Consider the following 129,454-nt stretch of genomic DNA (forward strand, 5'->3'; position numbering starts at 1 on the left):
CCCCACCACTTACAACCAAGTCCATACTCCTGGCCTGACATAAAAGCCTCTTTCTGTCATGACCCCCGTCCACCATGGCCCCAGTCCCCTTTTCCAGCCCCCTCTCCTGTCTTTTAACTCCCACCTGATCCCCCATACAAAATCTTCTAGCTATACGGAAGTGTCTCCAGTGCACTATATGCAGGTGGTATTCTCTTAACAGAAACCCCAGAGACCAGAGGTGTTTCACAATTCATAACTTTTCAGATTTTCAACAGGTAATCCCATGCTTTTATGTGTTTTTACATAACATCTCAGAGGGTACAAGGCATCAACTCATATCAAACATATATATATTCCTACAGCAAACATACAATACTCACATTAGCTATGATAAGGTCACAAATAGCCTCAGTTCAGGTCTGGTTTTGAGACTGAGCCACTTCTCTTGGCTGCTCCAAGTCTATTATTCACCCTGTTTCACCTGCTCTGTGCCTGGCAAACTGACCTATCTGGACTTTGGCTCCACACTCCATTGCTCCCAGGCTGTTGATGGGATACAGCCAATGGGGGGACAGCTGGCTGTCCAGGAGTCTGGGGTGTTTCTCTCTCTTTCCTGAGGGATAGTCACTTGTTGGCAGTTTCTCTTCAGACAATCTTTCCATGACTCCTTCCTCTGGCCCCCTAGAACCACTCTCTCCTCTTGTCTAGGGACATGTGTCTAGGGGTGATAACAGCTCTGCTGTCCCACCATCACATTCCTAGCCCTTGTGCCAGCACTCCACCCACAAATCTGTATGTGGTCTCTGTATTAAATCCTCTTCCAGCAATCCCAATTTGAGAATACCCTCAGTTTCCTGGTGGGTCCACGGCAAACATAGCACATCGAAGACTTCAGATCAAGACAAGTTTTCCTACCTAAAGGATTAGCTAAAAGCTTTTTTAGCTTTTTAAACTATCTGGATTTCAGAATTACATATAAGATTGTAAACCCATACACTCTACTGTTTCATTCTTCTATTTAATATATACTGCTTCTTCTACCTGGAATGCCCTTCTCTCCATGTCCAACTGGCTGTCTTCAATTTAGTCTTTAAACACCATGTGCCCAGTGAACATCAAGGCTGACCTATCCACTGACCAATCCCCTGTAGACACTCCCCCATCCAATAGTCCTGGACACTTGTAAAGTCCCTGCAACAGCCTTGGAAAACTTACGTGAGTATGAGGCTTGAAGGGAAAACCCCACTAAGGAAGTGATGGGTTCACAGGTACCGTCACTGTTACACAGGTTAAATATATATGAATGAAGGGTTTAACATTTCTTAATATTGCTGTATGATTCAAGACACATTAGGAGAGCACAGTCATAAATAACTAAAATGTGGTCGTTTTAAATTACATTTATTCACCCTCTTGTGCCAAAAGATTCACAGACAAAACATAAACAGAAATTTCTGAGAAATACTCATCCTTAGTATGTGCAAAGCAATCTGGCACTTTCCAGCCTACTGCAGTCAGTATCACTTTTTAAGAAAACTAGTCACACCCTAGAAATGGGTCATGCAATGAAACAGTGTGAAAGACACCAAACTAAACAACATTCATTGACAAATGCTTCCAAACCTTGTCAAACAAAGAACAAAAATGTTAACTAAAATTGCAACCACATTTTAGGTTTTTTTGCCATTTATGCTTTCAGCTTGTTTCTCCCTATTTTTAGTGACTTGCTCTCCTGAGCAGGGGCAGGAACTCGTGTCCTAAAGTTGGAGGACATCTGGTTAGAACCGCAGGATGTGTGCTGAGACAGAAACCAGAGCAGCCCGCAGTCTGAGACCTGGGACTGTCTTAGCCAATTTTGGATATTTGGTCACCTTATCTGAGATTATATGTAAACTCACTTTTTTCAGTCTCTCAGAAGGCAGCTTTTATTGTGTAATTTTAAAAGAATTATTCCTAATGTTGTTTAATGACTTAGGTTAATTTTAAACAAGGGTTTATGAAATGTGAGCTAGTGCCAGGAAAATGTAGATCAATTGTTGCTTCCCTAGAGAAAGTAGTGGTGCTTTTAATAATAGATCTTAGTAAAGTATCTATAATTCTTCTAGGACTTAAAAGGAAAAGCAAAATGTGGGTTGGGTAGAAGGTTGTTTTTTGTTTTTTGGGGTTTTTTTTTTTTTGGTGTGTATGTAGACAATATTACACAAGGCCTGATTAAGAAAAAAAATTGTCCTAATTAAACTCCTGTCTGTATCAAGCAGGCATTCATTTAGATGCCCTTGAAAGAAAAGAATTATATAGATGTTATATCATTTAGGGTTAACATTGCCTACATGTGACAGAAATCAAAAAAAGCGGTGGATAATAATCTTATCTTAAATAAGATAGTTCTTAGCTCTCTTGTAAAAGAAAAGTAGAAAGTCCAGAACTGGTACAGCTTTATGTCAAAGGACCAGGATTCTTCTCTGCTGCCTACTACTGGGCTTCCTGTCAACACATACAAATCCCAGACAGCCGGAAGGAGGAAGGGAGGAGGAATGGCATGCCCCCTTCCATTAAGGTCATGTCCAGCAAATTACACACACAATGTTCCCTATAGCCCATTAAACAGAGTATCATCACGTGGCTGTACTTAGCTGCATGGAAGGTAGGGAAGTATATAGTCTTTTTAACAGGAGCCCAGCCAACAAAGGCGGAAGATGGCAAAGACAGATATTGGGGAAAACTACAAGGGAAATTGGCCTGAAATTGATAAAACTTAGGGCTTGACTTTCGCAGCGTTTGCCTCTTCTTCTCAGTCAGTGTCTCCTTATTCTTCAGCCTAGGACTAAAGGGAATTACCTAGAGCACTAGCTTACTTAGCTTAGTTGACTATTTTGCCCCTATATGGCAAAGCCTGCCATGCCAGGTCAGCGTGTGGATAGCTGGAGCTGGAGCCAATCACACCCTAATCACAGGCTGCAAAACAAGGTTCAGCTGGGAAGCAGGAGGAGGGAAATGAATGCTGGGGAAGCAATCGACAAATACTTTACCACAATGTCTAAGAGGCAGCTCCTCTTTAACAGTTCAAATCAAAATTCGTGATTTTTCTCTCAAATTCCACCTCCAGTGCACTACCACCCATCTAGTTGTTTAACCCAAAAACCCAAGTGTAATCCTTGAGCCTTTGTTTTCCCCTGACTCCTCACATCCAGTCATGACCAACTATATAATATGTGAGGCCTACTGAAAAATGAAAATGCATGGCCTCTTACTGAAAAATTATCAAGAATTTCAAAACAGCAACAGCAGAGCATTAAACCAACTGTGGAGTCCTTCTAAGTATGGGGCCTGGTATGACTGTACATGAAGCCAGACCTGCATCTAATATACATCCAAACATTTTGTAAGTTCTACCCCTGTGATAGTTAATTTTATGTGTTGTGACAACTGGGCCACAGGGTGTCCAGACCTTTGGTGAAGCATTATTCTGGGCGTGTCTGTGAGGGTGCTTCTGGGTGAGATTAACATTTGAATCAGTAGACTGAGTAAAGCAGATTGCCCTCCCTAATGCTGGTGAGCCTCCTCCAATCAACTGAGGGCCTGAATACAGCAAAAAAGAGTAAGGGGGAACTCCTTTTGTCTGACTATTTGAGATGAGACCTCAGTCTTTTCCTGCCTTTAGACTCAAATTGAAACACTGGCCCTTCCTAGGTCTTGAGCCTGCCAGCTTTCACACTGGAATTTACACCATCAGTTTTCCTGGGTCTCCAGCTGGCTGACTGCGGGTCTTGGGACTTTTCAGCCTCCCTAATTACATGAGCCAATTCCTTATAAAAAATTTCTTTCTTTTCTCCCTCTATAAATACATCCTATCCATTCTGTTTCTCTAAAGAAACTCCATACAACCTCCAAAACAATTCTTAAATTGGTACCATCCTCTCCAGCTCCATGATGACATCTCTGGATCTCTGGTTCTGGACTAAATGGTACTGGCCTCTTGACAAGTGTACCTGCTTTCACTTTTGCCCCAGCTTCAATCAGAGAAGCAGAACCACAAGAATGGATACACACACACATATAACAAATATATAATATATATACACATATTTACGTATAATGAATGCTTAAATATATAAAATACAATATTTTAAGTATAAAATATTTAAATATACAAAATATATATTTTATAAATATGTTTATATGAACATACTATTTAAACTTTTTTATACAAATATGCTAACTATAAGTATCTATATAAGTATATAAAATATATAATATATCTGTAAATATATACATATGCAACATACATATATGAATTTGTTACAGGGCTTTGACCTTACACAACTGTGGAAGCTGATTAAACAGTGTCCGTGGCAGCCCCAGGCTCTGGCACTTAGGAGGGATGATGACTATAAAGAGGGAGACCTGAGGATCAACTGGAACCTATGGAGGACAGACTTAACCTACAAACATGGACCGGGAACTACTGTCAGTCTCTCACCACCTCTAACCCTCCAACTTTGATGAGGGTATGTGTTCCGCAGGAGAAGCTGATACCCTTAGTCATGGAGCTAAATATGCTCCTGGCCCCAGACTTAGGCTGAACGAGAAAATTTGGCAGGAGCTGAAGGAGTTGTGAGCCAGAGGTTGCCCCAGTCCAGTAAGGTGAGCCAGCAGATTACAGCAACGTGGGTACACTGCAGTGGGGCCTTGTGCCCTGCTCTGACCTTCCAAGGGTAAAAGCAATAGGCTGCTGTTCCTTTTCTGCCTTCCAAATAGCACTCAAAATGCACCTTGTGAGACTCTTTAACCCTGAGTCATGCAGGGAAGGGAATACTGAGAGAAACATAACTCTGATTTAGCTAAACTAACACCATACAAATCCTCCACAACCCTTCAATTAACTCCAGCATGGCAGCGGTAGATACCATGGAAAAATTCAAGTCAGACCATTTTTTCTTCCTAAAACCCTCCAAAAGCATCCCCATGCAGCTAGAACAAAATCCAAACTCTTTACCATGGTTTACAGTAATTCTGCGCAAGATCTGACCCCTAACATTCTCTGAGTTCAGTTCATTCTGTACCACTTCCTCCTTGAGCACCAATCTTGAGCCACTAGCCTTCTACCTGTGCCTTAACCACAAGGAGGTCATTCCTATCTCTGTCTTCACATGGCCTTCTTCTGTGTGCTACATATCTCTCTGTGTCCTTCCTTTTCTTATGAGGCCAATCATCATTGGATTTAGGGTCTACTGTAAGCCCAGGATAATTTCATATCAAAATCATTCATTGTATATGCAAAGACTCTATTTTCAAATAAAGTCCCATTCACAGGTTCCCGGGGTTAGGACTTGAATATATCTTTTAGAGGGGGCGCAAGGTAACTCATTACAGGGCTAATGAAAGATTCCTATTACTCCTGCTTCTACTGAGACAGGGCCCCTTGGAGATTTGAACTTGGAACTATTAGGACACCTAGTAAATGCTATATGCCACAAGAAATACAGACATTTTCAGGTAATGCAGAAAGGAGAATTTCTACATTCCCTGAACTGTTAGAGCAATGACAGTTGGGAATTGGACAATAATTAATTGAAAGTTTGCAGGATCCAGAATTAGGAATTTATGTGATCACAAAGCTTCCAGTGCATACGCTGGGTAGCTGACTGCTCAATAGCACTGGACACTGTGGTAAATTGCCTGGATTTGTAAGTCAGATTTTTGACACTGTAACAGCTGGAAGGAGAAATGACCTTTGCATTTGTGCTAAAACTGAAGCGGATTATGTCACAAAGCATCCCACATTGCTATCGGAAAGCAGTTTGGAAAAATTAGGCTTGTTGGAGAGAGTTGCTATAGGAGGAACTTAAAGCGAAGTATTACAGGAGAAGCTCAGAACATCTTGTGAAAACATGAGTTATCCTTCCCACTCCTTGCTCTTAAAGAAGCTACTATTCCTCCTTTATGGAGAAGAAGAGAGGAAACTGCTAAGGATTAGAAATAAAGGCGTGCAGAGTGTGGAGTTCAGCCACCCAAGTTCAGATTTCAAACTACCAAAGCCTCCTGACTATGGAGTAAGTGACATCCTTACTTTGGGTCAGAGAACACACTAGAAAAACCCTAGGCCTTAAACACCAACCATGACTACTGTATTTGTATTAGTTGGGAAGCCAGGTCCTAAAACAAGAGACAGCAATCTCTCACATATTTGCTCCTGGAATCTAGCAGCCACTGGAGACTGCTTTAAAACCCATGGCACCACTTGGGGTTGGGGACTAAGAAGAGAAATACCTTCATGTGTTCTGGCTCTTATGAAGATGGGCATTTTTTTTTCTTTCTTTTTTTTTTTTTTTTTTTTTGATGTGCCTGTGAGAAGAACTCTATCACTGTCCTCCGGAAACAGGAGAAAGGTCATAGTGTCAGGCTCTCCTGACCTCATAAACAAAAAAGCTTGGTAATACCAAAGCTCTACCCTCCCTCCTTGGTTAGCCCAGACCGTGGTATTCAAGTAGTTGAAGAGGTCTCCATAATCAGTGAAGTCAGTGAAGATCTGGTTGTCAGCCCTGACACAAAGGGTGAACAAATGTGGTCAAAGTCCTATATTAAGAATCTTGCTTGCCTTTAGGGTAACTCTAGCACCCCAGTGCTACTGAACTTAAACCAACATATGGGGAGTGGGGTGAGATGCTGCTACCTAACTAGATCCAGCAATCCGGTAGGCATTATCACCAGTGGAGCTTTAGAGAAAAGTTCCAGAAACCCTTTAGGAGACTGGTACTAGCCTGTGAGGTGCAGGTGGTCCAACTACCTTAAGTAAAATACAGAGGTACTGTTTCACCTTCTGATCTCAACTGACCACTCCCCAACCCCAGCCCCTGCCACCATTCCCTCTGAAGTCACATAGCAAAACACACAAGAGATTGAAAACGTTTCTCTCGAGGAAATACATAAGGAGAAGATTTTTATTCACCAAAAATCATCTTAGAAATATATAATAAGAGATTTTATTCACCAAAACTCCTCTTAGAAAGGGAGAGCTGTCTTTGTTAGAAAAATTCTTTGAAAACCACTAATTCAAAAAGATATATCCACCCCAATGTTCACAGAAGCATTGCTTACAATAGCCAAGATACGGAAGCAACCCAAAAACAGATGAATGGAAAAAGAAGATGTGAGATACACACACACACACAAACACACACAATGAATATATATATCTATATATGTGTATATATATATACACACACACACACAATGGAATATTTCTCAGTCATAAAAAGAGTGAAATGTTGCCATTTGTGACAACATGGATGGACCTGGAGGGTATAATGCTTAGTGAAACCATTCAGACAGAGAGAGACAAATACTGTATGACATCATTTATATGTGTAATCTAAGAAATAATCCAAATGAACATATTATGTTAATGCATAATGTTTAACATATTTAATGCTTTGCATTCTGTTTAATGCAAAACAGAAACAGGCTCACAGGCATAAAAAACAAACTAGTGGTTACCAAAGGAGGGAGAAGCGAGGGGCAAATTAGGGGTATGGAATTAAGAGATACAAACTACTATGTATAAAATAGATAAGCAACAAGAATAGATTGTATAGTACAGGTAATTATAGCCATTATCATACAATAACTTTTAATGGAGTATAATCTGTAAAAATACTGAATCACCATGCTGTACATCTGAAATTAATATAATATTGTAAATCAAATCTAATTTTTAAAAATTCAGTTTCAAATTTTCTGCCTTTAAAATATTCCAAAAGGTATACAAAAGATGCTAAAAGTGTGGACTCCTTTCAAATGCAATTATCTTGGATGCACTTGGTGTCGGCTGACTTGCTCCCAAGGCCCCAAATACTTTCAGTTGAAGCTCTATCCTGTAGCGACTCCTAAATCTTCAGTAAAGAATCATTTAGGCACATACCCACACCCACTAAGTATGAGTGGGTGTTTTTCTAGAAACTGATGAAGGTCTACATTCAATTTGTTATTGCTAAAAAGGAGACAGGTAGTCCTAAAGGTTAAGGACTACAGAGGACAGGCACACACTAGGAGCAGGCTGTGAGAATTCACAGGTATCACGAAGACTATCTCAGGCCACAGAGTGGGATTTTCATCCAACATAACCAGATACTCAAGGAGTAGGAAGCCCCCAGCTGACAGCATGACTATTCTAATCTGCCTCCTCTGTTTCATTATCCATAAAACTTCTGAGTTTTCTAAGACACAAATCTAAGCACACCATACCTGTGATCAAGATTCTTCAATAACTTCCCATTGCCTACTGGATTAAAAGAAAGAAGAAAACCATTGCAAGGCATTTAAGGCCTCTCCCAGCTTCTTGCAAAGTGCCTGGTGAGCAGTGGATGCTTTAAACATGGAGTACGAATGAGCAACACTGACTCTTTTCTCTAGGGCTCAACTCAAAAATCACAGAACATCTCAGTAAGGTCATCCCTGGCCATCTACTAAAATGCCAACAAGCCCCCTCCTATGCTTATTTTTTTCTCCTTAGTTCTTAGCAATACCTAACATACATTTTACTTATTTAACTTATTGTCTGTCTCCCTCAGCAGACATATAAATATATAAAATATGAACTATAATCTCTAGGTAGACGGGGATTTTTGACTTTTTAATTTGTCCACTACTCTATCTCCAGTACCTAGAATAGGGTTTGGCACACAGCAAGCACTTAATAAAATATATGTAAGATAGATGGATGGATTATTAAAACCTCAGCTCAAAGATCATTTTCACCTGAAGCCTCCAAGTAGCTTTAGATAGTCCTGCTTCCCACTCTTTCCCTGTATATATTTTCTCTTATATTGTACTTCTTTGTAAGTTGAGCTGAAAACTACATTGAAGTCAAGGGCCTCATGTTTCATTTTTATATACTTAGAAATGAATCCTTTGTGCTTGGTACATGATATGTCAATGAATAAATGAATGACTGATTATACCCTTACTTTAAAGATGAGGAAACAGAGGTTTAGAAAGGTCAAGTAACTTTTAAGGACACACTTAGTAAGCTGCAGAGATAAGATACTAACCCAAACACATGCCAAGCCATTCCTTTATTTTCCCTCATCACTACTATCATCCCTCCCTACAATGGTCTATCCTGCCTCACCTGTTTTCTATTATTCAAATTGCACCCATTACTATCAATCTTCCAGATGACTCTTATTCACAGTAATTTCTTCCTTTTTTTTTTTTTTAAACAGAGGATTCCTGAGATAGCTCTCAGGGTAAATGGGGGAGGTTATGAGGTAGGTAATGTGAACTTGGAGAATAGCCTATCCATGTTCCATTTGTGTTCCAGACTCCATGTTCAGGCTCTTGATGCAAAGGCCTATCCATTTTGCAGATAATGCACCCTCTATTGGTCCCCAACCTCAGGTAATAGTCTCTTATGATCTGCATTTATCTCCTAAGGACTTAAGTGGCTAGTGATGGATACATTTGTTAGACTCAGCTGAGCTTCCAGGAGAAGCCACAGAATGAAGCAAGTCTGAGCAATCAGCATCTCCACCCTGGGATTAGCATTCAGGATACCTAAAGCTTTTCCTCTCCTCTCTCCGTCTCTACTTCTGATGGAGGTAGGGGCTTCAACCTTTCCCAAATGGGATTCCTCCAAGGTTGCTTCATGAGAAGCAAAGGCTTATTTCCTATTAGCTGTTTCCTCATGGTACCACATCAAAGATAGAGACTTTTATTGGTCCAACTTCTCCCTTTTTAGAAGCACATATACCAAAATTAGAAATAACAATTTTTGTTGTCAATGGTCCTTGAAAAGTAATGTAAAAAGTTACTTACAGTTGAAAAGTGTGCTCGTTACTTGTTCTTGTTTCCTCATAAGCTGAGACAGTTGCAATCAGAACCTACAAAAATCCACAAAAAATTCTTCTCTAATGACTTTTGTATAAAATCTTCAGTAGCTACCCAAGCACCTTATTCAGTAATTTGTAACTGTACGACAACATTTAACCCTTAACGTGTCTACGTAAAATGTTGAGATAGCTACAATTTAGGAAGCAGTAGAGAATTTTTAAAGTGCAGGACCACCTGCGTTCAAATCCCACCTCCATCGTTCATCAGCTGTGCAAAGTTAAGCTCCTTAACGTCTCAGTCTTAATTTCCTCATTTTAAAATGAGATTTTATCACTTTATAAAGTTGTTATATTTAATATAAAATAGTAGTTAATAAATGGTAAGTTATTTGGGAGGGACTTATTATGTACTAGGCATTATGCTGGGCACTTTATATCCATTTCATCTAATTTTCAGAGCAATTTGAAGAAACTAAGACGCTGAGCACAGGGCTTTGTACACTGTAGATAACCAAAATACATCGAATGAATTAAGCTCAGAGAAGCTAAGAAAGTCCACTGCTGGCAAGACACTGGTAGAGCCGGGAGTGGAGTCCAGGTATATCTGACCGCAATGCCCAATGCCCAAGTCCCTGACCCCTGTACAGACAATGTACAGAGTGCCCAGGACAGTGCTGGCACAGAAAGGCCCCGATACATGGAGTTTTATGCTGGGCCCTCGGCATGAAAGAGGACTAGAAAAGTGGGCTTTGAACCCAGGCTCACCAGTTTCCAGTAGGGCCTTGAGCCCACTGGTCAGGACTACACGGTTTCCTTAGCGGAGGCCTGAGGTGAGACGGAAAATGCACCTTTCCTCACTCCTATTTTCTCTCCTCCCGCAATTACGGTGCGAGGAGAAGAGCGCTGGAATTGGGGGCGCACCTCTGGAGCTCCTTTTCCCCCTGAGACTCGCAGACTGAGTCGAAGAGACTGCGGCCCTGGGGTGGGGAGAGCCTGTTTCCAGCCGGACCGCGTCCCGCGACGCTCCCGAGCTCCGCGCCTGCGCACTCAGCCCGTCGCCGCGCCGGCCCCGAGGACGTGCGCACGCTGCCTTCGCGGTTCTTGGGCTCTGAGATGCGCGGTTACCGGGCCTGTACCAGCTCCAGGTGCGTGAGGAGGGTTTCAGGAACCCGGGTGTGAGGTGGAGCGACCCCTCGGAAGGGTCGGGCTTGCCTCGATCCTTCCAAACTGCCCAGAACGGGGGCGCTACGACCTCAGCTCCTTTGCCTTTCCCACTTCCCCGCCTCCTGACTGCGTCTCGTGGGGAAAGGGAATCCCTGAGAGAAAGGCGCAGAGAGGATACGTTCCTCTGCAGTGGGTTATATCACATGTGGGCATTTTCCCCCCTCGCTGTGGCCAAAGCAGTGTTTCGCTCTTGCTGTTCCTTTCCTGGTGTGGGATTTTGCAGTCTCTGGACTCTGGCTGGACTCCTAGGTGCTTACAGGTTGTGGGCGATTAGGGCGAGGGCCAGTTGTCAGGATCCTGTGTCCTGTGCAATCCTTCTGGGAGAGTTCAAGGCCAGGAGAGTGGGCTCGGGGAAGTGGGGCAGAAGAAGCTACCAAGAGGGAAAGGCTGTGACAAATGTCGCCCGAGATTATTCCCTAACTGAAAGTTGTCTTAAGTTTATCTCAGTCCTTGTGTTTCTTGTTCATTTACTTTTGTGATATCCTCACTTTGTTTTAATGGTATTCGTTAAGACTGGAAAACCCACAGGCTTTTATCCTTGAAGTATCAGTGAAATTTTGTTGAGATCAGTTTTTACAGTCTTCCGATGGAATGTATCTTGCTATTGTCAGGATAATCTTTGGATTGAACCATTGAGATTTACCATTTTTTATTTTCACTTGAACATAGGAAAAATTACACAATGTTGGGTTTGTTTTTTAAACTATTACCAACAAGATCATTTGAGAACACAGGATCAGTTGAAGTGAGATTTGGAGCTCTATCAAGTTAATGTGCATGTGTTTAAGTGCGTGTGGGACTGCACTTGGAGTTTGGGGATCCCTGAGCTGTCACCTATAAATAACGTATGAGATCACCGCTTGCCACCAATGATTCTAACAATATAGGGCTTCCAATAAATGCTTTCCCACATGGTGTGAACGCAAGTGACAAGAGTATCCAGTCTTAGTGCTAGTGTTAGGTGATAAGCCATAGTCTTTTTTGGCACAGTAACTGTAAGTAGTCAATTCCTGTTACAATCAGAGATGGTTGTCATGTGTGTGGTATTAGCATGGGAATTTTTTCAAGACTGCTCCATAGAAACTACAAAACGGAAGAAGAAATACACAATAAGAATTGAGGATGTGGCTCCTGGCCAAAATCCTGTGTGTGATCTTTCAGGCCCGACCATATACAATTGCATGGTTTTGCCTGGCTGGCCTCATGGGGAGAAACTGCTCTCCCCACAACAGACTTGTGCATGGCCAGTGCATTGCAGTTTCCTGGAGGGAGTTGCAAGGACTCACTCCTTCCCTCCCACTGGCCATGCTCATACTATACTGCATTCCTGGCTCAGATATTTCCATTCTAAAGGCCTTGGCCCAGGTACTTCCCAGGTGCCTCCTTGCAAGGGGAGCCGGGAACACAGTGGAAGGAGCCTTGGCTGAGGTACTTTTCTCCATTTTGACTCAGGACCTTTCCACTCATAACCCTTCCTCCTCCTCTGGCCCACAGGTCCATAACGAGGCAGAAGCCTTTTGTTTGTCCTCTGCTGGCAGATGATTGTGTGCATTGCTTCCACCTAACCCTCACCTGGTGGTGTTTCGTTTAATGGACCACTGCGGAACTAGTAATTTTTTGCCTCTTGCTTGCACTGTTAGGAGTAAGTGAGTAAAGACGATTATTACTTTCAGCTTGGCTCATTGTCCTAATTGACCACCGCAATACCTGACTGCTTGACAGGAATTAAATTGCCAAGTTCTTGGCAGTTCACTGGATTCATGACTTAATTTTAATCCTTGTAACTGTTGCTGTGTTAGCACTTTAGGGATTTGGAGGCTCTGTACCTAGAATTTCTCTAACTCAGTGTTATGAAAATGCATACTAATACCAGGATTGTTGCTAACATGGGTATCTGGGTTATATGTGTATTTTATAAATTAATATAGTGGTTTGCAGTCAGATTATCTGTGTGGCATATTACCTTTGGCCTCTAACTGAATTTTTTAAATATATATTTTGGGTTTATATGTGGCCAACTGAAGAAAATGAGTAGTCCTTAGTAAACCTGTCTCATCCTATGGGTCCCAATCTTACCTAATAGATTTACTTGGCCACTTTGAATAAAGTGATTATTTGTTGTGGATTCCTCTGTCTAGTGTTGTGTGAAGAGATATGCCAGGAGCAGGTTTCACCAACTTTTTAACCTCTTCCTACAGAAGTTTCACAAAACAGTATTTATCCTTACTATATGTTATGCAATCTGATATTTTCTATGCTATTTTATTAAGTAAAAATGCTGACCATGGCCCATTCAGTTGATTCCACAATCTGTTAATGGGTGGTGATATGCAGTTTGAAAAACACTGTGGTAAAACCACTAGTAGAAGATGATTTGCTCAATAAATGATATATTTTTTTCTATTTTAAAGTTAGATTGCTGAAGAGAACTACAATGGATGTGTTTGATTTTATGTTTAAGGTGTCCTCTATAAGAAAACAGTAAATAGCACACAGTAATTATGTTGGATATGCACCAAATCAGCTGACCAAAAAAAAAAAACTGTGAGAGCTATAACAGGGTTTTTTTGTTTTGTTTTGTTTTGTTTTGTTTTTTAGTTTAAATCTCTGGCTCCCTTATTTAAGGAAAATGCAGTAGTAGAAGAAGGATGAGAAGAAAATTGGCTTCTCTGATAGGAGAAGATAGGGCACAAAATGGTTGTGAAAGTTCCTGGTAAACCTTTGCATGTGTCCTACAGAGGTATATTAGGAAAAGTATCTTTATCTTTATAGTAACTCTGAGAACAAAATGACCCTTTTATCATATGGCCTGAGAAGTGAACCACACTCAACTTTCAATTACTTAGCCATAGATGAGTATATAAGTAGCCAATCTGTCAACCTCATTGCCTCTGTACATATTTTAGGAATTCTACCTCAGAGTGGAGAGGAGAAATAAAAAGAACTGTAAATTTTGTTAGTGTGTTTCTCTCTTAGTTAGAAACCCTAAAGTATTCAGTAGATAAAGTTTTAAAATTTGGTTAACGTTGAGCAAAGTAATACCTTACATTTATATATCATTCCAGTTTTGCAACACGTTGAGATGCGTTATCTCCATTGATTCTCACAACATCTTGATGTGATAGGCAGGCCAGGAGGCATTTTCCCCAATTTAGAGATGAGGAATTTGTATTTCCTTCTTCTTGTCACCAAAATCACGTAGTAGCAAATCCAGGACTAGAATCCAGGTTTCCTAGGACATTTGCTCCCAGCTGTCCATGTCATCTTTGTTGGCCCAAAGAAATAATTGAGAGTAAATAATATTAATGATGTGGCTAAGAACACTGATAACTGAAATATTCCATTCTCAGATCATGTCCAGGGTATGTTGGAATTGAATGCAAACATATCTTATTTTTAGTATTATGTTTTATTTCTTACATTCTTTACCTTTCTAGCCCAATTTTGAAAAGTGACAAAGCAACTAAATATGACAAATCTACTTAATACTGAGCTAGGAAAATTAAAAGGAATTTAAAGCTCTATTTGATATTATAAAATTCAACTCAATTCCCTTTTAATATATCATCTCAGTTAACTAGAAATATAGCTTAAAATTATATAGAGTCTAGGTTCCTTATTACCCTTGATATCTTTAACCAAATGACAACTTAAATTATTTCTTCTCATATGAATAAGTAATTTTTAATACATTTTTATTTTTTATTTTTAGACATCTGTGGAGTTTAAGAACACTATGGAGCTCACCAGAATATATCACTGAAGAATATGATGGCTGAAAACAATTTTAAAATGCTAAAGATTCAACAGTGTGTAGTAGCCAACAAACTACCTAGAAACAGGCCGTATATTTGCAATATTTGCTTCAAGCATTTCGAAACACCATCAAAATTAGCTAGGCATTATCTCATTCATACTGGTCAAAAGCCATTTGAATGTGATGTGTGTCATAAAACATTTAGGCAACTAGTTCACCTGGAGAGACATCAACTAACTCATAATCTGCCCTTTAAATGTAGTATTTGTCAACGCCACTTTAAGAATCTGAAGACATTTGTGAAGCACCAACAGCTTCACAATGAAACTTACCAGAATGATGTGAAACAGGTCAGAAGATTGTTGGAGGCCAAGCAAGAAAAACCAGCGCATGGAATGTATCAGACTCTTACCACAGAGGAGAGATGGGCATTACACCCATGCTCCAAGTCTGATCCTACCTACAGCCCTACAAAGAAAAAAAAGAACATTCACGCATGTACAATCTGTGGCAAGATGTTTCCATCACAATCAAAACTTGATAGGCATGCACTTATTCATACTGGTCAGAGGCCTTTTAAATGTGTCCTGTGCAGTAAATCTTTTCGACAGTCAACTCACTTAAAAATCCACCAACTCACGCATTCTGAAGAAAGACCTTTTCAATGCTGTTTTTGTCAAAAAGGATTTAAGATTCAAAGCAAACTTCTGAAGCATAAACAGATCCATACCAGGAATAAGACTTTTCAGACTCTTTCATTGAAGGTGAAGAGTCCAGAATCATGCCCCCTGCCTAATAAATTAAATGCAAAGCAGGATGGCTTTGAAAATGGTGATATAGGTGAACCCGAGGAGAATAATCATCTTGATGTCCACTCCATTTATATTGTCCCTTTTCAATGTCCAGAGTGTGAAGAATGTTTTGAATCAGAGCAGATTCTCAATGGACACAAGTGTTTTCCTGCCAAAGGTGGCAAAATTCCAAGCAGGCTCAAAAGAAGCTACAACTATAAAACCATTGTTAAAAAAATCTTGGCTAAGCTTAAACGTGCTGGGTGTAAGAAATTAGACAATTTTCGATCAGAGAAAAAAGTATTTAGAAACGGTTTCTTGAAAAATTGTGATCTTATTTCAGACGAGCAGAGCCCTGAACAAACCCAGAGAACATTTATGGGTTCTCTGGGCAAACATGGAACATATAAGACAGTTGGCAATAAAAAGAAGAAAACATTGACTTTGCCATTTTCTTGGCAAAAGCACTTCCAGAGCCAAAATATGGGAAAGAATTTAAAAGGTATCTTTACGCCAGAGAACATGTTAACTATGGATAATTCCATGAATAATAAAGACATATCTGTCTATGGATCATCAGGTGAGGAATTTTTTGATAACTGTGAAGTGCTTCAGTGTGGTTTTTCAGTTCCAAGTGAAAACATACATACTGGACATAAGATGTGTCCCTGTGACAAATGTGAGAAAGTGTTTCCTTCTGTATCTAAACTACAAAGACACTATTTAATTCATACTGGACAGAGGCCTTTTGGCTGTACTGTTTGTGGGAAATCTTTTAGACAGTCAGCTCACTTGAAAAGACATAAATTAACTCATAGTGATAAGATTCCATATAGAAAATCTCTTTGCCAAGTAGAATTTGAAAATTTGAACAAACTTTTCATTCATCAGGGTGATAATGTTAATTATAATGCTTCCCAACCATGTCTGACTCCTGGTTTTCAAAAATATGAGGTTTCAGAGTCAGATCAAATACCAGAAATCAAAGTTAAGGCAGAATCAGAGGATTTCATTCTTGGTACCCCCTATAGAAACAGGCAGCCCTATCTCTCTAGCGCGCTTCTGGAATCAGAGCAGGGCCATCACAGTCATTGTTGTAGTTATTCAGGGCATGCCAAGAGGAATGATGGTCTTCTTTACCAATGCAGTGTTTGTTCTAAAAGTTTTAGATCCCCATCTAAACTTGAAAGACACTATCTAATTCATGCGGGGCAGAAGCCGTTCGAATGCTCCGTTTGTGGCAAAACATTCAGACAGGCTCCTCACTGGAAGAGACACCAACTTACTCACTTTAAGGAATGACCACAAGAGAAAACGGTGGTCTTAAATTCAGTTATGTAACTGACAAAACCACTAACACATTTGTCGTCACTTGCTGTTTAAGCCTGTATCACTTAAAATGTATTTTTATCAAAAGACCTACATTATATTGAATGATTTCATAGGCAATTGCTTGTCCTGCATAGTAAGAGGTAAGATACATAGAAATTTAATACAATGTTTTAGGAACAGCCAAATTAATTTTTAGAGGGAGGAACTTGATTTGATGCCATAAAGCAAGCGTTTATTTTATTTTAATATATACTTGGCTGTATTGAAAATGTTGTGAATCCATGATATACAAATCATTCAGCCTCATATTTAAAGGAATTATTCCTTAAGACATGCCATCTCCTTTTATATATACTCAAAAGACTTGAGAGGCAAAAATTGGGTTTTGGCCACAGTGGATAACCCCACTTTATTTCATGTATTTTATACCTATAGCTGAAATTCCATCGCAAAATTTTTCTTATAATTTAAAAAATGTAAAGGCAATAGAAGTGAAAATGGGTGAGGAAATAACAGCATTATTTCCATTGGTCTTTTCCAAGCTATTTACTCTTAGGACTCTGGCAGCAGCACCTCCTATTCTACAGGTGATTTGAATTGTTTTCTTGCCCAGCCTGCTGTTATCTTTCCCTCCAAAGTTTGAAGTAGGAGAGAGGCTAGGATGCACCTCTATACATTTACCATGTTTACTTATTGGAAATATTGTCCAAGTGCCATGATCTGTTTGATGATGTGTATGCAGTGTTATCTTTTCAGAGGAATAAATGCAATTCAACTACTTGCTTATTAGTGTTTGATAGCAGTAGTTGTAGACTTAAGACTCATCAGTAGTTCTACATCTCCACAAGACTTTTACATTTACTTTAGTAAAACTTTCTTTTAATATCTCTTTGAGTGGTCCTATGACTTAACAATCTATTCTGTTTAAGTTTGATCAAATGGCATTGACTGTCTAGTTCTAGTTTTTATTCCTCTGTTTTTTGCAAGACTCTAACGTTAAAGAATGTTATTTTGATCATTAGTAAATTGTCAATTTAGTTAGTAAGGTTGGAATAAGATGCTTATAGAATTGAGGGTATCATTCTAAATGGTACTGTCATAATTTGGGAAATATTTAAATCTTCAACTGTAAAAGATGTAATCATAAATTGTCCTGCATATTTGCCAGTTTTAATAAAACATCTTTAAGAATGACATATCCTAGGAATAAGAGAAAATAATCTTTTTCTTTCTAAGGTGAAAGAAACAAGTGGGCATTTATCCTAGCACAGTTAGATATACATAATGACAAGCCCTCTATTGAGAATGAATAAATGTACAATTTTAAGTTTTGCATCGTAATCTAAAAACAGTCTGTGCTGGGGGAAGGAGGGAGATGTTCATCTGCTTCTTTTACAAGTGAATTTTGATAAACTTGGGTTTAATTTATAGAGATTAAACATAACATTACCGATAAAATCCCAACGATATACAAATGTGCAGGAGAATCATATGTTTTAAAGAATAATTTATTTTAGATTTCCTTGAGATATATTCCTCCAGTGCAAGCAAGATGATGGTTTACAAAATTTGCTTTCCACAGAACTTTTCAAGAACACATCTATTACGTAAAAACAAGGAATAACAAGTTCATATTTTTCAAGAATAAAGATTCAAGGTTTTTTTCTGTAATATTTCTAAAATTATGTATTTGAGGATTTTCCTAAACTATTCATGTAATTTTATTTGAAGTAAGTGTCTCACATACTCCTTTCCCAACCCAAACAGGGAAAATCCTAACAGTGTTGTAGTTGTATGACTATTAGACTTTATTTGCCTAAGTGATAACTACTATAATTTTTTTTTGGCCCATGCCTTTTTAAGCTGTTTCATATTGAAAGTTGGCATATTGTAAAAATTTTGTCAAAGATATACTGTAGTGCTATTTGAAGTACCTGTAACAAAATACTTATTTACTTTTATCATCACTGTAAGCTTCTTGTGGAAACTTTATAGGAATGAAAATAAACTGCATACATCCATGATAAGAAGATTGAACATTAGATGTTAAACGATGGTTTGCTGCATGCTAGAACTGTTATTATTGTTGAATCAATTACTTTGGTTTTCTGAAAAAATAAACTTCTAAATATCTTTAAAGCAAAGTAGAGGAATTTTTCGTTTGAGCAGTTCCAGGCTGTAGCATGATTATTTACTGAAGTAGTTTGATTGATGGAGTTAGTGGAATTACTGTTTCTTGTTTTCACTGCAATAGGGCCTATACTTTTAGGACAAAATGTATGTTGAAGGAAAGAAGATGGTGGTAAAGATTCTTGGAAAATTCAAATTTCAGAGTATTTTGAAAATAAAGTTTCAAATTACACAGTTTGGATTTTTTTTTAAGGGAAAATCACATTATAAAAGAACAAGTACTGATTGCCAAACACTTTCCTGAGCCCACTCCAGTCTGCCTTCTACAAATGAAATTTCTAACATGAATCGTTAATCGTTTACTTTCCTGTTCATGTTATGTTTTTTTGATAGCTCCTTATCACTTCCAAAAGGTTATGTTAACTCCATTGCATGTCACATGATCTATCTGCTTATCCTTTTATCCTTTTTGGCCTTCCTCTCCAGATTTGTATTAAACATACAGTTAGTTCCTCCAATACACATTCTAGTTATTCTTGTCTCCATCTTGTCTACATGTCTACCTAGTATTAATTTAAATTAGATACAGTCTCTAATACTCTCTTCAAAGAAGAGATTTAGTTGAGGCAGGTTTTATTTCTTCCATAATTATGGAAGAAAAGCAAATATAATTATGGAAGAAAACTATAGTGTTTAACCTACAGAAAACAGATTTCAGTTTATGTTATGTAAGATAACCAATGTGGATTACAGACATATTTAGGGGATAGCAAAAGCCTTTGAAGTCTGAGTATCTTACAAGAATCCATTGTTAGAAGTAACATTGGCAGGGACTGTTTCATGATGCAGAATATCTGTTTTTTAGTGAAAGGGAACATTTAATTCCTTTGGTGTTGAGGTTTCTCCTATTGCCAATTAAAGGGCTTAGAAATTTCAGAGCTAACTGCTGGAACTCTATTAGCACTATTCTATTAGAGAACAGAATTCTATTAGAGGGGAAAAAAAGAACTTAACGAAAAAAGAAAAGTGGTACAATGGTATTATTAAACAGAATATGGAGCATGTAATGTTTTGCATCTGCATCAGCTAACTTCTATTCATGATGTTTGGGCTTAAAACACTGCTTCCTCTGGAAGCCCTTTTGATTTATCCAAGTACTCCATTCCCTGTGCTCCCACCGCTTTTTGTTCATAACTCTATTAATCGTCACTGTTGATCAGTGGTTTTCAAACTTTAGTGTGCACTGGAATCTCCTAGAGGGCTTGTTAAAAGCGTAGATTGTTGAGCTGCTCCCTCAGATTTTCTGATTCAGTATTGGATTTGATCCAAAAATTTACATTTATACATGTTAGCTGTTATTGCTGTATTGAGTCTACACTTTGAGAACCATTGAGCTAAACTACATGCTTCTGGAAAACAAGGGAATGCATCTTTGTATGTTTCATACATACAATATAAAACAGTGTATGTAATGTTTTTACATCCTCAAATGTATACTGAATATATGAAAGAAAATAATGGAGGCATTATTACAAACTCTTACAGTTTCTGTAAATCTATAACTTCATTTAGGGCCTTTCATTCACTCTTGGAATGAGTTTCCCTTCTAATGTGTTGAGATCAAAACCAATCCAGTACTCTCTAGACTTCCCTTTTCTTCACTCGGTAATGTCTGTCTGAATTCCTTCCTTTTCTCATCCTATATGTCATTATAATAATGTTCCTCCACCTTTCTAAAGCTAGCTTTTCCTTGTTCTCTTTCCATCGGTTTCTTGCCTGTGTTCATCCAGGGAAAGTTTATTAGAGATATGGTAGAGGTATGCATTCAAACTCAGTAATAAGAAAACAAGCAATCCAATTTAAAAATAGGCAATCTGAATGCAGGCTTCCACAAAGAACATACATGGATGGATAGTAAGCACATGAACAGACACTCAGCATTATTAGTCATTAGGGAAATACAAATTAAAGCTACAATGAGATATACCACATAACTATTAAAATAACTAAAATTAAAGAGTAACCATACCAAGTGTTGGTGAGAAAGAGGAGGAACTGGAACTCATATACTACTGGTATGAACATAAAATGATGCAACTACTTTATAAAACTGGTAATTTCTTTAAAAAGTTAAACATACCACTCCTAGGTATTTACTTAAAAGAAAAGGCAATACATGTTTACATTAAGGTATATATATATATATATATATATATATATATGAATGCCCATAGCAGCAGTATTTGTAATAGTCAAAAACTGGAAACAATTCAAACATTCATCTACAGGTGAGTAGATTAACAAACTGGTATGTCCATAAAATAGAATACTATTCAGCAATAACAAGGAATGAACTACTAATACATGAATCAACACGGATGAATCTGAAAATCATTATGTTGTGAAAAAAGAAAAAAGGTACATACTATATTATTTCACATTTATAAAATTCTATAAAAAGTATAATAATCTATACATCGATAGTGACCCTTCCCGCCCCCCACAGGAAGCTCTTACCCAATACCATCTACCTGGTCACTGAGACATCAATCCGGTCTCACTGGGTGTCTTCTCTCAGATTACCGCTAGGGGGCAGGAGCGCGGGAGGTCGAAGCCCTTGCCTCTCTAGCTCAGCGCCAACACCTGTATGTACTTCCGGCCCTGTTTTGTTCCGCTTCCCGAAGAAGACGGGCTGCTATACACGTTCCTTGTGGGGTTGTAAGAGTGGAGGATATTCTGGCCCGCGGGTTCTTGCATCTCGGAGTTGGGTAACCGCAGCCGCCTTTTAGAGGAAGTGCAGCGGGTTTCCCGCTTCTCAGAGCGGTCCTTTCTTTTCCTCTGGAGCGAAGGGAGAGTGCAGCCATGACGGCCTCTGCTCAGCCCAAGAAAATCGTGGCCCCGACAGTGTCCCAGATCAACGCGGAGTTCGTGACTCAGGTGCGCTCGGGCGAGTCTGGAGTCTGTTGTCTGTGAAGAGATGAGGGTGTTGAGGCCCCGAGGCCAGGGGTGGGATTGTCCTCGGGAACGGGAGCATCCAGGCGGCATTCGTTCGTCAGTTCATTCACTCAGATCTTTTTGTTGGAGCATCTGCTGTGTACACTGAGCTAGGTGTTGGGGATGGCATGGTGACAGAGGCTCTACCCTGAGGAATTCACGTTCCAAGGGAAACAGACACATAAAAAGAAAGCTGTTACTCGAGCTTTGCTGTATTAGAGTTTGTCGCGGGAGCGGTGGATTCACAGAAGGAGCATCCCAGTCTACCTGAGGCTGACAAGGTGGTTTAGTAGCAGAGGTGATGCTGAACTGAGGATTAAGGGAGGGATAGACTTATTCTTAGCCTTAAAAAAAACCTTGATATTTGAGCTGAATGGCGAAAATCTGACAAGACACCTTCTCCAAATAAGTGCATCTACGAAGAGAGCAACCCTGTTGCCGGAGAGTGTTCATTTGGAACTGTTCACTGTGTTGGCGTTGTGAACCGCGTTTGCTTTGAATGGGGAAACACGATCCTGTAGCTCTCTGCAGCGTTACTAATCCTTTTTTGTTGCTTTGGGTTTTGGATAAGTGTGCAAGTAGCTCATTGCAGAACCTCACTTGCTTCTTTCTTCTCTGTTCCCTGTCTTAGCAGATTTGCCAAGACAGAAGCATAGGAGTCATTTTGAGTCCTTCCTTTTCTAACCTCCACTTTTATGCATTCTAAATCTCTCTTAAATCTATTTTCTTCTCTGTGCCCTAAGCCAGGTTGCCATGGTTTTCTTCCTGGACCTGGGCATCCTAAACTATGTTCTTATCTTTCCTCTTGCTCTCTACAAGCTCATTCTTCAGAGTGATTTTACTTAGGTTCAAATCTGATCATATCACGTATCTTTTTAAAATCATTAAGGAGTTCTAATTGTCTTTAGGATAATGACTGGAATCCTTCAAAGTGTTTGTGATCTGGCCTGTGTTGATATCCAGTTTCCTCCCTTTTCTCTCCTTTTCTAACTGTGCTTTAGCCATACTGAACTGCATTTATTTGTGCCAAGCTATCTTTCACCTCCTGGCCTTTCAACATTGTTCCTTCTACTTAGAATCCTCATTTTCCCCTCACCTTTTTTATATGGTTAATTCATTGTCATCTACCGACATTCATTTGGAGAGGCTTTTCCAGACAACTTAAACTAGATTAGAGCTCCCTAATACCTGAATTTTTGTGGTAAAAGTCATTTATTAGTTTTCTTCCTTCATGGAGCTTATGTTTTAGAGGGATGAGTCCGTCAAATAGTGTAGTTGCAGACAGTGATTAGTGCTACCAGGAAAATGAAACAAGGTTTTATGACAGACTGGATGGGGTGTATGAAAATCAGTCAGGAAAGTCCTCCCTGAGGTGACATTTGAGCTAAGACCTGAATGCAAAAAAGGGGCCAGTTTGGGGAAGAGCAGGAAAACAGCCCAGGGAATAGCAAGTGCAAATACCTTACAGTGTGGATGTAAAGAAGCCAGGATAGCGAACTTAAGAAGTAACAGGGAGAATGGTATGAGATGAGGGCGGAGAGTATGTGGGGGTCATACCATTTCCCTGCCCCTTCTCTCCCCTCTCTCCTTCCACCTCCAGCTTCTTTCTGAGCACCTGGTTCAGCTGACCAGAGAAGGTGCTTTTTAATTATTATTGAATGAATGAGATATAGAGGTTAAAATTTAGTTTTAAGAAGATCAAATATCTGAACTCGGAGATCTTGCTTTTTTTTTTATGATGGTTAGCTTTTTTTTTTCCAGCAATAAAAGCATTTTTAATTTTAGATATGTACTTTTTTTTAAGACATAATACTGTTACACACTTACTAGACTACAATATAGCATAAACATAACTTTTATATGCCCTGGGAGACCGAAAAATTCATTTTACTTTTTTATTGAGATAGTCGCTTTATTATGGTGGTCTGGAACCAAATCTGCAATATTCTTGAGGTATGCCTGTATATGTATTTAAAATGTGCGTTTTCACGTAAAACCTAATTGCTGAAATATAACATATCAACTCTAATAACCCTCTGATAAACTGCAGTTTTTTTTTAGGTTTTGTTTAAGTGTGCCTGAGGTGTACTAGTCACTTAAAGATTTATTGTTTTACAAATCAACATTCCTGAAGATTTTGAATCTAGTTTTTAGTACTGGCTCACCTGTCAACCAGTTGTAGTCTTGGACAGCTCACTTGATCTTTTTAGACTTGGGTTTCCTTGTCTCTAAGCTGAAGATGTTTGTGGTTGTTAACTTCACCCTACTGTTTCCCTCGGGGTAGTTAGAAAGAGTATGTTTTGTTTTTGTTAAATTGCTGTGGCAGGGTGCTGTGCAGGACATAACTGGCATTCGGTGGGTTAGGACCAAGGATTCTAGCTGATCTGCAAGCCAATCCTTTTAATAGGTAGATTACTGTATCACTCCACCCCATGCAGTAGTGCCTGGTTAAGAAACAGCTTGTCACTGAGTGGTCTCAGTCTTTTAGCTTTACAGTGGTATGAATCTGTGACTTACTGTTTAAACTGTTCACTTTTGCAGCTAGCATGTAAATACTGGGCTCCTCACATCAAGAAAAAATCACCTTTTGATATAAAGGTACGAAGTTTTGCTTTGCAACATACTTTTTGAAAAAGTGTGCTCTTTGTTATCTTTCTTCCAGGAGCTAATTCAACAAAAGCTTTCCGTAATATTTTAAAAATTAAAATTAGTGATTTTCTAATTACCAAAGTAATAATTACTCATAATAGAAAATTTGGAAAGTACAGAAGCTACACATGAGAAAATAAAAATTACTACACAAGGATAACCTCTGCTATCATTTGTTGTATTTCCTTTAAGCTTTTTAAAAAAAGGTGTGTGGATTTTCCTGTTTGTAGATTCTTAGATTGTTTTTGATTTATCGTTATTGTAGATTTTTGTGTAGATATATTTTATTATTTTTTTTTACTACTTCTCTTTCTATTATTTCTCATTTTGAGGAATGTAATTAGGAGTTATAAAAAATTTCTTAAGTATTATTCAGTAGCAGTAATATTTGGTAACTTTCCTAAACCAACTTATTTTGTATAATTTCAGTGATTGAAAACTCTGAATTTAGAGTCTAAAAAAAGTTATTTGAGATATTAAACATTTTTATATTTTTAATAACAGGTAATTGAAGATATATATGAGAAAGAGATTGTCAAATCAAGGTAGGAATGAGTTTAATTTTTGTATGTAGGAGCTAGATGGGACTAACTTGAATCTTATCTGAACTTCTAAACTGAACGTAATCACAAACTTGGAATTCCCTTTTCTTTTGTTGATTTGGTCATCAAGGAGGTGGTGACTAGGGAAACTATATCTAGCTGCTGAAGAGTCATAAGATATTCCTTTGCCTTCTAATGTCTGACTCAGATTAGAGGGATTAAGTTCCTGAGGGTATATTTTGTTTTTGAAGGAATGTGAGGAAGAGTAAATATGGAGATTTTAAAATTTGAATTCAACTAATACTAATTTTTTAATTTTCTGATAAATCTTTTTAAAGAGTATTTAAAAATTATAAAAGTAAAACATAGATAGTAATAAATGCAAAATAATAAAATATGTATTTTCTATATAATGTATAAACCATATATATATTAAAAAATAAAGATTATTTTGAACAATATACAGGAGGGGGGTAAGTTTCAGTAAATCTTTCCTATCCCTAACGTTCAGGTAATTTACTTATGTATATCTATGTTTGTCTTCTACCTCTTTTTTTTTTTTTTAAATAGCAAAGAGTTTATACTTGATGTACTATTCTACATCATGGATTTTTTTTTTAAACAATGTATCTTGGACCTATTTGCATATCTACACCTATAGACATATATATCCAGTGGGTATAAAAGGTAATTGACTAATCATTTTGATATGAAATAGAAACATTTATGTTATGACTGTCATAGACCTTGTAAAATCTCAGATTTTTTTTTTCATGTATTTTAGTCTTAGGAGGTAAATTTTTTTTCATGTGTTTGAGTCTTAGGAGGTAAATTTTAGTAAATACTGTGAAGGCAACTGCAAGGCAGTGTCAAAATATGAGGCTAGTCATTTTGTTTTACTGATTTATTCTTGAGCCTGTAGAAGTAGGGAGGAGACCATGTTAAGGATTTTTTTTTTTAACTTGAGGAGCAATTGGAAACCAGTGATGTTGGAAGCATGAGGGTGATATTTTAAAATTTTGGAGGGGGCAAGAGGCAGGAAATTAGGTGAATATTGTTGTAGTCAGATTCAAGATAGTGATGGCTTAGAGTAGCATAGAAAGTTGAGATGGAGAGGAGTTACCAATCTGAGAGAGAAGTGACAAGATGGTTGGTAGTTGGATGTGGCGAGTGTGGGAACGGAGGAATCAAGGACAACTCCAAAGTTTTTGGCAAAGGTTGCCAGGTGATTAGTGGTGCCATTACTAATTTCTGCTGTTGTTGGAGGTGGGATTGGGTGTAGATCATTAGCTGCTTTTGGAAATGTTGAATTCTGGCTCCTAAAGAGCCATGCAGAGGGAGGTGTAGAATAAGCACTTGGGTATCTAGGTGCAGAGCTCTGAAGAGAGGACTGGGTTGAGCCTACTTTGTATCAACCACCATTTCAATGCCAAGGGTGCATCAGTGAACATAGCAGATAAAATCCCTACTCAAGGTATTCAATTACCTGTTTATGTTCTAATTCTTATCTAGACAGACGAAGTATATACAGATACGTAATGTCAATGCTGTGAATTGGTGTGGTTAGGGTACAGCAACAAGGACTGCTGCTTTAGACTGAATGATCAGGCAAGGATCCTCTCTGAAGATAGGACACTTGAGCAGATATGTAACATGACTTGGTGTGAGGGAGAGTATGGCTGAAACTGCCTGAGGAAACTGAACTGAAGATGTGGGCAGATAAGTTTTAGGCTCCTTTTTTGTCACATATTAAGGATATACCAATCTGGAAATTACCTTGAACCTTCAGAACTAGCTCTCTGCCTCTTTTCAGAACAGGCTTTCCCTCCTTACACTTCAGTGGATTTCTTGGGGTTTTGTTGTTGATATTTTGTTTGTTTGTTTGTTTTTTATTTAGACCTTTGCTATTAATATTGCTTCCTTGAAGATAACCTCTATATAATTAACAACTAAAAGCTGCCAGTGGTTGTTTTTTAAGTTATATGAACTTGGCTAAATTATTTTTTAATTGCTGAAACAATTAGCAGTCACTGGCTGGGCTCCCTAAGATTTATCATTGCAGTCTTTACAGCCATTTCTTCATCTTGTACACATTTTTGAATACTTGAATAAAAGTGAACTGATTGCATTCTGTCCCCAAATTTCAAAGTTCAAAAGTTAAATGCACTTGTATAACACATAAACTGTAGTATATATTTAAAAATTTGAATAACTGTTTTTTAGACTAGTGCCTTGTGGAAGTTGTTTTGCTCAGTTATATGCTTGTTCACAGGGAATGGCTTGATGTAAGATTTATTAACTTGTTTATAGGCTATCAGAATAGGCAGTTTATAGCCATAAGGCACTCTTAATGTTATACATTAAAGTTCTTACACATTTTTTTTACATCATCCCTATTTTCCTGGAAGGCATCTGGGAATTAAATCATAAGTTCTCATTTTCTTATGGTATAATGATCACTTCTAGGATCTCAAAATTAGATAGATTTTAAAATACCATATGGCCCAATCCCCATGTAATATGTGGTATATTCATATTTGCCATCCTTACCGTTATCAAATTTGGCAAGCTTGTCTTAATGTATTTTTATCTGTTTGATTTTTAAATATTAAAAATAACAGTGTCATTTCTTGAGTGCTTACTGTGTGCCAGATTCCATTCTCAGCACCTTGTACATAGTAGTGCATTTATCCTCACAACAACCCTGTGCTACTCCCTGTTATCCTCATCTTATGGGCGAGGAAGCTAAGATACAGACAGGTTAAGTAATGAGCCCAGGATGTTTTGCCATAGTTAGAGGCAGAGCCTCTAACTTGTTCTCTGGCTCTTTCCTTGTTTTCTGGCTCTTATCCAATACTCTGTTGTTAAACAGGACAGGGTTCATTCCCCGTTAGGACTCTCTTAACCTGTACACTTTGATATGATTGTTAATCCTGTTGTGACTCCATCCAGGTGATTCTTATACTGGAAAAAGGGGGTAACTTATATAGAGCAATTTACTTTTGTCAGTGTTTATATTTCTTTTTATTAAAAATGTTTAGGCCCCTTTTCTATGAAATTAACAGAAAAGTCATAAAATGTACAGAAATGTGTATCTAGCCTTCTGAATTACCACAGTGAGGTTAAAAAAAAAAAAAAAGAGCCAACATTGTCAGCTTCCCAGAAGCCCTTGTTTGCCGCTTTGCTTTACCATTTTAGTATCTAAGTATGCAAACATGAACACTGGAGCTTAATTCTCCTTTTTTTTTAAATATATAAATGGAATCACATGACATGTACTCTTCTGTGGCTGACTTCCTTTGTTAACTGTTATTATTTGATTTTTTTAATCATCTATTTAACAATAAATCTGAAAGTAGCTAGTTCAGAAATTCATAACATCATGGACCTTGTCAGCCTTTTAACAAATTTTTTGACTTTCCCTGTGTGGTTGCAAAGGGGCTGCCACAGCTCTAGACCTCATGTTTTCATACAACCATATCCCAAGAGAGGAGGCAGACGACAGTAAGATATATTCTAGCAGCAAAGAAACTCCTTTTTGCATGTCCCTACCACTCTTTTTTTTTTAAATCAGAGTTAATGATCTAGTTAAGATACAGTTAATAGAGCCAATTTATTGTACATAAATTATCCAGCTTTGAGTGGATTTAATGAAATGAAAATTAAACCCTTGACAGAATCAGGCTTTATAAAGTATGCTCTCAGTAAATATTGGTAACAATAAAATAACTGTCCCCAAATCCTTTATGTTTGTCATTATTACTTGTAATTTTTCATCCTTTTCTTTAAAAGTTTTCTGGCATGATGTCTAGTCTCTAGACCTGTTTTTATATCATATATATATATATATACACATATATATATACACATTTAGTTAAGCTCTTAATTTATCTTTCTCAGAAAGTTTGACAGAAGCATAAAACCCTAAATTTAATGAATACCACCAAGACTGCTAGAAGAGAAGCTGAGTGTTTTTCAGAGTGTTTTTGCTCTATCTTGACCTATCAAAACTGATTTTTCACTTGTCAAGTCATTAAAAAAAAATTGACCACTGCACCTTTTTTGTACATGAAGAAACTAGGTCCCAGAATGTTTAAAGATGTTGCCAAGATGGCACTGAATTATGACCAGTATAGTGATCTATCTTGTGAGCCAAGATCTTCCTTTCATCAATGACCTCCTATTTGTGGCTGAAGAAATTAAGTGTGCAGGTGTTTGCACAGTGGGCCCTGAATTCTGTTGTGCAACATGCATTTAAAGTGAAATGCCTGCAGCTGGAGATCTAGAGTGCGCCACACAAGCTGTTGTGTCCTCCCCGTGGCCTGGCTGATTACAGAAGCCAGTGCCTTGGCAGTGTTCTACCTTTGTGCTGTTCCACAGTTAAAACCTTCCATTTCATTCTCACTAAAGTTTTGTGACATTACTTGCTCAGTGAAACTATTTAAGAGATCAGAATTGAGTAGAATAGGATTTTGATAGGGTAATGGTCTCTTGGGGTACTATAAATTTATAATGCATACACATTTAATTTTGAAAGCTGGAGGATAATATTCCAGTGGCAGTGTTCTGGTCTGACTACTTTATGTCTAATATATAAAATGATAAAACTAAATTAGTGGACATTTGAACCTACCTTTGGAGGGATACCCTGTACCTGCCGTATCATTTTTCCATATAAAACAAAACACTTCTGTTTTTTAAAGTATATCAAAAGTTATCTGATATTCCCTCCACAATTTTCTAATATTTTAGACTTAGTGTTAGGACTGCAGAACGTTGGAAACGTCTGATTCCCATGTTTGTGATATAGATGCTAGTTTATAGGAAGGCATGATTTCAGCAGAATGTTTTCATTTCAATATTACATGAAAGAATGTTAGTCAGTGCTTAGGAAATTGAGACAGGCTAGCTTTTGGCAGTTGTGATCCCGTATTATGAATACTGATGAACATTTGTGTTTTGATTAAAATTATATGGCTTATTAATCGGTGTGTTATATCCTCGTATGTCATGGTGCTGATTGTGTTTGTTGTATGAGTGAGATATAAGTAACTGTTCTTAGATAATTTTTTAAAATAAAATCAACTATCCTGAAACAAAATATAAACAGCAGTTTTTAAAAGCAAAATTCACTGCCTTCAGTGCATAAATAAATATGATCATTCTGACATACTAGTCAATATTAAACAAGATTCCAGAATATATCTGCATTAGTAACTCAGAAATGTGTATATTCTCTATTTACATATTTTTATTATTTATTTTCATATTTTTAGATTTGCCATCAGAAAGATAATGCTCTTGGAATTCAGGTGAGTTAAAGACTTTTCTTTGATAAAGTTAAAGGTGACAGAATGATTAACTTTTGGCTAAGTTTTCTGTACCTTTCTGTGAGTGGATAAGAAAATAATTATAAATTTTTGAAGATTTATCTTTTTGTGATTGGCTTATTTTGAAATATGTGTATGATATCCTTTGTTTTCAAAGTTGATGCTCCATTGTCAGTGTAACTGTATTTTGAGTCATTTCTCACTAATTAAGGTGGTGTGTGCTGAGCAATTTCTGAACTCTGGTTCCTCTAGTGATCATTTGGAGTAAATTGGAGTGTGTTCTATAGACATTTTTTTCCTTCAAAGGTAACTTGTTAATACCAAGGCAGCCTTGTTCTGAGCTAAGCCACTTACAAATATTTTAGACAGAAAAGAATATGTAATTTGTAAATTATGATTTAGATTATATTACAATCAGATCTGGCCAGTAGGCTGGAAATAAAAGCCAAGGTTGTTACTGATAATAGTAATATTTGCCATGTATTGAACATTGTGCTAGGCACAGTGTTAAACATCTTGCATACAGAGCACTTACAGCAACCCTGCTAAGTCAGTATTATACTTTCCATTCAGTGAAAGAAACATATCAGGGCAGTTAAGTAATTTGTTCAAGATAATGCATTTAAGTAATTGACAGACCTGGGATGCCAACATCTGATACCAAAGTTCATTTTTTTTCTGCTTCTTCACACTCCCTTGAGGTCTTTTCTGTGTCAAAGTCAGTCTCTCTAACACCTGCTTACTCCCTACGTACATTGATTTGATCCTCACAAAAAATAGCATGAAGTAAGTGTTCTTATTATTTTTACAGAGAGAAATAGAGGTTTATATTATGAATTAACTTGTAAATGGAGTGCCTACTGTATTCTAAGAACTGTTATTGAATACATGATCTCATTTAATCCTCACAATAATCCCAGTAAGACCTTCCTTACTTTATAGAAGAGAACACGGGCTAGAAATTGGATACATCCGGCCCTAAGATTAATGTGTCCTTTTACCATATTATGCCATCTTTCAAGAAGATTAAAAATCAAGAGGATGCTGATACACAATTAGGATAAAACCAGAATTCTGTAGTCCTGGCAAATATCAGATACCAAGAGAATTGTGGGAACTGAAAGGGTAAGCAACAGAATAGGTTGAAGGCACCAATGACAGTGAAAGATTTTTAATAACTGAAAAAGCAGATTGTTATCTTCCAGGAGCTTTTATGTGATTTCTGGGTGAGAATGCCACTTTTTTCTGTGCAAGTCTCCAGATATAATGAGTGTAAAGTTAGTAGTAGAGATAACTGATGGTCTCTTGCTAGAGTCTGAATTGAGTCTTTGATGAAACTCAGAAGGACATGTTGTTATATAATTATATTTGCTGCAATTGCCAAAATAGAATCAGGGAATTATTGAACAGTCCTTAAGTTTGGATTAAAGAGATGTAGTTGGCGTTAGGTCTGTATCATCTGTATATCGTGGAGATACTGCATCATCTTGAGCAAATCACTGACTCTCATATTTTCAGAGTCCTCATCTGAAAAATGTAAACAATAGGTTTAGAATTTACTATGTAGTCCAATAATACCCAAAACATTACTGTTAAAAACTGTGGCAAGCCAGTAATATCCCTGGGGCATCTGGCAGACACAAATATAAAGATACTCTGAAAGCGTATGTGTTCCAACCATACTGCAAAAAAATTCCTATAGGTAAAATCCTGGTAAAAGTGAATTCAAATTCCCAAATTACAAAACACATTAAAGCAAGATTCAGTTGAAATAACAAAGAATAGAATCAGATACCTTCTTCCACCAGAAAACCCCAGATAATCAAATAATTGATACACTGTCAAATCATTATGTTTAGAATTATTATAGGTATAAAAGAACAAATAGAATCTACGAACAAGGAATAAGATACTAAAAGTGGAAAGGTTTGGTGAAAAATGGAAATAAAAATAATTCAAATTCAAAAACTCAGTGGACAAATTAAATAGTAGATTAGACACAGCTAAAAAGGAAATTAGTGAATTGGGATTTATAACAGGAAATTAACAAATAATAGCAAAGAGAAATAGAGATGGAGAATGTATCAGGCAATTAAAAGATATGGAGGTTAGGATGGGAAGGTCCATTAGGAATTTCAGAAGAGATTTAGAAAGAATGAAGAAGTGACAATTTAGAATAAATGATGGTTAATAATTTTCTGCAGTTGAAGCATATGAGTCTTTTAGATTCAGAAAGTATAGCAAATTGTGAACACAACAACAAAAACAGAGTGAAGATGTTAAAATCTGCTGGAGAAAAAAGATTACTCAAAGAAGAACGAATTGACTGTAGACTTCTCAAGTGTAATAAAAGAGTGTAGAATGAGACTAATACATAGAAAAGTAGAAATAGCAATTTCAAAAGAATTCTATCACCAGCTAAACTTTCATGAAATAAAGAAATTTCAGATAGATTCATACTAACAGGCTTACTAACAGAAGTTCTTAAAGGACATAATTCAGGGAAAAGGAAATTAAGCTTATAAGAAAGGAATAATATGAAGTTTCATGCCTTTTATTTATGAAAGAACAGTCTCTAACTTGGAGCCATTTGGCTGTTATTTTGGGTAAAATACTATTTACCTGTTTCCTAGGCTCTTACAAATTAAACAAGAGGGATTGCTAAAGATAGACCCAGGGAAATACCAACATGAGCAGACCTTTGAAGCATAAGAGGAAGTAGAAGAATTATATGCTATAAAAGATACACCTTACCTCAGTGTACATGCATGTGTAAATGGTTGAAAAGTTATGCATGTGTGGTGATTTAAAATAGGAACAAAAAGTTCTGGTTTTTTTGTATTAGTGCTTCAGAGTATTTTATAGCCTAGTATAGTAATTGATGTTTCTACTACTCTGAATAAGAAATGGCTAAGCTTTGTTTTGGAAATCAGAAATACTTATTTTGTTTAGGAATATTTTTCACCGAAGTTTTAAAATAAGAGTTTTGACATCTTGAAGGGGAAATGCCAGTTACATTGAAAATTGGTTTATGTTGAATACCTTGTAAATTAAGTAACAAAGCCTTTTTTTGATTGTTAAGTCTCTGTCTTAGTTTCTTGAAATCATTTGGTCCTGATATGAGTTCGTGTTAATTTCTCAGATACATTTATCTGTGAAGCTGCCCATCGTATCATTTTGTTTTAGAGTTGGTATTTGTCACATATTTTTATTTTTCACTCCATGAAGAGCCTTAGATGAGGGAATATCCAGTGTTCTAATGGTGATGATTATGTATGTTAGACACCTTTGACATCTTCTTACTTGAAAGTATAAGACTTTCGTTCTCCAAAGCCACATTTGCTATATACATTTGCAGTAGGTAGCACTGACCTATATTACAGGTAAATTTGTAAAGGATTCCCAAAAGTATAAATACAGATTTCCAAAATGTTTTCAGAAAGTTGTAAATGAGGCTTTTTCAGGGGAGTGGTATATTACAATGAGGTGGTAGTAACTAATCAAATATTCTGTGCCTTTTTATTCTTCACAGCCAGTATCTTGAAAATTATCTCTGGATGAATTATTCTCCAGAAGTGTCCAGCAAGGCCTATTTAATGTCAATCTGCTGTATGGTGAATGAGAAGTTCAGAGAAAATGTCCCAGCTTGGGAGGTAACAGATTTATATTACTTCACAGCTTTCCTACTGTGCCCACTTAAGCCATTACAAAGTTGCAAACTTTTTATCGATAATAAATAGTGTTTCTAGAGCAGACTTTATCCAATAATAAAATAAATGTTGAGAAAAAGAATGGATGTATGAAAATAGTATTAGATTTCTTTCAGTTTCAATACTTCCTTTAAACTAATTTATTGTGAATTTAAAAATTATGAATGTGGAGTTGTTTTTCTGCTTTGTGCTTGAAACAAAGAATGGCATGGATTATAAAGACTTTTACATCAGATAAAGTAAAATTTGTGTTAAGTAGCACAAATAGTAATGCTCAAATGAATGCCTTGTTTCACAACAAGGTGTATGTATTTATAGTTTTAGATGAATAAACTTGTGTTTCCAAAGTCAAGAGAGATGCTTTTATTGTAATTTCAGTTATCTCTTTGCCTCTGATGTGGGATCTGTTTTCCCTTTTTGAAATTTCTAGTGGACTGACATTTTCTCTTTGTGCTGGTATAATAGAGCCTTGGTCAGCTAATAGAAGACCAAAATCTAGGTTTTTCTCTGGCCACCGTGAAATGATCAGCTCATCAAAAGAGTTTTTTCCCCTCCAGTCATGAAGGAAAAGCATGGATACTTCTCATCTCTTTTGAGGGCACAGTCTCCAAAATGAAAAGGTTTTACATTCTTTAAGATAAAACCATTGACACTTCACTCAAATATTCATTATGTGACTACCATCATATGGCAGTTTAGAGCTCAAAGGAAACTAAAGGCCTTGTGTCTTATTGAGCCATCTTAGGGATTTCTTGAAGTTCCTTCAAACTACTATAGGAAGAGAAAGTGAAGCCAGAGAATGACCTGATCAGCTTGCATGTTATAAAGACCGCTTTGGTGATTACAGCTTGAAATAGAGAAATGACAATACAGATTAAGAAAAGAGGTTACACACAGATTTGGAAAGTAGAATTGCTTGGATTTGATGATTGAAGTAACTTAGGGAAGGGCATTATTTTCAGAAACCTTGGGCCACCAAATGTAAAAGGTGAGAGTGCCGTTGACCGAGATATATAGAAAGAGGGTTGAGGAATACTTTGGAGGGTACAAAATTGTTGAATTGAGTTTTAGACTTACTGAGTTTAAATTGCTTTTGACTATCTAGATGAAGTTGTCTAGTGGACAAAGGAATCTAAGGACCTAGAGCTAAGGAGAGAAGTGTGGAGTGAAGATGTGTATTTGGAATCATTAGCTTATGGCAGTTGAAATATGGAAGGGGGAGAAGAATGGGGCTGGAACCCTAGAAACACTGCCTGTAAAGTGACAGAGGAAGTGGTGCTCTCAACACATTGAAAAGGAGTTGACGGTTGGTAAGAGTCCATTGGACTTGATAGCTGTACAACTTCAGGGCAGCGCTATGGGCAGCAGCCTGTTTCACAGAAGTGAGTGAAAACAACTAGTGTAGACCACACATTTGGAGCACTTGTCTATGAAGGATGAGAGAGGTAACAGAAAGAAACTAGGTGGGGAGGTGGATCAAAGAGAGGCTTGAATATATTTACATTATTTATCTTTTTTATTTTTACATTATTTACATGTTACAGGTAAGGAGATAATATAAAGGAAATCTCAAGGCTGTCCTTGAGATTAATTGGAGTGGGAAAAGCATAGTTTTTGCTAAAGATGTTGTTTCTTTTATTTAAATTAGAAGAATTTGAATACTTCAGATCTTTAATAAGAAAACAAAACCTGAACTAATTACCAGCATAATCCTTAAAGAAAAAAAGGAATTAAAGCCATTATTTTATTTGCTGAAGGTTTCTGCAACTCTCACATAGTCCTGCCAGAAACCTATATTTGACCTGCTATATTTTGCTGTTAATTATAAGTAAGCAACTAATCTTTTTGTAATGTAGTAGGTTTTGTTAACAGACTCCGAGATAGTCTGCCAGTGTTGTTTAAAGGTGAAAAAGCGGTGAGCAAGTCATTTCAAAATGCATTTTTATTCTTTCTCATTCCAGACTTTTAAGAAGAAGCCAGACCACTTCCCATTCTTTTTCAAGTGTATATTGAAAGCGGCATTAGCTGAAACCGATGGTGAATTTTCACTCCATGAACAGACAGTCTTACTGCTTTTTCTTGATCATTGCTTCAATAGTTTGGTAATTTTACATTATCTTTTGGGGAAACATTCAAGTTTTCTTGTTCTTTTGAGTTGAATGTAGATGAAATTACCTCTGTAGCCAGCTCTTCATCCATACTCGTGAGGAATGAGGATAATGCTAATGGCTTGATTTCAGCCCCTTCAGAGTGAAATCATTTTATAAGATCTGTTTGCTTTTTAATAGATTTGGACTTAATCTCTTCTTTTTTCTATCTAGCCTCTAAGTAAAATGATAATAAGAACTGAAATTCTCCAAATGTAGCGTGGCGAAGAGTGTTAATATTGCACGTTGAGTAATGAGATCTGTGCTGTAGTCTACACACAAAAACATAGTTTCATTACTTTTCAGTCATACTTCATGCCTAAGTTAGTAGGTCAGCTGGAGAGTTATGTTGTTTTTTTTTGTTTGTTTATATGGCTTTCTGAATTTGAACGGAGTGTTATGCTTTGAGTTGACTGATGGGGGTGGTTATATGATCTTTGAAAATCTCTTGGATTGTGTATGGCAAGTTTTTCATTCTTCGTAAGATTTCTAAAAAATAAATATTTGTAATAATATTTCATTACTGCTGCTCTACTGTGATTAAATGAAGGCATATACCTGCTTATTTAAAGATAGATGCTTCTGAATTGATAGTGTATTTAGACCCGTGCAAAAGAATGCATGGGATTCTTTTCTTACACTGAGGACTGAGTGCTGGTGGATGGATGGATGTTATCTGTTTCCATGTACTACCTGACAAACATCCTGCAAAGGCATTAAAAAAAAATTTATGATATGTCACTATTACTTTTTAATTTTTTTGCTTTTTTTTTCATTTTTTAAACACTTATTAAACTAAACAGATGTGAATGGATGTGATTCCTTATCAGAAATTGAACAAAAATAAAATTTAATTAGTCTTAGTAGTTTGGTGTAAATTTAATTAACTTGAAAGCTAGCTTATTATTGAAATACTTTATTTTTTTCCAGCTTACTGTCAATTCTTATTATCTGAAGTAATTATGCTCTATAAAGTGGCTGTGAACACTAAATTAGCTAAAACTGAACCATTGCTCATAGGGAAAACGCAGGGTTAGGTTCCTGTAAGTCTCTGGTCACATTTCCATCATCCGATTAATCCATAGCCTTGTTTTATGTGTAGTTCTATTTAAAGTTGCCTAATGTAATAATGTATACTGTTGATTCATTAACATTGAACTCATGGCGAACAATGCTGTAACTTACGTCTGAACAAGCCTTATCTAACACACATATTTTCTCTGTAAGGCATATCACAACCTTCCTGCTCCTAGGAACACTGGACAACACTTCAGCCCTGTGCTTGGGGCCATTTTAAGTAGCAAAATCACCAAGAGAAAACACAAAAGTGTGAAAAAGTAGCACTAAATAGACCATATCAAGGATGCTTGTGTACAATACTAGAGCCAAAGCAAGAAGGCAGAGCATCACCTTGTTCAGGCTCAGTGGGAAATGTGTGTGTTGAGCAACTCACATTTGCCTCTGCCCTCTGCTGTCTGAATGGCCGAGAAAGCACCGGGAGTATTGCATTTGGGTTACAAGTCATCTTTGCAAGTTGAAGAAGGGATTGGTACCTACAAATATGAAATCTTCAAGTAATGAGGCTTGGCTGTGTCTTTTTTAAAAAGTATTGAACTTCTTAATAATAAAATATCAGTAGTTTGAAAGTATTGATGGTGTGTTTTCCTCCCAGCACTTAAAAAGGCAGTATGCTCCCTATGTAAAGACTTCGGTTAAAATGCTTGTGTGTTTATAAACTTGTTCTCTTCGTGCTTTAAACAGGAAGTAGACTTGATACGGAGTCAGGTACAGCAGCTCATCTCCCTTCCAATGTGGATGGGCTTACAGCCTGTAAGTATCTAATTTCAGAAGTTTATGTGTATTTGTAAATGGTTTTAGACTGTGTAGCTTTAGTATGGATGTAAAATGGTAGCTAAAAATCCCCTTTCCTGCTTACAAAATTTACCTAATTTATTGTGCATTAACCTAATCATAGGTGTAGTGTTTTTTTTAGTTTTAAAGTTTTTATGTGTAGACTAATATATGTTTCACCTAATTCATTATTATAAGGTGTAATAAGGTAATATCTATTGCTCATGAGAAGAGGAGTTAATTTAGCAAAATATGGTTATTCGTATGTATGTCTTTGGATGAGACTAAATAGACTTGAATTCTTTATTTCCCTTGATTGGGATGTACATTCAGCTATAGGAGAAGATCTGAATCATGTTTAATATTAACGACTTCATTTTTTTTCATCTAATTCTCATTATATAATATGCACCAGTAGCAAAGGCAAATTAACAGATCTTAGAGAGTAAAGTTAAAACTCTCAAATTTCAGTATAATCTTTATTCAGAATTGTATTTTATGCACATGGGTGGTTTTGCAGACACCCAGATATGCAAGCTCATTCATAGGTACCAATGATGGGGGTGAAAACAGGCATATGTAAATAATTAATACTGAGTTCAAAACTGATGAGTGCCATAAGGAAGAATGTGGTAGTGTGGACATTTCCTTGTTTAGCTGTGATAGCTGTTTTATGTTCATTGTTTCAGACTCATTTTTTGAATTTTAATGACTATGCTCATAAATGTTAATGCTTATATTTTTCAAAATGAAGTTTTTAATTTTAGAAATAAGAAAGAAAATGTATTATTGAGCTTAAAATCTTAACAGTAGTTTCTTTTGTCTTATTGTTTTCTATTAATATGTCAGAATTGAACAGTTTTTAAAAATAGTTATTAGTTTCTTAGTTTTCAGGTTTTGTCATGTTGCTTTCCAGTTTTATCCCATTGTTCTATATTGTATCCATACATTAGAAGGCTGGCTAATAGTTGATCTAATCTTTATCCTTGTAAGCTTTGGGGATTACTGGTGATTTAATTTCATATCACTCTTTCAGGCACGATTGGAATTAGAATTAAAAAAGACACCTAAACTAAGAAAATTCTGGAACTTAATTAAAAAGAATGATGAGAAGATGGATACAGAAGCAAGAGAACAGTATGTTGCCAAAGCTTTGTTTCATGTTGGTTTATTATGCTGGGTTGTGGTGTTGACTGATGTATTGTTTCCTTTACGTAGTGCTGAACCAAATAAATGGTTAAGAAGTGCTTTTACTGAGACTGTCATATTTTTCACAAAGATCTAAAGGGGAAACCAGAACATAACCATGTTTTCCTTCTTTCCCTTATCTCTGCTCCGGTGATAAGTGTATCACTGGTCTTCTCCCTGCCTGCTGTCCATTATGGTCTGTCTGCTGTGGATGGTTCTCAGTTTTCTCCACAGTCTTCAGGCTATCAGTCAAACTTTTCTTTTTTTTTTTCTTACACCCTCACTCTTAACAATGACTTTTATACACTCTATTTTATATACTTCACTCATTCAACAAATATTGGTTATTTATTATCTTGCTGGGTGCTACTATATAGGGAATATAGCAGAGAACAAAATGGAAAGTAATTCCTGCCCTTGTGGAGCTTACATTCTAGTTGGGGAAGGAAGCAATAAACAGATGAATTATGTAGCATATTAAATGGTAGTCCATACCAAGGAGAAAAACAAACCAAGTAAAAGGAATAAAGAAGTAGGGGGGAGGGTTATGGGTTGTTTTAATAGTAATTATTATCAATTGGATAAAAGTCTGATAGCAAGTATTTATTTCATCAAACAAAATGCTATTAGTAGGACACAGGGGCAGAATCAGCATGCTCTAAGAGTGTCTCTCTCTCTCTTTGAGGCTAACTGGTCTACCTGTGCTCTTGCCTTATGTACTCCATGGCTGTTCTAGTGGTGATCCTTTTTCTCTCTCCATTTTTAAGTGCTCTCTTCCTCTCACTGTTTTTTTCCCTCTGCTTACATGCATATGCTTAGGACTCGCTTCCCTGGGGCCTATGATAACTTCTTTTGACTCTTGTCTTATTTTTTCATCCACTTAGGTGAGTAGTCTATACATCTGTAGCTAGTAACTGAAGCCATGAGTAGGAGTGAGATTATTTAATGAGGTATGTAAACCATGAAAAGAGGCTTGAGGACAAAAAGAAGTGAAGCTTAGAGTTATGCTGGTGGTAAATGAGAGGAACTGAAAAAAGCTGGATGTCAGAGAAATGAGTTTGGGAGGAAGGAAGTGAGAGCTGTAAGAACAGGGTATTAGGACAGGAGTAGGAATATCCCTCCTTTAATTTCGAACTCCGGTCTCCTCTTTTTCGTGATATCTTTCCAACGAACAGCCTCTTGATTAATTATGTGATATCTTTGCATCATTTGACTACTTCTTAAAAATTTAAGCACTCTCTTCCCATTACCTCAGTGTGATTTAATTCCAAATCAGTAGACTGTTCATTTCTTAAAAATTCCTTCCCTAACTACTCTTTCCCTCCACTCTACATGTTTTAAAGGTTAACCTTCTGAGCTCTCTTCCAGACCAACTGCTTTAGGCCACCATGCTTTCTTCTCTGAACTCCTAAAACACGCTGTATTTTTTTGTGGAAACACCAGCTCTTTTCATAGTAATTAGTCTACGTATAGTTGTTGAGAATATAGGATCTACAGTCAGGCTTATCTAGGTTTCACACTCTCATGCTGTGTAACTTTGGCCAAGTTACCTCACCTCTTTGAGCCTCACTGTGAAATCCAGACAGTAGTACCTGTTTCAAAGGACTGTTGTCAGTGTTCAGTGAGATGGTTTGCATGAAGTGCTTCACACAGCTCAGATCCTGGCACAGTAAGTGCTCAATTAATGTCAGCCAGTTTTATTAATTAATGCTGGTTTGTGCTACTAATTACATTACGTAACTTCTCACTTCCGGTGTTTTAGTCATTCCTATCTTTTGTATTTGCAACAGGACTGGCAGAATCCTTTGTAGCTCTGTCCAACAGATTGTTTTTTGATTAATTGTTACAGAGTGCATCTTAATTAGTAATGAGTGAAAAATTGTTTTTTAAACTAACATTTAATCTTTAGACATTGTAATACTCTACTGTATTTAGTAATTTAAACATCGTAAAGGATGAAATTGCTTATCTCACTCTAACTACATACTTAAAAGTTAGATTTTTGTTGTCAAGGGCAGACTGTAAATGAAATTTGAAGACTCCTTTCTAGTCCTGACCTTTAAATCGCTAGTGAAAACTTTTACAGTGGGAGGAAAGAGGTGCTTCCCTAGCTGGTGTGTTAGGCCAGCAGAGAGGCTCTTCTTTTCTTCATGTGGTGCCATGTTTATACAGAGAAAAAGCTGTGTGTTCAAATTATGGTCCTGATTTCAGAGAGAAATGGCATATTTTGAACAGTGTGAGAAAGGCGATTTGACATTTAATTTTTACTTTTGAAATAATTGTTTCTCAAAAATAATTTGGTCCCTGTTATCTCTCTGATTTTAGAGCCTATCAAGAAAGAAGATTTCTTTCACAGCTCATCCAGAAGTTTATCTCTGTACTGAAGTCAGTCCCGCTTTCTGGTAACTGTCTTCCTTCCCTCAGCTCATTTGTGAAGTTACCACTTAGATGCCCATACGGTATTTACTCATCTCTGTTCTAAGAACTGCTCTTAGAGCGGTTTTGAATTATATTGAGAAAGGGTATGTCCTTCCCTTTTAAAGTATGTTACCAGTCTGAATATTGTGACTGCCTTACAAATTCACCTAATTTGAGGGTACAAGCGTTGTTATTGAAATGTCCATTTATGTAGCAAAATTTTTTTGAGCTTACTTATAAGACACAGGTTCTGAACAAGGTTCTAGGACATGGTGAACAAGACAGTCACAGACCCTATCAATATGGCATTTACAATATGGTACTGCGTAGTGTTTTTAAGCAATATCAAATACTGTTGTTTGGAGGGGAAGAGGAGAATGATTTTGACATACGAGCTACAAGATGAAATGAGAAGGATTTCCCTCCACCGTGGCCCCCATTTGCTGAAACAAATATAAGTAAATGCCATGTAGGATATAAACCTTAAAATATACCATGATTGTACTACGTATGGATATACATACGTGTGTGCGTTTGTATTATAGACCCACGTACCAAGAGGAGCTAATTACATTTTGCTCACTTTAAAAATTCTGGGCAAAATTATTTTCCTTTGACAGAAGTAAGAACAAAAGATAGCACCAGAGGCCTTATTTAAGTGGATTTAACTTGAAAGTCACCCCTTTGAATTCTTTAGTTTTTACAGCTGTGTGACCTAGACTATATCTCAGAAAACCTGGACTTCAGTTCTGACCAGCTATTACTTTGTTCTGCACTTCTATCAAGTCATTTTCCTCTGATCCTCAGTTTCTCACCTGGAAATTGAAGAGCTAGTGTAGATGTTCTCTAAGGTTTTTCTTTCCCAGTTATGAAATTCTAGAGTTATGTTATCTTAGGGTTTACATTATGTGCATGTGTTATTTCCATATAGTAGTCACAAAAGTATTCACATTTCTTTCTTCACATAAAGCCTTCTCTATTCCTGTGTACTACAAATATATAAGTGGATATACTTAAGCCTTTGTAGGGTGCCTTCTGCAGGTCTAGCACTGCGTTATTCCCTGCTGGGGGTTGTTAGACTAAGCAGCAGGAGGGACCCTGAAATTATCTCCTTTTCAGTTGAAACACTCTTCGCAGGATGCTTTCAGCTGATAAAATGGTAGAACATTTCCTGGCATTAGAAAAAAAAGATTTGTACTCTGAAAGTATAACATGTTTCAAGGTTGAAATTATTTTAAAAACGAAAATAAATGTTTTTAAAATAGTACATTAATGCTCATAAATAACTTAAAGTAAGATAGTGATTTTAAAAATATTTTATTGCTCTGTGTGTGATTGACATTTTAATGTCAAATTTAATACATATATAGTGAAAAAAAAATCACAAAAATTGCCCCTTCAGTTTGTTGTGTATCTTCTCCACCTGTTTTCTCTGCAGTCTAAAGATATGTACATATCTTTGTATGTATACATATATGCATATAAAAGAAGTCCGCAATGTTTAGTGTGTGTAGAAAATAAGAAAAATATGTCGAGAACTGAGATAAAACTGCCTTTCTGGTTTTTAAATCTTCACATTTTTTCAAAATCTAATCATTCCACAGATTTTTAAAAATTAACACTTCAAAAATGTTTTTGCAGCTCTTATTTTTAAAACATGTCTCTGATCCAAGCTAGTTTTCTCATTTTCTCATATTTGTAGAGCTAAATTTAAGGATAATACCTGCCCTTCTTGAAATGTAAGTGAAGTCTATTCTCTGAGTCACAGTTAGTCCAATCCTGATGAATGAGACAAATAACCTTGTTTAAATAACTAAATAGTTGCCAGCTTTGAGATAGAGTACCATGGAGTGACCTAAGTAAGAAAATTCTAATATGTTTTCTCTGTTATATTTAGAACCTGTCACTATGGACAAAGTTCATTACTGTGAAAGATTCATTGAACTTATGATTGATCTAGAGGTAAGAAGTGTGCAGTCACTTTTCTGTTACATGATCATGTAGGAGGCTAAGATTAAGCATATGACTATATATGATGAAATGTTTCTTTATCACCTCAAACCGGCCTTTCTTTATACCCGTTTCAAGGTGTCTTATAGAGAAGGTCAAGTTTTTAACCTTTGAAGTTTTCAGAAGATGCCTGTCCAATGGCTGCTGTTTGTATAGAAACCATTATTTAATATGGTTATTAAACATGAGTCCAGCAATGGCAGTTTACCTTCTGTCACATTTGACTACCCCTCACAGAGTTTTACATAGAGGCTGAAGTCGTAGGTTTCTGGCCATCTCTTTAGTGATCTCACTTTTCTAAATGTGCCTGTTATTGTTGATGAAGAAAGATGTTGCTAGCTGCTTGCTGTTGCCAATCTTTAAAATTAAGATTCTTAAAGAAGATTCCATACTATTAGGTGCAACATCTTGATGCAAAGTTCAGATGCAGAGTTAGTGTAGTTTAGATTGAATTCCTTTCCTTTCCTCTTCCACTTTAATGCAGGAAATTGAAAGAAAATCCTTTCTGTCCATCCTTATCAGGAGAGGTAGGGTTGTTTCTTGATATGAGGATTAGAGTATTGGACCAGCGGTCATTCATGAGTCTTCATTCAAATTCCAGCTCTGCCAGTGACTAATTTATAACCTCTGAGGATCTCAATCATCTCTTTGAAATGAGAATATTTGGCTGGATTCATGGTTTCTAAACTGTGATTATGTCATAGAGGAATGTGGAAAAAGGAAACCGAGAAAGGAATCTCCGCCTTGCAGTTTCTATTCCCTTTTCTCTGATTTTAAACCTACACACAATACATATTGGAATTTCATATAGGATTTTGTTTGAAAACCAGTGGCCAGGATGTCTGAGACTTTTTCAGTACTGAGTTTTATTTAGAAACATTACCACTGAGTTTATTTACAACATGGACTAGACCCCTACTTTATACACAGTGTCTTTTGGGGGGCTGAGGGCACTTTGTGTGTGATTAACACTTCTGAGCTAAGTATCAGTAGACTTCACCCCTAGCTGGGAGAACATGCAGACTTAATGTCATGGTATTTATTTTCTCCAGGCCCTCCTCCCCACAAGGCGCTGGTTTAATACCATCCTGGATGACTCCCACCTTTTGGTTCACTGTTACCTTTCCAATCTTGTTCATAGGGAAGAGGATGGCCATCTTTTTTCCCAGGTGAGCATTGATGTATCTGAACATACTTATGGTTTTCATTTCTAAATTGGTCTTTTCTTGGCCATGCAACTGGGAATACTGGGATATGGCACAAAGTAAATTTTGCTAAATATTGAATTGAATGATACAAATTCCCAATTAGTCATTTTAAATTAAAATCCAGTCTTAATGTACAAAATGAATGCATTCTTGTGCAGGTAGCCTCTATTTTATATTACAACCTTTGTTAATCATTTGTGACTTTATTACTGGACTAAATTATGTGCTACATAGTCCCAGTTACTTGTGTATTTTGATTTTATGTCAGTAACCACTGTGACTATAATAGATGATGAGCATTAATTTGACTGAGCTGTGCCCTGATATCATGGCTGAGTTTCCATAAGATGATGGTGACAGGGATGACAGGCAGTTGATAGCACGGAAGTGCACATGCACTTAGTCTGCTGCCTTGAGTGAGAAGGCAGATGTACTTTGTTTACTGTCTTGGGTAGGAAGACAGAGTTTCAGGGTTATCCATTACCTGTAATGTCATCCGGAAGAAAAGTCTAATAACATACTTCTAATACTTGCCTTTTAATGCGATCATAGTTGGAGATACAGTTTTTAATGTGTGTTTGCATATTCTCTTAAGAATTCTTTTATCTTGTATCTGTGAGCATGAACATTCCCTTTTTTCCCATTCTCTTATTAAATTTCTTATTAAGTTTCCAGTGATTTATCACATATATTAAAATCCTAATATCTGATCTGCCATAGGTTAGAGTTAAGAATAGTAAAAATTTGGGGTGAATGCAGCCCTAAATTCTGTCGACGCTGCCACCACAGGGGGAAAGCATGCCTTCATTAGCAGGAACCAAGCCAGAGGAAGGGCTCAATGGCCATGGAGACCGAAGAGAGGAATGAATAACTTAGTTTTTCCAGCCTTGCTGTTTTCTCCTAATAGATGCATATAGAAGAGTATCTCTAACTGTGAATTGCAAAACCCTTATTCAGAAAATTCTAAGTGGTAAAAGTAAAAAGACCTCAGGAGTTCCCTCTAGTGGTGTAGTTCTATAAATTTGCAGTAATTAGATTTTTTTCCATTAAAGTGCTTGACTTCCTTTGATTAGATCTTTAATGTCTCTTTAGTATGGGGATTGCAGTTTAAGTTCTTCCCTGTAGTAGTAGATGAGATGATGTATATGAAATAGACTTAACAATTTATTCACAAGACATATACTTTATTTGCACATAAGTAAAACATGTTTGCATAAGTTCTGAAATGTTTGCTGCGGTGTTTACATTCCAATGCTTTTTAGTATCTCTGAGAAAGTATATGAACTTGTTTTTCACTTTTAATGGCGTTTTTCTTGCTTTCTTGCTCTTGTGTTCACACAGTTTATTAATTTAAATGTATCCTTTCAGCTTTTGGACATGCTTAAGTTCTATACTGGTTTTGAGATTAACGACCAGACTGGAAATGCTCTGACGGAGAATGAGATGACTACTATTCACTATGATAGAATTACTTCTCTGCAGGTAATTGGAGTGCATTATAACCTTTGCTTCTGCTCCATGAAGTTGGATCATCAGCAGTTTAAGTTTTGTATAGTACAAATAGGAAAAGGTACTAATTTAATAGTGTTTTCGTCTTGAATTTTTAAAATATTGCCAATTCTGATGAATTCATGAAAAAGAAGATTCACTTTTGTAGTCATAAATTTTGAGAATCAATATACTGATATTTGACACTCAGAAATATGAGTTACTGGGCCAATTTGGTGCATGTAAATTTTTTTTTTATGAAAGAGGATTTCAACTTGACAAATTATGTGTAAATATTTTGTACATTTGAAAGATAAACACATGTAATGGGTCTGAAATTTACCAGGACAGCTCAGATATGTCCCCAAATTACTTGTTTCTATTAGCGATCTCATCTTGTTCTTGAACTCCACTTCTCTGGTGGCAAAAGGAAACTTTTATTTCTCAGTATAAAGTAATTCAGTTCTTTACATTTTAAAGAGTTTTGCAGGGGCATGGAGACTGAGACAAACTAAAGTTCAAATTGTCTTTCGTAATCAGTTCCACTGTCTCTCAAGGAGTCTCTGCTCTCCCTCTTCTTTCCCAAAATGGCCTCTGGGTGCATGGAGACACTGAGATAGCCTCACTGGGAGAGGAGTAATCTGCACACTGTCCCAGCTGGACGTCTTTTTATGCTATTCTCAGAACATTAGTGTTTCTGTCCTTCTGCCTCTGCCCTTGTAACCGTGGCTGGTGTGGCATGTGGCTGTTCTCTTGGCACCAGCAAGGCACAGTGATTGCTCGCTCGGAGCGTGGCTGTTGACCTCGTTCATGGTGGTGCTAGAGTTCTCCTGAGAGCTACTCTCCTGCATTTTCTAGCTTTGGCTGCCCCACTTTCAGGCTGGGGTTGCAGGATCATTTTGCGGTTGCCTGTAGTCATCTCATGGCAGGCTCATCCGTAACCTTGGCAGCCTTCTGGGTCATTCACTACGGTGCACGTGAGAACTTCTAGTCTTCTCTGTGCCACGTGGGCATTAAGGAAGACTAGGGATGTTATCACGCACTTACTTAGTCAAGTCGGCATAATGCTGCTATTTCTGTTTTCTTGCAGCTCACCCCATGTTGGTTGGAGGTGTTACCCTGCGAGGTTCTTCTTTCCAAAGTTTCCAAGTGAAGCAGGGCATAAGCTCTCTGTCCTGTTGGCCCCTCCCTCGAGATACCTCTTCAGTAGGAATTACCCTTGGGAATTTCTTTTAGTTTTGTTAGGCCAGTTCTCGATAATAAAATGGTCTGTTTTATTTTGTTTTTCTCCCCTCCTGTCAGTGAAGCTGACCTTCTTGGCTATTTTCATATATATTCAAAATAGTTTTAGAAATCAAAATCTGAACATTGACTCCTGTTTAGGATCTAGAACGTGCATTCCTGCCAGAACAATTTTGTTTTTTTCCCATTATATCTAATGCCTTTGGCTAAATAAGGCAGAGGTCGCATATGAGAAGCATATAAGAGAAGTGCAGTAATTTTTTTAAAAACTACTTTTCCACTATACAGGATACGTTGTAGTTTATTATATTAATATGTGGGCATTAATTTTTGGGGGGGCTGTTGTTTTTCAGAGAGCTGCTTTTGCACATTTCCCTGAACTGTATGATTTTGCCCTCTCAAATGTGGCGGAAGTAGATACTCGGGAATCCTTGGTCAAGTGTTTTGGACCTCTTAGGTAAGGCAATATGAAAGGACAACCAAACTTTAATTTCCTCTTTTGCTTTTAGTTAGTTTTGCACTACTTTAGGTAATGTTACTTGCTGCATTACTGTTTATTAACAACTAGAACTAGTGCTTCTCTGTAGCTTTTGGTATCTTCAAGTTTGAGTCACTTAAGTATAATTATACATCTTCTCTTTCTTTTTTTTTGATAAAATTTTATATTTTTCACAACTTACATAGTTTTCCTAGGTCTTAAATTTTTTTAAGTTAGGACAGAAAGCTGGTATCCTGTCAGTCATAAACAACAGAAACCAATAAATGTTCATCATGTGATATTAGAGGTAAGACATAAGAAAGTGTTGGCATGTTTAAAATTTATTAAATTGTTAATATTCTCTGCCACTTAGCTATCTGCTAATATACTTTTTTTGAAAGTGGCAGTAATAGCATACATTTATTTACTATGTCATAGGTACTCTGCTAGTATATAAATAATTTAATCCTGATGTATGTGAGAGGAGTAGGTACCATTGTAATTATAATGTAGCTGAGGCCAGAAGAGTTGAGTACTTTGCCTGGGTCACACAGCTAATAAGTGGTATAATTTTTTTCAGGTATAATTAACATAAAATATTAGTTTCAGGTGTACAACATAATGATTTAATCTTTGTGTTTATTGCAAAATTGATCACCACAAGTCTAGGTAGCATTCATCTCCATACATACAGAATTATTTTGTCCTGTGGTGAGAACTTTTAAGATCCACACTGTTAGCAACTTCCAAGTATGCGATACAGTATTGCTAATTATAATCGTGCAGTACATTACGTCCCCATGACTTACTCGTTTAATAACTGGAATTTTCTTCCTTTTGGTCTCCTTCACCGTTTCGCCCACCCCCCACCTTGGGTAGCCACCAGTCTACTCTTTTTCAATGAGCTTGGTTTTGAGGTGGGGCAGGGGGGTTTATCTTTTGTTTCTTTCTTTTTTTTTTTTTTTTAATTTCCACATATAAATGAGATCATACAGTATTTGTCTTTCTTTTTCTGACTTATTTCACTTAGCATAATGGCCTCAGGGTCCATTCATGTTGTTGCAAATGGCAAAATTTTATTCATTTTTATTCTGAGCCCTAACTTTTAACTACTGTGCTCTCTTATCTCTCCATTGTCCTTTACTCTTTATGTTTAGTTAATTGATTATTTAAATTGAAACAAATTAAGGTTGTTTTGGTTATTCATTTTTATATGAAGATATAATAGTAACTCTCTTAATAATACATAGGTCTACTTCCTTTTAAATAACAGCATAGAATTCTATTAAATTAGTATTTAACTTATTTCAAAAATCATTTAAAATCTATTGTATGTTAGCATACGTATTGTTAATGAAAAATTTATTCTCAAAGTGAAAAAAATAGTGAGAAGAATAGCACTGTTTTACATTTTTGCCAATGTTTTTAATATCTGGCTTATTTAGAGACAGTTAGATTTGCAGAGCTGCTTCTGGATTCAGTTTGTTGTGAGATGTTATTTTGCCTGAAGTAAATGAAGAAAATCCAGCTTTACACAGAGGGAAGTGCATTTTAATAGCTTTTTCAAGTATTTGGTAATCTTCTTCTTTGATACATATTAAAACTTGACAAGTGGTAATTTCTTAAAAATTAGTTTCATTGTGGTTCTGAAACCACGTTAAGGAAATCTGTGCAATTAAAGTGAATTGATTGTTTAAAATGAAGAGATATGCCTTGCTCATGGATGAGAGGACTCAGTTAAGGCATGAGTTCTGCCCAAATTGATCAATAGATACAATTTAATTCTAGTCAGAGCCTCAGCAGGATGTTTTATAGACTATGACAAGCTTATTCTAAAACTAGTATGGAAAGGCAAAGGAACTAGAATAGCCAAAACCACTTTGAAAAAGAACAGAGTTAGATTTCCACTACCTAATTTCAAGACTTTCTATAAAGTTACAGTAATCAAGGCATTATGGAATTGAAAACAGGGTAGACATACAGTCACTGGAACAGAGTCGAGTTCAGAAACAGACCACACATATATGGTTAGTTGGCTTCTGACTAAGGTACCGAGGCAACGCAAAGGGATAATTTCAACAGCGGTGCCAGAACAATTGGACATCCATATGCAAAGTATGAACTACACCCATCCCTCACAGCATATGCACAGATTAACTCAAAATGAATTATAGACCTAAATATCAAATCTAAAACTTTCGAAATTCAGGAGAAAATCTTTATGATTATGCTTTGGGCAAAGATTTCTGTAGGCACAAATTCATAAAAGAAAAAAATAGATAAATTGGGCTTCCTCAAAATTTAAAACTTTCATTTAAAAGACATCGTTAAGAGAATGAAAAGGCAAGCCCCAAACTGGGAGAAAATACTGGCTTAATACATATCTGATGATGGACTGGTGTCCAGAAATCTAGAACTCAGTGATAAAAAAAAAAACTTTAAAAAAAACAAAAGGCTAAAGATTTGAGCAGATACTTCACCAAAGAGGATACATAGACTTCAATAAGATTGTAGAAAGATGACTAGCATCATTACACATCATCAGTCATTAAGGAAAAGCAAATTTGAATCATAATGAGAAACCATTATGTACTTAAGAATTATTTATAAAAACAAGTGTATCGACTCGACAAGAATGTGGAACAACTGGAATTCTCATACATTGCTGATGAGAATTCAAAATGGTAATGCCAGTTTGGAAAAAACTGATAGTTTCTTGCGCTGTTAAACGTGCACTTACTGTATGATCTAGTGTTCTCACAGTCATACCCAACAGAAGTGAAAACTTGTGTTCACAGAAAAATCTGTACAGAAATATATGTCATGGCTTTATTTATAGTTGTCAAAAATTGGAATATACAAATATCCTTCAACTGGTAAGTAAATAAACACATTATGATATATCTGTATAATGGAATATTACCCAGCAGTAAACAGGAACCAGCTCAGTTACACGCAACAGTGTGGTGAATCTCAAATGCATTATGCTGAGTGAAAGCAGCCAGTGGCAAAAGGCTACATAATGCATGATTCCATTTATTTGGGCTTCTAGTCAAGCAGAATTATAGAGACTGAAAACAGATTAGTGGGTCCCAGGGACTGGAGTAGAGAGTTGGAGGGAACCTGGGGACTGATGAAACTGTATTTCAGTAGTGGAAGGCTGTCACACTCACAATGGCAAATGCCAGTTTTTCAAAATTCCAGTTTTTCATTCAGAAATTCACATTTTATCTTTGTAACAAATACTGTCAGTTATTTTTCCTTAACGTTACAGGTTTATTTTGTTCAGATTTTTTGCTGTTATTCAAGTGTGAATAACCATAGTTTGTCAGTCATCCCTTCAAGTAAAAATTGTGTGCAAAATGTGTACTTCCCATTCTGTCACGGCATTTTTATAAAACAGTTACCCAAGTCCAAATTTAATAGCATTAATAATTGCTGTTTTTATCGAGGACATTTTTATACAAAACTGGCATTTTTATTTTTAATTATTTTTTTTAATAACCATGTGTGGTAGTGAGGATGCTATGACCTCTTGTAGTATGGGTTGGTGTCACTGTCTTGATCCATGTCACCAGTTTTACCCACCATTGCTTTTGCGCTGTCACTATATATGTAAAGACAGTGAAAAAAGACGAGATAATGTCTTGCTATTAGTATGAAGAAGTATTGTCCTTGCAGACTCCCTGAAAGGATCTCAAGGACACATGAGAAGTTTGCAGAAGACTCTTTGAAAATTCTGTATTAGGAATTTAATTTTCATTGCTGTTTTCATATATTTTCTGCTCATACCATAGGATTATATTTTCTAAGTAAAACTTTAAGCAATCTGTAAAGTTACGTTTTAAAAATGAAGTAAAATACGTTGTAAGAATAAAATACTCTGACCTGAATGTTCTTTATTCTGCAGTTCAAATACACTCCACGAGGTGGCATCGTACCTCTGTTTGTTACCCACTCTTCCTAAAGGTGAAGACACAACTTTTGATAAAGAATTTCTTTTAGAATTACTGGTAAATATTAATGTTCTTTGAAATTTGCATATGGTTTTCCTGACTTTCTAAATCATTCTTAAAGATGTAGATTGGTACAGATTTTTTTCTGGGCTTAAGAGTTAGTAATTCCTACCTGTTTTGGCATTATATTGTCCTTTGAGTTTGTCAGATTTCTTTTTTCATCTCTTAGATTTCTTTTTTCAAGTCTCTTGCCTCTTAAAACTGCTTTATGGCATGTATTCATTCCATGCAAACATTTATGAGCAACATCTGTGTCAGGTACTGGATTCAGGCTCTGTGGGTACAAAGATGGCCGACACCATTCTTGCCTTTAAGAGATAAGTTATACCTACACATATACACAGAGATAATACAGATTTACTTACATCTATCTATATATTTATTTTTAAGTTAATATTGAAATATAGTATCTTGACCATTAAGCTATACCTTTCTCACTAGAGAACTCAGGAATGTTTACAAATAAAGTTATCACTGACTTTGTGGTTTGAGAATGCTAAGAGATTTCTCAACCAATTTAGGAAGTGAGTACTAGTTTGATCGTTAACTCTCAAACTAATATGTTTTTTGTGAAGTTTTTTTTTTTTTTAACTGCAGTTTTAGGTTCATAGAAAAATTGAGGGGAAGGGATATCCCGTATTCCGTAAAGTAACTCTTAAGTGGATGAGTATGTAATCATACCCTTGTATGAATATTTAGGTTGTTTGCAAGGTTCATTATTACATATAATGATGCAGTCCTTGTACACGCCTCTTTGTGCCCATATGTGGACATTTAGGAGAGGTACATCTGATTGAAGCATGTGCTTATTTAAAAGAGAAAAGTTGCAGCCAAACCATCCTCCAGAAGCTGTACGTTCCCATCAACAGTGTACTAGCGCATGTCTCCTTAAGTTCTTATCGGCATTGGACGTTACAGGTCATCCCAATTTTGCCAGTCTCATGGGTAAAAAAAAAAAAAAGCTTACTTTAATTTTTTGTTTCCTGAGTTGTCTTTTATAGGTTTGAGACATTTTTTTTATACCTGTACAAACATACACTATGTGGATGTGTATATACATTTTTTTACACATGTGGAACAATAATGGGCACATGGTTTTGTGACATAGTTCAAGCTAATATTTCTAATGTAGGGTATAAAATACAGTTCCTTACTGTAGAGGGGAAGATGATATGCTTGTTTTGGGATAGTTACAGGAAACTATTTGCAGCAGGTGTTTTAAGCCTAGTGACAGGTGTTTAAGTGCCATTTGGAGAGAAATCCATGGGAAAGGTTTTAAATAAACTCAAGTATGGAAAATACTTTTTATTGATATATTTACTTACATGAAATGTATATCTTCGGTCACTATCTTTGCCTTCCTTCTTATAAATCACTTCATGGTCTCTGGCTGCAAATGCTTTCTAAAAATTCCTTGTCCTATTTTCTGACAACATAAAATCTTCTCTGGTAAGTCAGGTTTTGGGGATTAATAATAAATCCTTACTATAGAAGGAAATGAGGATTTTTTTCCAAGGATCTTTCTAATGGAAAACAGGTTTGAGTATAAAATTGATCCTATCTATGCTTTTTAGGGTCTTGTAGCTAAGACTTCATCCTTAAAATGTAAATAGTTATGCCAAAAGAAAACAATTTAAAAAGTTTATAGCACTATAGCATTATCTTTCGTTTCCTCCTCATCTTACAGGATTTTCTCAGGCTTTGGATTCTTCTAATAGCCAACCAAATTATGATAAAAAGTTGAAATATGTGTATTATTTAGATGATATCACACTATCTTCTTTCCTAAAACAATACTATCTACTGATAAGAATGTGACACATTTTCTAGATACATCATTATTTTAGCATCTGTTAATTAGGTAAAAGCTTATTTCTGTATTTGAGATAGATCACTATAACATTAACAATGGAGGAGTACATAGAGATCATCAAATCCAACTCTCTCATTTTACAAAAAAGACTGAGGCCAAGTTACTAATAAACTTACCCAGGTTGTTTAGATGGTTAGTGCAAGAATGAAAACTGTAACCTAGGACTTAGGGCTCCCAGTTTTTTCTTCCGTTGGTGAATGCTTTGTGCTGTGGTTTCTAAGGTGTTGGCATGTGGCAGGCACTTTGACACTATTTTACAATATTGCATTTCATTTTGATAAGATTCCCAAGAAGGGAGTGGCATTTTAATCTGTTTTACTGAAAAGGAAACTAAGATTAGGGAGGTTGAAGTAACTTGCCCAGCTTTCACTTAGCTCATAAGTAGAGGTACTGGAAGTTGAACTCAGATCTGTCTGATTCCAAAGCCCATCATGTTTATTACCTCTTTCTTCTTTGGTTTATGGAAAAAATGGAAAAAGGAAAAAAGTATATCTTGTCAAGTACCACAGTAACTGAAAGACATGAAATTTCTCATTCCATACTTTATGATGAGTTTCTCCATAAATTATTTTTGATTTAAAAAATATGGTTCTAACTTTCTTTCTAAACCTGTTTCTTTTAGGTGTCTCGTCATGAACGCCGAATTTCTCAGATTCAGCAGTTGAACCAAATGCCTTTATATCCAACTGAGAAAATTATATGGGATGAAAATATTGTCCCAACCGAGTACTATTCTGGAGAAGGTATGGTAAAGAAGTACAGTATTCAGGAATCTTCAAAACAAAACAAAACAAAACCACAAAAGAACTTATTTACAAAACAGAAACAGACTCACAGACATAGAAAACATATAGTTTCCAGTGGAGAAAGAGGGCAGGAAGGGATAAATTGAGAGTTTGAAATTTGTAGATACTAACTCCTGTATATAAAGTAGATAAACAAGTTCCTTCTGTATAGCATAAGGAACTATATTCAATATCTTGTAGTAACCTGTAATGAAAAAGAATATTAAAACAAGTCTGCGTATATGTGTGACTGAAACAGTATGCTGTACACCAGAAATTGACACATTGTAAACTGACTATACTTCAATTTAAAACAAAAAAGAAGTACAGTATTCAGATGTAACATGAAACTGAGTTTAGAGTTCATCACATGTGACTGAACATACTCCTATCTAATATATATTTTAGGATAATTTTCTAGTACCCTCAAGTTCAACTTTAGAAGCTAAAAACTATTCAGTATTTTGAATATTTAGCATTAAGGATTTTTATTAAATTTAATTATGCCCTAATGTGTATGTCTGTGTCTGTATCATCCTGTATAAAATATGACCATAAAGCAATAAAATTGTTTTAAGGAGACCTAATAATTCAGGAGGTGTAGCTTTTATTATGTCACTGTAATAGGTTCTGTTTGGTAGTGTTTTAGTTTTTAAAGCCTTTTTCAGAGGCTCTTCTGAACTCCTTACAGAGCCAGTTAATGACCACCAAAATAAAGATATTGACAGTAGTTGGTATAAAATCTTAGTTTTGATCTGAAATGGTATTGCTTTTTTTTTTTTTTAACAACCAGAGATGCCTGTTTTATTTCTCTTTAGGTGATTGCATTTCAGGCTGGTGACATCAAGTAACATCAAGAAATGGTGTGTTGAGGGGAGGGTATAGCTCAGTGGTAGAGCACGTGCAGGAGGTCATGAGTTCAATCCCCAAAGCCCCCATCAAATAAATAAAAATTAAGTAATTGATTAACCTAATTACCTCCCCCACAAAAAGCAGAAAAAAAGAAAGAAATGGTGTGTTCGCTTACCTATTTCAACAGATTGGTTTCTAAATGCTTTTTCTTATCCTGTAATGATGAGAATTTGTCACAATTGAGTATATTCCAGAGTGCATTCTGACACATTTTGAAGGCATATTTCCAAAAATATTTCTGGAAGATTTTTGGAAACAGTACCATTATTAGAAGAAATATGGCTGTTTTAAAGACATCACCAGTATAAGTATTGGTATATTTATTTAAAAGAAAAACTGTTACTTCAGAGTCATTATCTGGAGCCATAATTCCTGTAAACCCACAGTACTGAAATCGTACTGATCTCAGAATAGTCATTCTTCATGTTTTTATGTTCTGACTGTGGTTAATGCATTGTTTTCTCACTTTGCTAATTTGTTCATACTAAAAGCATTATGGCCGTATTTGTATCAATCTAATCCTTTGACTAATCAGTCCCTAAAAGGCAAATACCACTTGCAATTATTTTGTCTTTTTAATTAAAAGTTTGTGTCCTTAAAAATGAAAACAGTCCTATATCTGTGCTTTGGGTAATATTCAGTGATGCTGATCTGAGTTTGAAACATATTTTTGCTATTGCTCCTGAGTGCTTGGGTACTTAGTATGCAAGGGAAATAGTGTTAGATGAAGATAATGGAAAGAATATTGATCATTAATATTGTCAGAGAAGGGAAGTAACTCGAGGAATAACATACAGTCAAGGTTTTATCCTTAAAGTCTAGCGAAAGGGCAAAGCTTCACGGCACAGTAGTGATCACTGAAGATAGAATTGTGTAATGTGATATTCCAAATCAGTTTTCATGGTAAAGTTGGTCATGGGCTATATTTCTGGTAGCATTATTTACTTTGAGATTTGCCAAATATAAATTAGGTGGTAAAGGAAGAATTTTTTAAACTACTCGAGACTGTGTGTGTTTTAAATATCTTTAAATACTTTTTAGAAGTAATGTTTGCATATGAATCATTGATATGCAGATTACATATACTAATGGAATTCATCCTTTATTTCCAATCTTAATAGATGGCATTTGTTGACTTGGTTTCAGTTTCTGTGTGGAATTAAAAATAAGGCCTTATCAAATATGCTGTACTTTAGACACCATTAAATTAGATTCTTACCAAATTTGTAGTGCTTTTTTTTATACATAAAGCAGATGTCTGATTTAAAAACTAATTCAAATATTATATTTTATTTTCCTTTTCAGGTTGTCTTGCTCTTCCAAAGTTGAATTTGCAGTTTTTGACTCTTCATGATTACCTTCTAAGGAACTTTAATCTCTTCCGCTTGGAATCAACTTACGAAATTAGGCAGGACATCGAGGATAGTGTCAGCAGAATGAAGCCATGGTGAGTAAACTGGTTCCATTTGCAATGAAGAGAAGCAACAGTGACTGACATCCGTCTGTCAGAAACCTCACAAGTGTATTCTGAAATAATATATCTGGCATGAAGATGCCCCTTAAAATATGAGATGTTTACTCTTTTGAGAAACTTTTTTATGTGAATTAGATACATCCAAAGCGCTAAAATAAAAATTATGTGTCTGGGTACTTGGGGGTGGGGCTGAGTGTGAGGGAGGAGAGGTCATTATTCTGGGGAGTCGGGTGGGAGGGAGAAACACAGAAGGGAGTGAGTTGGGCATTAGTAAAAGGGTAAAGAGGAAAGGGTATGGGCTGGCCAGCAGGTCTGTACGAGGGCAAAGCAGTTCAAGTCCCAGGAGAAGCTTCTGATAAAGGGTATTCTGTTACCCCAGCAGCTCTTGTGGCTGTCACCACTAGTTTCAGTCAGCCTCTCAGAGGACCTGGCAGGAGATGAGGGGCATAGCTGAACATTGCACGGAGTGGAACACTGGAAAATCTTCCCTGGCCCTCCATCCACAGATTGCCTTGAAGAGACTAAATCATCAGCATCTACCTCTAGGGCCTGTTGAGTACGTTTCGTTATTTGAGGAGCTCTTCTGCCTGAACTGACTTTCCACCTGCTAGCTTGTGTCTGGAACTACTTTAGCAAAGAAAAGACTTTGATTTGTTGTAGTCAGCTCTGCGTTATAAGATTTGTGAAGGTTAGCTTTGCTTTTTAGACGTGACTGACTTTGGGTAAATGCCCTTCATCCACTATTTCATTCTAAGTATGAAATTAATGGAGATAAGTGATAGATCACAAGTGACTATAAATGAGGAAAATAATTCTGTAAAATGAATTTTCATTACATTATTGTCACACCATGTGCCTGTATGTACAGTTAGACTGCATTCTGTGTGAAAAGCTTAATGAATTTTGAATGTGAACTGATTCAGGTATGTTCCAGGCTTCTCCCCTTGCTAATTACAGACAGCTACATGCACACTGTGATTATGATCTATTTTTTTCACTTCCATACACAGTTCTATTTTTTAATTAATTATTATGTGAAAAGTTATTCTGGGTGAGACTATAAAGCACAACATAATGTATTTTTGACTTAATAATCAGTTGAGTCAGTAGGCAGGCTAGCACTATGAAATTTGTATACCCACTGGCTGATCATCTCTGCCCACAGCTTTGCTGAAATTGTTGCCCATTGTTTGGACCCCGGGGGAGTGCTTGATCAGAAAGCTGCCTTACAATTTATGGTTACCTTGCATTTGCATGCTCAGAGTCTGGACCAAATTTTGGTGATTTTGCAGAGTAGGGAGTTAGTAACTAGCAGTTCATCAAATAGAATTCCCTTATATTTTTACTTAAATGCCAAATAAAGCAGTAATACTTAGAGTTCTTATGGCTTAATAAAAAAATAATTTTTTAACTTATTTTCTGCTAGAAGAAAATGTTACTTTTGGGGGATAATTTTTGATGATAAATTTTTCTAAATTTTCATTCCTAATTGCCCATCATTGAAAATGGTTAAAAATAACAAGATCTAAAAAAGGGGACTCACTGCCTAGTTCTCATCACGTTTTCAGGCTGCTGAAACTACTGAGCAGCAGAAGAGAGGTTGTGCTAAGATTAAGAGGGTCAGAAATCTATGTTTTTTAACGCCTTTTGTTGCAGGTAGATTTTATAAAGGGGCAACAGTATTGGGGAGAGTAGATTAGTGGTTGCTTGAGGGTAGGAACAGAGATTGACTGCAAATGGACAATGGAAATCTTTTTAATGTATAATGAAAATGTTCTAAAATTGGATTGTGGTGATGGATACACAACTCTGTAAATTAACTCAAAAGTACTGAATTGTATATTTACAGCAAATGAGTGTTATGGTATGTAAACTATATTTTAGTAAAGTTGTAAAAAAAGAAGGAGGGGATAGAAGGTTATTACAAAAGCTTTTAGATATAAGGTAATGCCTTTTAGAAATTATTTCACCACTAACCAAGTTATTGAATTGCAGAACTTTTATTTTCAGTTATTTTTCACTCTTTGATGTTATGAAGTTTTACAATTATTATTATTTATTAGAGTCTTTGCTTAGGATATAGTTTTTCTTTATCTTTGCAAGCATGTCATTTTTGGCAGTACCTTCCAGTTTCAGAGTGTTGCTGCAGTCTTTATGGTACAGATTTCCCAAGGACACTATTTAATGTAAAAGCTAAAGCACTAATAGCAGAAAGAATGAGTATTTGGAGGTTAATGGTTCTAGTTATTACAACTAGCTTGATTATCTGCCTTCCCCCACCATCCATGGCAGCATCATTTAAATGATTTAAATATTATACCCTAAAGAAAGCATTTGCATAGATATTATCACTTGTTTATTTTTAATTTTTTAAATTCTAGAATGTTCTAAAACATTTTTGAAACTCTGTATAGAAATACTTGTAATACATAAGATAAACTATAAACAATTGAGAATATCTTGATGAAGAGGAGAAAAGGGTAAGAATATAAAATAAAACCGAATATGCTGTGTAACTTCATTCTTTGACAAAATGGCTCAGCTCTTACATACGTAGAGTTAGCTTTTTTTCCAGGGATGTGGGAGATATTCCTTTACTTCCCTTTCGTTTCTGGACCATGTTTGCCTGTTTCATCCCACCACATGCATTCCCTGTATATTGGAACTTAAGGATTTTTTTCTTTTTTAAGTTTAGAAATAAGAGTTGCCAATATTAGGACTTAAGAATACATGCTTAGCTAGTATTTAGTTACCAGTTTTGCTTGTCCAGAAGTTGGGAAAAAGTTATTTGTTTGAGTAATCATCCACTTCTTTGGTTTCCAGGCAGTCTGAGTACGGCGGTGTAGTATTTGGTGGTTGGGCGCGAATGGCCCAGCCTATTGTGGCTTTCACTGTGGTTGAGGTTGCCAAACCCAACATAGGTGAAAACTGGCCAACCAGAGTTCGTGCAGATGTTACCATCAACCTGAACGTCAGGGATCACATCAAAGATGAATGGGAAGGTAATTTTGTATTTCAAGAAGTGGCATCGGTTTTGCATTCTTAGTTTATAGATTTTCACCTAGAGCATTGGCAAAGCACTTTTACTAAACGTTACTCTTATAAACTTAATTTTATCTTCAAAATGAAAGAATCATTTAAAGAATGGCAAGTGATTTCTGATTATTAGTAGTAAAAATACCAAGGATCATACAAAAATAATTAAATACCTTAATACTTTAATAAAAGCATAAAATAGCACACATATCAAAGTGTTTTGAAAGTTGCAGTTGGCAGAGCTGAAAGGGAGAGCATTCTAAATCTTAAGCGTGATAAGATGATGTTTATGAGTTTATAAAATCAATATAAAAAATAAAAGTATTTTTATTTACTAAAGAAGGGGGGAAACTCACATATAATTTGCCCACATACAGAGCAAGTAAGGAAAATAGATATTTTTAAAAGATAAAAGCAGCCCAAGTAAAGAGGATAAGGATGCATATAATTTGCAGAAAATAAAGATACAAAATCAAAATTAGACCAACTCAGAAGGACTTTAGAGGGAGCTAATAAAGTAACTGGGGAAGAAATAATAATAGTTTATTTGTACCAAAGAGAGGAAGTCAGATTTAAAAAATCAGTGAAATCAGATGCACTTAAGGATAAATAATTGCAGAGAAACTGAGTTATTCTTCCTATTCTTTATTAAGCAAGATTTTAGGGATGGTAGTTCTATATCACAATTAATTTTATTTAGAGGCGGATGTGTTCAAAGTTACTAAGCCAAATGGAGTTAAAACATCAATAACACCTGTGCCAGAAATGGCACATAAACTGATTTCTAATTGGCATTTCATATTTTTCTCTCAGCTGTCTATAAGGATGTTTGCTCCCCTGCTGTGAGAAACAGGAGCTGGTAGATTTTCTCTCCTTCCACCTTCTTGACATGCCAGAAGGCAAGGGATTGTCCCTTGATGGATCCGTTTTCAGAAATCATTGCTCTTGATATAGCTGTTTATAGCCATAGGGACTATATGATATATTCATCCAGTAATTCTGAAGGAATCCAGCAGCAAAGCTGGCCAGATGTTTAACAAATAGTCACTGTATTGAGTAGAGTTTGTGACAGATTGTTTTTGTGACTTCTTTATCCTTCAGAATTTTTCCAATCTGGTACATTTCCCATCTAGAATAACATGTACCTTAATTATTGCTGAATCTTGAGAAAGGCATTAAGTTGCTGAAGAAGCCCTTACATTTATTACCCCTTGGAGCTTAAGGAGGGATTAAAATAAACACTGTTTTACATAGTGGTTAATGAACTTAAATAACGTACTGACCACCCCGTGGAAGTAATGATGGCTGGAAATAAAACGAGGGGGAAAAAACGCCCTTTATCGAAATGCATAGATGACAGGTGACAAGCCTACCTTGTGGTGTTAAGAAAAAAAATTGCTCTGAACCCCTTACCTCCATAACATTGGAGACTGCTACTCAGAAGGCCATCAAAGTCTTTTTTTTTATTTTCCTTTTTTTCCCTGCTTTCTTTTTTTTTAAGCAAAGACCTCTGGTAGAATCAGAAATAGAGTGGATAGTGCTCTACACTGGAATTTGACACAACATTGTAAAATGATTATAACTCAATAAAAAATGTTTTAAAAAAAAGAAATAGAGTGGGTACATTTCTATGGACAATATAGGGAATAGTAGGGCATTGTGGGACAAGAGTGGTGGGGAGAAAAGTGTTTTCTGGGAGGCTAGAGCCAAAATTCAGGCCCCTTACTGATCACAGATAAAGTAACTAAATAAAAAATGAGAGAGGGGTTCTGGAAACAGTAATGAATATTGTCCTGTAAAAACAGAATTGGTTTGAAGAGTTTTAGCTAAATACTATAAAACATTCTTCTTGTCCCTTCAAAAAGATGTGATGCTAGGCCCTTGTCTTCTCCATTACCCCATTTAAAATTAAGGAAACAGAGTTAATGAGATTGAAATATTGGCTTCTGCTCTAGAAGACACAGCCAGGATGGAGTAAATGCAAATGGTTGTAAGGAGAGTTGAGCTTATTGTAAAATAGCTAATTTTAATGTGGATCTAAGACGTCCCACAGTATCCCTCAGTGATGCCAAAAAGTGACATTGGTAGGGACTAAATTACTTCTTGGGGCCACTTCTTTGGCTCTAAAACTTAGAAGTTTTAATGTGCAGCACAATTCATATAGTAGAATACCCCTTAGTTTTCATTCTTCTCCTGCTTTTTTGCATAGATTTTGTTGAAAAATAAACAGTCAAGCCATCATCATGAGTCAGAGTTATTGTTTCTAGTACACTTGAACCCCACTCCATACTGAAACATACCAGAGTGTTGCTAATACTATTAGCCACACACTCACATTTGTGATGTGATTTCGTTATATATCTTGTTACCAAGATTATGAGCAAGCAGACTGTTTAAATTTGCATTTATACTCTATAAGAACTAACAAAAATGAATTGGGGTTAAAAATGAAGATTAAGTGGTGTAACATTGCATACACAGTGTGTGGTGTGATTTTATGCCTCTTGTCTTCCATTGTGTTGACTTTTAATAGAGTTGGGAATCCAGTTGAATCCATTATTTGATCTAATGACTGAGAAATTATAGACTTTGGCACAAGTCACCTATTTCTTGACATTCACTTACAAAAATTTCAGCATTTGCCAACTGAAACTATATATATTCAGCTGTCTTCTCAAGATGCTCTGTGAACAGTGCTTTGTGCCTGGATGAATTATTCTTGAGTTGACCTCCTTTGGTGAAATACAATTAGACTGTTGTTGAAATGACACTGATAGATAGTTTAAACTGATATTAGAAACCTGCTAAATATGATATAGGTGGATTATATGCCAACCATATTTTTGGTTATTTATTAAGAATGTTAGAAAAAGAATGACAGGCATTCAGTTTTGGAGCTGTAGCATGACTGGAAAGACTTATTCAGTAATGTATTCATGGCATAAAGCTTTCTAATTTTAGAGAAATTTTTATTTTAATTATTGCTATCAAACATTGATTGCTAAAGATTATAGAAAAACCCATAATTGTATTACAATGTAAATATAATCATTGATCACCTCTGATATTTTCAATGCTTATTATATTTCCATTCCAAAAATAAGAGGAGGGGAATTTGCCAACAAAAGACTGAAAACAAAAAAAGCATTCAAATAAGCGAAAATGTCTTCTTGTTTTGCTAGGACTTCGGAAGCATGATGTATGCTTTTTAATTACTGTGCGTCCCACAAAACCTTATGGTACCAAATTTGACCGCAGGAGACCTTTTATAGAGCAAGTTGGCCTGGTTTATGTCAGAGGCTGTGAAATCCAGGGCATGCTGGATGATAAAGGGCGTGTCATTGAAGACGGTATGGTGATCCATATTTTTGAAAGAGTTGTGTACATAATGATAATTTTCTTTTCCTTGTTTCTGTTTTGCGTCCTCTGTAATTTTTTTAAGCTGTTTTATATACTAAACTGACACAAAGGATTATACATAAGATGTGTATAGGGTACCTACCATGCACTTTGAGAAATAACTGAATATGGTTTCTAAACGTCTGTGTTAGACATTGGGCAGGATCTTTTAAAACTGCCTTTATTTAAAACTTTTCCCTTTATAATGCTTTACAATATTGCTTTTAAAAACCTCCGAACACCCCTTAGTTGTTCAATGATACAGCTTCCTAATTTTTCCTTTTTAAATTTTATTTATTTGATTCATGATAGCAGGTTGTTCTCAACTGGGAACAGCACTACCATGTCTTTTTAAATATGTGGTGGTATTTACATTGTCAAATGACTGGGGTCGCGGAAGGGAATGGTGAGCTGTTGGTGTTTGATGGATGGGGGCCAGCGATGCTGACCATCTGAACACAACTGACTGCTGGAAGGAATTGTTTTGCGCAAGATGCCAGCATTATCCCCATTTGGGAACACTGCCTTAAAGGATTAGTCAGCTCTTTGATTTTTTTTAGGCTTATCACTGATGGTTTATTGAAGTTCTTCCTTATGTTGTCCTGACTTTTTGAGTAATACTTACTATTAAATTATAACTGCATCTGTGCCCAGTGCTTATTTTATAATTCGCTTACAAATTTTCTCTCAGAATTTGAATCAGCTTCTACTGCCTGTGATTTCAAGATCGCATCATTGCTGAAGTGCTGATAATTAGGCTCCTCTTAACACTAGAATAAAAGAAAGTAGGAGAAGGGAATGGAGGATAGGTGAAATAAACATAAGGCCACATAATGGGGCGAGAGTTGGAAGTCTAAGACGAAAAGGAAGGAGAGAGGGCAAAAGGCAAGATAAAGCTTCTGAGATTTTAGCCATTAGGGTATGAAATTTTCCTTCATACTGACAATGTTAGGTATGAGACGCGGGAGGATGAAAGGCGTGATCAGCCAAGGGCTTCCTGTATGTGAGGCAGTAGTGGAGGCAGTAGAAGGAGCTGTGTGACTGGCACAAGTTAGGTTCTTTGATTTCTGAGGCCCCTGTTTTAGATGAGGGCATATAAAAATAATTGCAGTGCATGGCACTGCGTCGTAGGCATCTCATGACCTTTCTGGGAAGAAATAGTGAAAATTTAGAGAAAGAAAATATTTTCAGCTTCTTGGAATTTGAAATGGATGAATTAAAGGCATTCTAGTCACGGTAGTGGCTGGAGTTAAGTCTGGACATTTTACTCATCTTTTCGAGAAAAGGAATACTGCTGACTTACTTGGATATTTGAAAAGTGTATATTTCATTTACCAAACTTTTAAAAAAATGTCCAGGACCTGAACCCAGACCCAATCTTAGAGGAGAGTCAAGGACATTTAGAGTGTTTCTGGATCCGAACCAGTATCAACAAGACATGACCAGTACTATACAGAATGGAGCAGAAGATGTGTATGAAACTTTCAACATAATAATGAGGAGAAAACCAAAGGAAAATAACTTCAAGGTAATTTTTATGCTATGTAACTAAAAGTACTATGCCATAATTTGAATAACTTTTAAGACAGAAGTACATAGATACTGGTAAAAAAAATAATGATTTAATAAAATAATGATCTTTGTCTTTTTAAGCTAGAAACAAAGTATCAATTAATTCTGTTGTTATTTTAAAGATCAGCATCTGTCCTTGCTTTTTGTATATTACTCCGTTTATGCCTCAGTATGAGGTGTAGAGAAGTGCTTGTTTATTTGTTTACTGACTTCCTTTCTTTTCTTTGAAACATTTTTTATTGAGTAATAGTCATTTTACAATGTTGTGTCAAATTCCAGTGTAGAGCACAATTTTTCAGTTATACATGAACATACATATATTCATTGTCACTTTTGTTTTCATTGTGAGCTACCACAAGATCTTGTATATATACTGGGACTTCTTTTTTAAATCAAAAGTAGGTATATTCCAAATTACTTTAAGACTACAGATGTGGAACTGCAGGGTTCTGAATTACTCTATGATATTTTGTATTTATATTTTATTCATTAATGGAAAAAGGGAGTTTGGGGATTAGAGAGTTATACTTTTATAATAACTTTGTGGAGAGGAGTAGAGGAAGATTTTTAAATTATTATTTGAAACTTTACTATAAAACTTAAACATTAAGCAATTCTAGCATTTGAAAACACTAGCTTTTGCACAAGTGCCTTTCTTTTCTCTCTCCCCCAAAATAGTGCTTCTTATGCAGTATCACTTTATTACCTTTTTTTTAACCCAATGTTACGATTAAAAGAAGAAAATCTCACATACAAAGAAATTTATTCCACATCTCACCCTGTTGTTGAAGGCAAAACAGTGACGGTATCCTTGATTTCTTGTTGTCTTCCACATCCAATCCATCAGTCAGTCTTACTGGCTCACCACCTCCGCTGATGCCACGTGTCAGACACCTTCATCTCTCACATCCCTGCTTCCATTCTTGATTGCTCCTCCCTTACACTATTCTCCATGTAGTGACTGAATGTGAATTACAACCTGGTATCCCTGTTCATGTACTTTAATGGTCTCCCATCACAGTAGAAGATTGTTACCATAATCCAAAGGTCCCTTTATTATCTGTCCTCTGGCTGCCTCTCCAAAATCATTTTCTAACACTTTTTCTTAATTCACGCCATTCCAGTCACACTGACCTCTTTACTCTGTAGTAGTCCAAGCTTTTGCACGTGGTGTTTCCACCAGCTAAACCGTCTCCTCCCAGGTATCCACATGGATTTTTCCTTACTTTACATGGGCAACTCTGTTTAAATGTCAGCTCCTTACAGAAGCCCTCTCTGACAATGTTTTCTAAAGTACCATCTCCCTTTCTCATCATTTTTTATTCAGTTATCTTCATTTTTCCTCACAGCCTTTATTATACCTGATGATTATATGTTTGTTATTTACCTGACTTTAGAAGGACTTTATATTTGTTATTTCTCTGGCATTAGTCTGCAAATTTATGAGGACACGGCTTCTGTTTTGTCTGTCTCTGTTTCTCAGTAATGAATGAATTTTATTCAGTTTACTAAGAGAAAAATGGTTCCTTTTTTATAGTCATTCCTTTCATCATTTTTTTAATGCCTGTGGTGTGTCTGGTATTGTGCTAAGTTTTCTATAGAGTTAATGAAGATGAGTAAGGCACAGTTTACACCGTTAGTGAGCTTAGACTACTGATTAGGGAAGTCAGAAATAGAAACAGGAAATAAGTAACCAAGTACATGAATAAGAGAATTTTAGTTAGAGATAAGCGCAAGAAAATAAAACAAGGTAATGTGATAAAAGTATTGTATTAACATACACTATCCTATTATTTTGTTGTCCTGTTGGATGTATAACATTTATTATATACAAATGGCTGGTTTGGTTGTTTTATTTTATGAAATTAATAGCCTAGCCTTCCGATTTCCATATGTGGGATAGAGATATATCATTTTGTTGAAATAATTATTGCAAAGTCTAAGAATTTACCTTGGCTTTTAGTAATGACTTTTGAAAATGTATAAATTAACTACTATAATACCTTTTATTGTAGTCCTAATTCTTTCATTCTGAAAATTTTGACTTTTCATTTTTATCATTGTTCATTTTTAAAATTTCTTATTTCTGACAGTGCTAATTTTAGAATTTCTTAATTTCACAATTGAGGCATATATATTAATGTTAGCACTGTGGAACTATGAAATATAGAGGAGAAAACCCTGGTAGTTTCTAAGAGGGTGCATTTTTTAAGGGTTTGTTCTATAATGTTTTCTTGCTATACTATATACCTGATTGAATTTTCATCCTGCTCAACAGAAGTCAAGTGGTAAACTCATTTATGACATTCTGTCTAAATGAACTCCTAGTGGATAAACTGTTCTTGCTAAGTTTGGTCTTTTGTTTAACTCAGTGTATGGTATCAGCTGAAAATATAGCTGTTGATTCAGTCTAGCCAAGCACCTGTCAGCAGAAAATAGCTTCTTGCCCTGAAACACTCGGGAATTCTGGATTAGTACAGCCAACCCTGCATTCCACTGCAGTGCAAATGTTTGAGATGTCTTCTTGATAAAATTTGTTCTTGTCCTTTTACTGACAGGCTGTGCTGGAGACCATTCGGAACCTGATGAATACTGATTGTGTGGTACCTGACTGGCTACATGACATCATTTTAGGTTATGGGGATCCAAGCAGTGCGCATTATTCAAAAATGCCCAATCAGATCGCCACCCTTGATTTCAATGATACATTTCTCTCCATTGAGCATTTAAAAACCAGCTTTCCTGGTCATAATGTTAAAGTAACTGTGGATGACCCAGCTCTCCAGATACCCCCTTTCAGGTAAAGTCAGAACTGAACATACTCCTTTTGAAGTTTTCTATAGTCAGTCCAAGTTAGGCCATGAGGACTGTAGCTAAAGGAAGTTTTGAGTATCATATCTGGATTTTGTGTGGGCAGTCTTTACCTTCACCATATAATAACTGGGATGAGTTTATTTTATTTGACTCTATTTCTAATTCTTTGTGTAGTAGCTATTTTAAGAATACAATAGAAGTAGCCTTATGTCTTATAAGGGATCAGTAAATGCTTTTTGTCTGAGGAGTACTATATAAATATATATATATATATATATATATATATATATATATATATATATATATATAGCGCTTGGTTGGAGAAATACATCTTTGCAGATTATGCATATAATCTGATACATTTCCTAATTAATTCTCATAGCCATGTGATTTTGAGCTTTCTTTTGGTTTTAGGAAAAACTTTTTTTTTCTTTTAACACTGCTTGCTTTCACACAATTTAAATATTTACAAGATAGTTATATTTAGTGTTAAAGGAGCTTTGGTTTTAATTTGAGTAGAAAAAGATCAAAGTACTAGAAGTACTGGTTCCTTCATGAATTCCATCATATAGATTAAGCACTAAGTATACCTAAGGTGGTAGGAAAGAGCTTAGTTACTTGTTTAGTTGGAAATTAGAACATCCAGCTTTTAATTGGCTGTTAAGTATAAATATAATAATTCTTCATATTAAAAACATGTGTCCTTTGTAACACCCAAACCTTGCCTTCCTTCATACTTTCCTAATCCTGTTAATGGCAAAATCATTCTTCTATTCACCCCATCTGGAAAGCTCAGCATTTTTTTCATATGGCAGTCCTGACTGCTACTTCTCTAGGTCCTCAGCACCTTCAGTCTTCTTAATAGAGTGCCTTTCCTGCCTCTCTGTCCTCTCTTGAAGCCATTACATGCCTTACTGCAGGAGTCATTCCACTAACTTCAAATTCTGATTTTTCCTGTTGCTTATCAAAATAAGGGCTGACCTCTTAGCCTCTTTGTTTCTTAGCACTTTGCAGGGGCAGGGGGTATGATCTTTGTTTTTCAGAATGTGAAGAAAGACTAGGAAAAAGTGCACATAGAGAATTAATTTTTCAGTTTAACTTTAGAGTATTCATTGACTTCCTCAGTTCCCTGTGGGGGCTTAGCTCCTGAGGTATCACTGATCCCAGACTGAGAACTTCTGCCTTAAAGGCTTGGTATTCCAAAGGTGTCATAACAGGGCTCCAGCCTTTGTCTTGAGCCTTGTTTTCCCTATTGTATCCTACACTTCCGTAAAACTGGCTACTTGTACTTGAGTCTCTGCTGTTCTTTCTTCCTCGAATGTCCTCCCTCTCATGTTTATATGTCTAAATACTTTGAAATTCATTTTAAATGCCAAGTTTTCCATAAAGCCATTTCTGATTATATGAAGGACAAGGTGTAAAGCACTTTACAGTGCATATACCAGAAATATATAAAATTTTTTTGGAAACCATTATGTTAAGTGGAAGATGCCAGACAGAAGAGGACAAATACTGTATGATTCCATTTATATGAAATGTCCAGAATAAGCAGATATAAAGACAGTAAATTATTGGTTGCCATAGGCTGGGTTTAGGTTGGAATAGGCAGTGACTGCTTAACTGGCATGGGGTTTGCTTGGGGATGATGAAAATATCCCGGCATCAGACAATAGTGATGACCCTAAAGCATTGTGAATGTACTAAAGCCCATTGAATTGTACCCTTTAAAGTGATGAATTTTATGTGATATGAATATTACCCTAATTTTAAGAAGTTATTTCCCCTAAAAAGATAAATGTTTCTTTGATTCTCCCTTAATCAGATGACTTTTTCTAATCTGAATACCCTTAACACACATTTTAGTGCTTTTAAATCTGCTTTTTTCAAAATTTATGTGCAGATAGTGAGCTCCTTTAGGCTATAAATGTTTCTTACTCATCTGATAATCCTCTGTACAGTGTCAAGCATAAGATAGGTGATTGGCGAATCATTGTTGATTGTAAAAACGAACAAAGGTTTTGGTCTTGTAGGATAACTTTCCCAGTAAGAAGCGGCAAAGGGAAGAAAAGGAAAGATGCGGAGGGGGAAGATGAAGACAGTGAAGAGGCAAGAACCTTAATTGTTGAACCTCACGTTATCCCTAATAGAGGTCCTTATCCGTACAACCAACCCAAACGGTAATTTCACTCTCTCTGCTAATCATAATAATGAATCATGGTTTGCTATTTCAAGAGGATTAGTAATACTTTTTAAAATTTCTGATCCTTTAAAAATTTTACAAAACTTCTGTTTCTGGACCCTCTTCTATCCATTGACTGAATAGCTCATTTTTTGGCCCTTCTGTAGTAATATTTCAAAAAGAAGCATTTTCAGGTACTATGAGAAATAAATTTTCGGGGACTACCTTGGTTTGAGCACAGGGTTCTTACTTCATGACCATGTGCTCCATTTAGCAGCTCCCCTCTTGCACGTGTGCCATGACTAGAAAGTGGCCTTGTATTTGGTGTCAGATTGGAAACTAGAACTTTAACACTGAGATGAGGTCGGGGCTGGGCTAAACATATTGCTAAATAACTGTAGTCTTTTCTCTCCACAAGATTCATTTAGTTTTAATTGGCCTCTGGAAGGGTGTGAGTGAAGAGAGCTGTTTAGAAGACACTGAGTCAGTCATGTTGAGATGTAAAGTTGTAGAGCTCTGCTGTATAACATTGTGCTTAGAGTTAACAGTACTGTGCTGAACATTTAAAATTTGTTAAGAAGATACCTGTCATTCAGTGTACTTTTTACTGCACAAACACCCACAGAAGGGGCTGAAATTGGAGGGAAAAGATTTGGGGAGGCCAGGGGCCAATATAGAGCAAATGTTTAGACCTCTGGTCATTATTGTGTTAATTTTTACTAATGTCATTCATCTGTATTTTTAACCAATGTTTTATCAACTCTTATTTGCAGTAATACGATTCAGTTCACTCATACACAGATAGAGGCCATCCGTGCTGGAATGCAGCCCGGGCTAACTATGGTAAGAGAATTATTTGTTATACAAGTTCTTACGTGGAATCAGACAGAAATGAGTGTCAGATTTTCAGAGTGCGTAGAGTTCTATTTAAAGCACAAAAACCCAACTGAATTTAAGTTGTTTATACGTAATTGTGGCATCTAATGCATATGTAGATCTCGCTACTCATTTCATTGTTTATGAGTAGAGTTTTATTAGAACATAGCTATGCCCATGTATTGCTTATGGCCACTTTTTTGCTACAACAACAGTTTAAATACTTGCAACAGAGATTGTGTGGGACACAAAATCTAATACGAATACTTACTGGCCCTTTATAGGAAAAGTCTGTTGATGCTGATTTAGAAGCGTGTTTAATTTCCAAGTATTTAGAGATTTTCCTGTTACTTTCTAGTTACTGATTTCTGATCTAAGTCCATTAAAGTCAGAGAACATACTTTATATGACTTCAACTTTTAATTTATTTTAATTTATTTAGGCTTGTTTTATACCTAGGACATGCTCTATCTGTAGGTGAATATACTATGAACACTTGAAAAGAATGTGTATGTTGATGACTGAGAGAGCAGTATTGAAGTCTCCAACTATAATTATGTATTTGTCTGTTTCTCTTTTCAGTTCTGTCAGTTTTTGCTTCATGTATTTTAAAACTTTATGGATATGTACATACACTTTCAGGGTTGTTATATCTTCTTGGTGAATTGTTGCTTTTATCATACATAGTGTCTGTCTTCATCACCGGTAATTTTTTTTGCTCAAAAGTCTGCTTTAATATAAATATAGCCACTGCAGCTTTCTTTTGATTAGTGTTTATTTATGTGATTCATCTTTTTCTGTCATTTTACTTCTAACCTACCTATTATGTTCGAAGTGAGTTTGTTGTAGACATCATATAGTTGGGGCATGATTTTTAATCCATTTTTACAGTCTCTGCTTTTAAGTCCCGTTTAGTCCATTTGCATTTAATGTACTTATTTGTCTGTTTGGATTTAGGCCTACCATTTCATTATTTGTTTTATGTTTGTTCCCCTTTTTTGTGTGTTCCTGTTTCCCCTTTCCTACCTTCTTCTGAGTTATTTGGATAGTTTTTAGTTTTTCATTTTTATTTATCTTTTGTTCTTTTACTGTATCTCTTGTACAATTTTTTCTTAATAGCTACTCTAGAGAGTTACAACATACATATTTAACTTTTCACAGTCTACTTAGAATCAATATTTTGTCTCTTAAGTTGAATGTCCTTACTTCCATGGATGTCCCTTTGCTTTCCCCTTTTATATTGTGGTTGTCATATATATTATTGAAAATGCTATCAGGCAATATTAAATTTTTTTCTTTCAAACACCAAACGTATTTTAAAAAAGAACTGCAGAGGCGAATAGTCTTTTATGTTTACCATCTATCTTTTATTCCTGGTACCTCAAGTTTCCTCTGGTACCATTTCCTTTGAAGAATTTCTTTTTAACCAATTTTAAGAGCAGATCTCCTAACAATGAATTAACTAATTTTCCATCATATGAGAATGTCTCTAATTCACCCTCATTCTTTGAAGATATTTTTACTAGACATAGAATTTTGCATTGACAGCTTTTTTCTTTCAGAACATTAAAAATGTTATTTTACTTCCTTCTGGCTTTCATGGTGTTTAATGAGAAGCCCAGAGTCATTTGAAGCATCTTGATTATGATGTGTCTAGGCTTAGATTTGTTTATGGTTTGCTGAACTTCTTTAATCTGTAGATTTATGTCTCTTGCCAGATCTGGGAAATTTTCAGCCATTATTTCTTTAAATATATTTCTATTCTGTGTACTTTTCCTTTCTTTCCAGGACTCCAGTGATATGTTAGACCTTTTAATATTGCCCCATAGATTCATGAGGCTATGTTTATTATTTAAAAATAATTTTTTTTCTGCTTATTGTTCTGGTTAGTGATTTCCATTGATCTGTCCTCAGGTTTACCAACTCTATCTTACCCATTCTGGTGTTGAATTCATCTAGCAAATTTTAAAATTTATCTTATCTTTCGAGTTTACAATTTCTATTTTCTAACGATGTGATAACTTAGTAGTCTGCTATGTGTTCTCTGTTTTTAGGTTGTGGGCCCACCAGGTACAGGAAAAACAGATGTGGCAGTCCAAATCATATCCAACATCTACCACAACTTCCCAGAGCAGAGGACTCTGATTGTTACTCATTCCAATCAGGTAAGAGTGTGTGTGTGTGTGCACGTGTGTGTGCATGCCCCATGCATGTATGGAGCAGACGTGCATGTATGGAGCAAAAGATGCATGAGAGCACAGTGGACATTTCTGGTTGAATGATAACATGATTATGGATGCAGAGAATACCAGGAAAGGCTGATAAGTATAGTATGTTATTAAGTTAATCTTGGATTATCACTGGTCATGACCCGGCTATACTGAAGAAAATATAAAAACAATCTTTCATCTCTAGTGGAGGCAGCCAAAATGTAGAAAAACTAAGAATAATATTTGGATATGTGGTTAAATGTTTGGATTAAATTAAATTGCCTTTTCCCCTCCAACTTCCATGCTAAGCTAGACTTTTTACTTTGAGATTAAAAGCATTGCCCCTTACTAGTAACATTTTTCTACTAGAATAGATATTCCTAAAAGACTAAATCTAGACCATGTTAATACAGAATTGAATTTGAAATCCTTATGAAGTATACCTATGAATACCTATATTACATGGAAGGACCATTTTAGGTTGCAGGTCTAATACCTAAAGCATTTATAAATGGCTAAAACAAAAAACAACAAACTCTTTCCTTATAAATAAATGGCTGAAAAATGACCTTTGGATTTATGCGTGTGCTGAGGTAGTTATTCTGAAGCTGTTGCTATTGTGAAAATGAGGGAGAACAAGTAACATTTATTAACTCTCATGTAAAATGTGACAGGCAGCTCCCAAAACATTCTGAAACATATTATGAGACTTTCATTGCTGTTTAAACCTCGGAAGGTACTTATTTTCTCCAAATACATATTAGCAATAGGGACTTCAGCTAACCAGTTCTTTTAAAAAGTTAGTCTACACACAACATTGTAAAATAACTATAACTCAATGAAAAAATGTTTAAAAAAAGTTGATCTACAAAGAAGCTATGGGTTTTTAAAATGCTAAATGTCAGTTTTCTGTTACTCATCAGTTTTTAATCTCAGGACTTTAAAATTAATACTGTCCAGTCCATACACTTGTTTTGAAGTTTATAAGTTACAGTGGCATATTGTACTAAACTTGTGCCAGGGAAGGGGTTGATTGAGGTTTTGTCATGATAAAAGAAGCATTGTATAAAGGCTTTTTTTCTTCTGTTTAATAAAACTTAATCTGTAATAATCTTACCTATTTTCAAATTCTTAGTATGAATAAAAATAATTTATGTGTTATTCTAAAATAACATCTTTTAGTAAATTTTGTCAAAAACTTGATAATGACTTAATAATATAGAGTATAGTGTCCTCTACATCTGATTTGACTTGTGTAGCACACTTACAGAGAAGATTACTTTGCAGAAAATACCCAAAGACTTCATTGTTTGCTAAGGGCCTTTCTTGATCCTTTGATAGTCAAATCATCCTCCTTCTTCATGTCTGTCAAATTGTTGATTTTTCACAGCTGTTTTGTTTGCTAGATCTTGGTTAGCATATATAATTCAAGCAGTTATCCAACATTCCTCTAATTCATGATGAAATCTTTCACTTTTTTCTGAGATTATAATGTGCGAGTATTTTTCACCCTCTAAATCTACATGGTTCGTGGGTTTGGATAGTGAGTAATACCATGTGGTCTGATCTTTGGGGTCTCAAGTTTTGGATTGAGAATATCATGAGTTGGGATAGTGGGGAATTTTTTTCTGAAAATTTATGTTTTTCTCTTCAGTTTCTGAGCTCTGATTGCTAGAACTTTGATAGCAAAGGATAGCTGTACATGTGTTATATAACCTGGATGTTTACAAGACTGAATGTTGACTTGATGGTCAGGGTTACACTGATGGTAAATTAGCAGAAGTGTTTGAATGAGGGCTAATTTTTAAATGAAGTTTTTATTAGTGTATCTTTCCATACATTGAAACTTTTGCCTCTCTGCAAAGCCCTCTAACTGTAGATGCTCAGATAATAAAATACCAGAACTTGAGGGAACCCTAAATATGAACATTTATAGGTAGATAAATGGCTTTTGTAAGAGTAGTTGGTGCTGTGCTGTGCGCTCGGCTCATCATTGTGTAGACAGCTTTAGACCGGCAGCCTAAGCGCTGAGTGACGCACTCTACCTTTCCGCTCGGTGGTCCTCCTGATGAATTCTGCTCACACGCTCACCTTCTGAGAGGCTTGCTCTAACCACGAAAACTTTTCAGTTCTCTGCGATCCATGGAAATTCTTTTGAGTAAAATGAAACTCGGTATGGTTATTAATTATTTTAGTAATTATTACTACTTGAGTGAAATAGAAACTGAGCCAAAGCCTTTCTTTTCATAAATTAGCAGATATGTGTTGAACACATGGTCTTTATGGTTTCCAGTTATTCCTTTGGCCAAGTATGCATATGTAGCACTGTCAAAATCAATAAAAATACTATTTTGTTTAAATTGTAAATAGCCTAATATAAGTTGTTTCCTTCTGTGTTTTGATGTTGATTCTTTTTTGTTTGTTTGTTTGTTTGGGGGAAGGGGTAATTAGATTGGTTGGTTGGTTGGTTGGTTGGTTGGTTGATTTTAATGGAAGTACTAAATTGAACCCAAGACCTCATGTATGCTAGGCACGCACTCTACCACTAAGCTACGCCTTCCCCCCCTTGGTGTTGATTCTTTTCTGACTGGGCAGTGTTCATTCTTTCCATCCTTCTAATTGTTAGTTTTTGTTACTTTTAAAGGAGCCTGCTAATTCTTTAAAACTCACCATCATCTTTTTTTTTTTTTCAATTCTCCAGGCCCTGAACCAGTTGTTTGAGAAAATCATGGCTTTAGACATTGATGAGCGCCACCTCCTACGTCTTGGTCATGGAGAAGAAGAGCTGGAGACAGAGAAAGATTTCAGCAGGTGAGCAAATGGGGATGAGTTTTGAAATGGTGTACAAAAGAATTTCTAACTTTCTCTTCTTTTTTCTTTACTTTTCAGGAGAAGAGAGCAATGAGTAATCCAACTTAATTCTGAAAGGTTCTAGTGTAACCTACTTAGACCATACCCAGTTGACCTAAAAGTCTGGTCGTGATCTCCCTCAGGTCCAATTCTATATGTTTCTGCCATTTTTCCCTCAAGCATATAATTATTTCAATGATGAGAATTATCTTGTTCATCTTTTTTAAATTGCAGGTTTCCATTTGCTCTCTATTTATTGAAGTAATTTTTAATATTGCCAAGCCAAAACTGTACAGCATTACACAGTTTCTTTTCACATTTCATCCAGACATTTAGTTTGCATTTACTTTAGGTGCCAGTTAAGTTGATGCATTTAATTAAGTGCAGTTGAGGTTAATGATAGCATAATTTTAGGATTATAACTATTATTTCAGGTACTTGTTGCTAGTTTAACTGGAATTTATGTTTAGTATTACATATTGTAAAGAGACTAAAATTTTACAAATTAAATTTCTTCTGCTGTTAGTATTTTGGTTTTTTTCCTTCAAAGTTGCTTTATAGTAGCTCATTTCATTTATGTTTAAATCCATTATTAAGGCATAATTTTATACATAGGCATAATTAAAAGCTACACGTATTTAATACAGCCTTTGACTATTGAACATTACCTTTGACTAAATTGATTGTAGATATCAAAAGAGCTAAAAGAGTGTCAAATTATTATGTTGCATTTATTTTGAGTTCTTGTATTAAATAGCTCACCAAACATTTTTTAGCTTCTGAAAAGTCGGAGGACAAGATCAGTACACATTAAGTTATGTGGGGCTCTAGATTCTTAATTTGGGATCAGCCAGGAATGCTTCCCAGAATTCTTCCCATAGATATTTCTTCTTATTAAAAGTAAGTTTCACAAGTGAGCTAGACTCTAAAATCTTATAATCCAGAATTCAGTGAACATATAGGTGCTGAGGGAATGCTAAATACTGTAATTATAATTATTTTGCAGTACAATTTATAGTTTTTAAAGAATATTGTAATAGTACAGTAGAGTTTTTAAAATGAGTTTAGGTACTACCAAGTTTTTAGAGAAGAAAATACTTCTTGCTTTCTAATACATGAACCAGTCCCCAGGTGTTGATAGTAATGTGTGTGCTTGTTTAACTGAGCATATTCTTTTATTTCCTCTCCCTTTGTTATAATTAAAAAGAAAACTAGTGAATATTGTTTCACAATAAAAGTAATATCACTTTCCCTAAAGAAAAATTTTTATTACATCTTGTGAGATAATAGAGAGTGATCATTCACAATTCTGCTACTCTAAAAGAAGTTTTTGTTAATAATCAGCTGTAATTATGTTATCATGTATAAATGCATACAGGCATACCTCAGGGATATCACAGGTTTGGTTTTATACCACCACAATCAAGCAAATATCACAACAAAGAAAGTTGCATGGGTTTTTAGTTTCCCAGTACCTATAAAAAGTTATGTTTACACTCTCTTGTAGTCATTACATGTACAATAGCATTATGTCCAAAGAAATAATGTAGATACTTTAACTGAAAAATGCCTTATTGCTAAAAACTGCTAACCATCATATGAGCCTTCAGCAGGTCATAGTCTTTTTGCTGGTGAAAGGTGTTGCCTTGATGTTAATGGCTGGTCTGCTCAGGGTGGTGGTTGCTGAAGGCTGAAGTGGCTGTGGCAACTTCTTAATATATTTCAACGATGTTGCCACATCGATTGACTCTTTACAAATGATTTCTTCATAGCATGCAGTGCTGTTTGATAGCATTTTACCCACAGTAGAACTTCTTTCAAAATTGGAATCAGTCCTGTTAAACTCTGCTGCTGTTTTTTCCACTAAGTTTACGTCATATTCTAAATTCATTGTTGTCATTTCACCAGTCTTCACAGTATCTTCATCAGGAGTAGATTCCATCTCAAAAAACAACTTTCTTTCTCATCCAAAAGAAGCAGCTCTTCACCTGTTAAAGTTTTATCATAAGGTTACGGCAATTCAGCCACATTTTCAGGCTGCACTTCTGACTGTAGTTCTCTTGCTACTTCTACCACATTGATAGTTTTTTCCTCCACTGAGGTCTTACACCCCTCAACGTCATCCACGAGGGTTTGAATCAACCTCTTCGAAACTCCTGTTAGTGTTGACCTCTTCCCATGAATCGTGAATGTTCTTTGTGGGGTCTAGAATGGTGAATCTTTCCCAGAAGGTTTTCAGCTGCTGTGCTACAGCCTTATGAAGTATATTTCTTAAGTAATAAGCCTTGAAAGTCAAAATTATTCTTTGATCCAAGGGATGCAGAATGGATGTTGTGTGAGTAGGCATGGAAACAACATGAATCCTGTTGTGTATCTCCATCAGAGCTCTAGGGTGACCTGGGCATTGTCAATGAGCACTAATATTTTGAAAGGATCTTTTTTTCTGAGCAGTTGATCCCAGCATGGGCTTAAGATATTCAGCAAACCATGTTGTAAACAAATGTGATGTCATCCACTAATAGAGCACAAGCAGAGTAGATTTAGCATGATTCTTAAGGTCCCTAGGATTTCTGGAATGATGAATAAGCATTGGCTTCAACTTACAAGAGTCAACCTGTCCTTTGAAGCTCTGAAGCCAGGCATTGACTTCTCCTCTTCAGCTATGAAAATCCTAGATGGCATCGTTTTCTGGTAGAAAAATTTGTTGTTCAGTGTGGCCACCTTCATTAATGATCTTAGCTGGACCTTCTGGATGACTTGCTGCTGTTTCTGTATCAACACTTGCTGCTTTCCCTTCACTTTTATGAAGCTACGGTGACAGCTTCTTTCCTTAAACCTCATGAACCAACCTCTGCTAACTTCAGACTTTTCTTCTGCAGAGAGTTAGGGCCTTGCTCTGTCTGGTTTAGGCTTTAGCTAAAGGGAATGCTGTGACTGGTTTGGTCTTCTATCCAAACCACTAAAACTTTCTCCCTGTCAACAGTAAGGCTGTTTCGCTCTCTTAGCATTAGTGTGTTCACTAGAGTAGCACTTTTAATCTCCTTCAAGAAATTTTCCTTTGTGTTCAGAACTTGGCTAATTGTTTGGTGTAAGAGGCCTAGGTTTCTGCCTGTCTTGGCTTTCGGCATGCCTGCCTCACTAAGATTAATGATTGCTAGCTTTTGATTTAAAGAAAGAGATGTGCAACTCTTCACTTGAACACTTAGAGGCCATTGTGGGGTTATTAACTGACCTTACTTCAGTATTTTTGTGTCTTAGGGAATTGGGAGGCCTGAAGAGAGGGAGAGAGATAGGGGAATGACTAATCAGTGAAACAGTCAGAACACACACATTTATTATTTGCCATCTTATATGGGCATTGTTTGCGGCACCCCAAAACAATTAAAATAGCATCAGAAATCACTTGATCACAGATCACCATAACAAATATAATAATAATAATGAAAAGTTTTGAAATATTTCAAGAATTACCAAAATGTGACACAGAGACACTAAGTGAGCAAACGCTGTTGGCAAAAATGGCACCAGTAGACTTGCTCAGTACAGGGTTGCCACCAACCTTCAATTTGTTAAAAAACACAGGATCCGCAAAGTGCAGTAAAGCCAAGCACAATAAAATGAGGTATGCCTGTACACTGCTTTTTTTAATTAATTAATAGACTTTTTGGTATAATTTTAGATTTGCAGAATATTACATAGAATTCCACTGTATATTGGTTTTTTAATTTAACATTATATTACAAGAATTTTGTCATTTTATTAGACTCTTTATAAACATCCCCAATTTTTTTTTCATTACCAAAGTGTACATTGTAGAAAAAGTTTTAAGTTGTAGATAAGCAAACATGGGAAAAGTTACCTGCTATAATTATATCTTTCTAAGTTGGAAAATTCCTAAAACTATAGACCATGTCTTATGTCTCTTTTTTATTCTGGATCGTTCTATTCTATCTCTTTTTAGTGTTACAGGATTGTGGGAGGCACTTTATTATGGTGGAAAGAGTATGGATAGGCTTTGGGATTCAATTCTGGTTCCACTGCTTCTTTCCTTAACTGTCTGTCTCTGGGCCAAGTGCTCTCCAAATTCTGGTTTTCTTATTCAGCAGATACTTATGAACCTACTTGGTCCAGATGCCAAGCTGCATGCTGGAGGCCAAGGAATGATCAAATAAATTTTAAAATTACTTTTCAAGACCTTTAGAGCTAATCTACTTTTGTGATAGTATAAACAGTGCTATTCAGAGCAGCCAGTCTGTACACTATATGTTCTTGGTCTATTATAAGATGGACTAGCACTTGAGTGCACTATACTGTTTGCTTCTTTATAAAGGTCTTTTTATGGGGGAAAAAAATTGATAGCTGAACTAAATGTTGTGTTTAGTGTTGTAGCTGATTTTCCCTTCTCTCAGATCACTAACACACTTGCAAGTCAGCCCTGACCCATCAGGTACACTTTAAGTAGCTTTTGTATTAAAAAAACCCCAAGAACTACCACTTACAGTTAGATTATAAACTATGTTTTCTACTAATTTTTTTCTCTTTGGCCATTTATAGTTTCTATTATGATTTTCTTAAAAAATTTTCTGACAGTTTCCTCGAAAGTCTCTTCATTATACAATTTTACCTTTTTGCTTAATTGAAATGTTTAGGTATGGAAGAGTTAATTACGTCCTCGCTCGAAGAATAGAACTTTTAGAAGAAGTGAAACGATTGCAGAAGAGTCTGGGGGTTCCAGGAGATGCTTCATATACTTGTGAAACTGCAGGCTATTTCTTCTTGTATCAGGTAAGAGATTAAGGGTTTTAAATCATACTTTTTTGTAATATGGTCTTCAGTTGGAAACTAGGATGAGATCTTGAGATCCTTCTTTTGAAAGCTTATTTTTTTGTTGAGTCGATTAAAATGTATGCTGTTGTTGAAGCTATATTTGTGAATGTTGAATGTGTTTCCCATTATCTCCAGTTTTCTTTGCTAAAGAACTTTGCTTGATGACTTATTCAGTGAAAGGCCAATGTTGCTACTTTAAAATTTTTTTCTTTTCTTTGCTTTCTTGCTATTGATAAAGTTTCTAGTCTCTCTCTCTCTCTCTCTCTCTCTCTCTCATATTACTATAGAAATATAACTGCTCTGTCAACCCAGTGCTAACAAACATGGTTCTGTAACTTACTTTTACTATACGTATTAATCAACTAATAAAGAAAAGTATATTGTCTTGTTTTAGAGTTAATTTAGAAGCTTAAGTTAGAAATTCTTTTAACTTCAATTTAGAGATACGTTTTTCCTTTTGCTAGGGTTAATTTGGGAAGAATGAAGATTAAGGAGCAGTAGAAGCTAAATAAGATGAATGAAAATAAACTTTAATAGTCAGTTGGTTTACTAATTTAAATGAATTAAATATAATCAAATAATGAAGATTTTTGTGTAACTTTATTTGTTCTCTTTGTACTGTTATCTGTATATTTTAGGTATAAAGCATAACACTGAAAATTTTAAATGCATATGAAAGAAGAAATTATGCTTATTATAAGTAGATATACAAACCAGTTGAGTCCGTTCGAAATGAGCAGATTTCTTGGTTTCTTGTGAACACAGGATCTATGCTTGATCTTGCAAAGTTGTCTGCATTAGACAGACTGTTTAGAACTTTGAATAATGGAGTAAAGATCATGCTTACATGCATATTTGTTACGAAATAAAAATCACTAGGCTCTCTGTGAAAACTACTTTTAAAAGTAGGAGAAATAATATATACATTGTAGAAGCGTAAGTAATAAATTTGGGAATTATGAACTTGAGGCCTTACAGTGTAGGTCAGCAGTTTTCAACATACAGTAATCACATTAAGAAAATCGTTTAGAAAGGACATTCTCAAGCTCTGTCCCCAGAGACTTTCTTTCAGTAAGAGGTGGCATCCCAAATCTACATTTTATTTATCAGCTTCTCAGATACCCTGCCCAAGGACCACTTTGAGAAACACTGAAGTCATAATGGAAAAACAGACAAATTACAGAAATTGAGGCTAAGTAGGAACTGAGTAGAGGCATAATGAACATTTATACCAGGATGTAACTGAGCTACCTATCTCACAAGTCTGGCTGGGGGTGTGGATCATCAATAATAAACTGTTTTGAGTATACATAGAAAATCTGAAAAGGTCTAACGTACCATGAGATGATCCTGAGGTTCTTGTCTATCTGTGCATTTGATTAAAGAGTTTTTTTTTTTCCCTGCAATCTTAAAGGTTACTTTTATAAACGAAGAGCAATCTGTCAGTGACTTGGGCAAGAAATAGACCTATTTGCTCAAAGACTGCTTTCCTTTTCCTTTACCTAGCAAATCTTATTTTCACTTGATTTCTGTTTTAATTTATAATTTAGAATGCATTAATAAGCTGGCATATTTAACCTCACGTCTCTTTTTCTTATAGGTAATGTCTCGTTGGGAAGAGTATATCAGCAAAGTGAAAAACAAAGGTAGCACGTTGCCGGATGTCACGGAAATCTCCACGTTCTTCCCTTTCCATGAATACTTTGCAAATGCTCCTCAACCCATTTTTAAAGGCCGATCTTATGAAGAAGACATGGAAATTGCAGAAGGATGTTTCAGGCATATTAAGAAAATCTTTACTCAGCTTGAGGTAAGGATTCTCAAGTTCTTTTAACTTTCCTTTAAAGGTTTTGAGCTTAGTTGGTTTTCTTTTTTTAAAAGAAGAAATGAAATATTCAAATCTAACAAACCAGATTATTACTTTTAAGTAAGATTATTGGAGACATTTATTATTCTAGTTCAAGAAATAAGTAAAAATTAAGATATGTGTTGAATCCCCATTTTTCTGGCTTTTCTGGTGTGAAAGTCTGAGTATTTGAGAAAGGAATGCTGTTATCAGGAGATTTAACAGTGGTTCTTTGATTTGGAATTTGGCCGTTCTAAGTTCTTTATGCCTTTGACCAGTGGGCAAAAAGTGAGGTTGCTGTGTTAGCCAGGATGATTGGTATTGATTATTAGGGTGAAATAAGAGTCATCACTATACAAAGGGGACAGAGAAGACTGTATTTGGAACCCAGGGATCCCCCCAGGATGCTTTCTGGTTTTCTCATTTCTTGTAGAAAATATCGTTGGAAGACTATAGCAATCCCGTAGAAGGTCACATTCAGGCCCAGATTCCTCAGTAAGAAGGTTTAGGGTTACTTCAGGTAAAAAGGGCAAAGATGTTGTTTTTTTTCAGTCTGAGTACCTTTTAGATATGATTATATCCCTACTTCCTACGGTAATATCTGGCACATAGTTGACATTCAATAAATACTGATGTGTGGTATGGGTAGGTGGATAGAAATGGATGGATGGTAGGTATAGAATAATAAATACATACTATATATATATATATATATATAGTATATACATAGTATAAGTAAAATTTTAAAACCTGCAAAATGGTATTATATTACATTTATGATTACATAATAGAATGTGAAAGGATACAAACATACAATAGCTATGTAGGGAGACGGTGGGGAGAAGAATATACAGGGTACCTCCATCTGTACCTGTAATGCTTTAGTTATTTAAAAAAACACAAATGTTTCAAAGTCTGAAGTAAGTGTACATAGTGTTCACATTTGATAAAACTTGTTTCTAGCTACTCGGCTTGAGCCTCTTTGCTCCTCACATCTGTTGTCTACCCCCCTGCTCTGCTCTGTGGGGGACCTTCTGCCATGATCAGGGTTGGGGCTGATCCTTAGAGGTTTAATTTCCCAGTCTCTCGTGTCCACTGACCTCTAGCTGGGTTTAGTCAATGACAATTTGTGGCAGAAATAGAAGAAAGAGAGAAGCCAGGATATTTCTTCACCAGCACACTCTGCCTTGGGTTTCATCTCTTCCATGGCTCCAGTTTCTGCTGGCCTGGCCCACTGTGGTTCCCGCTTATGCTGGTACCCCAGTTTCCGGGCTCTGATGACACTTCCTCCTCTTTTTATCCTTCCTAGCCTAGGAATGGTCGTAATTTCCTACTGTTGCCAGTCTCTGGGTTGCTTCACCATTCCCTGGTTGGCTTTTCTCCTCCATCATCTGCATAACAGTTCCCTGCAATAAATTCCCCTTGTTATGAATGCTTGAAATATTTCTGTTTTTCTGTAGGGACCTTGGGTAATATAGGCACAATAGTGTTTGATATTTTTATTCAATATTCTTGTTGATACTGTAAATATTTTACAACATGAAAAACAGTCCAAATTATGGCCTGAATATCAGCTAATATTTAAGCTCAATCAGTGCCTTATTAATAATGGACAGAATTATAATTCTTTAGCTTAGTTTATGATATATTTATATTAATTTCTCACAAATTATCTCATAAACTGGATTGTATGAATGTATTCATAAACTATGTTTATTTTCCTAAAATACTGTCTCATTGTCTCTCCATTCTTATAGGAATTTAGAGCTTCTGAACTGCTTCGAAGTGGACTAGACAGATCTAAGTACCTTTTGGTAAAAGAAGCCAAAATCATTGCTATGACCTGTACTCATGCTGCCTTAAAACGACATGATTTAGTCAAGTTAGGTTTCAAGGTAAAGACTTATATTTTATTCTTTAATTCATCATCTATGCAGCTGTTAGATTTTTTCCTTTCCTTTCCTTTTCTTTTCTTTTTTTAAACTAGGCCATTTCCCTTGGATAGTGGTTTACTTCTTACTGAAGTTCACATTTATAATTACTTAAAAATGTCTCTTTTAAAATTTATAACTTTCCGTGTTTATATGATTAGTAAACTCTAAATCTAATTTTTCTGAATTTAGTTATCAGATATATGTCCTTTAAGTAACATTATAACCATATGATTGTCTAACCAACTTCCTTTTGTTGGGAAGGTTAGTTTAGTTTAGTTTATTTCTTTATTTTTTAATGGAGGTACTGTCCTGGGGGTTGAACCCAGGACCTCATGCGTGCTAAGCACACACTCTACCACTGAGCTATACCCTCCCCCAAGTCAACTTCTAATACTTGTTAAGGTAGATTAATCTATTTTTACTATGTTAAAAAAAATCTCCAAACAGCTTTATAAAAATAACAGTTGAGAGTGTTTTTCACCTGTTAAACGTCTGTATGCTTGCATTATTTACCTTTTAAGCACACATCTGCTGCCAGTTATTTGCTCATTCAGTAAATGAAAAGCCTTCTATGTGAGGCTGTGGAATGCTCTTACTTAGACTGTCAGAGGAGGTATTTGACCACCATACGATAAAGACTGGAGAGCTAAAGGGCAAGATAGCCTGTTAGCCTGTGACTCAGTTGAAATGAAAGGTAATAAATGAGCAGTAAATTTAAATTTGGAGACTCTGACTTTGCTAGTTGTACTGATCTAAACTTTGATTTTAATGCAGATCATTGAATTTCCCTGCAACTGGTTTATCTGTTGTTGTTTAAAATAGGGTTTGTGTACTGGTTTGAATTCAAAGTGAGCAGAGCATTTGTTGTTGATGAAAGTAACTGACAATTTTTTAATGTTATGAGCTCACTGGAAGATAAATGCTAAATAAATTCAAGGTGACAGAATTGTTATCTTGGATGAAAGGTTCCTCCTCTGCAAGATAGGACAAATACGATAATTTATTAAAAGGCACTGTGAATTTACCCTAGTGGTGTGAACTTTCTTTTGCAAGTTATTAGTCAGAATTTTTCACCTAAATACTTTGTTCTTGGGGCTGACATATAAAATATACTTTGAATTTGATATTAAATCAAATCAGTTTAATAACAAGGGGAAATGATGCAATCATAATTAGCATTTTATGCTTTCATGCAACTTTCACGTGCGTTTTCTAAGAACATTACTTGTAGCTTATCATTTTCATTAATCATTTTCTTACATGTGCTATACATCTAAAATTAGTTTACATGAGTACTGGAACTATCCTTTACTTTTTTTATGTTTTTAATTTTGAAGTTTTTTTTTAATCAAACTCACACATGCATCTCAGTTAAGAGCTTATAAACCTTGCAGGTCTGCTAACATTTAAAAAAGGCAATTCCCTACTCCCCTGATGCTCCTCAATTGTTTAATCTTTCAACTCTTTTTTTTTTTTTTTTTTTTTTTTTTTAAGTTGAGAGTTATGTTTTATTTGGTGGGAGGACTCGAGCTGGGATCTCTTTCAACTCTTTTTGTTTTTCCTTTGTTCTTCTCATTTATATCAATAAAGAACATTAAATTTCCATTTTGGACATTGTCTTTAGTTTCTGTGCTGTCCTCAAGAAGACATGCAAGCACATTTGTGCACTTTTTTCCTCCTTAATACTTCTGATATAGTTATGTCATAATTTTGCTTTGTGATTAAAATCTCACTTTAAAAAAGCAGACTCTGTAGATATATTATTATGAATTAAGTCACATTCGATTTTCGGAGTTGTTTTTCAGAAAACAGGCTCTTTAAATTGTCTTCTTTGAGCTGCTGCCACTCTGTTTTGCATATTGTCTATTACCTTGAGAGGCCACTTACAGACTTCTGAGAAAATAGGATTCTTGGAACTCCTCCTGGGTTCCTACTAGGATGACCTAAAGAATCACTGTACTAGGGAAATTTAGCATCAGATAGAGATAGGGAAGACACCCATCCACATGCCTGCAACTTCAGGTAGTTTCAGTAAGAAACAGTGCAGAATTGAACCTTAATTTTCATCATGTCCAATGGAAATCCAGCTCAGCTACCAATCATGGACAAATATAGATACAAACATGTTTTGGTAAAAATGAATAGCACAGAAATTACAGGATATATAAACAATTAGTTTAAAAGAAGAGAATTAATTAAGCATTAAGAGGAAACATGCTCCTCCCACCTTCCACTTCCCTGGAATACAAAATGAGGAGAGAAAACTTTAAAAATAGAAAACAGAGGAACTCTAGTTTGTACTTGGTGAGATTCTCAAAGAAGGTATTTTACCAATAAAACAAGAAATAGGATATCATACCAAGTAGCAGTCAGAATTAGAAGGGAAAGGAGGGGAAATATGAAACATTGAGAATAAGTCTGGAAAAAATTTTGGGCAGATAGAGAAAAACATACAAAAAAGAAAGAATGAAATTTCCTTAGGTTGGAGAAAGACGACTTTTCATTGTTTTACAAATGTGCAGTGCCTAACATTATTGGGAACTGGGCTAGAGGGAAGAAACAGGCATCAAACAAGTATGTACATATATGAACAGAATTACAAGTTATGATGTGCTGTGAGACAGAGGAACAGGGTCCTGTGAAACCTGTTTTAGGTTGGGAAGTCAGAAAAGGCCTGGATAAAGTGGACTTTAAGCTGATACTTTAAGAAATAGACAAAGCCAAGCAGACAAAAGTGAAGAGAGAAAAAAGCACATGCAGAGGGCCTGAAGCAGAAATGATTTTACCATTTCTGAGAAAGTGAAATAGGTCAGTGTGTTTGAGCTTAGTGAGAAAGGGGAACAGTGATACATAAAATAGGAGAGGACGGCAGGGGCCAGACTCAACACAGGCCCTAGTTAATACGTCTCCTGCAAGCAACATTAGGCTCATTTTTCCCTAAGACAGCTGGCAGCCAGTGAAGGGTTAGAAACCAGAGGTGATGTGCTCTAATGCCTGTTACATCAGTGATTTAGGGGAGGCAGTACAGGAAGGGGAGGGACTAGTAAAGAGATTGCTGGCAGTAGTCAGAGTAGTGGCATGGATTACAGTGGTGGTGGTGGTGGTAGCAGAAATGGAGAAAAATGAATAGATTCTAGAGGGAGTTTTGAATGTGAAATTGACATGCTTTGGTGACAGACTGAATGCTGGGGGAAAACCGGATTGTTGAGTGCTAAGTAGGGTTCATAAGGGAAAAAATTGCCACAAAATATTACCTAGGGTTAGAATATCAATGGAAATAACCTCATATATAATTGTAGGTTGATTCTTGCTTACGTGGAACTTAAAAGAACTGAATTGAAAATAACTAAATATATATTGTAATCCAAGAAGTGATCAAGGAGATCTTAATTGTATAGAGTTGTATATTGAGAGGTCTTCCCTAAGGTTAAAGAATTGAATTGCAGAGGCAGGAGCACAGTGGCAAATAAGATTGTAAACATTCTGTTTGAATATTTTGTATTTGTTTTTATCTGAATTATTTAGGGGTTTTTTTGGATGGTTGTTACACTTTTGGTGGTAGCTGTTTGGCTTTCAGCCGACTTTTTGACAAGCTGTCCTTTTTCTCCCCTTCTCAGTATGATAATATTTTAATGGAAGAGGCTGCTCAGATTCTGGAGATAGAAACTTTTATACCTCTTCTTCTGCAGGTAAGATACTGAGATCCAAGACAAAGAAAGTAGAGTTTAAAGAATTCTGGGGGACAGCATTGGGAAACTACACAGTGTTGGGGTGCTAATTGCCATAATTATATATTCTCCTTAACTTCGTTATGTTTTGGTATTCTATTTTTAGCCTGTAAACTTCCTTTTATCTCTTCACTGATCATTTAGTAGTTTGTATTGTTTCAGCAGTACTATTTAAAAATTCACAATTTATCTCTAAGTTTTGAAAAGACAATAATTTTAATCAAGAAAATTACATTGTTACTCAGTTTTGAGGGAAGATGGGCTTTTTTAAATTTTTTTTTAAGAGTTGTTTGTAGAATTGTTTTTGAGCACTGGGTACAATACTTTTATTTTATGCCTGATTGTTTTTTAGTTAAATGATGTTTAAGCATGTTTTCTTATTGTACGATACTCTTTACTAAGGAAGTGTAAACAGCAAAGTGTGAAATTACCAACTGAAGAATTGAAGCTACTCTAATTCACAGATAATCTGGATTCCAAAAGTTGTTTTATAAGCCGAGTTATTTGGGACTAGGAATGTGTTTTATCAGAATATATTTCAAGAACAAGGAGATGTAGAGTAGGAAATTGAATTAATACAGGAAATTAAGGTAGAATGTTTACTGCTTTGGGAGGTTCAGAACTGGCTCTTGGTGTAATGATGATACAAGATGTTTATCATCCTTCTATTTTCCTGCTTGAGCATCTGTTTCTTTCTGTGCTTCCTTTGCCTAATTCTGATCTAAACCTCCCAGACCTCATTGGGTTACCCCACCTGTTAAAGTAGGATAATTCCATGATTGCCTTCTCAGTTTCTTCATCCTCCTTCACTCACTGCCTACCACAAGCAGTGGTACCCATACCAATCATCCTGTAAATTTGCCAGATTCCTCTCTCTGGAGCTGGTGAATAGCAAGAATTAGTAAGCTGATAAAGCCATTTTGTGAATACAAGAATCTTACACAATAAATTGGAGATTAAAAGGATAATGTATTAATTAGAGTATTTTGCCATTTCCTCACTTTCAATTTCTAGAATCCTCAGGATGGTTTTAGCCGACTAAAACGATGGATTATGATTGGTGACCATCACCAGTTACCTCCAGTCATTAAGAACATGGCCTTTCAGAAGTATTCAAACATGGAGCAGTCTCTCTTCACTCGCTTTGTTCGGGTTGGAGTTCCTACCGTGGACCTCGATGCCCAGGGGAGGGCCAGAGCAAGGTAAAGGAGACAGGGAGGGAGGGGGAGACCATTCCTATTCAAGGACATCAGTTTCATGATCTAACTATTACTAACATCTTCTGTATAGACTCCTAGCAGTCCTTGCTATCCAGGAACTTGCCTGGATACAAATCTATAAATTGGAAAGTACCTTTACTGCCTTCAGCCTGGCATGTAAAAATTGACCAAATTACTTCCTTCACTTTATTCATTGAGATTAATTTAAGTTCCTTGTAAACGAAGGACTTCGTTTTACTGTCACTTCCATTTTCTTCATGCCCCCAAAAGGTATACAATTACTATCATTTTGAGGTCTAAAGCTAAAGCTAAAGGTGAATAAGAGCAGAACACACCCATTCTTACTTTATAAAATGTACAGGCCCCATCTCATAGTTACCTCAAAATTTTTCTCACTTTGCAGACTCTTCCCGGATTTTTTTATTTAAGGAATAAAGATAGCATTCACCTCAGAGAATGCAGTAGAGCTATGATTTCTTAAATATCGTCATTCTTCTGATTAGTTCTTGTAAAGAGGCAAAGGTTGAAAAAGCATTGTTGCTAAGATGAGCTCAACATGAGTAACATGAAAGCTAAAAGGAAGAGCACAGTTCCTTAGAAACCCCCTTATGTACACGGAGAGGGATTCGACATTGCTAATACTTCCGGTGTGGGGGGATTTGTCTTTGAAGTTTGTGCAACCTCTACAACTGGCGATACAAGAACCTAGGAAACCTACCCCACGTGCAGCTCTTGCCAGAGTTCAGCACAGCAAATGCTGGCTTGCTGTACGACTTCCAGCTCATTAATGTTGAAGACTTTCAGGGAGTCGGAGAATCTGAACCTAATCCTTACTTTTATCAGGTAAGAAGAAACATGAAATTTTTACATTTATTTTGCACCCGCCTGGCTGACTTACTACCTAAGTCAGTGTTACTGAACTATTTGACAAGCCATTGAATAAAAGAAAGTGAGGTCCCACCTCACGCACAGCACAGAAATGTGCATTTCAGTTGGGTTAAAGAAAGATACATCCACCAAAAAAAAAAAAAAAAAAAGAAACTATAAGCACACTAGAAAGAAGGTATTGAAGAATATGTAATGTTGGGATGAGAAAGGTCTTTTAAAGCTCATTACTGAAAGCAAAAATAATACAGAAAAATATTGATTGATTTGGGAGCAAAATTTATTTTCAGCATTTAACAAACAATGGGTTGAAGTCCGAAGGAGTCTGAATGTATATAGAACTCTTATAAATGCTTTAAGAGAAATCAATACCCCAAAAGAAAAATATAAGATGACAATATGCAATTTGCAAAAAAAGATACAGATTTATATCACCTCTGATAATATTCTGTTGGGGTGGGTTTGGGGAAATTCTATGCTTATACAGTGCTAGTAGGAAGGTAATTTGGTGGACAGATTGTTAGCATGTATTAAAAGCAGTGTTCTCACTTCTAGGAATTTATCCTAAAAAACATCAGACGATTTTGTAAAGAATTATATGCTAAAATGTTCATCACACTTTTTCTTGTACTGCAAATTATTTTGGAAAGGAGAAACAACCTGAATGTCTTGTCAGTAGGGATTCATTACGTTATTTATTACCTAGTCCATATAATGAAAAACTGAATAGCCACTAAGAATGATAACATTATAACTTGGCTTACTGACAGAGAAAATGTTTGTGCTATATTAAATGAAAAAAAATCAGGTTGCAAAATATATCTGTAGTGCCTCATTTTATTTTTAGAAAGGAACAGCAAACAGACATATAGAAATACGTAATGATAATCTATACAAAAAGATTTGGCAGCTTATGCCCCAAAGATTTATTCTTTTATCTGTATTAGAGCTGATACTTAAATAAATATAGTTTGCTATCAATATAGAAAATGGAAAGATTTACACAGTCATGTGGCTCCTGTCTTCCAAAGAACTAGAAATAATTCAAGCTGTGTGTCATCATGTCACCATAATATAAATGATTTTTCTGAAGGTCGTTCTGTAATTTTCCTGTTGCCTTTACATGAAATCCAGTTTCTTGTCTTTCTTTTTTGATTTTCATGTTATGTTTATGTTCTCATTTTACCTTCTTCTCTCATCTGTTAACTTTCAATTTAGTCTCTGCTGAGCTGGACTAAACAATCTTGTGTGTGCTTCCTCACTTTCAAGTTCAGTTAAGCCTTGGTTTTAGACTCCTTTCCATCAATCTTTAACCAGAGTCTCTAAGGTCACAGTAAGCCAGACTGATTAATTTGAGGGCACATCCTGTAACCACCTAAAGTGGTCTGCGTAGAGGCAGCAACCATCAGGAAGAGAACAAACACAAAACACACAAAAAAATACTAAGAAATATGAGGAAGAAGAAAAAACATTGTGTAAAAATAGAGTCAACTACAGTATTGCTAGATGTAAAAGCTATTAGACTGGATTTTCTACTGGCTTCTAAGTTAGTTGCCTTGCTTCTTTGTGTTATTATTTCTTTGCATAACTGTCATTGCGCTACACTGTAGCAGAATACAGCATCGTTGTATTGTACTTGTTGTGGTCCCAGAAATATTAAGCCTTTAAGTTGGTAACTTTTATTTTATGGTTGTTCTGTGTATTGCAAATACATTGCAAATGCCAAAGGGAAGTAATTACCATGTACTGTATTTTTATTTATCAGTGTTAACCTGAGATAAGTTATTTCTCGGTTTTATGAAAGGCCCAAGTTGTTAACTCTTTACTTCTTGAGGTATGGTAAGTGAACAAATTGTGTTATTTAACTGTTTTCTCTGTAAATGGAAGCAAATGCACAATCTGATTAATGTTTGCATTATAGAATCTTGGAGAGGCAGAATATGTAGTGGCACTTTTTATGTACATGTGTTTACTTGGTTACCCTGCTGACAAGATCAGTATTCTAACAACATACAACGGGCAAAAGCATCTTATTCGTGACATCATCAATAGACGCTGTGGGAGCAATCCATTGATTGGAAGACCGAATAAGGTAATTTTATGACTATAATATGTTCTCTTATTCATCATGTTGGCAAAATAGTAAGATTTATATATACTGTGAGTTATTTATGTGAGTTATATACATTGTGAGTTATTTATGTTATTATGTGAGTTACTTTGTTTCTTTGCTATCTCCGTGTAAGACATAAGAAAATGAAGTAATAGGAACTCTGTAAATAATTCTCTGGCAATCCTATCTGACAGTGTTATTAGTGTGCTGTGAATGTCTATCTCAGCTATCACATTGAAGATTTCTGTTGATAGTAATCATAAAAAAAAAGTTTCTAAAACTTTTTGTAGGAAAAGTGATGTCTAAGGAAGCTATGTACTGTTATAGTAGAAATAGGAATTGTAGCATTTGTTTGTTTTACGAAGATACAATCTGTACTGCTTACTGAGTGTATGTGTGCAGGGGAGTATTTTTTCTTGAGGATAAAGGAAAATCATAAAACACATTCAGACTTTAGGATTTTTTATACTTTTTTATGTGATATGATGGAATAATATAACATAAAAAAGATGCTGATTTTATCAATAAAGTTTTGAAAAATTAGAATAACAAAACAAATGTAGTATTGGTGATGATGAAAACAGGAGTTTGTTTGTAAACATGGCTGTATAAAAGCTCTTTCACCTTTTCTTGGAAATCATCTACAAGTAAGAGGAAAATGGGAGAAGCAGGAAACAAATTCCATTTTTAGTGACATGACACAGATCAGGTGACTAAGATCAGGAAGAAAATGTGGGAAGAAGAGAATTTAGGGGACCAGTCTTGAAAATGCCAGCAAAAACACACTTTTCCGAAAGTGAGTGGCATACTTTGAAGTGTAAGAGCCACGTGCCTGTTGTTCAACAACAGATGCGGGAGTTAGAGTGAGCCTTCCTAGTTCAGAAACACCTACAGGTGAGCTGTATTTGCAAAAAATAAACTGTCTCTGTAGTAGCAGGAAACTGGAGAACCATCTGTTGTGAAAATCACTCACCCCAGCCTAACCTCTTGCATGTAGCTGATCTAAGACACTCATTTACTCAATTGTGGAATAGAGGGGGAGGGGAACAAGCATTTGCTTGATTTATATATGAGGGAAAGAACATCAAAACATACTAGTTGACAAGATAACACGCTCCCAAAGACATGCTGGCCTGGAACAGATGAAAATTTTGAATACACATCTGGCTGTTAATTTTAAAATACTTAAAAAGTACCCATTTCTGTGAGGGAAAGCTACAGAGCAGAGAAATTGAAGAACTCAGGAAGAGGTAAATGTGAACTGGAAGGAAACAAGACAAAATCAAAGAAGTAGAGACAAAATTGAAAGGAATGTGAGAAGGAACAGACACTGTAGAATACTCCAAAGGAGTATAGAGAATGAGAATGAGGAACTAATGACTCTGAAATATAGAACGAAATAGAAGAACCTCAGGGTCTGAGTCCTATTATTTATAACTAACAGGAAAGCTTAAATAATAAGGAAAGCTACTGTCTCATAACAAGAAGGTGAAAGTAGTGTGGCTCCAGGGTTGGGTGGCTCAATGGTGTCATCAAGGACCAAGGTTCATTTCATCCTTCTGCTCTGCTGTTCTCAGCGTGTGAGCCTGGGTCTCAAACAGCATTCAGAATATATGAACTTTAAAAGTCATTGAAAATGTAGACAACCCAGGACAAAATTGGCAAATGAATTGGATAGACACTTCACATAAGAAGACATACAAATGGACAGTAAGCACATGAAAAAATGCTTACCATCATTAATTGTGAGGGGAATGCAAATTAAAACTACTATGAGGTACTGCTACACACCCAATAGAATGGCTAAAATTATAAAGATTGACAGTATACCAAGTGTTGACAAAGATGTGGAGCAACTGGAACTCGGGAACTGGCACATTGCCGGTGAATGTTGAAAGTGGTACAGCAACTTTGGGAAACAATTTGACAATTTCTTATAAAGTTAAACAAACACTCACCATACGGCAGTTTCACTCCCAATATTTATCCAAGAGCAGTGAAACATGTACACAAAGATACTTATACATGAATATTCATTGCAGCTTTATTCAAAATAACCCCAAACAAGGGCCAACCCAGATGCCATGAACAGGTAAATGGATAAACAAATTGTAGTATATTCATTCAGTAGGATACTGTTCAACACTAAAAAGGTATGAAATTCATTGTTCATTAACGTGTTTTTTCAATTCCAAGTATATAGTCATATTCTTTTGGGATTGATTATTTTAAGGGTAAGATTTTTATTTCTAGCACATTATTTAAATGATCTCTCTACGGTTTTGTTACCGTGTTTTGAAAATATACCGTATCTCTTTTCTTCCCCCTAGGTGACAACTGTTGACAGATTTCAAGGTCAACAGAATGATTATATTCTTCTTTCTCTGGTACGAACCAGGGCAGTGGGCCATCTGAGGTATGTAAGGAAGAACCTTTATAATAGTATGAAACTTTAGTATCTGCTTCAGTTTTGAGCTTCTGTGGCTAAGTAGTTTTAAATTTTAAGTTTAAAGTATAATTCATTGCTATAGCAACTTTTAGTGATTTTTGTTGGAGTGTAACTGTCAGATTCTTTGTAGTTACTTAGTCATTGCCATGGCTTCTAAATCTTTTGAATCTTAAATGTTTTAGTAATTTTAACTTTTTGACTCTTCAGGAACATTCAGAGATAGCATTTAATCATATAACCTTAATATATATATCTTATATCTGTTGGAAGCTTAATATCAGAAATTAAAGAAGGTGAAGTGGTAAAAATCTTAAGAGTAAATTTTTCATTGCGTAGGATTTCTGACTTTTCCCCACACAGTCTTTTAGCTTCAGTGTTAAAGGATAAAGGAACCATTTGTTCTCTCGGGATTAAGACTTGTCAAAACAAACAGTAGTCTATTTTTATCATTTATTGTGATGTATTTATGTGCTAGAGATTTATGGAATAATATCTTCTTATTACAAAGCAGCCATTTAGTTTTATATAAACCTTCATCTCTTATGACTTACTAGCAAAACTATAAGGAGAGTTCATTTTATTATTTTATTTTGTGGGTATAAAAAAATTTTCTTCAAGCTCTCATAATATTCTCATAAGTCAAGACTTTGGTGATCAGGTTCCATTAGACCGGTAACTTTTATGAAAGAGTAAGCAAAGGTATAATATTTCAAGAAATCATTTTAAGACTGTAACATTCTAAAATACAGTTTATTTTTGCTTAAGTGTCAAACATGTATTTGGAGACTAACTTTTCTAAAAAGCGGTTCCTTTTCTGCATTGAAATTTATAGCTGCTGTCTGAATAGGGCATCATTATGATTTACATAATTAAAATCTCTCAGAAACTCACAGTATGAATATGTGAATACTGCCTTCTCTCTTTCCCACCTTTTTTCTTACTCTGTCGTGCTTTTGTCTTTTTCACATTCCCATGACGACTTCTGTGCTGTTCTTTGCCTGACTTTTCTGGAAACTTAAAGAGAAAATGATGATAAAATGCTTATAAATGGAGAGTTTAAAAAGAATCCAATTTCATTGTCATCTTACATATCCAAGTTTTCTTTATCCAAATAAATTAAACTTCTCTGTATTTGCCAAACTTTCCCTTTGGAAGTCCAGCTTCTTCAGAGGATGCTGGTGATGACAGTAGTGTTGCTGAAGCATAGAGGGGGAAATGTCAGTGTATGTATTATTTATGATTCACCTATCCAGGTAACTTAGGTATCTTAGCTCGAATTTTATCTAATTCTTTATAGAATTTTTTGGTTTGTAGATACAATCTTTCTTATCTTTCTTTTTCTAAGAAGTAGGAAAATATTTTGTTTTGAAATTTCAAGAGACCAAGGAAACCTTCCTTCCATACTTCTTTTTTTAGTAACAGCTTTATTGAGATAGAATTCACATACCATACAATTCATCTATTTTGAGTGTACAATTCAATGATTTTTAGTGTATTCATAGAGTTATGCAGCTGTCTTCGCAACTTTGGAACATTTCATCACCCCAACAGGAAACCCTGTGCTTATCAGCAGTTACTCCCCTCACTTCCCCAAGCCCTTGGCAGCCACTGTTCTACTTTATCCTGTAGACTTGCCTATTCTGGACGCTTCATATAAATGAAATTACTTAGCATAATATGTTCTAAGTTCATCAGTGTTGTAGCATGTGTCAGTACTTCATTGCTTTTTCATTGCTGGATAATATTTCATGGTGTGAATATGTTACATTTTATTTATCCATTCATCAGTTGGGGGACACTTGGGTTGTTTCCACTTACTGGCTATTATGACTAATGCTGCTATGAACATTCATATACAAGTTTTTTGTGGAAGTTTGTTTTCCTTTCTCTTGGGTAAAAACCTAGGAGTGGAATTGCAGGGTCATATGGGAACTTTATGTTTCACCCTTTAAGAAACTGCTAGGCTGCTTTCGAAGCACCTGCCATATTTCTTTACCCGCATCTCTTTTCATCCAGGGTAGACTTCATTAGGAGCGGGAGCCAGACTATTCAGCTTCAGTTCCAGAGGCCTGTTAGGACACTGTGGAGCTGTTTAGAAGCTAGAATTGTGAGACAGCTCTGGTCCCTTTTCTAGCATTCATTGTTCTTGTCCCTACTGACTTGAATATCCCAACTACAAATAGAAATGCTTGTGATTTGTTCAGAGCAAAGCAGTGAAACTAACTTTCCTGTGTTGTCTCCTCAGAGGGTTCTGTCACTGTGATGGCTTGTTGTTTAACAGTGTTGTTTCTGTCCAGCCATCTTCTGGGGACTGTGAAAGAAGGTGGTGGTTCCCATTGTCCTACTTTCAAGATACTGCTCCCAGCAGCTCTGTCTATTCATGCTACCACTCTTTACTTTTTTTTGCCTGGTAGTTCATTATGTTTATAGTGTTCAGTCATTCGTTTAACAACTAGTCTCAGATGCATCTATTATTTGGCGGTGTTGCTGGGTTCTTGATATATAGTAGTAAAATCTAACTTTCTCTGCCCCCATGGAGCTTAGAATCCAGTGGGAGAGTCATTAGATATATCCTTGGAAAATACCTACATTTCAACCTACAGAAGGTTTCAGGCTAGCTGTCTTCATGTGCAGTGGAGATCAGGCTTAATAAAGTCATTTCACTGCACTTTGGCACTGAGGGCTGGAGGGGAAAGTTTCCTCAGAGGAACAGGTCCATTGTCACTGCAGTAGCACCATGTCTGCTCTGCCTAGAGGTAGGGCCCTCCAGATGAGAAGGGGAGAACTGAGTATCATAATACAGTGATCACTGTGAAAACAACAGTTCAGGTCACCTCCTTCCACCTTGCTCCTCCTTTTCCCCTGACGGCATTGTTTTAACCATAATTTACTTTGTAATATTTGCATGAGAATTCATGCTGAGTATTTCTAGCATCATACATCCAGTTACTAGTGTTGAAACTACCCGCCTGTAGCATGGCCCCTTAGGCTTCAAAAAAATGTGGAGAAAATAAAAAACAATTTGGCCTGAGTAACCTAGAAGATAACATTTGTTTCATGAATCCAGTGTGTCACAAATGTAGAAATTCCTCAAAGCTACTGATGAACATCTCTTACTTTGAGGGGTGGGGGTACCCCCCACCAACATAACTGCTATTATGTGATGTTGCACAGTCCCTCCTAATAAGGGAAACTAGGGCCTTGTCAAGGCCATAGAACACAATAGAAAAGGAGGCTAAATTAGGGATATTCGCCAAATACCTCACATTATGAAGAGACAAAGAAAAGCCGTTTAGTAAGTATTGCATTTGCCATTCTCTGTGTGGTTGTCGTGTGATCTTTGTAACATCTGACCTCTGTACCACTCTTTAACACTTTCAGAGATCAGGGGTGATTGTACCAGACTTCATTTTTCATGAAAGTCTTCTCTTTTATAGAATACCCACAAATTTAAATAGTCATCTAAGAGCATCTCAAGAAACAAACTGTCCTCTGTATTTAAAACCAAAACTATCTTTTCTTACTAAAACACATTCTAACTAATAGTGAGGTGAAATTAGACTTTTATAAATTTATTTGATTCAGATAAATTCAGGTAAAGTTATAAGAACATATTCTTTCTAAAAGATAAAGAAAACTGCCATCATTCTTCAGATAATCAAGTACATGTATAGTTGGGTCATTCATTTTATCATTCATTTTGGCATTTTATTACTGTTTATGTGAACATTGAGACTGACAGGCCAGGCATTGGGCATAGGTAGTAGAGTAAATGCATAGTTAAGACATCGCGTTATATTGTGTCATCATACTATTTTTCTGTTTGTATTTGTAATTATTATTATAAATAAGTATAAAACAGTGTGGTAAGAGTTACCTAGGAAGTAAAATTTGACGTTTCTAACCTTGACAGAGCCTGGGACTTTGGTAGGTGAAGTTGAGGAAGGGCTGGTTTGGATTGATTCGGGTGGCGATACAGTAAATTGGTAACTGACAGCTAAACTATACCATAATACTAATAGAGCTACTTAGATCTTTTTAATCAGAGCATTGGTTATTTTGTGATTTCCTCCAACCCCTACCAAAAAAAAAACCCATAGAGGTTAGTAATAAAACATTAATTTCTTACTTGGTTTACTAGTTATATCGCATTGATTAACTTAATGTTTACTCTGTTAAGTTTTTAAGACGCTTAACCTTTGATTGCCACAGCTTAACAGGAATGTTTAGTGGAATATGTTTAAAAAATCAAAGGCTGCATACATATGTTATTCCTCCTGAAATACATTAATTAATTTTGTTTGGTTCCCAAAGGGATGTCCGTCGCTTAGTGGTGGCCATGTCTAGAGCCAGACTTGGACTTTATATCTTCGCCAGAGTGTCCCTCTTCCAAAACTGTTTTGAACTGACTCCAGCCTTCAGCCAGCTCACGGCCCGCCCACTTCATTTGCATATAATTCCAACAGAACCTTTCCCAACCAGTAGAAAGGTAAGACTTCTTCATTGTATAAGGCAGCATTCGTTAATAAGTGACCACATCAGCAAGGAACATCGTCACGTAGATTGTTCCATCACTGGTTTAGAGTGCTTCTTACACTGAGGAGCTGAATTAGATTTTCTATGTCAAAATAATAATACCAGCTAACATTTATTGAATACTCACGGATCAGACAACTTCTGTGATCCAGTTTCCAACATGCGTAAAATGGAGTTAGTGAGAAAACCTGTTGAACAGGGCTGTTACTGAGATGAAGTAAGATAATGTATGTAAAGAGCTAATTGCCTGGTACATGGTGACTACTCAGTAAGTGTTACATTACATATGTTATCTTATTTCATCTCAGCAACAGCCCTGTTCAGTAGGTTTTCTTATTAACCCCATTTTCCCTTTGTTGGAAACTGGATCAGAGTTGGATCAAGTTAAGGAGTTTAGCCACATATTTAGTAGATGGAGAATCCAAGATTTAAAGACCTAGGCAGTCTGATTCCAGAGTCCATTTAATAACCATTGTACCATATTGCTTCTCTTCAGCTTTGTAAGAAGAACTTAAATAATTACTTGATAAGAGAGTAATAAATGGTTTAGCTCTTAGAAAACCTTCAAGAAGCTTACATTCTGTGGGAAGGTGGGAGGAGACAGCACATACACTTAACAGAAGGCAGATTCAGAGAAGTGCCCCTCTCCCCTCATCCCTGCTACTGGTTTCCAGTCCCTCTCCACACCCACCCACCCCCTTCTTCCTCCCCTTTCCCATCCCTACTCCTGTAGTAACCTGTCCGTTTACTTTCTGACTTATCCTTCCTTTTGCACAAAGGAGTAGATACCTGTTTGTTTTCTTATGTTGTTTTCTTTCTTACATGGAGGTCAGCGTGTTGTAGACTTCTGAGCTTTGTGTTTTTCATGTAATGAAATGCCTTAGGGATCCATTGAATTTTAAATAAAACTATCTTAAATATTCACAGGATACTTCTTTCCCCCACTCCTCTTTGAAAAAAAAATGATTAAATTCTCTGTGTTTATTTTATAATAATGCTGAGAACTTTTTTTTTTTTTAAAGAAATGCTGCTATGGAGGAGGAGAGAAAGGATGGAGAGATGTAATAGGGTGGGGTCATGTACAGCCTTGAGTGTTGGGCTCTGAAGTCTGGACACAGTCCTGAAGCTCTGAGGTTCTCAGTCTTTGGTGGCCTGGGTATTAAATAGGCACATTCCTGATGAGAGGCCTGGGGCAGAGCCTTAGTGCCTTCAGGTTTAACACTCTCCAGGTGCTTCCTACCCAGGGCTACAGACACACCTGGAAAAACCTGGAGTGTAGATCAGGAGGAACAGAAGGCTTAGAAACTGGGCTCTAGACCATACTGTGGACACAAGCCCAGGGGCCTGAGGGCTGGGAGCATCTCCCCATCCCCTGCTCGGGAGACAGTGTGGGGGGTCAGGAGGGCTGAGCAGCACTACATCTCAGGAGAGGCAGCTCCCAGTAAGGCCACCAGAAAATAAGCAAACAAATACAAACAAACAAAAGCCTCCCAGGCTTTAAAAGCAACATTTCATAGTGGTAACAACATCGCAGTCTTTGCAGAAAGTGACCATTATCAAAAGAACATCTGCTTATCAGCAATACTGCCCTCCTCTTTAATTCTGAGAAGTAGTATTTACTGAACTAAATATTTCTAGCTTTATGTTAAATTATTTGTCACTTTAAGGTAATATCCTTTTTCTTGATAATGTTTCACCTTTATGGTTTTCTGAATTGTTCCTGCAGTAAGAAAGGATGATACTTGATAAAAATTTTGTAATTGACTTTAAATAGTAAAGTTCTTAATCTTTATTCTAGGATGGTTTAGGAAGATGTGCAAATTTTGTATTTTCTTCGTTTGCTTTACCACTTTACCTGCTCCAGTAAAACAGTGTTTCTCAGATTGTTGTCAGAAACCATGTCTATCTAAATCACCTCATGCTGCCTCAGACCTACTGAATCAAAACTCTGGGGGCTAGAGCCCAGACCTCTGATTTAACACTCTCCCCACATGGTTCACATGTGACTGCTATTTGCCAACATTTTTGATGCTTTATTGGTTAAAAAAAAAAGACTTTCAAATAGTCATCCTCATGATGAACCATCTATACATTGAATAGTAATAAATGTTCAGTTCTTATTTTTTAGAAAAACAAATGGAAAGAATAATTTTAATATTTTCTTTCTGAGTAATGTTGAGATTGCCTTTGGAGCGTATATGGTATTGGAGACCACTTCTTTAGACCATGTTGCCTTTTCTCTTGAGTCAAATGATGGCTCATTTCTTATTAATTCTTCTACATCAATTCGTAGACCAAAACTCAAGTTTTACTTACCAGCCTGAAATTATATTAAAAGCTAGTAACTTTTAGCTCTCTTCTTATCTCTACCTTTTCTGAATTTAAATTGAATCACTCCTCTTCATGAAATCCTTGGACTGCTGGGCTCAGTTACATCTTAATGTCCTCTTAGTATTCTTATGTCCTCCAAACCCGGAAAGTGTTCATACATAGGATGGCGACATGGGCTTCTATTAAAATGCTGGCTTTCAGCGTTTTTCACTCTATAGTTAACTTTCTTTTTGCCTTCTTCTAGAATGGAGAGAGACCATCTCATGAAGTACAGATAATAAAGAATATGCCCCAGATGGCAAACTTCGTATACAACATGTACATGCATTTGATACAGACCACACATCATTATCATCAGGTGAGTTTTCTCAACATTGACTCCTTTTTCTTGCTGTAGAATCTTCTCTGTTGCAGAATAAATCTTTGAAGTAATTGATTCCTTGAGGGAAACCAACTAAACCAAAATAGGATGTTACTGTTCATGTAACATCCATATTAAAGACATCTTTCTGTAGGTATAATTTGGCATATAATAAATTCACATATTTACAGTATATAATTTGATATATTGTGATGATTGTATATACCTGTGAAACCATCCCTGCAGTCAAGATAATGAACGGATCTATTGTCTCCCCAAATTTTCCTCTTGCACCTTGATAATCCCTCTCCCCCCTCACCAATGCCTTTCCCACCCTCTCCAGGAGACTAAGAATCATACTTTCTGTTACGATAAATCAGTATCCATTTTCTAGGTATTTATGTAAATAGACTCTTACAGTTTATCTTTTTATCCCCCATTTACTATTACTCTGCATAATCATTTTTAAATTCATTTATGTTTCTGAATGTGTTTGTAGTCCTTTCCTTTTTATTGCTGAATATTAGTCCATTTTATGGATGTACCAGGTTTACGCATTCATTTATTGATAGACATTTGGGTTGTTTACAATTTCGACTATTATAAATAAAGCTGCTATGAACATTCTTGCACAAGTCTTTGTACTTTCTCCTGAGTAAATTTCTAAGAGTGGGGCAGCTGGATAGTGTGGTTAATATGTATCCAGCTTTTTAAGAAACTGCCCACTTGTCTTGCAAAGTGGTTGCACCATTTCATACTCCCACCAGCAGTGGATGAGAGCCCACGCACACTTACTATGGTTGGCCTTTTTCACCTCAGCCATTCCAGTAGGTATCTAGTGCTCTTATGTGGGTTAGTTTGCATTTCTCTAATAACTAATGATGTTGAGCATCTTTTCATGTGGTTAGCTGCCATTTGTATATCTTCTCTGAGGATATCTGTTCAGGCCTCTTGCTCATTTTTTGGCATTGTTTATTTTATTGATTTTTGAGAGCTTTACAATTTATTCTGACTACAGTTCCCTTATCAAATGATTGTTTTGTATACGTTTTCTCCTAGTCTGTGACTTGTTTTCACATTTTTAAGTGTCTTTCAAAAAACGGAAGTTTTTATATTTTGACAAAGTCCCAGTGTATCAGTTTTTCTTTTCTGATTAATGCCAGGCCTCAGCTGCAGACAGCCATCGTTACCAGGGAAGCCGGGCCTGTGGAGCTGCTCCTGTGCTCTGGCTGAGTGGGACAGAAGCCGTGTGCCCTGCTGCTCGGCCCCGCCATGGCCGTGTCTCAGGGCTTGGCTCCTCCCGACCCTCACAGGGCTCCTTGATTGCGGCCAGCGCTTTCTTGAGTTGGTGTGCCAATCAGTCCTAATTAGTCTCTGTTTTTTCCAGAGTATTACAGTAAATTCCTCTGCTGAAAAATTTGATAGCTTTTCATGTTGTTCTTCTCCCTGAAGATTTACTCTGTACTCTCATTATTATCTGATACCTGTGTAGGCATATTCCATGGAGTCAGCAAAACCTAGGCCATTGTCATCAGAGTTGTTACATCTACAATATAAAACGGGCAGCAGTGGCTTGGAGAGTTCTAGAGTGACAGTGTCTGTTAGGAAGATAATGTTAATGTGAGAGCTTAGCTTTGTAAGCCAGTGGTTTTTCCATCTGGGTTCCTTGATGTTTTCTTTTTCTTCATTAGACTTTATTACAGCTACCACCTGCTATGGTAGAAGAAGGTGAAGAAGTTCAAAGTCAGGAGACAGAATTGGAAACAGAAGAAGAGGCCATGCCTGCTCAAGCTGACGTCACACCTGGTCTAACAGACGCCAGCTCCAGTCAAGAGACCTCAGCCTCTCAGACTGAGACCACTGTCACCCTCCATGAGACTGAGGCCACCCCCAGTGAGACAGGAGCCAGTTCCAGTCCAGAGGCTGTCCCTGCCGTCTCCGAGATGACTGCTGCCATGGCAGGACCTGTAGGTGTGCCAGGGGAGAGTAACACCCCTCAGGAGGCCACATCTGCCCCCAGAGAACCCAAGTAGCCAAACCGTAGCCCTGCTTAGGGAGGACATTGCATTTATAAAGTCTAGGTAAAGTTACTTTTTATATTTTACACGTGCATCTGCCATTTTAATGATACTAACAGATATTCCATCCTTAATTTTGTTGGTTGATCTCAGTGTTCGTGTTCTTGGATATATTTTTTAAAGTGTATATGTATGAACAACTCCAATTTTATTTGTTCAGTCAGAAGAGTAATTAACCATTCCTTTTGATATTCTGATCATTAACTATCTGTAATCATACCTACAATTAAAAGAATTTTCTACAGAATAATAGTTCACATTTTTAGTGAACTTTTCTAAAGAAAATACACAAATATTTACAGGAATTAACTATAAATGGCTTTAAGCCAAGTGTCCAAATTGAGAAGGAAATCATTTCTTCTGTCACAGTATAAGATGCTCAAATCATGTTTCTTTTTATCCCTCCTTCCTTTGCTGTCTTCCTTGGTAGAGAGGCTTTAACACCATAGGATATAGGTTGTTCCAATGTGAAGTGGTTACATGCATTTTGTCCCCCCAGATCTCAGAATGTGTTAGAGTCACCTAGAAAGTCTGTTTATTCTTGGGGCCACTCCAGACCTAATGAGTCAGAATCTCTGGATCAGAGCCCAGGAACCTGCATTTTTGCAGGTGCTACACCATTACTGTTTGAGTTGCTGGCCAAGTGGCATCAGATAAGGCTGGTTTGGCTGAGTCAAGATTCGTCATTCAGCTAGGCAAGAGGAATCTGGCAGATCCACCTGCGCGGGAACAAAGATCTGGAGTCTGGGCAGTGAGAATCAGCAAGCTTAATTAACTCCCATGTGCAGAATGGATTTCTTCCAATGCAGAGGGTCAGAGTTTTCCACCCTGTTCTCTTAAAAGACAGCTAGCCACAAGAAGACCTTAGTTTGGTAAAATGTGCTCCAGATTTGGGATGGCAGTGGTACTAGGACCTTGCTACTCAAGGTGGTTTGCAGGTCAGCATCAGCGTCATTGCATTGAAACTTGTTAGAAACGCAGAAGTTTGGGCTCTACCCCAGACCTGTTCAATCGGAATCTGCATTTCAGCAAAGTCCCCAGGTGATTCATATGTACTTTGTAGTTTGAAAAACACTATGATTACTGTGCTGTCCTCACATGAACGAGAGGTCAAGTGACGATTCTGTGACGGTAGAGTTAACAGTGAGTGAGACTGATGTTTTCTGACAAGGGCCCTCTGCTTATATGGTGACCAGAGAAGAGATGCGCATGTGTGTGCAGGTGGGGGGACTGCCCGCTCGCTCTCTCTTCCCCGTTCCCACACTGCTAGAGTGGCCGAGGGGAGTGTTTCCCCAGTGTCTCCTCTAGTGCATCTACCTCTAGGCTTGACCGTGTCCAACGAACCTTTGAAGAATTAAGCGAGCACCGCATGCTGCCAGTGAAATGCTTCTGGTCTTGACATTTTGAAGGAATGATGAATTCATAAGGAAATTAAAGTCAGTGATATTTTTGAGTGGCTACTGTTTGCTTAACTTTACCAGGCCGTGCTGGGTATGATCAGACTCTCATCTTACAGTGTGTCCTGCTGCATCAGAACACATGTGTAAATGTTGTGTGAGGAAAGGGAAAACGAAAGTGATGGGATGAAAACAGGGGGAGGGAAATGCCAAGGAAAGCAACCCAGGAGAGCTATGTCTGTCATCTAAGTCAGGATGGAGCCAAACAGTCTGTTACATAATTTCTCTGATTATAAGAATTTGAAAGCAGGTGTTGTGGGCATCTGTATGAGACTAGCACTCAAAGAGTTATTTTCATTTGTAAATATATATAGGCTAAGCAAGAGGGAAAGAAGCTTTGCCGTATTACTGTCTTTCCTGGAAAAGATTGGTTTTTCTGTCTGCCCTTGAGAGGAGATGAATCATGATACCTGCAACCAAAATAAGCAAACTGTTGTGCTGCTTTCTCCTCAAATAAACTGTTTTTCCTAACGCTGTGTCTAGCTGGGTGACCATACTGGGTTTTTTTCTTTCCTGCTTGATTCTCTATCACACGAAAAAATTTAACTGGAAGATGAGTACGTCCTTTGCCTTTGTCAAATTAAAAAACGGATGATGAAAGTGGAACTTGAATTATTTTAAATTGTTTATTCACTGGACGAAAGACCCGTGAGCTGCAGTTGACTATAGAATTGTGGAATTTTTTAAGGAACTTAAGAGATCTATTCTTTTTTTTTTTTAAGAGCTCTGTTCTTATTTTAAATAATGAGGAAACCAAATCAGAGAGTCTTAACCAGGGTGGCAACTATGGGAGAGTGGGGTAGAATCCAATCTACAGTCTTAGGGCAGTTTTTTGCTTTTTTGCTTTTTTTTAATCAACTTCACGTAAGTGGATTGCTTCATAAACTCAAGGGTTTTCTATGTAATTTGGGTTAACTATAGACACAGGTTTTCTAGCCAGGTGACCATTAAAGATTAGTGTTCTCATTGCTCTCCATCTTATTTTTTCATATCTGAATAGGTCATGATTTTCGAGTTTATTTTTAAAAGCAAACCAAAAAGATGCATGCCAAGAGAAAGAGCATGAAATTAAGCAATTCAAATATTTAGACTTTTTTTTTTCCACAAAATGCTGAGTTAAGAAAGTTCACTACCAGCAGTTGGGAATAAATAGCTCCATTGATTTGAGCAAGTGAATGAGAAGATCTAAATATTATCAGGTCTCTTGAAGTTAGCGTGATGATAAAAGTTGAGATGTTTTGCTAGATACTGAAAGAAATGGTATAAATGGGCCATTTGTACTCCTATAAAAAATGAAGTTTGTTATGATTAAGAGACAGCATGATATTGTACAACCGACTTTGGACTCATCCAGGCCTGACTCAGATTCTACCTGATGTACACATCAGCATTTGGTTTGACCTTGGACAAGTATTATAACATCTCTAAGTCCCAGTTTTATCTACAAAATGGGGGAAAGATCTGTTGCTTGTTAATGGGGTAATGTTTATGAAAATATCTGGCACCTGGATGCTCAGTAAATACCAGTCCTCCTCGCACCTTTCTTCCCCAAATCTTTCGAGACAGCGTAGGCTGTTGCCAACCCGTCCTCTGACTTGGGCACTTAGCTCTGCCCCTAACCAGGAAGCATGAAGGATGATGAAGAGAGGGACACATGGTAGCAGCTGACCTTTGAGGATCAAGGATCAAATCTACTGATTGGTAAATCAGTCCATGGCAACACTGAGAATGGTCTCTGCTGAAATTAAAACTCTGGCAGAACAGAATGACCAGATGAAGACACTAGGTACCTATACCCTTGTGATATATCAGTAATAATAATTCTGTGTCCTGTACTCCCCCACCTATGATCATCTATATTATTGCACTTACCTAGCTTTGTGCCTTGAATGTGCTTTTTCCTTTTTACCTTGCAATCACTCACATGGTATTTTTAGAGGTGTTTCTTCAATTGAAATTAAAAAAGATTTTTTAAAAAAACACTGACCCATGGTGGGGGTATAGCTCACTGATAGAGTGCATGCTAAGCACAAGGTCCTGGGTTCAATCCCCAGTAGCTCCATTTAAAAAAAAAAAAATGCTGACCCTTTTGCACACGCCAAAAGAGCAGTTTAAAACAAGCAGTGAGCAGTGCCTTGCTTCCTGTGAAAAATGCTTGGCAGCTAGCCTTTGTAATTATGAAGCAATCATGTTAATAGATGTATAAGAATAATGCAACGGGAGCTGTACTGAGCCAAGGATGGAAATGAACACATGAGACCATTTTTTCTTTATTCATTGGTTCTCTTCAGTGCCACAAAGGGATTTTAAGTCAATGGTATCCAGAGCTTTGGACACTCGTTTTTCTTCATAGGAGCAAACCTGAGCTCAGTCCTCTAGAGCATCACTCAGAGTGCAGCACCATTACTACTGACTGACATTTGCCAGCTTTATTGCTAGCTTTTTACCTGGCTTACACTTATTTCATTGGCTACTTAAATGTTTGTACTTACATATGAAGTGGCTAATCCCAATATTTCTCAACATATATTACAAAAACTGTTACTCTTGAAAAATACTTTGAAACACATGTTCCATGGTCATAAGTTTGAGGAACACAATTATTATTCCCATTTGCAGAATAACAATGCATTGCCACTAATTAAATGTTATTTCCTGCTGGAAAAAATCATGTTAACTTTGTTTAACCCAGCATTTCCCAAACTTATTTGACCATACAACTCTTTCTTTTTCTCTCTCTTTCTTTCTTTTCTTTTCTTTCTTTCTTTTCTTTTCTTTCTTTCTTTCTTTCTTTCTTTCTTTCTTTCTTTCTTTCTCTCTCTCTCTCTCTCTTTCTTTCTTTCTTTCTTTCTTTCATCTTTACATTCGCAAGTGAACTTTGACTTCCCCTTAGAAATTTAAGGGGATCAGAATATACCAGCCCCAGATATGCTTCTTCAGCATAAGGGTTATTTTGAGCTGAATGAAAGTGAGAAGCAGCAGAAAGAGAAAGCACTTTCTGTCCTTCCACTTCTGCCTGAAAGCAGGGCATAAATTTCCATTTGTAAAGGTGTCCCCTCTCTCCTGTACCAGGAAGAAGAAGACCTTATCACTGGACACAGAGATGGCACTGAAATGAGTCTGCATAAACAAACCTTACTAAAATCACCCTTATCCTCCATCAATTTCCCCATCTTTTTGCTTTCCCACAATTTACAACTCCTAAAAGCCAAACTCCCTTTCCTTTGCCTACTTACTTTTCCATAATTTATTACCCTTTGTTAAAATGGTATATACATTTTCAAGACAAACTGCTTTTTGGAGAATTCTTACTTCTTTTCTGTGTAACCCCTATGGAAGTAAAGTTAAAAACAGCAATTAAGTTGTATACTTTTTCTCCTATTAATCTGTCTTTTGTCAGTTTAATTCACGGGGCCTAGGTACAGAACTAAAGGAGGTAGAAGAAAAGTTTTCCCTTGCCTCTAAATAAGGCTTTAATACATTGTTTTTCTGTAAGTAACCAGAGGTTGAAGTAACATAGCTGAAGAAGAATCCAGAGGTGACGTGACTCGAATAAAATGTCATGTTATAGTGTAATTTGTTGAGTGTCATGTGGTATTAATAGCAACATCAGAAAATGCAAATGAGTAAAAGTTTGATCAATGTACCATGACATTCGTTCATGTGAGCCTTCTAAGAAAAGGTCACTGAGCATCCTCTGTTTACATTTTAATTTTAGACTCCAGCATTTCACACTCATTTCTTACTATGCAGTAAAAGAACAGTCCATATTTCCAGTGTGCCTTGTTTTCTCAATTCTTTAAATTTTTTTTTTAAATCTAAGTTTCAAAAAGGGAAAAGATTTAGCATGGCCAACAGGGGTGGACCGGAAATAATAGGGGAAAATTTAAGCAAATATTAAAAAAATGAAGAAAATTTTATTTCAGAAGAATGTATGAGATAGAGGGCCCCAAAAGTTACCTTGCATCAGACATGTTGAATTCTGTCTTGGTGAATCTCCAGAGATGGCTGTCCTCACCATCCCCCTTTTTCTCTCCATCTTTGACTAACGTTGTATGCTCACCTGACACCTCTTCTTGCAGTAAATCTAAGTACAAAAACCTCAAAGGCAGTTGCTTCTCCTTGGGAGAGGCCTGGTTCATGTGAGTCTACTAAGTCAATAGCTCTTTTGAGAAACGATTTTATTGACATTCTTCAAAAAGTCGAGAGTTCTTGATAGGAAGTGGTCTTATAAGAAATTATCTTTTTCTACTCTAGTTCATTTGCTCATTTTGAGGGAGGTTTTCTTCTGGTTTTTAGTTAAATTGTTTACAATAAATGTGGCTACTGTATCACTGTATTTCCATTACCCTTTCCTTCTAGTATCACCTTCCAGGGCGAGTTTCTTCTAATCCCAGACTTCCCCCAAAATAGTAGTGGAACAAGAATAGACCTGCTGAATTGGCATTTTATTTTGCTGGTCGACTACTTTTCACAGGAGTCAATTGAATTGAATATAGTAAAAAGTTGGAAGATATATTTGAAACTATCCAACTCTTATGCACTCATAGACTACTGAGTACCTAATGTGTGACAGGCAACAATGCCGATAAATAATCCCATTAGTTCATAGATGAGAACACAGAGGCATTGGGTGACTTGCCTAACTGACACTACAGTTAGTTGAATTGGGACCAGAACCACCATCTGACATTCAGGCAAACCCCTTACCTCGCTGTGATAAGTTTTTTAGAGGTTGCCGTTGCACCTCTTGGTCTGGTTGGATTCATTAAATAAATGGGCTCATCTGAGCAAGTGGAGACCGTGTTTCCTCCACAGAAATACCGCCCTAGCTTTGGTGGAAAGAGTCATAAATGTCAGCTGTCATTGATACTTCAGAAATTAAATTGGGTCAAGTGGTTCTCTTAAATTGGCATAGAGCTATTAACATTGGGCATGGGTAGTTTTGCCTGGTTTTGACCTACAGAGAAATGGAATCATACAAAATGTACTTTTTGGTGTCTGCCTTCTCAAATAAATTTCTCTGTATGACATGAGGGAGGGATCAAGATGAACTCTTATTAAAAGATGATTCTTTCCCTCGGTGCACTGTACTGTAATCTTTGTCATAAATCAAGTAATTGTGTATGTGTGGGTCTATTTCTGGAATTGTTTCATTGGTGTATTTTTCTTTTCTTGTGCCTCGTTTTGCTATTTTAATTCCTATAGCTTTATACTAAATCTGACATCTGGTTGTGTATATCCTTTAGCTATATTCTTCACATTTTGGCCATTCTTAATCTTTGTATAAATTTTAGAATCATCTTGTCAATTCTACAAAAAAAAAGTGCTTGATTTGTATTGGGATTGCTTTGAATCTGCAGCTCAATTTGGAGGGAAATTGACATCTTTATAATCTAGGAATATGGCATCTCTTTTCATTTACTTAAGCCTTTAATCACGATTATGTTTTGTTGTTTTCCAGATAAAGGTTTTGGCCATCTTTTGTTAAATTTATTTCTATTTGATTTTTTATGCTACTGTAAATGTACTTTTAAAACTACATTTTATTATGTTTTGTCATTGTTTGTTATTGGTATATAGAAATACAATATATTTTTGTATGTTGACCTGGTAGGTGGAAATCTTGTTGAATTCACTTATTTCCTTTAGTTTGACCATAGATTATTTTGAATTATCTGCATACATAATTATGCCATCTGTGAATAATGGTAGTTTTATTTCTTCCTCTTCAATCTTTATACTTTTTATTTTTTTAACATTTTTTATTGATTTATAATCATTTTACAATGTTGTGTCAAATTCCAGTGAACAGCACAATTTTTCAGTTATATATGAACATATATATATTCATTGTCACATTTTTTTCTCTGTGAGCTACCATAAGATCTTGTATATATTTCCCTGTGCTATACAGTATAATCTTGTTTATCTATTCTACAATTTTGAAATCCCAGTCTATCTCTTCCCACCCCCCACCCCCCACCCTGTTGGCAACCACAAGTTTATATTCTAAGTCTGTGAGTCTATTTCTGTTTTGTATTTATGCTTTTTTTGTTTTTTGGTTTTTTTAGATTCCACATATGAGCAATTTCATATGGTATTTTTCTTTCTCTTTCTGGCTTACTTCACTTAGAATGACATTCTCCAGGAGCATCCATGTTGCTGCAAATGGCATTATATTGTCGGTTTTTATGGCTGAGTAGTATTCCATTGTTCTTTATAGTTTTTAACTTCCTTTTTTATACACCTGGTCTAATTTTATTTCTTTTTTAAGCTATATGACTTTAACTTCCCTTTTCTGCCTTATTGCCCTATTGACCTCCATTACAATGCTGATTAGAGGTAATCAAAACAAGTATCTGTTTCCTCGCAATCTTAGGACAAAGCTTTCTGTATTTCACCATCAAGTTTTTGCTTGTTATAGCAAGTTATAGTTATAGTTTGCAAGTTATAGCAAGTATTTGCTATAGGTTTTTGTGATACCTTGTATCAGATCTTAAGATTTTCTTCCTATTCCTAGTTTGCCAAGTGGCTTTTTTTTTTTAACATCAGTGGATATTGAATTCTCACAAATACTTTTTCTGTATCCACCAATGCTATTATATGCCTTTTCTCCTTTATTCTGTTAATGTGGTGAAGTTCACTCATTTAATTTTCTATTGATTTTTTTTTCTTCTGGTCATGGGCCAAAATTCTACTCTTTACATGCCTAATAATTTTTTAGTTGAATACTGGAAATTACAAATGCCAAGTTGTTGAACGTTTGGATTTTGTTGTCTTACCCTAAAGACAGCTGAAGTTTGTTTTGGCAGGAAGTTACTTGGGATATTAAGTCAATCTTTCTGATGTTCGTTTTGAAGTTTTGTTGCTCAGGTGTAGAGTACCTTTACTGTAGGACTAGTTTAGCTCTATCACTAAATTGTAACCTTTCTCTGGTCACTGTCGCAGGTGTTCAGTGAGGCATCTCCACCCGAGCTGGTAGACATTTAAACCTTTATGTTCGTATGAGCTCTGGGACATGTTTAGCTTATAGCTCCCAGGTAGTTGTTCTTTGATTAACTTCATGGATTTTCACCCTGTGCCTGTGTGGATGCGTATTCAGCCAAGGACTGGAGGGGACCCCTCTTCAGATTTCTAGAGTTCTTTCTACACATAACTCTGTCATAGACTCTTCCCCCAGATTCTACCCAGTCAGCCTCCTCAGGTTTCTAGTTCCTGAGTCAGTGAGGCTGCTGGGCTTCTGTTTGGGTTCCCTTTCCCTGTGCTGCTGTTTGGAGGTTACCTCTGGGCAAAAAGCCAGGACTGGGCTCAGCTTGTTTTATTTCCTTTCTTTCAGGGATCACAGACCTATGCTGCCTGTTTTGGTGTCTGAAAATTCGTCGCTTCATATATTTTGTCTAGTTTTTTTAGTTGATTATAGTGGGATGATGAGTTACTATTTCATGAGTAGAAACAGAAGTCCTCAAATTGATTTGGCTTATCAAATATTAAAGCAAACTTACATTCCTAATATTTTTAAAACAATTGCTGTGTTAAGTTTACTAATATTTTTATTAGGATTCTTGCATCTATGTTTATGACAGATTGGTCTATAATTATGATGATGATGATGATATTTTTATCACATTGGGTATCAAGATTATGCTGACCTCATAAACTGACTTGAAAGTATTTTCTTTTTCTTTTCCTGGAAGAGATTTTGCAAAAGTGATATTATTTCTTGTTTCAGCATTTAGAATAATTTACTAGTCACTTAAATCTCAAGATTTCTTTGTAAAAAGATTTTAAATTTCAGATTTAATTTATTTAATGATATAGAACGATTCTGTTTCTTGTAGTGTTGGTTTCAGTAAGTTATGTTTTTGTAGGTCCACTTCAGCTGAATTTTCGGTATTATATAGGCAAAAATAACGTGTAATAACTTTTTTGCAGAGCTTTAGCTATATCTCACACATCCCGTATCATGTTTTCATTAACATCCACTTCAAGATGTTTGCTAATTTCCATTGTGACTTTTTAAAACCCATTTCCTCTATTTTCTTTGAAATATTTTGGAACTTAATAGAGGTGGTGGTTTCACAACATTGTGAATGCACTAAATACCACTTAATTGTTCACTTTAAAATAGTTAACTTTTATGTTATATGAATTTCATCTTAATTTTTTTAAATGGCTTTTAAGAAGTAGATTTCTTAATTTCCAAGCATTTGGGCATCTTATCTTTTTGTTACGAATTTCTAACTTTGTTCCACTATGGTCAAAGAACATACTCTGTATGATGATAATCTCTTGAAATGTGTCAGGACTTCTGTGGTACGTATTTCACATGCACTTGAAAAGATTGTGGACTCTGTCATGGTTGGGCACCATTTTATATATATACACATAAAAACTAGGTCAGGTTTGTTAACTATTTTGTTCAAATCCCTTATATTCTCACTTTTTTTTTTTGTCTGCTTGTTCTATCAGTTACTGAGAGAAGTGTTTTTAAAACAAGAATCTGAGTGTGTTATAGGTTTGTTTATTTCTTCTTTCAGTTCTATCCAGTTTTACCTTGTGTATTTTAAGACCATGTTATTAAAAGCATGCAAACACAGAATTGTTATACCTTTTGATGGATGGATTTTTTTCTGTTATTATTTACAAATGTCTCTCCTTAAGTCCAGATATGCTTCTTGCCTTAAAGGCTACCTTGTCTAACATTAATATAGCTATGCCTGCTTTCATTTGGCTGCGTTTTGCATGGCAGTATTTTTCCTATTCTCCCACTCAAACTTTCTAGATTCTTATATTTAGGATTTTCCTTTTATAAGCAACCTACGGTTGGGTTTGGGATTTGATTTTACCTGTTTATAAGTAATAAGTTAAAGACACAGGACTCCTGGGCGAGAAGCAAAAGACGCCATCGCTCACAGCACAGCAAACAGCATGGGCGTCAGCATGTCTGTCCCTCTTGCTCCTCGGGTCCCACAGAGGTGACGTGGAGGCAGATGGCTGCCTGCTTGGTCATGGGTTGTGTTAGAGGAGAGGAACACTGGGGGATCCACCACTTTGACAATAAACAGCAAGCAAACCTGTTTGTTGTCCCAGCGGGAGACGTGTCCCCATCCCTGAAGGTTTCTTGCTCCAACTCAGCCCTCTTGAGACACGGCCCCAGCAAAGAGCAGCCTTGTATTCTTGGCACAACCAATGAGAAAGCTTCTCTAAGCCTTATTGTCCAAAGTCACAAAATTTATAGCTGAGGGAACCGAGATTTGAACTTTGACTCCAAAGACCATCATTCTCTAAGCTGCCTCAAAATAGAGCCATTTTATTATATTTACGTACAAAGGCCTGGCTCCGAGGTGGGTTGTATTGCCTGCCATGGGACTGGAAAAGCTGCTTTATGACGCTGAGATCGCTGTAGGTCATAAACCTGCTTTTCTCTATTAGCTGGAGATGGTAATGTTTTGCTTATCACAGCCATAGAGTTTGCTTCAGGCAGGTCCTCTTTGGTTCAAGTCACCACGGTTATGCATTTATTTACATCATTCTTACTCAAGCATCTTTTAGTTACTTGTGAATCCCGTGTCAGAGAAATCTCTATTGGGATTTATTCCTAATCTGTACCATAGTGTATTTAATTTGAGATACTGTAGGGAGACAGGCTCATTATCGCCAGAAGAGTCAGTATTCCTCCAGCACCGAAAGAGAAACCAAACAGACACTACTTCATCTGAGCAGGATCTGGAGTTGTGCTGTTGCCTTTTGTCGGCCCTGCTTACGTAATTCAGAAGAAGAGCACTCACCGCTGTTGAACAGACTTTTTCACAGCGAGGGCCTGGGTGTGCAGCACCCTGCCAAGTTTCCCGTTAGCTATGGAGAAGAGCTGTTTTATTCTGAAATTGCAAATCAGCCAGGCAATCACCACACAGAAATAGCCCCCCATGAAAATAAAGCAGTGCTATATTTGAAACCTTAATCATGTATATTAATAGATCTGAGTTTAGTTCTATTTGGAAATTTTCACATTATACAGTAACCCTGATTACCAACATGCTCAGAGGGTGAGGGGCTGGGACGTTTGAGCCACTGAAATTTTCTGAGCGATGGGTAGTTGGTCACAAAGAATTTTTCTGTCCACCTTTTGCTGAGTACATTTCAAAAATTGCTTGAGTCAGCACATAGGGGATCAGAAAGCCACCTATGAGGTCCTGGGGGTGGGGGAGTAGGGAAGTGTGTCCTCACCCGATTTGTCACTGACTTAGAAAAATCCACCATTAGAGATTCAATCTTATGGCTTAAGACCCATTCCCATATGAAAAGAAAGAGCCCTCAGGTTGGCTAATGCATCACACAAATTAGTGTTTTAGGACTCAGTAAATTTATCAGGACGTTCCCTGAGAGATTTGAAAAGATGTCAGGAACACAGGGGCCTTGGGTACCTGGAGTTAGAAAGCAGTTCACCTGTTTCCAAAAGCTGCCCAGGGCCAGGCCTGTGGGCACAGTCCGCCCCTCTTCGGGGAATGCCTATCCCTGCTCCGTGTGACTCGGCACTTTGTCGCTTCCTCAGACTCGCACACGCGTAATGACTCACCAGCCTCCTCACCCTCACACCTGCTTCTGGGACAGTCACCGTCTCCCTGCCTCCCAGGCACCCACGCTGCTGAGGGAAGGCCCCACTGAGCAAACGCTGGGAGGAGGTGAGCAGAGAGACATCCGATACCTGGAGGAAGAGCATTCCAGGCAGAGAGAGCAGCCATGGGAGCCCTCGAGCCAGGACGTGGCCCAGGTGTTTAAGGCACTTGAGGGGCCATGCGGGAGTCAAGTGGACCTAAATTAGAAGTCACTGCAGTCGCGCTGCCACTTGCTCACTGGAAAACTCTGAACCACGTAGCTTTCATTTCCTCATCTGCGTAATTGGGGTAGTAATACCTTCCTGGAGAGTTGTTATAAGGATTAAGTATGCTGAGATACAGGAATTGGCTAGAATAATGCCAGACACGCAGGGGGAGCTCAGCAAGCAGTAGCTGTCCTTACCATGTTCGTTGTTTGTCTGAATGGTGGCCTTACCACGTGATGCCACAGTCACCTGCTTACGGATCTTCTCTCCCACGCTAGACTGGATTCCAAGGTGGCTCTCCTGCTTCAAGCAGGTTAGAAGCCACCTAATATAAAGAAGGAACACGTGGCTTGGTTTGCGGGTCAGAAATATTTCGAGAGTCATTTATTTGGCTAAAAATGCTTAGGGCACCCTGACTGTGTGTATCACATCTTCCCATCAGATAGACCAATAGTATAATAAATATGTACATCCAAACCTGCTTTGCTTGGTTCTAAATATTTGAAAAGATCTGGTCAATAATTCCTTCTTAGTCCTGGCATTGTCCGAGTCTTCTGCTTTTGGCACACCTTGGTTTTAGCAGAACAACATTGGGGAACAGCACGTGTGGTGGGGCTGTTGTCTGGCTCTGTGTGACACAGAGCAGGGGTGATCTGAGTGGGGAAAAGAACCTGAGACAGTGACAGGGATGATGGCAGTGATGGTTATTGAGCATTTATACAGCAGATACTGTGGTATGTGTTTTATACAGATGATTACATTTGATTCTCACCATGACCCCAGGATAATAATTTATTTCCTGTTTTCTAGATGAAGAAATTGAAGCTTAAAGAAATTAAGAACCCATTCGAGGTTTTCATGGCCAGTAAGTGGTTCCTTAGAGCCAGGATTTGAACCAGGATGTTTGAGTACAGGGCCTGTACGTGTACCTGGCTCACGTGTGGAGGTGCTGCCCAGAAGGGTGGACACAGGTGTGGGGAAAGGGGAGCGAGCGCCTGGGGTGTGGAGTTCTGGGCCACCGGGAAATGAGGTGGAGGCCCTGGGGGTGTGGAGAGGGGCCTGCGGGGACAGAAGATGGCCCAGACTCCCTTCTTACCTGTGCCTGAAGTGTATGTGGTGGGTGAGCAGGCGCACTCTGGCCCTGTAAGAGCGTGAAAGCCCCGCCGGCTTTCTGAAATGTATTCCTGGTGGGGGGGGGCGCCGCACTGACAGACCCTCAGGCGCTGCTGCTGGGCAGGCAGACATGCCCATCCTGTGGCTCCGGGGGGCAGCAGCGTCACTGATGGGCCACGCGTGTTCCTCAGCCCCGCGCTGCTCTCCAGAGGTGATTGCTTTTATTAGTAAAACACCAAATGGGTTCACTCACATCCGTTCCGAAGGGAAAAATCCAGCTCCTCCTCAATCATTTTTCTTTTTTCAGAAATGACTGGAGACTTGGCTTCCAAAAAGGGTGAGTGACTGCCTGGTGCTGACTCACCGCTCAGCTGCGACTGCCGGGCAGCCGAGAGCAAGGCCACAGGCCTCTGCACGGGAGCCGCCTCCTGCTACGTTGGCACGTGCTGAGTAGGGGGTGGTTCTGCTCAAAGCCTTCTCTTCTGCTTCTGGGTCACAGCCCAGGCTCTTGCCTGGGTCCCTTTCTGCTCCTCATCAACGTTTGCTGCGACCTCCCAGGGTCAGAGGAAGAGGTCTCAACTCTTCACTCTGTCCCCCGGACCCATCCTAGTCGCACCTGCCTGTTTTCTCCTCCACCTGAGCCTCCACTCCTCCATCCTGCACGAGGCAGCGAGCCATTGCTCGCCTCCCTTTTCCTTCCCACTCCCACCTCGGTCCAGCTGAAGAGTTTTCTTCCTTCTTCATCCAGATGGAGAAGCTGTCCAACGCCGCTTGGATGGGGACGCCATAAAGCACAAGTCTTATCCCAGCAGCCGTGCTCTGAACCGGCCTCGAAGAGCCAGTCCAGCCCTGAGCTGCTGTGATTTAACCCTCCCCGAGCCTCACTGCTTCATCAGAACACATTCCTAACTCTCAGGTCTTCAGTTCCCTCGACCTTTCTAGCATCTGGAGATTTTCTTTCCTTACAGAGACTTCTCTTCACTTATAAAAACACTACATTTTATCCAGATTGCTAGGGTTAGTTTAAGATTACCCAGTTATGCTATCTGCTGGAACCACAAGTCTTTAATTTATGTAATTACTTTGTCTATAGTATCTTTTGCCCTGCATTTGAAATATAGATAAATATATAGAGTTATTTATGTATGTGAGTGTGTATGCATGTATGTACGTATGTAAAAAGTCTGTCTTCTCTTAGTAACATTGAGATTCTTAGCCTGGATTAAAACCACTTTCCAAAGTCTGCTAGTGGACAAGCCAGATTATATGTCAGGGATTCCTAAAGGCAGTCACCTATGATCAGTCTGTGTCAATCCTGTACCTAAATGCTGCTAACTGAGCAGCATGCAGCCGGGTAAAGCATTGAAAAAGAAAACAGGCAACACCATCATGAGAACCAACATCTCCTTTGGGAGGCTGACAGATGGCTATGTCATCTTCTATTCTTGTTTATCTTTTCTCCTTTGCCTTTTATCTTTCTCCTGTGGTTAGGAGCCATGTTTGACTCCCCCCTTCCCCGCAAATGTCACATCTAAACTCTTCAATGATTTTTAGAAAGTGGCTCGTCCTGAATAATTAAAATTCTATAAATCAACATAAAAAGAATCCAGTTCCATTTGTGACATGATTTAAATACCTCTCAACACAATGAAAATCAACGTTACTATCACCACAGCTGTTTACACTTGGCCTTCGTGTGTACATGTGATGTTTAGAAGTTCTTCATCTACTCTGGGAATTTCCTGACTGTCATAAATTTAAACCTCCCATGATAATCATTGCACTGAAATTCTTATTTGCACCGTAATATCTAAAGAAGGGAGAACGGCACCCAAACTGTGAAAATTGCTTCGCTTACGTGAGACTTGTGCTCCTATTGATGACATGTGTTAATCAGGATGTGAGACTGAAATATACTTACTGTGATGTTGGAGGTTTTCCCACATAGATGACGACGATGATGGTGGTGGTGGTGTGTGTGTGTGTTTGAGAGGTTAAAATATATGGAGATGTGCTTATGAGAAAAAATACAAATTATATATGTATGTATATGTATATTTATAAGAACCTTATATTACCTGGATTCTAAGATGCACCTTTCTCTCTATTTTTATGTTTGTAACCATGAGACTTGGTGGAAAAGGTGGCACCCTAGCAGGCATTTCATGAGACTCCCGATGCTCATACCTACTAAACAAACGGGGAACTTCATAGAATCAACATCTTCTATTGGTCAGGCTGTGTTTCTGGGGACTACTTCAAATATACTTTTGAGATAATTCCTCCCAAAAAGAACCACGTTTGATTATTAATTGTAAAAAGGTGGATCAGTTTGGCCAATGCTTCTTCAAAGAAGTTGTGTTAAATAAGTAAATGTGTAACCATTTTTATGGCATTCTAAGATATACAGATTGGATGCCTCTGAGAGAAACATTGATTGGCAGAAACAGGGAAAAATATTTCCACACTTAATAAACTTGGAGACTAAATCTTCGATCTTTCATTCAGCCTGTTTTATAGTAGCAATCATAGTCTCTTGCACATAGTCAATAGGCAAGTATTATTTAATGATAGCAAATATTTATTTAGTGAATTATATTTACCTGTTGAAAAAGAGAATCATTTCAATCTTCAAATGAAAAAACTATCAGTCTGCAATGCTAATAATTTGCTTGATGTAGAGGTGATCTGAGATGATTTTTCCAATATCTTCTCTTCATACTATTGGCTGTTATATTAAAATTGCAGATATAGCTGAAAATTCTGGAATGCACGCATGCTGAGAAATGCATTTGGAAGACCTAAGACTTGGCCCCTTATCTCAGGATTCATTTCTTCCCCTCTAGTGAGAAAGGACTGATTCCTGAGCTGCTGAAATCACGAGTAATATTGCTTTTTAATACAAACTTCATAGGTTGATTTGGTAAAGTGATAATAGAACAATGTAAAAAAAAGTTGATTAAAATGAAGTGTGGGCAACTTGAAAACACTAACTCTAAGTGGGAAATATAACTGTAGTAGAGCGTAGGTGCTGGCTTTTCTTATTTCAGTTTTTAGCCCTAACTGCCCAAAATATCTACCAATATTAGCATATCATAAATAAGGCCATATGCTGAAATAACGTAACTCCAGTCTTCACTGCTTTATATGTAGATGCGGGGACTCTTGTAGCTATAATGCTGAATAGAAGGAAAAAAACAGGCTGTGAAGTTTCCAACAGTGATCCAGCTGACTCTTTCAAGACCCTAGAAAACCTCTGCCAAGATCCAGCCATCTTTCCTTGTCTTTTGCTTGCAGAGCTGTGCATTCTCCAGTTCATTCAATTCAATTCATTTCATTCCATTCCTCCCATATTTTCCAAGCTTTTTAATGAGATTGTTAGTTCTGATTCCTCCTCCACTTCCACATAATCTTTTTGGTTTTGTGGTTTTCTTTTACCCCTAAAATATTAACAAAGCAAATCAGAAATGTACCTCTTTATTTTGGAAAGAATTAGACATTCCAGATATTTCATAATCACATCTTTTACTAGAATTTGTCTTTTTGCCAGTTTTATAATCTACTTCATGAAAATACTGCCCTGGTCTTCATTCTGGCTTGATGCACTGTTGCATGTTCTGCAGAAACAGGATGTGCCTTTCTCTTTTCTTTTCTCCCCAAGTGTTCTCTGCTGTGACCATGACCGTGGATTTCATATTACTTAAACACTTTTTAAAACTTCATTTCTATACAGTGAAATAGCAGAACAAAAAATCTGATTAAAAAATGGGCAGAGGAACGGAATAGACATTTTTCCAGAGAAGACATAAAAATGGCCAACAGGTACATGAAGAGGTGCTCAACATCACTAATCATCAGGGAAATACAAATCAAAACTACAGTGCAGTATCATCCCACACCTGTGTTAGAATGGCTACCATCAAAATGACAAGAGGTAACAAATGTTGGCAAGGATATGGAGGAAAGGGAACCCTCGTGCACTCTTGGTGGAAATGGGAATTTGTGTAGTCACTATGGAAAACAGTATGGAGGTTCCTCAAAAAATTAAAAATAGAATTGCTATGTGATCCAGCAATTCTACTTCTGGGTATATAACTGGAGGAAGTAAAATCACTGTCTTGAAGAAATATCTGCATTCTCATGTTCACAGCAGCATTATTTATAATAGCCAAGACATGGAAATAATCCATGTCCATTGATGGATGAGTGGATCAAGAAAAATATATATATATATATTTATATATATATTTATATATTTATGTATATACACACAATGGAATAGTATCAACCATAAAGAAGGAAATCTTGCCATTTGCAACAACATGGGTGGACTTTGAAGGCACTATGCTAAGTGAAATAAATCAAAGAAAGACAAATACTGTATGGCCTCACTTATATGTGCAAAAAAAAGAAAACAAACCCATGGAAGCAGAAAACAGATTGGTGTTTGCCAAGGGTAGGGGGTTGGAGAAATGGGTAAAGGTGGTCAAAAGATACAAATTTCCAGTTGTATGATAAATACATTTGGGGGATATAATGTACAATATGTCCATTACTTTCAAATATACAATAATTAACTATATTGTTATATACAACTATAGTTAACAATACTGTACTGAATATCTGAAAGTTGCTAAGAGAGATCTTACAAGTTCTCATCACAAGAAAAAATTTGTAACTATGTGAGGTGAGAGATACAAACTTATTATATATTATTTCCCAATATATACATATATCAAATTATGTTGTATACCTTAAACAAATTCAATATTTTGTGTCAATTGTAACTCAATAAAACTGAGGGAAAAAAATATCAAAATGTAGTTCTGCTCCCTTCAGATTATTTTCAACACATTCTAGTTATGAATTTTATTTCACCAAGTCCATGATATCCAGGAGATAAATCCAAGTTTATTTAATGTATTGTCCACTAATGTGTGGAAATAAAGAATACTCAATGAGAACAGAGGCTATTTATTGAGAGCTCTCTATGGCAAGGGGCCCAGCCGCCTTCACTGGTGTTCGATAGAGACTTAAAGGCAGGTAGGGGAGTAGAAAAGCTTCATAGTGCAAAGAGGAGAAGGCTTCAGGTGTGCTCTGATTGGAGGGGTTTGGCTTGGGGAAGCGGAGGGCAGACTAACTAGTGGCAGGGCATCTTATGTGATTGGTTGGGGGAGCATATTTGACTTTCTCGGGCTGATCCCGCACTGGAAGCAGGGATAAAAAGTAGGGAAGCTGGCAGTCGTTGACCAAGTCCTGATGGTTCTGGGCTGATCGCTACAGGGGTTGAGGTTTGGCCTCCTGGATTGGTTGCTGCAGTCCTCGTGGGTCAGACCCCTATTGTTATATATTTAGTCTTATTTTGCTGTTGTTGGTTCACACACTCCGTCTCTCAAGTGTTAGCATTTTGCCTTAGTAGCTGTTTGAATCAGACCCAGGAATGGTTGGTAACTGGGTGGATTCACTGGGACACGGCATAGGACTGGGACAGCTCATGGAGCATCTCAGTGTGTGACAGCCAAGTTCTGCATAGCAGGCAGTGGGCAGTTACATGGGCAGCGGAACAGATGGGATTCCTCCAACTCTAAGAATCCCAAGACTCTGTGAGGCAGTTGTTGAGGAACGCAGTCATGAGCATGCAGCCTTTCAACTCTCATGCGACCACGTAAGAATGGGCCTTGGCCCTGGAAACATTCCTTAGGAAGATAAAGAGCCCTCACAGCTTGTGCTGGGCTAATTGCCTTGGGTGAGAGTATCTTTTCCTGTTGTCGGCTCAACCTGTACTCCTCCTGTTCTGCGTAAGCCCGTGTGTCATGTGACTCCCTGTCCGCCCCATCACGGTGTCCGTTGCTGGTGAGGAGGGAATCGGGTCCTTCTCTTGCAGCCCAGGAGGGATGCAGACCATCACCCTGCACCTGTGAGAACAGGATTCAAGGGGAAGATTGCAAACCCCGTTTCTACAGTACTAGCTGGGACACAGTGTGCAGGTGCATGAAGGGAGGACTGAGAAGATGAAAAAGCAACCTTCTCCAGCGACTTACGCGGATAAACAACGGCGCGAGATCAGGAAAACAAGGTTCCAGCCAGAACCCAGGCACTATTAATAGCACAAGGACAGGAGGTCCTGCTTGATGCTCAGCTCCTCTAAATTCCTCATGATTAGAAATTAAATGGGCCCCAAATCACTTTATGTGAAACTGTGGCTGCCCGCCAGGCAACCTCACAAGCCACGGAGTCTCCATTAGGCCCAGTGCCCACCTGCCTGCAGGAGATGGTTTGGGACTGAATTGCGGGTGCTGGTCCTCCCAGCACGCACCCTCTCTCCTTGCCTCCTTTCCAGAGTCTTCCTGTGCCTTCAGAGCATCCGCCAGTTCCCCCGCTCCCTCAAACCGCTTATTCAGATGTCTCATCCCTCCGCCTCCCCTGGTTTCTCCCTGAGGTCTGCCACCAGCGCATCAGAGGGGCATGTACCCCTCCGCGCACACTCCCCCATCGCCCCCCTTTTTCCACTTGTCACCTTTGCTGCCCTTCTTGTAACAAACCTCCTTCTCTGAAGCCATAGCACCCTCTTCCTTCCTCTAAACCTGCCATTTCACTGTTTAAATCCTTTGATATCTTCTAATTTCTCTTAAGATAAAGACCAACGTCCTTAACAAGGACACGTGAGGCCCTCAGTGAGCTGTCTCATTGAAGGTTTGAAGGAAATGGAAAGGGTGTCAACTAATACGGAGAATAAAATCGTGAACTGACTAGAGAAATATGACTGGGCAGCTGTTGCTGTATGAGGTGAAATGTCCTGGTTAAGTGTTCACCCACTGGGGTATAAGCCTGGAGAAGGTATGTGGCGGGTTCATCTAAGGCGGGAGCTTTTTATCAATCCCATGTATATGAGTTTAATTCTTATTATATTTGCATCCAAACCCAAGTCACCGTTTCTGGTGACTTCAGTTTACCCTTGTGCTTCTGATATGATCATTATTTTTGGTTAAAAAACAAGTTTCTGCTCAAGAAGCATGTCATTGGAATGAATTTCTCTATCTCTCCTTTTAATTAAACTGTCAAATGCACTTAATAAACTATATCCCTGAACATCTCTGCTTCAGCCAGGCCACTTTCCTTAGTTTCCTTCGAAAATGTCTTGAACTTTCCCACCTCTATGACTTTACTTTTTCTCTTGTTTGGGATCTCACTCCCTCTCCTGTCCTCCTGGTCAACTCTACTAAGACCCCAAGACCAAATGCTATCTCCTCCAGGAAGCCTTCCCTGATCACTCCAGCCTGTAGTAGCCTCTTTCTCCATTCAACACTGATTGTCTGGACAAAGTCCTTGGGGATTGTGTCTTACACTTTTTTTCAAATAAATATTAGGAGTTATGGTCTATCCATTGCAGAGTCCCAGCTATGGAGACCTAAGACAGTCAACAGTTGCCTGCAGAAGGGCACTTGATAAAAATAATACACATTTTTCCCCCTTCCCAAATCTTCTTTCCACTGCCAAGTTCCTCAGTCGTCTTCTGAGTATGCCTCCCCTGTGCCAGTTAACATTCTTCTCTCTTTGCTGTTCTAAAACTAGACATTGTGACAATACCAGCAGCATCACCAGCACAACCAGCCAGCTCAAGCCAGCAAAAAGGATCAACTGACTTTGGTTCCAGTCTAAATCTTTGCTTTTAGATGATCAAATTGCATAAAACCTAATTAAAGCAAGAGTAATGCGTATCTGTAATACAATAGGCTTACTCTTACTGGGGTAAGGGGAAAAAATAAATACCTTGATAATCCCCAATGAGCCTCTAATTAGTTAAACAGAAAGGGATATAGTTTTGGGAACTGGGAGAAGGGAGCAGGGTAAACTTTCCCAGACCACTTCCTGGACACTCCAGTGTCCCCACGGCAGCCCCGCTGGGTAGTGGGGTGGCCTGACCCCGTGGGCATTTTTATTACATGTGCAGGGCTCTTTCTTGAAAAGAGGATTTTTTTTTTTTTTTTGCCTCCTGGTCTCTCACAAAATGCTCAGACTCTATCATATCACACACAGACGTGACCAGGTCTCTGGAAGAGCTTCTAATTATAACCACGGTGTTTATTTTCCTGGCCTCGTGTCATCTGATTTTCTTTTCATTTATATGAAATAGGAGACATCAGCTTTGAAAGACGTTCTGACACTTTAATGAAAAGAACTTTGGTTGTGAGTTGGTTGCTTTTTATTTCTGTTTCCACGTAGTCCCTAAATTGAGTATCTCAAATTCACTTTGGAGGTGAGATTCACATCCTACTTTCTACTAGAGAAAATCCATAAATTAGCACAGGAGAGGAATCTGGCTCTGATTCTGGAGGCAGGGCAGGGGGACAAGTCAGCATAGGTCTCTAATACACTCATGATTTTCCCCTCTTTGTTTGGCCAAGGTTAAATTATTCCCCACAGTATTGACACACTGCTATATGTGAACACCCAGGCTACGTACCCTCTCCTTTCCTTCCCCCAACTTACATACCTTAATTTTTTTTAGTGTAACTCAACAGAATCTGGAGAAGATTTATCATAGGATAAGAATTCCTTCTCAGTTCATTGCTCAGAAAATTTATCATCCTTTGGTTGTTTTTCAAGACTACCAAAAAGGTGAGTTGAAAGTAAGCAATAGCAAAGGCAACTAAATTTTTAAATAGCTTTTTCCACATCCAAATATCCTTAAGAGCCAAAATATGGAATAAAACTTTAAAAAAAAACAGATTAAAATAACGTTCTTAAAAACCATTTTATTTTTCTTAGCTTCACTCAATCAAAACTGTAACTCCTTAGTGTGTATAACTGAGTTGCTTTGCTGTCCACGTGAAACTAACATTGTAAATTGACTACACTTCAATAAAAAATAAGAATTAAAATATATTTTTTAAAAACTATAACTCATTAGTAGGCTGTGAGGGAAATAATACACAATGGTTCCTGGACTTCGGAAGCCTACATTTCAAAAAGAGAAAAAGGGTAAGCACAAAGAAGATAGTAAAGGCACCTGACTGAGGCGCGTGGGTTTATGACCTGCAATCTATATAGAACAAGAAACCTGTATCCATTAGAAGATGGAGTCGGGAGAGCAGGGCTGGCTAGGGGTGAGGCCACGGGAAGGAGTTATTCTTGTGCTGGGAATCAAGTTGGCTTGGCCCTGGGCTAGAAAGATTTTTTAAAAGGGCTTGCTTGCAGAGATCAGAAGAAAAGGAGACGCATGCTCTGGCAGGAAAGATGAGGGATGATATTTATGCAGGTCTTTAACATATTGCGCTGATGTTTCAGCTTTGTGTATAGAGGTCTTAAATAGATTTAATTGGCTTTGATTCTAGGTATTGATGTTTTCTGATGCTATTTTAAATGGCATATTTTAAATGCTATTTTTCCATTGGTTTATTGCTGGCATACAGAGTTGGTTTTTGTATATTGCCCCTTAATTCACTGACTTTGTTACGTTCATTTACTGAATTACTTTGACTCTGAATCCCTTTGTGTTTTTTACACTCACAGTTATGACAGCTTTGTTTCCTCCTTTCCAGTTTTTATAACTTTTATTATATTTCTTGCCTTACTGTACTGCTTAGAAGCCCTGGTATAATGTAGAACAGACGTGATGCTAGCTGGCATCTTTGTCTACTTTACAATCTCAGGAAACAAGAGATAAAATATAATGTTTGCTGTAGCTTTGATGTAGATACTGTTTATTAGATTAAGGGTTTTCTTCCTGCTCTTTGTTTGCTAAGAGCCTTTATTATGAATGGATATTAACTTTTCTCAAATGTGTTTTCTGCATATATTGGATAAATCATATGATTGTTCTCCTGTATCCTGTTAATGTGCTGAATGACATAAATTGATTTTTACACGTTAAACTAACCTTGCTTTCTTTTGTTCTCTATGCTTTAGTCTGAATATATTCTATTGACCTACCTTAAAGCTCATTAATCCTCTTTTCAACTGTGTCAATCTGCTTTTAAATTCATCCAAGTTATCATTTATTCTGTTTTTTAGTTTTAGAATTTCATGTGATTCTTTCTTCATAAATTCCTATTTGATGAATTTCTCGACTTTTCCATTTATTTTCTTGAACATATTAATCAGTTTTAAAAAATGTATCTAACATACATGTCAGATAACTTCAGTGTCTGGATCTCCTGATGGTCTCTTCCCGTTGCGTGAGTTTGGGAGTCAGATTGCCTAGTGTTCAAATTCTAACCGAATCCTAATAGCTGTGTGACTTTGGACAAGTAGCTTAACTTCTCTGAACCCTGGTTGGGGATTAAATTGTTACAATGTATGTAATATGTCTATCAATGATGAAAACACTTTTTAAACATTAATTATTTGCAACAATCTTACGAGTAGATGCCACAATTTTTCTGGTCTGCCTGATGGGAAAATTTGTGTCTAGAAAATTTCAGTAAATTCTTTAGGATCATATAGTTAATAAGTGCAGAGGCAGTGGTGAGGCTCAGGTTTTTCTGAGCCTATAGATTTGCTCTTCCTCTAAACTGCTTCTCAGTATCCAGCGTCTCCAGCACCCACACTACCTGGTGGATATAGATGTCATCTCAGGAGACATTTGCCCTAAGTCAGTGCCACAAGGAGTGTGTTCCTTCAGCACCAGCATCATACAGGAGTGTCTTAGAAATGCAAATTCTCATGCTCCACCTCAGGCCTACTGAATCAGAAACTCTAGGGACGGGGTCCAGCAATCTGAGGTTTACCCAGCTCTCCAGGTGATTCTGATGGAAGTTAAAGTTTGAGAAGCACACGATTAGATTAATGGTTCTCACTTTTGGCTAAACATTAGGATTACCTGGAGAGCTTAAAAAAAATCTCCAAATGTCAGGCGCAACCAGACCAATTAAATTAAAATCTATGGAGGGAATCCCCAGCCATCAGCTCCCCGGGTGATTCTACGTGTGGCCAAGATTGAGAACAACTGGCCTAGATTTTTGTCTGCTTGATGGCCCTTCCTGCAAAACTGATGGTTCCCTTCCCCATCCCTCACACACTCCTGCCTTTTCTAGGTGCCCACCTCTTTAACATTTCCCAGAGCCCCTGAGGGTATCTCACAGAGGCTCAGGATAGGGTGTGGACTGTGCTTTCTGGCTGCTGCCATGCCTAGTCGACCCTCGCCAGCATTCGCCCAGCCTGTGCCACTTGCTCCCGGCTGCCAACACCCCAGGCCTCATAGATGCCTTCTCCTGGTGTGTGTCTTAGGCTAAACATCCTTCACTGCTCAGCTGGGGATCCAGACCAGAGCAGGAACTGACTTCCCATCCTCTAAGTCCTGCTCTTTTACGGTGGGGCGGCTCTCTTTGTTTGCAAAATAGGCCTTTCAGTTCCAGGTGTTCACTCTCTCTGGGAGTAGCTCAGCTGGGATGTTGTAAATAGTTACCACGCTATTAATCAGAAGCATGACTCCTCTCCAGTCTCCAGGCCCTT

General features: G+C 36.9%; 2 protein-coding genes across 9 annotated transcripts; both read left to right on the top strand.

Moving 5' to 3' along the window:
* Positions 1 to 10,857: 10,857 nt before the first annotated feature.
* ZNF770 (zinc finger protein 770) lies at positions 10,858 to 19,278 on the top strand. 4 transcript variants are annotated; one of them, XM_015237108.3, is made up of 3 exons: positions 10,871 to 10,957; positions 12,531 to 12,682; positions 14,749 to 19,278. In XM_015237108.3, exon 3 carries the CDS (start codon positions 14,805 to 14,807, stop codon positions 16,884 to 16,886), a length of 2,082 nt encoding a protein of 693 aa, XP_015092594.1. In that variant the 5' UTR covers positions 10,871 to 10,957; positions 12,531 to 12,682; positions 14,749 to 14,804; the 3' UTR covers positions 16,887 to 19,278. The 4 variants fall into 4 exon arrangements, with proteins under 4 accessions (XP_006201683.2, XP_015092594.1, XP_015092595.1 ...); XM_015237109.3 differs by having other exon boundaries at positions 12,531 to 12,678; XM_006201621.4 differs by lacking the exon at positions 12,531 to 12,682 and having other exon boundaries at positions 10,858 to 10,957.
* Positions 19,279 to 21,725: 2,447 nt separating this feature from the next.
* Positions 21,726 to 120,494, top strand: AQR (aquarius intron-binding spliceosomal factor). 5 transcript variants are annotated; one of them, XR_012073390.1, is made up of 37 exons: positions 21,726 to 21,983; positions 24,582 to 24,638; positions 25,194 to 25,234; positions 30,508 to 30,543; positions 34,094 to 34,214; positions 36,233 to 36,373; positions 38,180 to 38,248; positions 39,306 to 39,406; positions 41,783 to 41,859; positions 43,773 to 43,837; positions 44,938 to 45,054; positions 46,462 to 46,575; positions 48,177 to 48,280; positions 52,212 to 52,314; positions 54,813 to 54,933; positions 57,193 to 57,334; positions 60,185 to 60,363; positions 63,580 to 63,747; positions 65,155 to 65,324; positions 67,927 to 68,168; positions 70,213 to 70,359; positions 71,135 to 71,204; positions 73,292 to 73,402; positions 76,149 to 76,258; positions 80,947 to 81,082; positions 82,725 to 82,934; positions 84,728 to 84,865; positions 88,522 to 88,593; positions 89,647 to 89,834; positions 90,524 to 90,695; positions 92,659 to 92,829; positions 95,181 to 95,266; positions 99,614 to 99,788; positions 102,411 to 102,524; positions 104,219 to 104,608; positions 117,698 to 117,752; positions 118,308 to 120,494. XR_012073390.1 is itself a non-coding variant. In XM_072962716.1 (36 exons), the coding sequence occupies exons 1-35, from the start codon at positions 21,909 to 21,911 to the stop codon at positions 104,558 to 104,560; spliced, it is 4,485 nt and encodes a 1,494-aa protein (XP_072818817.1). In that variant the 5' UTR covers positions 21,726 to 21,908; the 3' UTR covers positions 104,561 to 104,608; positions 117,698 to 120,494. The 5 variants fall into 5 exon arrangements, 4 of the variants coding, with proteins under 4 accessions (XP_072818817.1, XP_072818818.1, XP_072818819.1 ...); XM_072962716.1 differs by having other exon boundaries at positions 117,698 to 120,494; XM_072962717.1 differs by lacking the exons at positions 117,698 to 117,752; positions 118,308 to 120,494 and adding an exon at positions 116,618 to 117,646.
* The last annotated feature ends 8,960 nt before the right edge of the window (positions 120,495 to 129,454 follow it).

This window comes from Vicugna pacos, chromosome 6 (assembly GCF_048564905.1).
Source record: "Vicugna pacos chromosome 6, VicPac4, whole genome shotgun sequence".
Classification (NCBI taxonomy): domain Eukaryota; kingdom Metazoa; phylum Chordata; class Mammalia; order Artiodactyla; family Camelidae; genus Vicugna; species Vicugna pacos.

What these genes read in the sequence shown, in the direction of transcription:
- ZNF770 (XM_006201621.4), top strand. Translation starts at nt 14,805, where the DNA reads ATGATGGCTGAAAACAATTTTAAAATGCTAAAGATTCAACAGTGTGTA.
- AQR (XM_072962716.1), top strand. Translation starts at nt 21,909, where the DNA reads ATGACGGCCTCTGCTCAGCCCAAGAAAATCGTGGCCCCGACAGTGTCC. An exon ending in AATTTCTTTTAGAATTACTG is followed by an intron (nt 52,315 to 54,812) that starts GTAAATATTAAT and finishes TGTTTCTTTTAG; the next exon opens with GTGTCTCGTCATGAACGCCG. An exon ending in CATCAAAGATGAATGGGAAG is followed by an intron (nt 60,364 to 63,579) that starts GTAATTTTGTAT and finishes TTGTTTTGCTAG; the next exon opens with GACTTCGGAAGCATGATGTA.